Source organism: Anomalospiza imberbis, chromosome 27 (assembly GCF_031753505.1).
Source record: "Anomalospiza imberbis isolate Cuckoo-Finch-1a 21T00152 chromosome 27, ASM3175350v1, whole genome shotgun sequence".
In the NCBI taxonomy this organism is placed as follows: domain Eukaryota; kingdom Metazoa; phylum Chordata; class Aves; order Passeriformes; family Viduidae; genus Anomalospiza; species Anomalospiza imberbis.
Window position 1 is genome coordinate 254,392 of NC_089707.1, and position 141,464 is coordinate 395,855.

General features: G+C 43.8%; 5 protein-coding genes across 12 annotated transcripts; 3 read left to right on the top strand and 2 right to left on the bottom strand.

Moving 5' to 3' along the window:
• The first annotated feature begins 16,247 nt into the window (after positions 1-16,247).
• LMNB2 (lamin B2) lies at positions 16,248-53,458 on the top strand. Its single transcript, XM_068173815.1, has 12 exons — positions 16,248-16,522; positions 25,772-25,908; positions 36,150-36,306; positions 36,990-37,115; positions 39,483-39,653; positions 42,727-42,852; positions 43,051-43,271; positions 43,770-44,061; positions 44,556-44,663; positions 45,548-45,667; positions 47,088-47,189; positions 48,294-53,458. Exons 1-12 carry the CDS (start codon positions 16,286-16,288, stop codon positions 48,333-48,335), a joined length of 1,839 nt encoding a protein of 612 aa, XP_068029916.1. The 5' UTR covers positions 16,248-16,285; the 3' UTR covers positions 48,336-53,458.
• A 1,360-nt stretch (positions 53,459-54,818) lies between these two features.
• Positions 54,819-55,552, top strand: TIMM13 (translocase of inner mitochondrial membrane 13). The gene is made up of 3 exons (XM_068173816.1): positions 54,819-55,022; positions 55,175-55,243; positions 55,319-55,552. Exons 1-3 carry the CDS (start codon positions 54,897-54,899, stop codon positions 55,415-55,417), a joined length of 294 nt encoding a protein of 97 aa, XP_068029917.1. The 5' UTR covers positions 54,819-54,896; the 3' UTR covers positions 55,418-55,552.
• Positions 55,553-55,609: 57 nt separating this feature from the next.
• On the bottom strand, positions 55,610-80,682 carry TMPRSS9 (transmembrane serine protease 9). Of its 4 annotated transcripts, XM_068173812.1 has the most exons (19): positions 80,500-80,679; positions 72,642-72,793; positions 70,741-70,868; positions 70,262-70,329; positions 69,655-69,830; positions 68,504-68,545; positions 67,348-67,519; positions 66,857-67,131; positions 66,543-66,679; positions 65,024-65,339; positions 64,036-64,207; positions 62,342-62,613; positions 61,499-61,635; positions 60,651-61,008; positions 60,446-60,562; positions 59,633-59,804; positions 59,056-59,321; positions 58,393-58,529; positions 55,610-57,913 (listed from the first exon to the last, which is right to left on the bottom strand). In XM_068173812.1, exons 2-19 carry the CDS (start codon positions 72,763-72,765, stop codon positions 57,752-57,754), a joined length of 3,231 nt encoding a protein of 1,076 aa, XP_068029913.1. In that variant the 5' UTR covers positions 72,766-72,793; positions 80,500-80,679; the 3' UTR covers positions 55,610-57,751. The 4 variants fall into 4 exon arrangements, with proteins under 4 accessions (XP_068029913.1, XP_068029915.1, XP_068029912.1 ...); XM_068173814.1 differs by lacking the exon at positions 59,056-59,321 and having other exon boundaries at positions 80,500-80,681; XM_068173811.1 differs by lacking the exon at positions 55,610-57,913 and having other exon boundaries at positions 57,956-58,529; positions 80,500-80,681.
• A 6,739-nt stretch (positions 80,683-87,421) lies between these two features.
• Positions 87,422-118,131, bottom strand: SPPL2B (signal peptide peptidase like 2B). 2 transcript variants are annotated; one of them, XM_068174229.1, is made up of 15 exons: positions 117,974-118,131; positions 109,375-109,494; positions 107,170-107,352; positions 106,374-106,463; positions 105,901-106,040; positions 104,953-105,095; positions 104,037-104,133; positions 103,751-103,867; positions 102,189-102,270; positions 101,290-101,364; positions 101,093-101,155; positions 99,628-99,727; positions 98,588-98,665; positions 96,190-96,350; positions 87,422-95,205 (listed from the first exon to the last, which is right to left on the bottom strand). In XM_068174229.1, exons 1-15 carry the CDS (start codon positions 118,028-118,030, stop codon positions 94,927-94,929), a joined length of 1,785 nt encoding a protein of 594 aa, XP_068030330.1. In that variant the 5' UTR covers positions 118,031-118,131; the 3' UTR covers positions 87,422-94,926. The 2 variants fall into 2 exon arrangements, with proteins under 2 accessions (XP_068030330.1, XP_068030331.1); XM_068174230.1 differs by having other exon boundaries at positions 94,916-95,205; positions 96,122-96,350.
• LSM7 (LSM7 homolog, U6 small nuclear RNA and mRNA degradation associated) lies at positions 118,087-128,482 on the top strand. Of its 4 annotated transcripts, XM_068174233.1 has the most exons (5): positions 118,087-118,239; positions 118,390-118,480; positions 119,706-119,777; positions 127,362-127,773; positions 127,996-128,482. In XM_068174233.1, exons 1-5 carry the CDS (start codon positions 118,192-118,194, stop codon positions 128,306-128,308), a joined length of 936 nt encoding a protein of 311 aa, XP_068030334.1. In that variant the 5' UTR covers positions 118,087-118,191; the 3' UTR covers positions 128,309-128,482. The 4 variants fall into 4 exon arrangements, with proteins under 4 accessions (XP_068030334.1, XP_068030336.1, XP_068030335.1 ...); XM_068174235.1 differs by lacking the exons at positions 127,362-127,773; positions 127,996-128,482 and adding an exon at positions 122,795-123,831 and having other exon boundaries at positions 118,100-118,239; XM_068174234.1 differs by lacking the exons at positions 118,087-118,239; positions 118,390-118,480 and adding an exon at positions 118,826-118,903.
• Positions 128,483-141,464: the final 12,982 nt, after the last annotated feature.

The window sequence follows — 141,464 nt, forward strand, 5'->3', positions numbered from 1 at the left end:
ATTAAACATGGAACCAATCCACATCAAAATTGAGAGACCAGAAGATCCCATAAGGATCAAACAATATCCCATCCCTTTAGAGGGAAGAAAGGGATTGAAACCAATAATTGAGGATTTAATAAAGAGAGGCACATTAGAACCTTGCATGTCAAGACATAATACACCTATCCTGGCAGTTCAGAAACCGGATGGTAGTTACCGATTGGTGCAAGATTTAAGAGCAGTAAATCTAAGAACAAAAACCCTATTTCCCACGGTCTCTAATCTGTATACTTTATTGAATAATATCTCCCCGGAAGATATATGGTATAGTGTGATTGACTTGAAAGACGCCTTCTGGACTTGCCCCCTAGCCAAGGGGAGCCGGGATTTCTTTGCCTTCCAATGGGAGGACCCGGACACACAAAGAAAACAGCAATTGAGATGGACTTCCCTCCCTCAAGGGTTTGTGGATTCACCTAATCTTTTTGGTCAAGCCCTTGAAAGACTGCTTAGTGAATTTGTGCCAATTCCTGGGACCAAACTGTTACAATATGTAGATGATTTATTGGTAGCTGGTTCTAATGAAGAGGAGGTATGAATGGGAACTATAGCTTTATTGAATTTCCTGGGAAAACGGGGGTTGAAAGTATCAAAGTCCAAATTACAATTCACGGAGCCCGAAGTTAAATACTTAGGGCACTGGTTAACAAAAGGGAAAAAGAAATTAGATCCAGACCGGGTGGCCGGAATAATTGCACTGCCTCCCCCAAAAACAAAAAGGGAGGTTAGGCAGTTGCTGGGACTTTTGGGTTACTGTAGGCAATGGATTGAAGGATACAGTGAAAAGGTAAGGTTTCTCTATGACAAACAACCAGTTAGGCTCAAATGGACCGAACAAGATGAAGAAGGCTTCAGGGAATTAAAGGAGACCCTTATGGCAGCCCCTGTATTGAGTCTCCCTGATATAAAAAGGCCCTTTTAGATTTTTGTAGATGTTAGCAATCATACTGCCCACGGAGTTCTAACTCAGGACTGGTCAGGGGCCAAGAAACTGGTCGGATACCTATCCAAGCTCCTCGATCCTGTCAGCAGGGGGTGGCCCACTTGCTTACAAGCAATTGTGGCTGTGGCAATATTGGTAGAAGAAGCCAAAAAGGTAACGTTCGGGGCTTCATTGACCATCTACTCCCCCCACAATGTAAGAAGCATTTTACAGCAAAAAGCTGACAAGTGGCTGACAGACGCTAGGCTTCTGAAATACGAAGCCATTTTAATTCATTCCCACGACTTGGAGATAAAAACCACCCCGGCACAAAACCTGGCCCAATTCCTATTTGGGGACACTCCAGGAGACCTGTCTCATGATTGTGTTGAAATGGTGGAGCTACAAACCAAAATAAGACCAGATTTAGAAGAAGAAGAGCTCGAGGAAGGGGAAAAATGGTTTGTGGATGGTTCTGCAAGGGTAATAGAAGGAAAAAGAAAGTCGGGATATGCGGTCATTGATGGGCAAACGGGAAAAGTGATAGAGTCCGGACCCCTAAATGCAGGATGGTCGGCTCAAGCCTGTGAGCTATATGCCGTATACAGGGCATTGCTGGGACTTGAAAGGAAAAAGGGGACGATTTTCACTGATTCCAAATACGCGTTTGGGGTAGTACATACCTTTGGGAAAATTTGGGAAGAAAAGGGACTGCTAAATACCCAGGGAAAGGGGCTAATTCATGAAGAAATAATTAAACAAATATTAAAAGCTATCAGAGGGCCAAAGGCAGTTGCTGTAGTCCATGTAAAAGGACACCAAGCCGGGATGCACTTCCGAACTCGGGGGAACAACTTAGCCGACAAAGAGGCAAAAAGTGCAGCTTTGTTAAAGGTAAGTATCCCGGAAGTTGAAAGGGAGGAAACCCAGGAACCGCCCCCCCAACCCTCCAAAAAGGAGATAGAAGATTATCAGAAGATTGGGGGGCGTCTGGAAGGAGGTAAGTGGAAGTTGCCAGACGGGAGGGATTTATTATCGAAAGAATACACTAGGAAGATTCTAAGGAGATTGCACCAACAAACACATAGGGGGGCCCAAGCACTAGCCGAGCAATTCCTGAGATTCTTTGGCTGTAAAGGGATATATGAACTGGCTAACGAGGTACAGGGGTGCATAATCTGCAAAAAAATAAATAGGGCAAACTCCCGGAAACTAACACTGGGGAGTTGCCCAGCAGCTTACTGACATTTTAAAAGAATCCAGGTAGATTTCACTGATCTACCTAAGGTCGGGAGATACAAATTTTTACTAGTCATAGTAGACAAACTAACCCACTGGGTGGAGGCTTTTCCAAGCTCCAGGGCTACAGCCCAGACAGTATCAAGGTTCTTATTGGAGGAAATTATACCTTGATACGGGTTACCAAGCTACATTGATTCGGACCAAGGAACAAATTTTACTTCAAGAATTATTAAACAATTGGCAGATACCTTAGGTATCAGATGGGATTATCACACCCTGTGGCACCCTCAGAGCTCTGGGCAAGTGGAAAGGATGAATCAAACATTAAAGGCCCACTTAGCCAAACTAATGTTAGAAACAAAAATGTCATGGATAAAATGTCTCCCATTGGCCTTATTAAACATAAGAACTATGCCTCATTCTGAAACAGGGCTTTCACCTTTTGAAATGTTATATGGGATGCCTTATACTCACGGTATGCCTGTAGGGCATCCGAAATTAGAGGATGGGCAAATACAACCATACCTGATAACATTAAATAAGAATCTCGAGGAATTGCGAAAGCAAGGTGTAATCATGCAGCACAGCCCCCTTGGCTTCTCAATACATAAGATACAGCCTGGGGACAGGGTTCTCATAAAAACATGGAAAGAAGTTCCACTGTCCTCTCATTGGGAGGGACCCTATATCGTTCTTCTAACTACAGACACTGCTATACGCACTGCAGAGAAGGGGTGGACACACGTGTCAAGGGTGAAGAAAATTGACCTTCAGGACCAAGCCCCGGAGTAGAAAGTCACCTCCTCCCCTGGAGATTTGAAGATAACTTTGCGCAGGCCTAGTAAATGACCGAGAGTAACTTGGTCAGATGTTCTGTACCAGATTGTAACTGTTACCCCTTTGCATATTTCATTCGCAAACACTGTTATAAGAAGTGGGTTGTTCACTGTCGGAGAGGAATAAGACCTAGTGGGCTGTGTGCAAAGTGCTTTAAACAAGAACAAAACCTGACTAGCCATTTTCTGGTATTGGCCACCAGGCTGAGACTGACTCAATTAGATTCAATAATTTAGTTTCATCTATATCAGAACGGATTGAGGGGGAAATTACAAACAAAAGCTAAAATCATTACTGTTGAGTGCCATAGGTTGAACAATGTACCCTGCAGTGCAGATCCTGTTGAATTATGCTGGTGAGACACCTTTAAGCGAAAGTATGCAGCTCGGTCTTGGTACGAAACCACTGACGAAGATTCCTGCTGCCAAGAAGATGGTCTACCCCCCTGCTGGAGGCACCCCAGTGGGCGCAGGGAACGGCAGAGGAATCCTAGAAGTGGGAGTAATCCTGATGAACCTGAGTCTAGCCACATGCTTCAGTAACCTTCCTAACCCTGAAACAGGGGAATCCGGTGGCAGGTACCCAGGAGGCCCAGTGCCCCTGACCCCATGGAACTGCAGTAAGGGTAAGCCTAATAAACCTTGTTCTAAAATTAACACTCAACAGGGGGCATATAAATTCAAGGAAAAATTAAAATACCTCGAAAATGGACAGTCAGCACATAAATTGCACCGAAGGAGCCCAGGGGAAATTTCCATCTCAGCCTGTAGCAAATGTAATCGTACTGTATGGATTGGTCGGAAGCAAGAGTCAGTTTTTGTTGCTTACTTTCAAGGTAATTCACTGTGAACTAGGTATGTGTGTGATGGGGGGAAAAACCTACTGAGTGGGAAATAACCTGAAGTAAGAAAATAGGATACCTCTAAAAACTGAGCCAATTATCCTGGACCTTTTAGAGGACCAGGACAACAGGGTTTGTTTACAGTATGACAAGATATTCTGCTTCACAAAGGACAAAGAGGGAATGGACCCAGAAAACAGGGTGAAACAGGTAATGCAAGAGGTAAAAAAACAGGAGGCTGAAATGAGAAAAAAGAGGGTGGAACAGGAAAGATTGAAAACTCTAAGTGAGCAATATGACCAATTGGAAAAACAATACACAAAATGGGGATTACCTGCTTCAGATCACAATCTATTTGTGGATCTGATGCAGGAAATTGCCACAGAACTAGGGTTGTCGAATTGCTGGATCTGTGGGGGGCTAAAATCTGCTGAGAAATGGCCTTGGAAGGGGGAGGGTTTGACTCCTGAACAACTACTGAAGTGGAAGGCTGACTGGACCCCCAAAATAATTCAAAGACCAGAAGGGTGGGTGTTGGATAAACGGGTAATTGGAACTTTCTGTCTTAGCAGAGAAGGCAGAAAATACTCAGAAGTTGTAGGCTACACTCCGTGCATATCCACTTTAACCATTAACTCTACCAGCAAAATTAAGACCTGGCAGCCTGAAAACCCTACTGGGTATTGGAGCCAGGAGAAAAAGGATAAGTGAGAATGGAGTGATAAAATCGGGCTTTGCTGGAACAAAGGCCCCAGAGCCAACCCATACCGGTCAATCAATTAGTTAAGTAAGTACTGGGATGAACCAGAGAACATACAGAATAGATGGAAAGCACCAAATGGGTTGTACTGGATCTGTGGGAAAAAGGCCTACAGCGAGTTACCTCAACGCTGGAAGGGATCCTGCATGGTAGGACTAATCAGACCTGTTTTCTTCACTTTACTCAGGTCAGAAAGCAACTCACTGGGGGCCCCCTTGTATGAATCTCTAAATTGGGAGAGGAGAAGCTTAAAGGAAAAATTCCCTCTCATTGGTGGGGGACAAACCTGGGGGGAAGATGAATGGCCCACTGAAAGAATTATTGAATACTATGGTCCAGCAACGTGGGCACAGGATGGGTCATGGGGATATAGGACCCCCATCTATTTGCTGAACCGCTTAATAAGACTGCAGGCTGTGGTAGAGATTGTATCCAATCACACCTCAGATGCCCTCGAATTATTATCCAAACAACACTCTCAGATGAGGGCCTTTGTATATCAAAACAGGATAGCCCTCGATTACTTACTAGCCGAGGCAGGGGGTGTCTGTGGGAAATTTAACGAATCTCAGTGTTGTGTGGAGATAGACGATTACGGGGAGACTATTAGAGACCTGACCACAGAGATTAAATGAGTGGCCCACGTCCCAGTACAAAAGTGGAACTCCCTGCTCCAGTCATCGTGGTGGGACCATTTGTTCGACGGGGCCTGGTGGAAAAAGGTAATGTTCTTCGTTTCATGCTCGGTGGCAGGGGTCATATTCCTACCCTGTCTCATCCCCTGTTTCATAAGGCTCATACACCCAGTAGTACAGGGGATGCAGATGGCAGCATTACCCACAGATCCAGAATCCGCTCTAGGAAAAACGAACCAGGTATCAAAACTGATGACACTAGAAGAGGAGACACCACATAGCAGGGCAGCTGAAGCCCAAGCCAGATTCGAAAAACAAATAAAGGGAAGAGAACAGATACACAAATACTACCACGAAATTCCGGGAGAGTTGAACATGGGGAAGTAAGGCAAGAATATATATATATCAAATTCGTTGTAGGCTCTGTAACCATAAGATAAAATAAAAACTATAGAAACTAGAAGAAATAATAAGTAGGGCGCGAATTAATGGGTTAATATAAAAGGTGGGGGATTGTTATATGTAACAGGTATAATTCGCTCCATTTTTTTTTGCATGATATATATATAATATTAAATAGTTGTTAGAATATACCCCTTGGCATTAAAAGCCCCCCTTCTCAGGCAAAACCAGGTGTGTGTTGAAACCTGATTTACAAGCAAGGGGATGTGGCTCGCCTGGAGATGGGCCTTATCTGAGGTGATATGGAGACACCCAGGCCCTGATCATCGCGTGAACGACCCGAGATGGACATCAGGAACATCCCCCCGGGCCAATACATGTGAATACTCTGTTCCCGTAAATTTCATCAAGAGTTTCAACGACACCGGACTTCGAATTGTTCTGCCTTGTCACCAAGAAGGAAATCTCATCAACTTATGGGACTTTGAATGAAACAAAGGACTAAATGCTGAAATCCTGGCTTCAGGCAAAACTTTCCCTATAAAAATTGCTTGTACTAGGATGGTGGTGTGGGAGCATAGAGTGAAACCTCTGCTGAGGCTGATCTCTGTGTCTTGCACCCAGCGCCGATCCCAGGCTCGGCACTGTCCTTTCCCTTGTGGCTGGCTAAGTTAGATCTCTATTGCTAAAATAAATTCTTTTTATTTTTTTTTAATTTGGCAGGATCATTTTTCATTTTTAACACCCCTAAATGCAGTCTCTTTGTTGGGGAGAATTGGTTCAGTCTATGGCTATACAAGAAAAGTCCAGCCAAAGGCCACACCATCATCCTCCCACCTAGGATTTCTTTTCCATCTTCTTCTAACATCTCAGCTCCCAGACTGTCTCTCTTCTCTTTCAAATCGAGGAGGAGTAGTCTTGGAGTAGTGTTTCGTAAAGCTTTCTTTGCCTAAGAAAGGGTTAAAAGTCTCGGGCTCCCAGGACCACTGAAATCTCGGCTGCCCAGAACTCCCATGACTGGGCACCTTCCCCTGCTTCTCCTTCTCTGCTGGCACATGATATCAAAATTCCAGGTGGCACAGGCTCTCTGTCTCACTCTCGCCCTCTGCCGGGGTGGGGGGGGCAGGGGGGGGCGGGGGGAGCAAAGACATCTCAGTTTTCTCCACCCTTCTGTTCTGCAGGGACCGACCCGGTTCCAATCCCTTCACCCCCTGGCCTACCTCTCCTAGGCCACATGGCTTCCCCTCCCCCACCCAGCCCGTGGCTGGGCGGGGGAGGTCTGAACTCTTCACTGACTGGAACAAAAGAGAACGTTCCCCTGTGCGTTCTCTGCTTTTAACATCCTGTGTTCTCAGAGGCGTGTCCAGTGTCTTCAGTGGTCACAACAAGTGTCAATATTCAAACCTCACCACTGATTGGTTTTACCACAACTTCCCGAGAAAACTCACCTCCTTATCAACCTACAACACTGTACCAAACTCAAGACAGCAAATGGCTTACTGCTGTAGGTTCATGGTTAGCTGGGGCTGTTCTTTAGGGACATGCGGCTCCAACACAAGTGTTAACTGAGGTGGTGCTCCAGGACTTTGCTGTTTTCCCCAGCTGTGGATTGGAAAAACATTTTCCAATGCCACATGTATTGACAGCCCCTAAAAGGGCTCCAAGAGAGATGCAGAGGGACTTTGAACAAGGGCATGGACAAGGGGGAATGGCTTCCAACTGCCAGAGGGCTGGGTTAGATGGGATATTGAGAAGAAATTCTTCTCAGTGTGCAGGTGGTGAGGCCCTGGCACAGGTTGCCCAGAGCAGCTGTGGCTGCCCCATACCTGAAAGTGTCCCAGGCCAGGCTAGATGGGGCTTGGAGCAACCGGTGGAAGATAGAAGATGTCCCTGCCCATGACAAGGGGTTGGAACAAGATGAACTTTAAGGTCCCTTCCAATCCAAACCCAAATCAATCTGTGATTCTATTATTCTGTGACGTGAAAGCCAGGTTTAAAGAGCTACTCCATGAAACTCTAAACATACAGACATTAACTGAAAAACCTTCATAGTCATCTTAGTTTTGTTGCAAGAGCATTAAAAAGCTTGATGAATTATCCTTTGTAAAATACTTTGAGATCTTGAGTGGAGCACACTTTGGAGTTGCAGAAAGCATTCCTTTCATCTCCTTGATTAATCATGTAATATATCCAAGAGAGACTGATCCCATGCACATGCCTCATTATCTCCCTAGGCCGGTCTTCTTCCTTCTCACATGTTTTACTCTGCAAACTTTATCTTTGACAGAACCTCTGGGTTAAGTAATCAGCACTCCCAAACACTTGTAACATGTTACAGTGCATGATGGGATAAGTAGATAATTCTCTTTCAAAGTGGAACCAAAGGCTTCTGCTTCGACCTTTCTACACTAAAAACTGAACTCCAGTGGGAGCTAGTTTGTTTGTTTAATAGCATAAGTGTAGGAATGTGTCCCCTGTTGATGGAGTGACCAAATTATCCTGTCTCCTTAAAAAGGAAAAAAGCCCAGAAGTTTTTCTCCTCAATTTGGTTAAAAGACACCTCATAGGACCTTGGGGACTTCACCTCAAACTTAAGGATAGCCAATTGGGCAGAAGCCAAAAAAGTCCAGCCTAAGCAATTCACTAGAAAAAGAAGAGAACAAAAGATGTAATCACTTTTGTGAAGTGTTTTACCAGGAGCAAGAACCTCTTGCCCTGGCTCGGGTTTTCTCTGCAAAGAGCTTTGTTATTTTGCCTTTTATTAAAACTTTTCTGTTTCCAACACTGTCTCAGAAGCCATCCTGCTACTTTTATGCCATCTGAGGTAGCTGAGCTATCTCGGGTGTGATACTTTTCTCTGACAGCTTATGAAGAGATAAGTATCACATAAGACTGAAATATTTCTCTCCAGTGAGACCATGACAAAGGCTGAGCCAGCCTGGCTAGACATGAAGAACAGAACAGGTTACTGCAGCTGCTGGAGGAAAATATGTAACTAACTCTTATAGTGGTGGGCACCTAGCCAGCTGCAGTTGGGCTGTGGATTTGAAAAGTAAGTGCCAAATTGTTTTTTAAAAAATCCTGTGTTTGTTTTCTTTAGCAGATGATTGCCAGGTTTTATATAATAACAATGTAGGGGTGTGAGCATTGCATGCTCCCCTCCCACAGCTCTACTGGCATAGCAATGATTTACATGATTCTTGGAGCAGAGCTGGGATTGCTCTGGTTGATAATGTGAGCTTTTTGAACTCAGAGGAACTGCATTCAGAGCCAGCCCCACCCTCCTTCACTGTCCTCTCCAAACTGCCAAATGGCTAAATTATGAGGGGCTTGCACGTGAAATGAGGGAACCTGAACTCCACAGGTTGCTGAGAATTGGGGCTACCCTGACAGTTGGATCCCTGGAAGTCTAATGAGAATAAAATCCAGCTCTGTATGTGAAAGACAAAACTCACAGTATTAGAGATTACTGGCGCAGCATTTCATTAAAAGTTATGTAAATAATTCCTTCCTTGATTTTAGAATAATGTTACTATTTATCTCTTTAAACAGCAGCTGGTCTGCACAGGCATGCCCATGGTCTGGCTCCAAAGGCTGCCAGAGTCTGACTGGAAGGAAGCAGTAGCATTTTTCTACCTAGCCAGCTCATCTGTTTTCAGTGGTGCTTTCATGGTATTCAGCTGCCAAGAAATCTGATTTCCTTTTAGTTTGGAAGAAATCCTGAATCATGGGGAGCCAGTAGGGGTGAGACACAGTAGGAGATGCTACCCTGGAGGCTGGTATATCCCACCATACACCTCCTCCTGGACCTGGGGAAGACTGTGAATGAGCTGTACTGCAGGAAGCCTCTCTGTCGCTCCTGTGTTATAGATGGGGCCCCTTTTAACATGTGCCAGCCCGAAGCACAGACCCAGTCGCAGCCCGAAGCACAGACCCAGTCGCAGCCTGAAGCACAGACCCAGTCGCAGCCTGAAGCACAGACCCAGTCCCAGCCCGAAGCACAGTCCCAGTGCCAGCCCGAAGCACAGACCCAGTCGCAGCCCGAAGCACAGACCCAGTCGCAGCCTGAAGCACAGACCCAGTGCCAGCCCGAAGCACAGTCCCAGTCGCAGCCCGAAGCACAGACCCAGTCGCAGCCCGAAGCACAGACCCAGTCGCAGCCTGAAGCACAGACCCAGTCCCAGCCCGAAGCACAGACCCAGTGCCAGCCCGAAGCACGGACCCAGTGCCAGCCCGAAGCACAGACCCAGTCGCAGCCCAAAGCACAGACCCAGTCGCAGCCCAAAGCACGGACCCAGTCGCAGCCCAAAGCACAGACCCAGTGCAAGCCCGAAGCACAGTCCCAGTGCCAGCCTGAAGCACAGACCCAGTGCCAGCCCGAAGCAGAGACCCAGTCCCAGCCCGAAGCACAGACCCAGTGCCAGCCCGAAGCACAGTCCCAGTCCCAGCCTGAAGCACAGTCCCAGTCCCAGCCCGAAGCACAGACCCAGTGCCAGCCCGAAGCACAGACCCAGTCCCAGCCCGAAGCACAGACCCAGTCCCAGCCTGAAGCACAGACCCAGTCGCAGCCCGAAGCACAGACCCAGTCGCAGCCCGAAGCACGGACCCAGTGCCAGCCGGAAGCACAGTCCCAGTCCCAGCCCGAAGCACAGACCCAGTCCCAGCCCGAAGCACAGTCCCAGTGCCAGCCCGAAGCACAGTCCCAGTGCCAGCCCGAAGCACAGTGCCAGTGCCAGCCCGAAGCACAGACCCAGTCCCAGCCCGAAGCACAGACCCAGTCCCAGCCCGAAGCACAGACCCAGTCCCAGCCTGAAGCACAGACCCAGTCGCAGCCTGAAGCACAGACCCAGTGCCAGCCCGAAGCACAGACCCAGTCCCAGCCCGAAGCACAGACCCAGTCCCAGCCCGAAGCACAGTGCCAGTCCCAGCCCGAAGCACAGACCCAGTGCCAGCCCGAAGCACAGTCCCAGTCCCAGCCCGAAGCACAGTCCCAGTCCCAGCCCGAAGCACAGTGCCAGTGCCAGCCCGAAGCACAGACCCAGTGCCAGCCCGAAGCACAGTCCCAGTCCCAGCCCGAAGCACAGTGCCAGTGCCAGCCCGAAGCACAGACCCAGTGCCAGCCTGAAGCACAGTCCCAGTGCCAGCCCAAAGCACAGTCCCAGTCCCAGCCCGAAGCACAGACCCAGTCCCAGCCCGAAGCACAGACCCAGTGCCAGCCCGAAGCACAGTCCCAGTGCCAGCCCGAAGCACGGACCCAGTGCCAGCCTCTCCCGGCCGCAGGCACTTTCTCCTTTGGTGCAGTTCCGGGCACAGCCAGCAGGGGCGCCGGTGGCTCCCGGCCGGGCGGGGCAGGTGCGATGATTCCCCCGCGGCTGCAGGGGGCGCTGTGGCGCGGGCTCAGCCACTCTCCACACGGCAATGGCGGGCGGGCTGGATGGCGAAAATGGGCTGCAGCAGGAACCTCGGGGCGGTGGCTGGAACCGCAGGGACGAGCAGACTCCGGAGCAGCAAACAAAATGTAACAGAAACTCCGCAGCTGTAGCGGGAGCCGAGGGGTGTCCCGGCAGGCAGGGGTGCTGAGTTACAGGGCAGTGAAAAACCCAGAGCAGTGGCAGAGAAGCGGCGGGGTCTGGGCATTGGCCGCTCGGCTCCCGAACGCTCCTGGGAGAGGCTCCCTGGGAGCGGGAGGGGGCTTGGGCATCCCGGGGTTTCCCCTGAGGCACCCGAGTAGATGGTGAGGGTCCTTTCTGGTGAGGGAGGGTGTTAATGAGGTCCCAGTTCAGTGCTTTCACAAGCAAAAGCCTCAGCCCACGGCAGAAGAAGCAGGACCGAGCTGGGCTCCTGCAGTGGCAGCGAATTCCCTCTCCCAAGCAGCAGTTCCAGCCCTCTTCTTCCAAAGCCAAGAGAGTAAGCGAGCTTGCAGCTGCCCCAGCCCTTTCTTTTACCAACCCAATTCCCACAGTATCTGCCTCTCTGAGAGAAACCCCCAGATTTCAGAAACCCTCAGAGAAGTGCAGCCAAATTCCCTCTCTCTCCACTGAGCTTGGCAATTTATTTTGCCCCTCTTAAGTACCCAATCGTTACTGTTTTTTACCAACAAAAAGGGGGTGGGAGGAAATTCCGTAAGAGAAATGGAAAACGAAAGGAAAAACCCTAACCTCCAACATGCTATTATAAACAAATCACTCTGTAGAAAAATGACAAAGTGGAATTGTGGAAAGTCGGGAGGCCTTGAGCACTGACCTGTCAGCATCTTCTTTTAGCCCTTTTCTGTTGAAATGTTGGGAAATATGTAGTGGTTTTTTAATTAAATTATAATTTCTTTCTGATCACATGAGACCAGGGTATGGTTCCTGTATATGAGTCTAAAGGTCCATGCTTAGAAGTTACTCGCCTTCCTGCCACAAAAGAGGGAACAATTCCAAGCACAGACCAGAATTCTCTCTGTCCAGACTTTGCTGACACTTCCTCCAGTGTGATACGGCTTGAATTTTGCCTCAGTAAGGAGGTAAAGGCTGTAGCAAAAGAATATTATTTTTCAAAACTCCTGTCAAACAGTAGATGCTGGATTCAGAAAAAAACACACCCTTTACACATTACAGCATGACGTCTCGTCTTGAAAAAACCCCTGTCCTACAGGCAGTCTGCTATTGGCTTTAAGCCCACAGTTGTGTGCCATATTCCTCTTTGCTCTTTTTTACATTTCAGCAAACTTTCTCATAGTGCACGATGAAGGTTTCATCCATGACTCATGGTATACCATTCATTTTCTCTACTTGCTTTAGTGCTTTCTGACCTGACACTGCTGGAAACAATTTTATTCAATGAAAGATGAAATTCAGGAGCAGAACTCTGTGGTGAGGTATGAGTACTTCTTCCAGACTTGGACTCATTGCTAGCAATTTTTTGAGCACTAATGCTGAGGCCAGATTGAATTTGGACTGATAGGAAAATGTTATGTGATATATGTTCAATCCTTTCTCCTTCCTGAAATTAATGGCAATATCTGAGACAGTCAATTAAACATTGTCTGGCTGTTTGAGCAAGGTGAAGAACATGAGGCAGAGACGGAGTTAGGTGACTACAGGAAAGCTAGAAATAATCCTATTCAAGACATACAAATACAAGAGTGTAAAATGAGAAACAGGAGACCATGGCAGCAACTGCTGAGAAACCAAAGTATTTAAGAAATAGCATTGGAAATCCTGTATCTCCAGATTTATGATAATGTCAGTCATTATGAATTCCCAGATAGCATCAGAAAATTTGTTACACCCAAATGTACAGGAAACTGGTCAACGAATGAGAAGGTGCTCTGCATCAAAGGGTACACAAGGTTTTCCTTTATCTTTATTACCTACTGGAAACAATTCCATTATTTATCTGGTGGAAGAAACAATCCAGACCTAAACAGATCCAATCTTTACTGTGTCTGACATCCCAAAAATTTATTCTTATGCGCACAGTCAGATATGTTGCAAGTGTCTTTGAGCTAGAGCTTCAATACTGAGCCCAGGGCACTTCCGAGTCCCTGACTTTATATCAGGGGGGACCTGAACCTGCAGCAGCTGCCTCCTCTGCTCCACTTTTCACAAAGGGAGAGCCTGGGAGAGTGGGCAAGGCAGGAGCTGCACTGTACTCTGAACAGGTTTCCAATCTGAATGCCCAAGAATGCAGCCCTGGGGATTGCCATGATCTTCTGTTTTCCCAGCCAGGTGAGGCTGACACATCCCTATACCATCCCTTGGTCAAACACTAAATTATTTTGTCTTGGGGTAACAAATCCATTCTACCTGCTCAAACCAGAAGGAGTTTATTGTAAAATTGTTTTGGGTAGCAAAGACCTGTCAAGGTTTCTAATGAAAAACTAATTGCTAAATATTAAGAGATGAGTCACCATACTGGCCATGGTTCAATACTAAATCCCTATCATAGGAGGGATCCAAAAGGACCAAAAATTAAACAGATGCCAAAACCACAACATAAACATGTGTTGCACTGAAACACAGCTGGTGAGTGGCCACTCAGCTTTTCCACTTCCCTTTCTTCCTTGATGTTTCCTCTCCCCATCTCACCCCCAAACCATTCTCTTCATTTTAGAAGATATAGGAAAAGTGAACATACATATTCTGTTAACAAGTGGAGATTGGTGCCAAGGATGAAATTGTGCAAGTGTCCAGGTTACTGCTAAAGAAAGGGACTTTCTAAAAAATGTAGAAAATATCAGGTGTAATTATCAATGCATATTTCAGGAAGTATATTTTGAAAAAAATCTTCATTGCAATACAGTTGATAGCAACACTATGAAAATACCCAGTAACACTAGAAGGAAAAAAACCCCAAAACAAACAAACAGAAAAAAAAAGAACAAAACAAACAAACAAAAAACCACACACAAAAACCCCCAACACAAAACCAAACAAACTACAAAAAAAAAACTGAACCAACCAACCAACCAAAAAAAAAAAAAAAAAACCACCAAAAAACAAACCCAAACCAAACCAAAAAAACCGCAAAACGAAATAAAAAACCCCAACAAATTCCAAAGCGCACAAACTCTACTAACAAAGTTTCTAAGCCCTTTTCTCAACTTCATGAACAAAGGGGATTTACATCCGGTTTACATTATCAATTAAAATTAGGCAAAAAGCTTAAAATAATTTCAAAAATATGAAAGATGCACAGATGATCACGTCAAATAACAAGAGAAGTAAGCTAACCCAAAAATGCTTATACAGAGGTTTTCAGCATTCTTAAAATATTTTTTCCTGTCTTAACACAAACAGAGTTCATAGCTGGTCTTCCACAAATTTGGTAGCGTTGGAAACTGAATGTTAAAGAGAGAAAAAGGTCACTCTTAAGTGCACGGCTTGATGCTCAGCGGTCTTTTTTTGGTTTGCTCGGGGGAAGACAGTGGTGTTAGAGATGACACGGACTGCGTGGGGCAGGAGGAGGGGCCGGGACTGGGGCTGGAGCCGGTCCAGCAGCAGTTCGGTTACAGTTTGCAGACAGGCGCCAAAATTCAAAACACGCACTGTACCGTACTGCAACTCCCAAGTGCGGTCGGAACAAAGCGCAGGGGGGGATGGGGCAGGATCCGACCTCCCTGCGAGCAGCGACCACAGCACTCTGGGATTTGTAGTCTCTGCTCTCTGCTTCCTTTCCCGATTCAGGCAGAAAGCTGAATTTCACGCTAACTCGCTCATCAGATCTCACTGGCAGCGCCCTGCCGGCAGTGACCCTCAAGTAGAGAGGTTGTGCCTTTCAGAAAGTACATGGGGAGTGATCTTGCTTCCATTTTAGCTGTCACTCATAAACACCCTCTGGGGAACCCACTGACACCCACAACTCCACAGACTGGTGTGGAAATTCGCACTCTTGGCTCTCCGTAGGAGACAGAGGTGAAGGGACACTCAGCGCTGTCCCAGGAGAGGTGATGCTTGAGCAGGTGGGACAGGCACTCTGCTGTCTCACACAGCCAGGACAGCCAGTTTTGTATGAGGCACATTCTGAGGCAAATGCATTCAGGTGAAAAACTGTGATTTATGCAGTGATTGCTAGAGAGACTTACAGCTATTTGCCCACATGGATATTGAGCATCCAGATTTCCTGGTTTTATTCCAAGGTTTTCCAGTTTGAGATGAACTTGATACCAGGATTTCACAGGAAGATCATTTTAGTTCTATTTTGAGACCAAATAACTAGTACCTAGTTTTTCACCCTGGGTCCCTAAGTTTTCACATTGTATGTTGTATTTTCTTGCTGTCTTTCCTGTTTCTCTATCCAGACCTATACTTCCATCTTTGCATAATGCTCTTGCTACTTTTTCTCTTTGCTCTTCATACAGATGACAGTCTTTTCAATCTGTTTTTTCAATTTCTTTTTCTCAGCCCTCCCTTTTAGCTGAAAGACACAAGACCAGGAACAGCTTCTGGGAATGGCAGTCCAGTTTACACTAGTTAATGTGCAAGAACTGACAGAATTTAGGGTTTGGGGGAAAAATACAACTCCAAATATTCAAGAACAGAAAACTTCTCAGTGAATTTTAGTTTGTACAAAGTTTGACTACGTAACCAAAAACGATTACTCTTTAGGTACTCCTAAAAACATCAACCTTGGGGATGTCCACTCCATGTTTTCTCCATTTCAGCACAGAGCTGGACCCTATCCTGTGCAGAGCCGACAGCAAAGAAGGGCAAAATCGCACAGCGCACAGGCGGCTGTGGACAATAGTTTAGGGAACTACAGTGAAAACACACAAATACACCGTTTCAGGGAACCCGTCAGCCCACGGGCCTGAGCCCCGTGACGGATCTGGGCTGCTGCTCCGCCAGGAGCGGGTGACGGTCAGTCCTGTTGGTCACTCCGGCCCCTTCCGCAGTTGCCACCAAAACCTCTTCGCTTCAGAACCGGCCCCACGCTCGGCTGTCCTTGACGCGCAGTCCGAACGGCAACCGCGAGCCTTGATCGGACGCAAAATGGTGGGCAGTGCTGAACCCCGCGGCCATCTTGGCGCCGGGACTGCATGTCCCAGGCGGCGCCGCGGCGCGAGGGGCCGCCCGCCCGCCATCTTAGCGCTCCCTCCCCCGGTGCGGCGGGATTGAATGAGTCGCTGCCCGCCCGCCTGCCAGCCCAGCGCCATGTCAGGCACTCCGAGCCGCGGCACCCCCGGTGGGACCCCGCTGTCGCCGACCCGCATCTCCCGGCTGCAGGAGAAGGAGGAACTGCGGCAGCTCAATGACCGCCTGGCCGTTTACATTGACCGTGTGCGCGCGCTGGAGCTGGAGAACGACCGTTTGCTCCTGAAGATATCGGAGAAAGAGGAGGTCACCACCCGGGAGGTACGGCCGGAGTTGGGGTCCAGCAGCGACTGCTCGTGGGGCGCCCCCCGCCTCCGTCCCGGGGCAGGTCCGCGGCCCAGGGCTCGCCTGGCCAGTTCCCGCCCGTTCCCTGCGCGGCGCGGGGTGCGCTGTGGCGGCTCCGTGTGACCGCCGCGCCATGCCCGTGCGCCGCGCGGGGAGCGGGGGCTATGTTCACCCAGCACCTACCCGTGCGGCCCCTCGGGGCGGCCGGGGGCTCTCTGGCCGCGGTGTCGCGCTGAGGGGCTACTGGCGACATATTCAAGGCAGCTCAGGCCGGGATTCGGCACGGGGAGGAGCCCGTGGCGGTGGAGGGAGTGGAGCGGGGCGGACGCGGCGCTGCGGGCGGTATTGGCGGCTCCCGCGCCGGCCGGGCTGCAGCGCGGAGCCGCTGCGGTTCCCTTGGCCACGGGCGGGGCTCGGCCGGGGCCGCAGGCGGTCCGAGCCCTCCAATGCCCCGCGCCCACAGCACACGCGTACTCTGGTACTGGGGTGTTGGGTGTCCCTTACGGCCTCTGTCTTGATGGCTGATGCAATGGGATGGGAGATTTGAAAGAGTTTAAACTTGCTTTGCCTCTGACAGTAGGAAATCTTTTACGGCCTCCGTAAATACTCGGAATCAGATCCGTGTAAGCGACTCTGATTTGTTTCCTCGAATTTTGGAAGCAAAACTGCGTGATTTTTTTTTTTGTTCTAAACCTTGCTTTTCCCTATTCTGTGGTGTCTGCTTTCCGCGGTACTCTCGTTCCCTTATGGCGGAAGGATGTAGTTGGTGACACACTGGGGACATTCCTGTCCTGTGCAAGCCCAAACCCTCTCAGCAAGATGCGGCGTTCCACCACTGAGATGATGTTAAGGTGCTGTGGAAAGCCTATCAATAAACAGTCTGCTCTGTAACTTCTGGGATGTGATGGATCGTTGTGCCACTGTGTAGCTTTTAATTTTTTTGTTTTTCTTTTTTTCACCCCTTGAGAAGCTGATTTAATGGTACTCGGGGTGTTGGGAGGAGGGTTTGATTTAATTTAGTTTAAGCAGAGCAGATACTATAGTGTCTTATTCGGAGATGGTTTGGAGTACCTGCAATCAGGATATGTATGCCCAAAACCGAAGTACCTTTAAAGTCCCTTTGTATCACTTAATGATATATTGTAACTTCCATGCTTTCAAAATCGCTAGCTGTTTCTAAGCATGAAACATCACTTGCCGTGTGAAATCATGCTATAAACAAAATAAACATATCTAATTTGGGGAACTTCTAAGCTGTAGATCGCTGGAGGCTAGAAGGTGTATCCCTTTGAAATGCGAGAGGCAGAATGTAATTCTACTGACAGCACACGTAGCAAGAGTAAGAGGACAAGCAGACAATGTAGATATAATTTCATTCGACTTTTAACACGAGCGTAAACCAGCTTGTAACAGTGTTCTGTGTGAGCAATTCTGAAAAGTATTTTGATGCGGTAATCAGAAAGTAAACTGGAGAATATGTGGTTACTTTTTAACCTTTTGGTTACTTTGAGCTTTCTGTCTCCGGTTTTTTCAACCAGATTTCAAAAAGGTCTTAATCTTTAGACATAATAAACTTCTTCAGGATTCATCAAGCTTTTCTTTTGCAGTGATGCTTTGTTTTGTCTCTGGACCGCCTTTGTTAAATACTTTCCTCATCCCTTTAGGAAAGTCTATTTATTCTTTGTATATGTGCACAAAAGGAAACTTTATAGTTTTATTGTTTTAGTACTGGGTAGTGGACATTGGTTCAGGACTGTGGAAGCAGTAAGCTTTTACATAGTTGTCAGATTTTCAATTTATTGGATTGGAAGAATCCCGTCCTTTCACTTTTGGGACCAACCTAGTAAATTGGATTTTCTGCTGACAATTCAGCAAATTCTAACAATTATTAACTGCATTCATAAAATGATTAGGCTTAGTGTGAAATAAGATATTAATAAAAAATAAACCCTCCAAATCCCACAACCCCCCCCAAAACAAACCCCAAAGCAGCTCTTAACTTCTGTGTAGAAGTACAGTTAAATGTAGTCCAGTGAAATTTGCATACTGTTCTTTCTGGATTATTAAATCTTTATATATGTAAGCATCTAAGCTCTGCATGCTTATAGGAGACTATTTTCTTTTTCCACGGTGTTCAAAATGAAAGTTTGTGTTTGTTGTCCTCAACTGTGTGTAAATTTGAGTCTGATCTTATTTATTATTTATAAAAGCTAATTGAATATTATATTTGGTTTTTCTTTTGTAATGGCAGAAATCACCTGCCACTGTGGTAGGTGGTATCCTGCACATTGTGAGAAGCAGACAGGCAGAACTGGTCACCAGTGGGCTATTGGTTACTACCTGAGACTTATGTCTAGAGAGCAGATGATGGGGTCCATGATCAAAGGTGGATTTATCAAGGTTAAGGATAGCTATGGCAAGCAGTATACAGAACCATGGTTGTCATGAGAGAGATGTTCTTTGCTTGTCACTCCAGTTTCCCACAGGGACCATACCTGAGCTGGGTGAGACTGTTATTTACTGACATGACATGTCCTTGGTAATGGGTGACCATTCCTGACACCCCCTGCCCCCACCCTGCATGTGTGGGAACAGTTTTGATCTGTGCTCATAGTTCTGGTTTAGGGTAGTATCTTCTGGATGAGAGAAGTTCTACTGATGCTGATCAGGCAAGGACTGTAGTCATTCTTCTGCCAGAGATTCTTTAATCATCAGCTGATCAGGATGTTCTTTTTCCTCATTGTTTCAATCACCAATTTGAACAAGATTGCAGAAAGCAGCTGTTTGCTGTTTGTGTGGCAGTCTCAGCATGGTCGTAGAACAATATCATTCCTGTTCTTTTTGATGAACACAGGGCTGCCATCTCTTAACAGCAGAGAAAAGAAGCTTTGCAGTTGATTCATCTTTAGTTCTTTAATAATTATAGCCTTTTTCCTAACCTTGTCCAATGCTGCTTTACTTGTATGCAGTAGGCATCTAGGCAGATAAAAAGTATATACTGTAAGCCCTCAGACAAATACAAAAAAAAAGTTTGCAGATGTGGCTGAGGGAACCTCTAACTGTTCTTGTTCCTTCTCTGCTTTCCTCCATCACTGCCCTGGTATAAGTTAGCCTGTGACAGAAGAGAAATTGAGCTTATCCCCTTGTTTTTCTACATCCTTAGTACATGACTGATGCTGTTCTCACTGTGTTGGGGTCACTGTTGCAATAACATAATTGGTGAGGCTGGGAGGGGACATAATGGAAGAGGTAAGAGAACAGTCCTACAGCTCTCCTCAATTCCCTTTTACTAACTCCCTGCCCTCTCCTGCAGTGCTTATGGTTGTAGCCTTCTTGAACAGATGTTTTGATGGGGACAGGAGGGATTACTGCACTGTTATGAGGACACCCCACTGTGCTCACCCCCTCAAAGGAGAATTAGAAAAATAAGATCCTTGGAAACCTCAGCTGCTGACGGCAATTGCCCTTTTAACAAAAGCAGGATCTATGGGGTTCCCTCTTCATCCATGTCTTTCCATCTCTGTGGGTGTGAGTGCAGGTGGCTGCAGTTTCACGTGGTTTCCTCTTACCTGCCCGTGTTGGAGCTACCATGCCCTTTGTGTACATCATGTGTGGTGACCAGAGCTACTGTCATGACCATGATATGAGGGTCTGGTGTTGCCTAGTTGTCACCTGCAAAATACATGCTTAGATGCCGCTGTGGACATTGGGTCACTCAAGTTGCATCCTCTGAAATATTGAGTTAAATGGTTTTCTGGCACTGTAGATGTCATCTGGGAGGTGATGTAACACATATCTTCATTGTTCTTGAGAACTTGACTGATATTCTTGGTGGGCCTGAGCCGTAGCTGACTGGCAGTCCTTTGTCAATCTATAACTGGCTAAATAAGAACATACTAAGCCACACCTGGTGGCAATACACTTGTGTTTTGCACATTAATGTATTCTTACGAGATTAATGTTTCATCACCAAATTTGTCTGGAGTCACTTGTGGTTGGCTGGAACATGTTTCTTGCCTAGCATGTTGGTTCAGTGCCTTCTTGACGTGTTTCAAGTCTTCACTAAGTGACATCTTGCAGCTTTTCTCAAGTGGGGTTGCTTTGAGAGGGTCTGTGTTGGTGTGTGTGCCCTTGACCTGCTGAGCTTTGAATGCTCCCAGCAGAGGTAGGTGAGAGCATCCAGCAGTTGTATCTTCCAGAGATTGCTATGTAAGCATCTCTGTTTTCTCTTTCTATTTCCTTGTTCATGTGTTGCCCAATTACAAACTCACAGGCTCTTTTGCCAGCAAAAGAAGGGGTAAAAAAGTGAAAGCACATTTGTAGTGCAATAAGGGTGTCTAGGTTGGCCTCTGTGCAGGAAGATTTACGCTTGGGCACACATGGACATGAAGTGGATTGGGCTGCAGCATGTCCTTTTGCTTTCTGCTGAACATTTTGGGTTTTTTTCCATTGCCTTCAGATGGGGTTTCCATTTTCACAGTTGAGGGACCCATTTGCTGGCCTAACCTGTCATCTGGGAATGTTCGTTGCTGCTTCCCAGGGTTTGTATTCTGGGCATTGTAGAGAGTCTGCTGAAGCTCACATGGCCATATGAGTTTATCCCTTCTGCTCTTCAACAAAGGGACCGGTGCTAGTGGCGAGAGGGACCTGAAGAGTATCAGACATAACCACCTGGCTCCGAGTGATTGTTGGAAGTTAGGGGTAGGTTTTGTTTGGTTTTTTTTTTTTTTTTGGTTTGGTGCTTTTTTTGTTTGTTTGTTTATTTTTGGGAGGTTTTTTTTTTTTTTGGGTTCTTTCCCTTTTCTTTCTCTTATGGAATTTTTCTCCCATTTGTTGCCTAAGAGACTGGAACTGTAGATACTTGAGAAAGACAAAGGCCAAGATGTGCAGAAGGGGTGCAGCTGGCTACAGTACCTAAGGTGGAGGGCTTTCTCTTGAGAAGTGCACAGACACTATGAGATTTTGGCTGGAGGTTCAGGGGCTGGACTTAGCTCCTCACTCGCTCTCAGGGTCAGAAGGCAGGCAGTTGGGCTGCTGCTACTGCAGGGAGAATTTGCTGCCCCCACAGAGTTCTGTGCTGTACTGCTTCTACTGCCATGTATGAGCCTTTGCTTATGAGAGCGGCCATTGAACTGTGACCTTTTCAACACCAACCTCACTGGGAAGGACCCTCATCTACTCAGGTGCCCCAGCGGAACACCCGGAACGCTGAGCTCCTGTGAAGGAGTGTCTCCTAGCTGCCACTGCCCAGCTTCACTGTTTTCTGCGTCTGCATCCTGCTTTTTGCTACACTCCCTGGGTCTCCCTGACCCCGGCCTCTCCTGGCACACTTTCTGAGTTTTTCCTCCAATGTGTTTGCCACTCTGGGTGTGCCTGCTGCTGCTGCTGTTCCAGCTTGCTGCTCTGAGGTTCCTGCTGCAGGCCATTCAGCTTCCCAAGTGGCGCTGAGACCGGCTGCCCACTGAGGGCTTGCAAAGGAAGCCCCTTCTCCCTCTCTCACTGGCCATTGCCGTGTGGAGAGCGGCTGAGCCCGCGCCACAGCGCCCCCTGCAGCCGCGGGGGAATCATCGCACCTGCCCCGCCCGGCCGGGAGCCACCGGCGCCCCTGCTGGCTGTGCCCGGAACTGCACCAAAGGAGAAAGTGCCTGCGGCCGGGAGAGGCTGGCACTGGGTCTGTGCTTCGGGCTGGGACTGGGTGCGTGCTTCGGGCTGGCACTGGGTCCGTGCTTCGGGCTGGCACTGGGTGCGTGCTTCGGGCTGGCACTGGGTGCGTGCTTCGGGCTGGGACTGGGTGCGTGCTTCGGGCTGGGACTGGGTGCGTGCTTCGGGCTGGGACTGGGTGCGTGCTTCGGGCTGGGACTGGGTGCGTGCTTCGGGCTGGGACTGGGTCCGTGCTTCGGGCTGGGACTGGGTCCGTGCTTCGGGCTGGGACTGGGTCCGTGCTTCGGGCTGGCACTGGGACCGTGCTTCGGGCTGGCACTGGGTCCGTGCTTCGGGCTGGGACTGGGACCGTGCTTCGGGCTGGCACTGGGTCTGTTTGTTGTTGCTGCTGCTGCTGTTGTTTGTTTGCCTTGTTATACATGCACATACTACTAAAGAACTTCTATTGATTTTCCCATATCTTTGCCTGAAAGTCCCATAATTTCCAAGTTATAATAATTTGGGGAGAGTGGGGTCACATTTTCCATTCCTATGGAGGTTTCTGCCTTCCTTGGCAGACACCTGTCTTTCAAATCAAGACAGTGATTGTCAGTGGCATCGGAGCCCAGGTGGTGTGGGGAGCGTGAAGGGCTTGAGGATAGCCAAACAGATCCTGTAGAGCAACTCTGGATTACACAACTACTGTTGGCAGCAGTGTTTTGGATTCTACAGCAAACCCCAAGCACAAGTTTAGGCTGGGTGGAGAATGGATTGAGAGTCACTCTGGGAAGGAATTGGGGGTGTTAGTGGCTCAGCCTGCCCTGATCATGGGCACTAGCCCCCACAAACCCCCTCTGTGACGGGCTAAGCCCCAGTGTGGGCAGCAGGGGAGCGGGGATTCTGCACCTCCGCTCTGTTCAGAGAATCTGTGCCTGCCCCATCCCTGGAAGAGTGCAGGCCAGATTGAGGCTTGGAACAACCGGGGATAGGGGAAGGTGACCCTGCACATGGCAGGGGGTGGAATGAGATGGGTTTTAAGGTCTTTTCCAACTCAACTCATTCTTTGATTCTTTTACCATGGAACTGTCTTTCAGCATTCACAACTGCTTCAGAGAGACAGGATCCACAAGACTAAATGTTCAGTGTACAGCTGGATAACCCTGTCACGTGCTGGGTGAGGAACTGGCTCACGAGTTGGACACAATGGGTTATAGTGATGGAGGGACATCAGGGTGACATTGATCACAAGTGGAGTTTCATGGGTCTCCAACCTTAGCCCATCAACATCTTCATCAGTGATCCTTGGATGCAGGACTCAGAGGGATTCTATGAAAGTTTGCCAGTGACACTAAATTGGGAGGAGCTGTCAACACCTGCAAGCGTAGGGAGGCCCTCCAGAGAAATGCTGGCCAATCAGAGAGATGGGAAATCACCAACCATGTGAAGTTTAACGAGGGCAAGTGCTAGATGCTGCCCCTAGGATGGGGCAGCCATGGTTGTGTGGATGGACGGGGGAACAAGAAGCTGAAGAGGAGCTACAGAAGGGGCCTCGGGGTTCTGGTTGATGGCAAGTTGGATTTGAGTCAGCAGTGCCCTGGAGCCAGGAGGGCCAACCATGTCCTTAGGGGCATCAGGCCAACTGGGTGAGGGAGGGGATTTGTCTCTCTGCTCTGCACTGGAGCAGCTTCACCTTGAGTTCTGGGGGCAGTTTTGGGTACCACAGTATAAAAAAGACATTAAGCTAATAGAGAAATGTCCAAAGAATGGCCACAAAGATGGGGAAGGGTCTAGAGGGGAAGTTGTATGAGGAGCTGCTGAGGGCACTTGGTTTGTTCAGCCTGGAGGAGACTGAGGGGAGACCTCAATGCAGTCTTCAACCTCTCATGAGGAGAGTCTTCAGCCTCCTCGTGAGAGGCAGGTACCAGTCTATACACTTTCATGACCAATGTGAGAGCTTGAGGAAACAGCATGGAGCTGAGTCAGGGGAGGTTTAGCTTGGACATCAGAAGGTTTTTTCCCAGGAGGTGGTTGGGCACTGGACAGGCTCCCTGGGGAAGTGCTCAGAGCACCAAGGCTGCCAAAGCTCAAGGAGCATTTGGGCAACACTCTCAGGCACAGTGTAGGATTGTTGGGGTGCCCTGTGCAGTACCAGGAGTAGGACTCGATGCTCCTGACAGGTCTAACAGCATATTTTATGATTCTATTAAGTTGTTCTGGTATCCTTTCACAGAAGCAAAAGTAGCAATCTTACATGGTCTATACATTTTAGCTGTCTGATATAACTTTGAAATAATCATGCCTTATAAAAAACATAAAGGTATAGTGAAATAAACTTTAAGGGATTAAGAGATTTTAGAGGAGCTAAGATTTTAGTTAGAGAAAAGCCTTAGTAGAGTTAATTAAAATAAATGAGTAGGCCTCGATGAAGTTAAGAGTTAGTAGTTAACTAACTAGTAATTGATTGCTTATCAACACAATGTTTAGTTAGCTGGCTTTATAATGAAGAATATAGAAACTGACAAATAGCTTTTAGGAACATAAGACAGTTGTGGGCCTTCTCTGTTCTGAAACCAATTGAAAACAGGGAATGGGAGTTCTACCAAGAGTTCATTTGCCATATTTGCATTGAAAAGGTAGAAAGGTCAGAATGAGGAAGACCTCATTTACTTCCTCATTTTGGGACCCCTCCTCATGAAAGGGACCACCGACCCATTTCAAGGAACAAACTATGCATGCTTAATAGCTTTTGAAATGATTAGCATATGAAGCGAGGAATGGGATGTACCAAAATTATTAATATGTATTTGTATTTTGGGTATTCAATACTTGTATGGATAAAAGGACTCTGTAATCATTTGAAAGGGGCAGTGTGTATTTGGGAGCTATCCCGCACGCTGCCCGGCATCGTAATAAACATACACTTTCTAACTTTAAACTATTAGAGAGTTTTTGTCTGTCACAGTTGGATATCGGTACTAGATCAATATCCATATTTCTTTAATAAATCAATACAATTACTTCATAGTGCCTCATGCAGTCTGTATTTCTGATTATATGATAGGTTACTTTGGGACAGGAAGAAGTCTGTAGTTCTTTATCCTCTGACATAGAGAACAAGAGTGGAAGCTCATTTCTGAACAGTTCATATTTCTGTAGTTCATCTGTTTTCAGACCTTTTGTAGCTTTGTAATGGAAGAACAGCAGAGTCAAAATGGGACCTTGGGCTTTTATTCCACAAAATGTCTTCACGTGTTAAAAAAAAAAAAAAATCTCCCAAAGCAGCAGTATTGGGAATAAGAGCAAGTAATTGAAGTTAAGATTGTAAGGTGCACTGATCTAGTTCAGTTTATCTCTTGGGAAGGTTTGCACAGTTCAACATAGTATGTTTTGTCACAGTGGTAATGAAAACTAAATCTTTGGGCTGCTCATTAATGGAAAATGTTCAATAGAGAATGTTCTTAAATGGCAGAAATCATATCATACACCCTTTTTCAAAGAGACTTGTGTGTAACCTGGTCCTATGTTTCAGTTCTTTGATAGTTGTTGTGATGTTCTCATACCCAAATTTTTTTTTTTTCACCTTAGGTGAGTGGAATCAAGAGTCTCTATGAGTCTGAACTGGCTGATGCTCGAAGAGTTCTGGATGAAACTGCCAAAGAGAGGGCTAGATTACAAATTGAAATAGGAAAACTGACAGCAGAACTTGAGGAGTTTAATAAAAGGTGAGGAGAGTATTCAATTTCTTTTCTTTCAATTAGAATGGGCAATATTTGCTGTGGAAATTATACTAATGATGCTTCTTAAAACGCCTTTTGGAAGCAGATCCATGAGAAGATACAGGTTTGTCAGAGGGAAAATCCTTCAACTTGTTGGTACAACTGGTCAGAACACATAATTCCAGCAGTATATACACAAGTGTATTTGTAAATGTAAGATGAATGTCGCGTCATGTGAGACTCAAGCAAATGGCTGTGCCTGCTTTGTCCTGTCATACCTCCCCTTACGTGAACGTGTGTATGTGCAGCTACTTGGTAAACTGGATTGAGAAAGAGGTCTAGATTAAAATTTATCCATTCAAGGAGGGTTAATTAATGATATTTATTGTCTGATTCACTGTATGACTGATGGGAGAAATGGAGGAAAAGGGAAAGGGTTGGCCCTAAGCAGTTTGGGAATATAGAAGCAGTGTTGCCTTGAAAAGACATGAAGCTACAATGTCAATGTGCTGGGAGAAGACCTTGTACTGACTTAATTTTTTTAAACTGCTGTTCAGCTTGCATCACAGAGAATTGGCATAATAAACTAGTTCCTGAAGCCAAGTAGAATCCATTATTTCAATTCTTATGGGAATTATTTGTAATCAAATACTGTTTAGCAGTAGAAACTTAATTTAAAAGTTAATATATGTAGTAGAAAAATCAATTTTTGCTTCAAATTGAATTTTGCTACCCATTTTAATATATAAGATTTGTGAATTACAGATTTTTCCTGAGCAGGTCATTATGTACATCACCTGCTTATCAATGTTGTCAGCCATAAAATAGGTTTTAATCTGGCAGTGCCACTAAGGCCTACTTTAAGTTTCTCATCTCTCTTCATTTGCAGCTAAGTGGTTATAAAAGGACTTAAGTGTTTCCCTCTCCTGTCTTTTATTTTTTTTTTCTGACTAGCTAGTTGATTTGTGATAAAGTATTTCATGTTTTCTCTGTAAATTTTGCTATATCACTGGATACTCATTTTTTCTGCTGGGCCTTCTTTTTAAAGTCAGCCATTGGAGATATTTTTGGAATTTGTCCTAAAACAACTGTCCAAACATGAAATAGCGATAGTGTAAGCATCTGCAGTTGAGTGAGTCGGTATAAAGTCTGCTGAAGCATGGCTAATACCATAGGTCTGCATGTGGTCAAGCAAGCTGTGTTCTGGTATTTGTGGACTTGGTTAGCTCAGTTTTTGTTAACCATGAAAAACCCCTATGGTAAGTAGGTCAGCTGTAAAACCCCTGAAGTGCAGTAAGGTGAATCCCATCTGGCCCTACTGGGATGTTCTTGTTGGGACTGTTTTTCCTCTTCAAAGCCTCAGGCCAGCAGTCTTGGCATTTATTTTGGCTAGTATATTTTGCATGGCAGTTGGCATCACGTGGACTTTAAGGTTGTCTCTCTCGTCTTGTGATAGCAGGTACTCTTCTTGCTTGGCTTTTAAAGCAAACTCTATGAGACAGCAACAGTAGTAACTGGGAATTTGGTTCACCTCTCATGTTCTGCAAGATGGTATTTCTCTGTTTTGATTAAGGTATCCTTAGAAGTATCTTCATTTGGCAGGTAGTGAGAATCCAGTTGATTCCTGTTCTTTAGACTTTTGACAGCCCTAAGAGATTTTACAAATACCTTGTTGTGGAAAATTGTGCATGTAAAGTGATGGAGATGGTGTTTTCCCTTGGATCACCCCCTCATCTGTTGTCTGGACAACTGAGTTGCCCCTTACCAGTCACTTCAATGACCAATTCTACCAAACTAATTTCATCTTTTTGTTTGCTTGTCTTCTGCAATAGATGATGAAAAAATACCTGGTTTTCTGGGTTTCTCTCTGTGTTTACAATTCATAGCAGTAGAGTTGAATTCCTCAGCTTCAGAGTTTCTTCTACTTAATTCCTTCTAGTCCATTGAGATGCTTGTAATGTTCTTGGAGTGTTCGTGAAGTGTCTAGCTTGTGATGTGGCCAGATTTTAAATATGATTCTTGTAAGTGCAGCTTTCAATTTTTTGTCTGATTTGCAGTGTTCACTTGACATGTAGCTCATTACTGAAGCTTCCCTGTCTATGCTGACAGTCAGATGGTGCTTCTCTCAGACCAGACTTACTTTGAGAACTGTGTAACGGAAGAGTAGGTTATTGCATAAGTTTATATTCACTACTATTGCCTCTATCTTTCACGCTCATAACAGAGGAGAGATTTAAGGATGCCAGCACAGTCTGGCCAGGAGTGATCCCAAACACTACCATTCTGTTGTTTGCTTGGAATAGGCTGGGTTGCTGGGACAGGAGATAATAGACTTCTCTCTCAACACAGGATCACAGTCAACCTCCTGGTTTATTAGCAGATTCCCCATTTCCTTTTTTCTCCCAAAGCCTGGGTTTGTGAGCATGGAAAGCCCTGAAGGCACTGAAGATACTCCAGGGAAGTCACAGGGTATGATTTGAAGTGGTAACATCAAGCCTAGTTTGTGCCCAAAGGAGCCTGAGGCTTACCCTGCTTTTAGTTCTTTCCTGGGGCTGTCTACTTGCACAATTTCAACTTTTGAAGCAGCTGACCAACCTGCATCAAGAGCCTTGGATGGGACACAAGGATTTGGGACAGGGCCTGTGGTCTAGGAAAGAACAAAGTTTTTCTGTTGATGTAATGGACTTCAGAGTCCACTTCTGGTTGTCTTTCTGTATCTTGTTCAGATACTGACAGATAACACTACCCCAGGGTTCCGCGTGAGTGTAAATTCAACTCCTAGGGTTTGGATTCTGGGGGACATATTTGTTTAGTTTAGATTTTTTTCTCTTACTGTGTTACCAATGTTGTAACATTTTCTGGGGGATTTTTAGTGTTTGAGATAATTGGATATAATTTTCCCTACTAAGTCAACAAGAAGCATCCCAAGGCTTTTTCTGGAGTAGTTTGAATTGAATTGACCAAAGGTCTACTTAGCCCGTTAATTGATTTCTGTTAAAAGCCATTTGTCTAGGGAAGAGAGGAATGTGGCATGCAAAGCAGCAGTTCTCTGGAATACTCTTCCAGTCTTCAACAATTCCCTTCAGCTAAGGGACTTCTGATGTCCAGCTGGCTTCTGTATAATAGTCATCATGGGTTTGCATTTCACAGTGCAACCAGTATTCTGAGAGCAGCTGTTTGTGGAGTTGTTAGACATAGCAAGGGGATTCTGAGTTTACCTACGTATTGTATAAACATGTTGTTCAATCTGCCTGCCCAGTTTCATTTGTTCATTTATCCCTTTATTTTTGTATTCTCCTTCATGTCTCCTAAGATTTTCTCTTTAATGATCTCTTTTTTTCAAGTGGAAACATCTTACTGCTTAGTTGCTTGCTACTCCTGAAGCTGCTTTGTGCTTTCAATCAACATTTTATCCTCTCTGTCATTTTTACTGTTTTAGTGTATCCTCTTGGGAAGGAAAGCTGCAGATTTGGAACTTCAGCCAGTATTCAAGATGCTGTTGTACTATAACACTGTTCTATGTCTTGTACTGTATTTTATTTATGAGTAATTTCTCAAACAAAGTTGCATTTTGAGTGCTTCTGAGCTGCTGATGTGTGAAGAAGGGTAAGCTCCAGGTAGTATTTTACATCAGACTCAGAGATGTTTCCTAAGACCCCAGTGAGTGGCAGGAATGCTACAGAACTCGGAAGTGTTTTGGGGTAACCAGATTTACTGTGGCCTCTTTAGGCAGAGGTGAAGTAAGGCCCTCTCAGAGATCTTCTGTGCAGGGCTTATGCTTATGCTCCTTGCCTTCCTTTACAAAAGCCAAATTAGCTCTGAATTTTCAAATTCTTTTATGTTTATGCATGTGCACACTACTTTTCTTCATTGATGCCTTTTTCTAATTTTACCTGTGCAATTATCAGAGGATTTTGTGGGGGGACTTTATCAAAGGCCTTACAGAAGTTCAGACAGACAATATTCATAGCCCTTCCATGATGAAGTGACTCCATCAGTGGCAAGGGAAGGCCACTAGGTTGGTCAGCCAGAACTTGGAGAAGCTGTACTGCATGTCTTGAATTACTTCCCTGTGCCCTGTATGCCTTTGCAGAGCTTCTGGGAGGAGCTGTTCCATGATGTTCCCAGGTATGGAGGTGTGGCTGGCAGGTCAGTAACTCCTGAAGTCCTCCTTCCCATCCTTTTGAAAAATGGGTGCAATGTTTCCCTTTTACCTTGGCCTTCATCTGACTGCTGTGACTTTTCAAATGTCATGGAGAGTGGCTTGGCAGCTACATAAGCCAATTCCTCAGGACTCTGGGGTGCATCTTGTCAGGTCCCATAGACTGGGACTCAGGTTTCTCAGGTGGTCACAGACCTAACCTTCTCTTACAGTGTGAGCTATTTTGTCTTCCCAGTTTCTGTTTTGTGGTCCATCTACTGGAGAGGTTGCCATTGAAGGCTGAGGCAAAATAGTTTTTGAATACATCAGCCTTCTTCTCTTCTGTTGTTACCACTTTGCCAGTCTTGTTCATCGAAGAAGTAACTTGCTTTGACCTTCCTTTTCTGACTGACATACCTGTAGAAGATCTTGTTATTTTTGGCGTCCCTTGCCAAGTTCAGCTGCATCTCGGCCTTACTGACCCTATCCCTACGCAACCAGGCAATGTCTCCATACTCTTGCCAGGATACCAGCCCGTACTAATACTGCCTCTTCATTATCTTCTTGCCTTTTAATTTCACCTCCTGGTCTCAACTCATCCATGCTGGTCTCTTGCCTTCCAGTCCTGAGGATAAAGAGCTCTTGTGATCTAGAAAACTTCCTAAAAGATCTTCTCCCTTGTCCCTGAGGGCAGTTTCCCAGGGTGTGTAATTGACCAACTCCTTGAACAGTAGACAGTTTGTTTTCCTGAAATTCATTCTTCATTACTTTTTACTTGACCCATGTCTCTCAGGACTGCAGACTGCTGGACTGCATGATCACTGCAACCCAGGCTGCCTCCTGTCTTGACATCACTGATTGGCTCATTTGTGTTGGTGACCATCAGGTCCAGTATCTCATCCCATCTGGTAGAGCCGTTTATTACCTGCCTTGACAAGCTATCCTCAGTGCTCTCCAACAGCCTCCTAGATTGCCTACAGCTTGCCTTGCTACTTTTCCAGCAGATGCTGGGATGATTGAGGTCCCACAGCAGGATGAGCCTGAGTGCAATGCCTCCTGTAGCTGGAGCAAAAAGGCTCCAGTTGATCAGTCAGCCAGGAGTAGATGCCAACCACAGGGGTTCCCGTTGTTGCCTCGGTCTCTGATTCTTACCCATAGGCTTTCGAATGCTTATGGCTGTTCTTTAGAGACAGCCCTTCACATTCAGTCCACTTCCTGGGGAGGGTAACCCCTCTACCCCTCCTTCCTCGCCTGTCCCTTCTTGATAGCCTGTAGCTGTTGATAGTTGAAGTCCAGTCATGAGAATCATCCCATCAAGTTTCACCAGCAACTAGTTAGCAGCTTTCCAGCAGCACAGTGGCTTCCAGCTCCTCTTATTTATTGTCCACCCTGCATGTTTTGGTATAGAGAAACAGCTGGACTGTTGGCTGTATCGTCTTCTTAGATGAATACCCCTTAATTTGTTGGCGGTATTTCACATGTTTCCCTGTTGGCTCCTATTATCTCAGGAGCCACCAGCTCATCATCTCTAAGACTTCCAGAGTACCCTGAAACTGAATGTGAAACTAGGGCATGAGGGGGGCAAGAGGCAGGAAGCATTTCCTTCTAACAAGAAAGAGCAGCCAACCAAAACATGTGTAGTGCAGTTGATGCACTAAAGGGAAGGGATGCATCTAAAGAGATGAGAACAGGCTGGAGAAGTAGGCCTGTGTGAACCTTATGAAGTTCACCAAGGCCAAGTGTAATGTTCTGCATATGTGTTTGGTCATTCCCATCACAGACACAGACTGAGTGGAGAATGGGTCAAGAGCAGCCCGGAGGAGATACAAGTATCAATGGATGAAAGACTGAATTTGAGCTAACAATGTGCACTTGCAGCCCTGAAAGCTGATCAAACCGTGTACTGCATCAAAAGAAGTGTGGTCAGCAGGTCAAGGGAGGTGATTTGCCCCCTCAAGCCCACCTGGAGTACTGCATTCTGTTCTGGGGACCCAACATCAGAATAATGTGAAGCTACTGGAGTAAGTCCAGAGGAGGCCACATGTTCTGGTGTTTTGAGGGCTGAAGCCCCTCTGCACTGGAGCAGTGGGTGTTCACCTGGAGAAGAGAAGGCTCCAGGGAAACCTCAGAGTCCCTTCCAATGCCTAAAGGGGCTCCAAGAGAGGGAGAGGGACCTGGGACAAGGCAGTAGTGGTAGGACAAGGGTGAATGGCTTCATACTGACATAGGGCAGCATTAGAGGGGATGTTGGAAAGAAATTCTTCCATGTGGGAGTGGTAAGGCACTCAGTCATAGAATCATGGAATATCCTGAGCTGGAATAGACCCACAAAAACCATCAAATCAACTCCTGGCTGTGCACAGACCCCCAAAAATCCCACCCTGTGCCTGAGAGTCTTGCCCAAACTCTCCTTGAGCTCCGGAAGCCTTGGGGTGTGATAATTCTTTGGGGAGCCTGTTCAATGCCCCAGCACCCTCTGGGGGAAGAACATAATATCCAGCCAGCTATAGCTGCCCCATCTGTGTGGAAGTTTTCAAGGCCAGGCTGCATGGGGCTGTGAGCCAGCCCAGTCAATGGAAGGTGTCCCTGTCCATGGGAGGGGTGAAACAAGATGAGATTTATGGTCCCTTCCATCCATTCTGTGATTCTGTGTATTTTACAACATCAACCATACATATATGTATGTACTATTTGTACTTTAATGCAACTCATGAATGTAAATTTTTTTCTTTTGAACCAAGTTCATAACTAGGTTCATAAAGTGGTTGGCTAGTTTCACTTTATAAAAAGTTAAATATCTTTAGGATGTTCGAAAACTGTTTATATGATGTAAGGAACAGCTTAACTTTTAGTTTAAAGATGTTTGTATCAGGAGTAGGGACATATTTTTAAATCTAGAATTAAAATATTGTTGTAAAAATAGCCAGTCTCATATCATTCTGTAGTGTGTATGGTTCTATCCTATATGCTGTGTAATGGCTTCCAGTGTTTTTGTTTTCATCTTCAGCTGTTTGACAAAACTTTTGACTACTGGAGGGAGGGGATAAGTGGTGGAGGTATGGATGGTAATAATTAATTTACTGGTGAGATGCACAAGACTTCTGCTTGGGTAGAACACCAGCCTCCCACAAGACTGTTGAACCAGACCTGGTGAAGTGAAAAAAGGTCCATTCATTGATAGCAGAGGTAACTCTGATGGCGTGGTTAAGGAAATTTTCCTGTCCTGTTGTTCATGAAGTGTCGGTTCATATCTTTACCAGGGTCACTTTTTCCCAGGTCAAGCCAGGTCTGAAGATCAGTATCTGTCAGGTGCCATTAATCTGCTTGTTTTAGCAGTCTTGCTGGAGCTGCATGCTCCTGGCTTTGAGAAGGGTGAATGTCATGCTATGGCTTCCTCTGCCTGCTACCTACCCCACCAGTAGGGACAGAACAACTGGGTGTGGCTTCAGACAAAAGACACTAGCTTTAGATTTGATATTAGGAACAAATTCTTCCCTGTGAGGGAGATGAAGGCCTGGAATGGGTTGCCCAGAGCAGTTGTGGCTGCCCCATCCTGGAAGTGTTCAAGGCCAAGTTGGACAGGGCTTGGAGCATGACAGGATTGGAATGAGATGGGCTTTAAGGTACCTTCCAACCCAAACAATGCTGTGATTCTGTGGTCACTGAAAAATTTCCCTGGAGCAAACTTGGCTCTTTCTGGGAAAAAAGAGCTCTCAAGAGTTACCCTAACTGACACATCTCACCAAGTGCATTGACTGCTTGTGGGAACTTTTTAAAATATCAGAGACCCCCAAAAGCAGTTGTACCTTTGTAAAACCTCTGTCGTGTTTTTGCATGAAGGCAATAAACCAGGCTGAAATTATAAGTGAAAATAAAAGTTAAAATGGCTTGCTGTGTTGTCAGTGTCCTTGAGGGGGCCAAAGTTACTTACCACTGTCAAGAATTCTCTGTGGTTCAAGCTGTACATCAAACACTTCTATTCATTCCCATCCCTGGAAGCACTCGCTTGCTGCCTGGCTTCTGCAGGTGGGAGGAAGCAGGAGGCCATGTGAGCATGTACTGCTGTTCATGATCAGAGTGAAGTGACATTTGCCCTTTGAGTCCTGCACAGGCAGAAGGCTCCCAGGTCTAATTGGTTGTGACACAGGCACAGCGCCATGTTTTACAACACATGTGTAACATAGTGCTTGTAACCTTTTGACTACTGCTAAATAACTGTCTTTTAAATAGAAGCCATGTTTTGTCTGTGCCTCCAGCAAGCTGCTGAGTGTGAAGACACTGCACATATGTTGCAGAACAGAATTCACAGTAACAGATTGGACTGATGATAAGAAAAATTGGTTACAGTTAAATAAAAACAAATTCCAAGATCTACACCATGAAATGCAGAGAGAAAACACAAGCTGAATGCATCACAAAATAAAGATGTCAGCTTAGAGAAAGATGCACATCATGCTGAACCATGTAAACCATTGGTAAACCACTGTATGAGCCAAAGGTAAAGCACTGTGTGTAGTGCACACCAATACCCAATAATGGAGGATTTTTGCAAAGTAATTCTGGCCAGTTCAGGCAAATCAGAAATTCAAGAAGACAGTACAAGTGATGAGGATTTTGGGAACCAAGCTTCAGGATCTGGGCTGGGCCGCAAGGTTTGTATTAATCTAGAAAAGTGGTTTTCAGCTTTTTTTTTTCTCTTTGCAAACATAATAGTTTTTTTTCTATGTTTGGAGTTGCAGATTGAATACAGGTATTTTAAAAGCCTGTATGTAGTAGGAATTCTCTTCAAAGTTATTTCTGTGGGCCTTTAAAGCAGCTTCTGGACCACAGGTGCAAACTACAGATCTATAGATTAGATTAGAAGTGTGAAGAAAGGAAAGGAGAAAAAGTGTCTGCGATGACTTAAGAGAAAAAAATAAAAAAAACTGTTCCCTCAATCCCATGTGGTGTGAGACTAGAACAGTTAGCTTAAGCAGCAGCAAGGAAGGATTATAGCACATAACAGATCTATTTTTTAATAACATAATGATACATGCTGAGAAAAGCTGCAGAAAGTCACTATGTTAGATGAAAAGAGTGAAAATTACTTGGTGGGCAGAAGGAAGATTATCTTGGGCATATCTGCAAGTTGGATATAACAGCTCAAATAATGATATTTAAAGCACTTGGACATGCTTTGCCCATAATGAATGCTGCTGAAGAAATACTAGTTTGTTCCTGAAAGGTGACCACATTTCCATAGTGGATTATTGTATTTTACTACTTTTTGTGGGAATACATCATAAGGAATACGCTTGACCACATGAGGTGTAAACCCTTGGGGATGTTCAGGCCTCTTTGGCCGTTGCATGTTGTGGTGCGTTTGTGGTCCCCAGGGGCCCCCCAAGCTGTGAGTTTGCTGGTAGCAGCAGGCAGCAAGGAGACTCCACACGGCTTCTGAGGGTGCTCATTAGATGAGAGTTTACTGGGGGTCCTACCCCCGGGAAGCAGCATGGTTTCTGAGGGAGAGGGGAGGGAGGGGGAGAGAGGGAGAAAAGGGCCAAAGAGAGAGCCTGGTCTCCCCGGCACACTTAACAGGGAGATTCAAAGTGGGCACGGAATAAGACTTGGGCCAATGAGAATACAGATACATGATGCTTTAGGGGAGGATTACAGGCTTGGAATAAACTGTACATTTTCAAAGGGTGAGACAGAGCATACCATTTAACTAAAATGTAACACCACAATTGCATGCTCTTTGCTTTGTGGGCTGTACTCCAAAGTAAAAGATACCAGCTGTGTAGCTGCCAGATGAAAAAGTACTGTTTACACTTTGTGTGTGTTGCCATCTCTTAGTTGCCAGAGTTGCCTTCTCGTTTTTCCCTTGTCTGTCCATGACATTTTTTCTACTGTGCCATGCATTTACAGAACATGGTACCAGCTCCACATTTTGGGGGTGTTTCAGGTCAATTACCAGCAGCATTTGTATGTTACTGCAGGAGCCGTGTAGTGGTGAGCTGGGCTTGATAAAAGGTGTCTGATAACAAGATACCTGTGGCTGTAACCAGGACATGCTCAGGGTGGGTGTGCACCCATCTATAAGTATAACGTACTTTTGTTTTTCCAGCTACAAGAAGAAAGATGCAGATTTGTCTGTGGCTCAGGGTCGTATCAAGGATCTGGAAGTTCTCTTCCATAGAAGTGAAGCAGAACTCAATACTGTCCTGAATGAGAAACGCAGTCTGGAAGCAGAGGTGGCTGATCTGCGTGCCCAGCTTGCTAAGGTATGGTAGGGAATGCTCTCTTGCTTCAGCACAGGACAGGCTGGGTAGCATAAATTCCCTTTTTAATTTGCAGTTAGTTTATGGTCTGAACATCAGTGATGCACCTTGCTTACTGCTGAATCTTTGGCTGCCCCTCTTGGCTACAAAACTAAATTGTAAAAAATCTATGTAAAACAACCAAAGCAAGACAGTGTTTTAGACATTTTGGTTTTCAGAAGCTTTTGTTTTAAAATTCCTGATGTTTCTTTATCTTGAGTAATTAAATGTTGTCCTTTGTAAGGTCCTGCATAATTTTACACTTGTGCTGGAGTACCCAGTGGGACCATGCTAGCAAGAAAAAGAAAGCGCAGCATATTGTGCTTAAGGAATTAATAATCCTCGGCCTCTGTATCACAATGTATTGAATTAATCCTACATTTTAAATAGCTGGTATGCAAACATAAAAGCTTGGTTTAAATACCAATTAACACCCACACACTTGTTCTTTTATTTTTTCTGGGGCTTTTTTTATTTATTGTGTTTCTTTCTGGTGGTGGTGTGGATTGGTTTTCTTTAAATCAGTTGCTTGACGTTAGTTTTGTTGTTGTGAGTAACTCCTCCAAAGACATCAGATGAAGACCATAAAAGGTTTATGGATGGAAGATAGGAATCCAGACAAAATTATCTTTAAAATTCTTTACTAGGCTGAAGATGGTCATGCTGTGGCAAAGAAGCAGTTGGAGAAGGAGACACTCATGCGTGTAGACCTGGAAAATCGGTGCCAGAGTTTGCAAGAGGATCTGGATTTCAGGAAGAATGTATTTGAGGAGGTATTAACAATCTAGTAATCTTGCCACTGTCCAAAGTTAATGTAGCTTTTAATCAAATTGACTATGAGCAACTACTGACTAGTCCAGGTAGAGAAAATCAGTATTATCCTTCCTATAAATGGGTTGAGTAATAAAATAGGTGAAGGTTTTATACCTTTTTACATGCTAAATCAGTGGTGGAGTCAGTATGAGAACCAGGTGACAAGAGCATGGGCAGGTGAACTGGAGCCAGCTAACTGCTGTGGGAAAGGGAAAATCTTTTTCCCTCTCTCTGGACCTGGTTGCATGACCCTCCTCTTTACTTACACCACCTTTGGTTGCTGGACCTGATAATAACCTGTTTTTATTGACTAGAATAGTATGCAACTGCCTTGCTTATTGCAGAGGTAGTTTTCTGCCTGTTAAGTGAATGGTTCTAGTAAAGACCAAAATTTTTGTAATAGTGGGAATTGGGAGAGTAAAGCATGACTTTCTCTCTGTACCCGATGCAAACCCTTATGTCTGTTTATTCCATCTCTTGTGGTTCTGCTAGCTCATTCAATGAGTGGCTGCTGAGCAGTCGCCACCTGCTTCCACCGTTCATCTCACCTGCTCTAGGTGTGATGCTTGGCTCACTGCCTAACCATTTCAACCAGAAACATATGTTTCAACTAGAAACATACTAAAGTTTTCTTGGTTGAGTTTAATTTTTGACTGCTTAGTGGCTAAGTGGATTTACCACAGAATCCAAATGAGTGCTCAGACTGGTTTAAGGGATGGGACAGGGCTACGTGGCTAAGGATAGGAGACAGGGGCTGGAGCAGGGTAAAGAAACCAACCAGGGAGATCTGCCTGAGATGTACTGACCATTGTCCATGCCCTGGAGTGGTTGGATTGGTACACTGACTGCAGTGACAGATCTTTATTTGGTTGTAGGATAACTTAAAATAACTTTTTGTCTTGGGAAGAATGTGTTGCTATTGACTGAAGGTGAAACTAAATGAGACAGCAGAAGCTAATCCTAAAGCTTGCTGTGCTCAAGGGTATGTTCTTTAGCCATCCCTGAAGCTCTTTGATTCTTGTATGCACCAGTTCAACACATGAAGCAATAAATTGATTTCCTTTACGTTACTGAATTTATTTGGTTTATTGAAGGGTCCAGATTTCCATTAGAATTGAGTCCTCATGACTGGGAGTGTGGCAAGTGAGGCCTGCTTATTCTAGTGGTGTTGAACTGCTGGATCAGCTCAGCCCTTCACCTGATCCTTTGTAGTCCCCCACGACATTCCTTTAGCTTCTGAGCTGTCATTGCCTACAAGTTACTGAGAGACTGCTGCTTGCTAGTTTTCTTGGTGTAAAAATTAACCACAGAAAGGAAAGCTTATTCCATATCACCTCAGAGCACATTGCTGGTAGTAAAAGGACATGTTTCTGGGGATCTATTTTAGATGTAGAGCATTTCTGCAAAACAGCTAGTAAAGTTGTTTTGACTGCTATACCTGCTATGACTCCAGTCTAGCAAAATTGAGCCTTGCTTCACTTGCTATTGTTCCTCATGGCCCTGCTGCTAAGTTCAGGCCTCCTCCCAGTACTCAGAACCACTCCTTGGTTGTTTGTCCTGCCCTGAAGGAAGAAATTATTTTTCTCATACCACACATTCAGACCTGGCCAGGTCTCTGCATGAATAAGTGCATGAGTAAGCCTTACCTTACTAGTTTGCAGCCAGTGTTCTTAAGCATAGAAAACTCATACAATTCTAAAAATGAGAATTTCTTAGTGCAAACTCTGATCATAAAAAATTATGTCTTTAGGATTGCTGCTTTATTAACGCTGTAATCAAAATCTAATAAGAAAGGGTCATCAAGTATATAGAACATGGATGAGACCCACATATGCTTAAGAGTGAAATTTGAAGATGCAGTTTTTCCTCTATAATTTTTTTAATATATATGTTCACAAATGGTGTTCATTTTCATTTGATTCCTTGTAGACTGCTATTGTAATGTCAGGATGCATATTGAGAAGGACAGAGTTTGTAGTGAAGCATATGGAATCTCTTTGCTGTGTAAAAATTGATAGTTTTTTCACCTCCCTTCCCCCCATGTTAACTTTTGCAGCATAAACCAGTCCCTTACTTAGACAGTATATGGCTATTTTTGAAGCTGGTGTTCAGTTGGCTCACTTTTAAGAATTACAGACTGACAAATGAGAACAGTAACTTGAATCTGTTAGTGCACACAGCAATTCCCAGGTTTAAATGCCTGTAATACTGTAGTTCCATTATGCTAAATAGTTAGTACTGCAGTAGTTAATTGTTTTCTGAATGTAACTGCTTGTACTGTTTACCTTAGTGTGGGAATTTGTCCCTCTTCTTTTGTGTGTATGTAGGAAATAAGGGAAACAAGAAAGCGACATGAACATCGTTTGATTGAGGTGGACACAAGCCGCCAACAGGAGTATGAATCCAAAATGACTCAGGCTCTGGAGGATCTGCGAAATCAACATGATGAACAAGTCAAACTGTATAAGATGGAGCTGGAGCAGACATATCAGGCTAAGGTAACAACTGCTGTCCACAGCACTGTCAGACTGGAAGCCCAGTTTTTGAGATAAAAACCACTTTTACCAGCTCTACTGGTCTTAAGGAGACAAGTAACTATAATTTGAGGAAGTTTTGTCTCAGTGTTCAAATGCTTTCCATGGGACTTGTGTGAAAGGTGCATTTCCAGGGAGGTTCTAGCCAGCAAGCAATAGCTTTAGCCAAGAGAGGTCAGTTAGTGAGAAAACGTGGAGCTGTTGTTGGTCTCTGCAGAAGACACAGTGGGAATAGTGGATGTCACACAGCAGCTGATTAGACAATGTCTTCTGCTATAAGGGTTCTTTTCTTACATCAGTAGATCCAGTTTTTCTTCACAAATGGAGGGGGTTGGGAAACCTTGCAATATGTGCAATAAGTTGTGCATAAGAAGCTGGAGGAGGGGATTGGAGAGCTTGGAAGTAGATGTGTCTCAGTATGGGCTTTTGCTTGGATGCAGTGAGCTTGCAAACTAATACAGACACACTGGAAGGGGCTTCTTATCTAAGGGTGCATTGTCGCTTTGCTCTTACTGTGGCTGTTGCAGTGTTCCTAATCACGCCAATACACTTTTAAATATGTCTAAGCCTTGCAACATTTCAATGGTCTAAGATAGTTCTGGACTGGAAAATTACTAGATGCAGCTGTGAATTCTTTGGTGACAGGGAAACTTCAGGCAAGATATCACATCTTTCTTGACCAGCTTTGATGATGAAAACCATGGTATGAAATTTGGAAATCATAGAATTGTAGAGTGGTTTGAGCTGGAAGGGACCTTTAAAAGCCATCTAGTCCAGCCCCTTGCCTTGAACAGGAATGTCTTTAAACTAGACCAGGTTGCTCAGAGCCCCATCCTGGCAATTCTCATTGTTGAAAGTACTTGTCAATAGTTACAGCCACTTCTTGTTCTCTTGTGCTGGAAGAATGAAGGCACTGCTTACATTGTTCTCTCCCAGCCTTCACTGAGACTCCCTTTTAATTCTTTGGGTTGATGATTTGGTTTGAGAAATACTGATCTACAAATATTTAACTATTACTTATGGCAGCAACCCTATAGATAATAGATACTAAAACCCCAAAATTAAAATTAAAACCCCCAACACAATTGACAGGGTTGGAATTATTCACAGAACTCTGGAACTTGTAATACTTAATACAAGGAGCTGTTTGGATTGACTTGTCACAGTCTGAAGGAGGTCCAGGATAGAAGATGCTTAGTAGAAAAAAAAATTAAAAGAATGCAATATAGAGACTTAGAGAATAAAAAAGTGACAAGCTTTGAACAGGGGAATGAGCTTATTAAGCTGCTTTTTCCCTGCATAAAGGTGGTTGTTATGGATGAAGTTGGAGTATGGAGGGAGAGGGGTTTAGCTGTGAACTTAATTCTGTGATTTCTGAACAAAGACGTGTCCCTGTTAGAGAGCCAAAGCTGGGGAAGAATATGATGTCAAAGCAAATCACTAGGTTTAGCTACTGAGCAGCTAGAGGATGAGATGGTCTTGGGTAAAAGCTCACTTCTTGCACAGGGCAGTTTTGGAGTGGCTGGAGAAAGTCCAAAGGAGGCCACGAAAGTCATCCTGAGTACTGGAGCACCTCTTATGGAGAGAGCTGGGGTGTTTAGCTGGGGTGTTCAGCTTGGACAAGAGAATTCTCCAGGGAGACCTTATTGTGACTTTTGAATACTTAAAAACGGCTTCTAAGATCATTATGGTCTGCGATAATAAGCAACAGAAATCCTAAGTATGAGTACTTGGCACTATTGCCAGCATGACTGTAAGGTAGTGAATGGTTGTCAGACTTCAAATATTTTTTAGTTTTAAACTTTACAAGAAGTAATGAAATGTATAGTTGAATTTCCTTCAAAATCTGTAGCCTAAAGAAGGCTCTGTGTGTGCTGCTTAGAACCTAGTGAACAGCAGAGCTAGTGAAGATTGATTTTGTAAACCTTTGTGCTGTGTGGCTAAAGAACATCTTCTGCCTGTAACTGTTCTTAGATCAGTTTAGTTTTTGAATGGATTCCATGGTGTGGCAAAATTGTTGAAATCCAGCTCTAAGGCATGCAAAGGATGGTTTTTCTAGCTCTCTGCTTTCATGAAACTTACCATGTAAGAGTTCTGGGTTTGCTCTGTTTTGGTTAAAATTAACCACTAGAAATTAAGCTTGTTCACTAGGTGAATTTAACAAAAAATTAAAACCAAATCGTTTATTGGCAACTATTACGGAAAGAGAATAAAACCAAACCCATTGTTTTGGGATGTCATCTGGAGTGCCGTGAGTAGTTTTATTTGCAAAGGTACAGAGTTGACAGAGACAATTTAGAGTGGGAAACAAGCCACGCATGAGAAAATTTTAAGTAAAACTTCACCTGGAAAAGAGATACATTGAGAGAAGTGACAGATACAGTGGATGTCTGTAAAGGGATAAATGGGGGAAGGTGAATGAGGAGTGATTGCTTGTTACTTTTCCAGGAGGAGCAGGGGCAGTGAATGTCCAGTGAGAATGTCCAGATAGAGAAGAAACAGAAAGTTCTTTAATAAAGAGCAAAACTCATTGCCCCAAAAATTCAAAAAACAGAGACAAATTCCTGCCTGAGAAATCCACTGAGAGATAGTAAGCAGTAAAATACTGTCCCTGACTGAGGAAGTCCCTGAGTTGCATATAGCCAGCAGAGACATAATACCCATGAAATATTGAATTAGTCTCTGGGCATCCAGGAAACTGTTGGACCGGGACATGAATTAGGTAGGCATCCTTTGCTGTCACCCAGTGTGATTTGCCTTAGGACAAACAAGCAGAGCACATGGTCAGTTTTTTTGGTAACTAAGGTTGCTTGTGTAATGGAAGGGCTAATAGAGTATTTTTTAAATAGCATAAGCGAATCCTGAAATACATTTTCCTTCGGTCCTTCTGGCATTCCTTAATGTTATGCAGTTCTTATCCCAAACTTACCAGACCATTTAAAATTTTCTAAAATTAAATAGATGCTATTTTTTATCAAAAGGATATTTCAGGATTTCTAACTCAGTACAAGTGAGCTATATCAAACTTTCATTCCAGCTGGAGAATGCCAAATTGTCCTCTGACCAAAATGACAAAGCTGCTGGTGCAGCTCGAGAGGAGCTGAAGGAGGCTCGCATGAGGATAGAAGCTCTCAGCTACCAGCTTTCTGGTCTTCAGAAACAGGTAAAGGGACTAAATTTGCTTTCATCTCAAACACACAGCTGTTTTGTGTGAATATATTAACATTTCTGACCCTTCATATTTTCTGAATTTTGCACAGAGAAATCTTTGTTATGTTCATTTGGGAGGGAGAAGGGTTTTAACTTTTTGAGTGGACCTGTATGGATGCCAGCTGGGCTTTTTCTTGTGCTGTGTGCCCAGGCCAGTGCAGCAGAAGATCGCATTCGGGAACTGGAGGAAATGATGGCTGGCGAGCGGGAGAAGTTTAGGAAGATGCTGGATGCAAAGGAGAGGGAAATGACAGACATGAGGGACCAGATGCAGCTTCAGCTTACAGAGTACCAAGAGCTGCTTGATGTTAAATTAGCCCTGGACATGGAGATCAGTGCTTACCGAAAACTCCTGGAAGGAGAAGAGGAAAGGTGTGTAAAGATTCCACTTTCTTTTCTAAGGACTCTAAAGTGTTACTTTCCTTTCTGCCCTTAGCTTTTTACCACTTGAACAGGAATGCCCAGATTACCTTGCACTGAAATTATATTGGCTTCACACTACAATGTTGTTGCATGGAACACTTGTTCTCAACTGAACACTGTCCTTATTTTAGGGTTTTTGTAATGGTCTTGGAGTACAGTGAAATATATCATTCTGTGCTTGATCTTCATGTCATCTTTTTACTTAAATGCTTGTACAAGGGATGTGTCTTGCTCTCAATAGCACTGCTTTCCATGTCACATGGACATACTGCCAGAACATTCCTCAGGGATGGGTAGCCCCCTCCTCCTCATGTATGCAGTCCTCTTGACATACAGAGTGAGAATTCTGTCAGCCTTAGAGCGCATTACAGTCTGGTTACTTGAGGATATTGTAGCTTTTTAGTTCTCTGGGTGAGTTAATTCAAATGCTTTCTTGGTTGTGTTAAGGTTGAAACTCTCTCCAAGTCCCTCCTCCCGTGTCACAGTCTCTCGGGCTACCTCCAGCAGCAGCAGCAGCAGCACTTCACTTGTTCGCTCTTCCCGAGGCAAGAGAAAACGCATTGAAGCAGAGGAGCTTTCCGGCAGTGGAACTAGTGGGATCGGCACTGGAAGCATCAGTGGCAGCAGCAGTAGCAGTAGCTTTCAAATGTCCCAGCAAGCTTCAGCTACAGGAAGTATCAGCATAGAGGAGATAGACCTGGAGGGCAAGTATGTTCAGCTTAAGAACAACTCAGAGAAGGTGAGCATCAGCAGAACTCATAGAAAACAAGCAGGAACTAAACTGAGATGATACACGGCCCTTTGCAGCATGAGTAGGTTCGGCCACGTGGAGAGCAGGAGCAGCATCTCAGGGTGCAGCATCCTGCAGGAATTAATAGGGGCTTTGAAAAGTTGAACATAATGGTGGGCTAACATGCTGCAGGATGATAATACAATTGGTGTCCCAGATGTGTAAATGTGTGCTGGGACACTGCTCACAGAAACAGCCTGCTGTCTAGCAGAACTTTGTTGTGTGAAATGGTTGTCTTTTAAAATCTTGCTGAATGATCTTATGGGATTTACACTTTAGACTCTGACTGGATATAGGCAAATACTTTCAAGGTAGAGTGCAAATGTCTAACAACCATATAGATAAATTTATATTCACATTATTTTAATAACAAAGACCTAGATTCTGATGCCTGTTTGTTCTGTTTTCTTCACTCTGAATAACTTTCTGACTCTCTCCATTAGGATCAGTCTTTGGGTAACTGGAGACTGAAAAGACAAATTGGAGATGGAGATGAAATTGCTTACAAATTTACTCCTAAGTATGTCCTCAGAGCTGGGCAGACTGTTACAGTAAGTTGTATTTACAGTATGTCAACAACATATTCTTCTGTTGATGATGTGGCAGTTGGAAATCTTGAAGTCTGCTACAGCCTGATTTGATTTCATGGGTCTCACTCTAGAGGAGCAGGATTTCAGTTGTAAAAACACAAAACAAAAAAAGAATTTATATATATAAATTATATATATACTGATATAGTGAATACTGAAGTACTAATATAGTACTTCAGTATATATATATATTGAAGTACTATATTAGTACTTCAGTATTTAAGACCATTTTTGGGCACATAGAAAGTAGAAGAAAAAGGTATTTTGGGGGATTAGTCAAGAACTATTTGTTGCTAAACACCTTTGCCCAGGTTTAGAGCCCTAATCCTGCTCAACCTCTTAAAGAATTGAGAACAGTTCAGAGCATTCATCCAGACTGTAGTTAATACTGGACATTCTCAGCATTAACAGTAGTTAATGCTGTAGAACAGCTGCTTTTCAATAATTTTGCATTTTATTTTCAGTCTGCAACAGAAGTTCTTTAGGAAGAAACAAATGTATCTTATAATCACTTGCAGCTATTTCTACTTAAGTATCAATTGTTCAGATATAGATAAAATATTAAGTTGATGCACTAGATGCTGATTTTTGCCTTGCCTCCATACAGTATGGTTATTGAGACAGTGCTAGGAGAAATTTGTTCAGAAAAGAATATATGACTGCAATATTAGATTTTTTTAATACCTTACTACAAATAATAGTGTAGTTAAAATTAGGGTAAAACTGCCATTGGAATTCAGAAAAGAAATCTAGTATGTAGAGAGAAGTAGGAGAATTAGGGGGATATGTATATTTAAAAGAAAAAATTGGATAAACAGCTAATTGCAGATTGTCATTCTCTCTAGATCTGGGGTGCAGATGCGGGTGTATCTCATAGTCCCCCTTCTGTTCTCGTGTGGAAGAATCAAGGCAGCTGGGGCACTGGTGGAAATATCCGCACTTACCTCGTCAACTCTGAAGGAGAGGTAGGCTGTGTCCATGGGTTGGGTTATCTTCCAGACTCTTAATTTGAGGGTGGGGTGACATGACACAATGACAAAATCCCGATTGTAAGATCTCTGCTGTTGTCTTCTAATATGACAGTTTATAACACTGAAATAATTACATATTATTTATGTACATATCTCTGGCATTTTTGGGATATTTTTGAGAACTGTGATCATCATGATTATGCCCATAGACACTTACTTCCTATTTTAGAAGAATAACCTGCTAGTATAGAATTTGTTTGGAATTTGAGTAGAAGAATAATCTTTCAGAAGAATAAAAGAAAAGAAGCATTTCTGGCAGTTCACAGTTCCATTATATAGTCCCTATGATGTTCTGAGGTGCAATGTAAATATTAATGTAAGTAGATGATTGTCCTTTCCATGTTAGAAACATATCATAAGTTCTCATTTGGCAGAGGTTCCTGAGCATTCTACATTGTCCTATATCTGCCCACAGTTAATTTTTTTAAAACCATCTCTGCAGATGACTTTTGCAAGGGAGAATCGTGCCTTGGCTGTTACTCATTACCATACCATTAGCCCAGCAATCTGATAACAGCAGGAAAAGGAAACAGACCACAGTCATATCAGTTTTTGTGTTGCCTTTCTTGCAGTTTTCTGGAAGAACTTTGTGAGCAGGATGAGGTAGGAAGGGGTTAATTTGTACAAATAGAAAGCTAAGGCTCTCCATATTCAAACTGTGTGGTCAAACTAGTATCTGAAAAAGTTTCAAATCCATGTCTGTTTTCAGTATGGTTACCTTTGGTATCCCTGCTTAGAAGTGTATGTTAAGGGCAACTTTTTCCACAATTAGAGATTTTCACCTGTGATTTTCATGGTGCAAGTAGGCAGAAGAATTTCTTACTATTTAGAAGTGTTAAAAATAATTTAGTAATAAAGGAAGCTTCCTGGAGTTTTAGAATTTTCTTTAGTGCCTGGCTTGTAAAACCATGCTGATATCCAATGTTTGCAATTAACATTGGCTATTTCTGAGAAACTGGGAATATTCTTTATGTTATGTAATCATACTGGGAAAGTTTGGTTTCTCATACTACACTGTATCTCAGACAGCTCCTACCTGTGTCTGCTGTGACCTTGTGTAAAATTGACTACAATCACCTGAAACATGCCTGCTTTCTCTTAAATCCCAGGGTAATGAAAAAAAATCAAGTGACTGAATTACATTACCATGCCTTTTAGTGCACAGAAATAGGAATGATGTCGTTGTGGTTTGCAGGATATTGCTGGTATTTGCTTGCATAGCTAGTGGTTAAATCTAGGCCAAGTTGCTTTAAACTCTTGAAAATTTAATAAGGATATTATATTGATGATATAGCAAAAATTTAACAGATAGATAAAGGCTCCTGGCCATGTCCTTATCTGTCATTTTGCGTAGGAAGTTGCAGTGAGAAGTGTTACTAAATCAGTAGTTGTGCGAGAGAATGAAGAGGAAGAAGACGAAGCAGAATATGGAGAAGACGACCTTTTCAACCAACAGGTAATCAAATGCAAACCAGATGTTTAACTTGTGCCTCATTAGTTGGATCAATCAGGCATAAGATTTAGCGGGGGGATCCCCCTTCAACTTTTGTCAACTCTGAGCTTCCTAGTCCTTTCTTCCAATGGTTGCTTGCAACATTGCAGTGCACCAAGAGAGGACAATGTGAGCTGTGCTGCCAGGAATTACTGCTGGGATACATCCTGGTACAGCTCAGGCAGTGGCTGATGCCAGCTCAGGGTATCTGGGCTTCAGATCACACAGTTTCAGCATTAGCAGGCAGTGATCCTCCCAGTATCTGCTGCCTTGTGCAACAGAGCTGGGGCATTTTTACTGGAAGCAGGATATTACCAGATAACTACTGAAAACCAGGAATGGAGGTGCTTCTCTTGCTGCAAGCTTCAGCTTATTCGTTTATTTTCTGACGCTATATAGCTTCTACACCTGAAAAAAACTTGTTTTTTTCTTAATAATACCACATGTATGTTTTGATAACCTTCAGTTTAATAATGTGAAATAAGTGACCAGCAGTTGACAGAGCAAAAAAAGGAGAAAGATATATAGGTGATACCAGAAAATATTATAAATTTGAAACTTAAGGGATTTGTTCTTCTGATCAATGGTCATTAGTAGGTCTTTTCACAAATAACCCATTCTGTGCAGCTTTGCAGGTGAGTTCTCAAAGCTTTGTTGGGCCCGAAGATTAAGCAGTGTATTTGTAGTATAAAACAACTGATTTTTCTTACCCAAAAAAGCAGCTATACAGCAGAGATGGTTCTCAAACAAAGTCAGCATTTGAAATACAGAAACTTGCTGGTCTCTAGCTAATGACATCACAATATTCATTTGTCATCTGTATCACTGTTGGAAATATGGAGACTAACTAGTCAACCCGTTGCAGGAAACCACAACCAGATGAGCAGTGTGTCAGTCCTGGCAGCAGACTGGGGCATGTACTCTACTTCCTCTTATATAGTAATGTTCCCTTAATGTAGCTAAACTACTAAAAAAGGGCATTTGGCAACTGAGATGATAACCAGAGTTTAGGCTTGCAATCTGAATAGCTGGTAAGAACTGAATTCAACTCTGTCTACCTTATTTTAGGGTGATCCCAGAACAACCTCTAGAGGATGCTCAGTGATGTGAAGAAAGAAGAAAGAAACTATTATTTACGCTTTTCCCCCTTCATTTATTTCCTTTTATTTTTGCTATTTTTTCCTTCCAGAGCCACTGAAAACTATTTTTATATGCATCACCTGATTTCTTTGACGTTTACTCCTTGGTACATTTTTATAAAAAAAATCGAAAAAACTTTACTGAACAAAACTGCCAGGATTTTTAATAGATTTCTTTATTTTTCCCTCTTTGTTGAAACACTGTATTGGAATACAATATTTTTTCCCCATACAGAATTTAAAGTCTTACGTAGAAACCTAAAGCAGAAAAGAGATTTTTAGCTAAAATGAGATAAGACTCCTTGAGTGTATGGTAAATCTATAATTACATATATAACCAGTATAATACCCCCAGAGAAAAGGTTTAATGAATTGTGTTCATTTACAGGGCCCTGGGAAAGATTTGCAGAGTGTTTCCTCAGCAGTTGTAGAAAAGCTAGTATTTTGCCTGGTATTCTCAGCAATCCCCAGCTTAGGAAAAGTAGACCACAGATTCATTCAAAGTGCTGCTCCACAATTGCAATGACATGGGGAAGCTTCATTTTAGGCATTTTTGACTCAGGACCTTGCCATTGTGTCTTTCTCCAAGGTTTGACAGCCTGATGGTAGAACATCTGGGTCTGTCACACCTGAGCTCCATGTCATCATTTTAGAAGTTGAATGGTGGGTTCTGCTTCCTGAATATACACACCATCCTAAGTTGGAAGTGTCAAACCCAGAGGTTGAACTGTTTGATTTTTAGGGGATTTTGCCATTGTCACAAGTTAAATCATGGACACAAATTGTGATATTCAGTATTTATAATTTAATCCTCTTGACATATTCAACTTTCAAAATGTTTGATTAAGATTTTAGACGTAAAACATATTTATACTTTTGGCAGTGATAAAGGTTAACCCATGTAAATGTTGACCTTTTTAATCAGAGCTAGATATAGCTTGTTCATACTTCTCTTAGTTTCAAAGGGGCATTATCAGGTATCCCAAGAAGCAATACTTGCAAAATAGAGCAGAAATAGTTGAATGACTTTTAAACAGTTCAAAGGAACTGCCTCTGTTAAGGATGTAAGCAACGCAATGTTCAAGTGCTCAAAGCAAAGTCTAACAAGGAGTGAAGGGAGAATAATATTTTTTATTAAAAAATGCGTTGTATGGGTAGCAGGTGATTTTTATTTTAATAGGATGCATTTTTTATTTGATAGTGTCCATTTATCTTAAGGTTTCTGCTGCTGCATTTCTCTGGAGATAACTCTGAGTCCCATAAGGGTTAGTGTTCATCTTTAAGCACGACGAAAAATACTTGACTGTTCCAAAGAATGCAAATGTTTTTTCGACTACTAGCTGAAAAATAAACTTAGTAGTTTGGATACAAAATTTGGACACCATTTGATTCCAGCATAGAATCCTGTTTTTACCTGCACTCTTGAACTCTGATCTTGTAATTCAAAATGTTAAAACTCATCAGACAAGTGACAAGGTGTGGATGTTTTCGGTGGCTTTTGGACATTATGTTCTCTGAACAGTATCATGACTGACAGATATAACCTAGAAAGTTGGTTTAGTGGCTTGGATTGATGGCTTTGTTATGCAAACAGAGTGGGAACAAAAGGGGCTTTAAGCTTCAGGATTTATTTTGTCATTTAAAAATAAAGATGCTACTTTTCTCTCCTTGAGTGGGATAACTGAGTTGCTGAAGTTAAGCTAATAGACATTTAGAATTATGTTTTAATCCATTATCAGAAGACCCATTACAAAAAAATGGGACAAAGATTCGGCTGTTTGGGCTGATGGGATAACTGAATTAATGTACTTGGCCATCTTTCTAATGTAATTTTCCCACTCTGCTTGTGTAGAAGGTTAAATATGTAGTAAATCATGTCTCTCTCTCTCTCTGTAAGATGTATCTAGTGAAATTATGTTTCTCAGACATACTGTTACAATTACCTTTTCTAAATTTATTGTTATGCAAATGAATGCAATCAATGTGAAGTTATTTTTGCAACACACCTTCCAACCACTGGACACCATTTCCCTTTTCTGACCCACAGCTTCTATAAGATACTGACATAGTGTTTGAGGGTTTTTTTGCTTTTTCCCTAAAGATCTATATATTTTTTTTTACATGGGCCAGTTTTCAGACTGCTTATTCCTTTAAGATTGTCCTGTAAATTTAAGATTATTTTGCGATCTTAAATACTAAAGTAATGAATATGTAGTTAATTTACTTTTTTTTCTGTGGTTTTTGGTTTGTTTGTTTCCTGTAAAGGATGGCCTCAGAAAGGCAGCTCAAGTGAAGAAAAACCTCTTGCTACCTGAGCCATAGTTTTCCTAACAGCTACTGTATGAGGAATGTGTCTTCTTGTAGCCTTAAGAACTGGTGCTTGCAGATCTCTTGTAATGAGCACTGTGCCCTTGAGTAACAGTCTGCAGAATTTATCCTTAGAATCGGAACTGTGTCTTTTAACTTTGGAAACAGTTTATTTGACTCTTTGGGACCATGCTTAGGTGTATACAAGTCAAATAATCCTGTGATTGATGCGGTGGGAAAAACCAAGTCTGAATGTGGATGATTCTGTTACCACAGTGCTTTTTAATAGGCTACTACAAATATGATAAATAACTCCTGGCTGTAAATTACAAGACACAGAAGAACTACTGTATTCCATGTACTTTGTTTTTTGTGTTGCCTTCTCTAGACACCATCCCAGCCTCTTGCTTTTGATGATGAGCTTCAGTCTAACAGCGCTGTTCCAGCCAGACTGGGAGGCAGTTTTGTGGCTTTACCAACCCAAAAAGCCTTTTTTTTCTGTCTTTCCAAGATTTCTTTCCATTTTCAGGATATTTAAAGGTTGTTTTTTTTTTTGTTCAAATAAAATCCAGTGTCTCCTTGCCCCCTTTTTCTCTTTGAGCCTGTATATGAACCAGTCTTGATGAAATTAGAGCGTGGACAGCAGTTCTACTTCAGTGTTGGTACCTGGCATAAAGCTTGAAGGAGAAATATATTTGACTTGTCTGGAGAAAGAAAAATTATTTTAAGGTGTTTCTGATGAGGGAAATGAAGCTTTTATCAGAATAGTTACTTGAGCATAACTATCCATATGGATGTTCTTATTCCAGAAATATAACCTTACTCTGAATGAAATAGTAAATAGTTTTACCTCTGTGTAGCTCATAACAGAATATCATATAAAATGCAATAAGCACATCCTTCCTCCTCCTAAGCTCATGCCACGTGAAAATGCTTATCTCAGAACATGTCCATCCATCTGCAGTCCTGTCAGGAATGTGGTGCCTTCTGGAATGAGGTGTGGCCTCAGAGTCCCTGGCATTTCATGCCATTTTCTTTCCCTTGCTTCTGCATTTGTTCCTTTAGCTGTTACATTGCAGTGACGTACTCCGAGGAGTGGAGTGGCTGGGATTCCCTTGTTCCTGCACATCGGTATTTCCTCTGATTCCTTTGCTGCCACAGGTGTATTTCCTGGTCCCTTTGTTGCTTCACAGCGCTGTTTCCAAGCAGGTCTCTTTATGCCTACACAGGGCTCCAGCTTGGCTCTGACAGAACCCATCATTTGCACTGACATGTTGCTCACTTCAGCGCTGTGTTACCATTAGATGGGCAGTTGGCTGCATAGTCTGTGTTTGTAGCAGGAATCAAAAGTCTCAGGAAGAACATAAATATCTGCTTCCTGTGATGTAAAAGCCAGCTGAGTATGTGTGCAAGCTGGCAGCAGTGTGGGAATTGTACTGCAGTGTGAAAGGAGATCACTGTGTGGTGTCTGTCCTCGAGCAATGGGACACTTCATGTTTAGTTCAGGGATCTTACTGGGTTTTATACATCTTTCTTTATGCTCATTCTGTATAAAGGCTCTTTAACTACAACCTTAACATAGGTTGCAGGTTAGAAGAGACCTGTAAAAATCCTCTCTACACCCCAGGACCTTGGAGAATCTGTTACCTTTATGCACATCAGAAGGGTTTTGATGCTGCAGGAAAATATGCATGCTGTATGTTCTAGATCTCTTGTAGCCACTTCTCTCATGTCTTCACTGTTAAACCATTCTATCTCTTCTTTCTGTATCTTCTTTTGAAAGTCTTATCTCTAAACAAAGGCATATCCATATTTGATCCTGCGTTTTATTGACACTGTTGGGTCCAAACTCTGTGTGAGCAAAGCCTTGTGAACCAGTGAGCGGAAGGTGAGATAGTGATTGCATTTTTCAAAGCACTGTTTTAGCTGAATGTCAGGACAAATTATATTGGAGAGATTGTTTTCTCATTATATTGGCCTGGGAAACAGAATTTTTATTTGCCCTTCAATATGCTTAGCTTTAAACCAGTTTAAAATTATTTAAAGGTGTTTGTTGTTTTTTTTTATACAAGCCCATATTTACATGCAATTATTATTTGTAAACATAATGCTTTTCTTGAAATGCTAAGGTCTAGAGTGAAAAAGATGCAAAAGCCTCCATTCAGAATAGCACAAGTAGTGAATTGACTTGGATTTCCAGAAAAGATGTTGTTTATTGAACTTCCAGATTTTCTAGTTAGCTATTACTGAAGTGACAAGTCCATCTTGGTAAGGCAGATGTTACTATATATTCAGCTACCCAGATCATTACAATAAAATTATAAGCAATAATCTATTTTGAGCAAGTTTAAGCCAAAGTGCTTTCCATTTGGGCACAAAATACAGTTGATCTCTTATTTTCATAGAGTGATGCCTTGTGACTTGAATTGTGATTTTTATTTTTAAATTTTTTTATCAGAATTTTGATTTAGACAGGTCTGGCTTGAGGGCACTGCAGTAACCACCAGTCAGCTGCTGCAGATGGGTTTTTGGAAGGTTCAAATTTTTTAAATAGGGAATTATGAAAAAGGCTGTTAACAGAAACACAAAGACAAAACAATGAAAGTGTTCACTTGAAACTTAGAAAAACTACATCATGACCTAGACTTTATCATTTCAAAGTGGTTTGTTTTTTTCTTTTTAGAATATGCATGCCAAATGTCTTGTCTTTTTTCAATGATTTGTAATATACATTTTATGACTGGAAACTTTTTGTACAACACACTCAAATAAATGTTTTGCATTTTATTGGTTTCCTTCTCTCTATTACCCAACACACAGGTAGCATGGGCTATTTGAGATGATTCATCCAAGGAGGCCTTTAAGTGTGGAGAGAGGACACAAAGAGCTGCTGTCTGTGCTCCTAACAGTGATCAGCTGAATTGTGTCCCAGCAGGGATCGCGGGGTGTGTTTCAGCAGGGATCTCAGGATACGCTCCAGAAGCAAAAGAATGTTTTCCTTAAATGTGACGGAGTGCTGGTGGAACCTGCTGTCCTCTCTGATCAGTACCAACAAAAGCAGGGGGAAGAATATCTGGGGCTGGAGCAGATAAACCTTCCCTTGCTTTCTCATCACCACTATACTGAAGGGGTTTTTTGATTTAACCTACTTGACGCTAAAAAAGAATGAGAGTAGAAACCGATCCCTGGCAGGGATGGATTCTTAGGGATGGACAGAAGCATTGCCACAAGCTGATGCATTTGTCAGCCTGGCTCAGCTTCCAGCCCACTTTCGAGTACAGACTCAAAGGTTGGCTGGAAGCTGAGCCAGGCTGGCAAATGCATTTTAAAATTGTGTTTTAGATTCATTTTAAACTCGTACCTTAAACTAATTTCATTTTAAACTTGTACCTTAGGTGGCTGCCCCATTGTTACTGCTAGCTGATGATGCTTCTTGCGGAATGGTAGGAATGCCTTCTGTTCGAAGTGGGCAGATCCAAAACCAGGATGATATGATTTGCAATACTCTGAGCGTGGACTCGGGCTACTGACTATGAGCACAGTTTTGGCTTCAGCTTTGCTGTGGTACTCAGTGCCCTCCTCTCATGCCATCTCCTACCTGGACATCACATCTCACCCATGAAAAAGAGCTCCGTAGCGTGGTGCTCTCCCATTCGCTTCTGCTTCGACCCACAGCATTCTTACTTAATGGAAGGAAGTGTAATGAAGCTGACTTTAAGGGCATGGGCCTCTCACCCGAGTCACATAAGGCAGAGGAAAGCCTCGAAGAACAGAAGGATGAATTCCAGAGAGAACCCATAGGGGAGTTTCTCTCTGCGGGGATCTCAGCAGAGCCGGTGTTTCACCACGGGGTGCAGTTGGGCAGCGTTTGTGTCTCTGGTGATGCCGCTTTAAAGCCCCTTCCTGTTGTCCTCAGTTCGTGGGGCTGCGCTGAACCCTGGTACTCGAACCCTGCTGTCTGACCCGGGTCCAGCTCGGTCCCGGGGAGTCCCCTGGGAGCTCGCTCGGGGCCGCCTCCTCCGCGGCCGGCGGTGACAGCAGCGCGCGGGGACACGGGCCACGAGCGGCGGCGGGACGGGCGTTCCCGGGCCGCTGAGGCGGGCGGAGCGCTCAGTCCCGCCCGGCGGGAGGCGGAGGAGGCGCGGGGCCCGCCGGGAACCGCAGTCCGGGCGCCGCCATTTCTCCCTCCGGCAGCGCAGGGGCCTCGGCCGCGGTGATTCTGGGCATGGAGAGCGGCTTCGGCTCCGACTTCGGCTCCGGAGGAGGCGGCGGGGGCAAGCTAGACCCCGGACTCATCATGGAGCAGGTGAAGGTGCAGATCGCCGTGGCCAACGCACAGGAGCTCTTGCAGGTCAGAAGGGGCGGCGGGGCCGGGCGGGGGCTGGCTCGGTCCCGGTGCAGGTCGCGGGGCCCGGCCAGGCCGCCCCGCTCCCCTCGCGGCAGGGGCGGCGGCTGCAGCCGGAGCCCCCGGACCGCGCTGCCACTCACGGGCTCTCTCCGCAGCGGATGACGGACAAGTGCTTTCGGAAGTGCATCGGGAAGCCCGGTGGCGCCCTGGACAACTCCGAGCAGGTGAGGACGGGCGGGAGAACTGGGCCCCCTCGTCCCCTTCGGTCGGGGCTACCGCTGAGGCTCTGTGTCCCGCAGAAGTGCATCGCCATGTGCATGGACCGGTACATGGACTCCTGGAACACAGTTTCGCGAGCCTACAATTCTCGGCTGCAGCGGGAGAGAGCCAACATGTGACGCCTGCCGGCCTGCGGGCCGAGAGGGACCATGTGGGGAAGGGACAGCGGCCAGTCCAGGTGGTTAGGGGTGAATCCTGCTGCCTTCCCAGCCCTTGCCATGGCAGAGCAATAAAACCTCGCTGAACCTTTTGCATCCATTGGCTTTTATTAGCACCAGCTTCAGGAGAGAGCGATTTTCTTTTTTATTCCCTGAGCTGCTTGGTTTACTTCTTGTCCTTCCTAAGTGTCCAGACTAGCCCAAGGCATTATATCAATTGATAAATCCCTGCTGAAAGACCTGTGACAGGCTAGGAGCCTTCTGTGGAAAACAGGGGCCAAGCCAAGCCAGCAACACAGTACCCTTGCTTGGGATTCCATAAGGTTGTTACTCTGTCCCTTTTCATTAGTGGAAAAACTGCCAGAAGACTGTCCACATGCCACCTTGGCTGTTTCATCGCTTAGATCTGTATAGCACTTTGTGGGGCTGTCCTTGGGCTCATAGGCTTTGACTCAGCTCAAGCACAGTGTTGGGGAGCAGGACAGCCTTACAAATAGTTGTATGAGCACAGCTAGGGATGCAGGGTTGGGAAGTACTAAGGTTCTTTTCTTTATAGAATAAAGTGTATTGTGTGGCTGTGATACTCTGTCGTTTCTGGTTTGGCTCTGGCACAGATATTCCATCTTGGAGCCTATATCCTAAGCATAATTTTTTTGATGGAGGAGCATGTCTGCAACAGAGAATGTCGGTCTGCTTTGGAGCACAAATCTATTTGTGTGCTTCCACACTGCTCCTGAAAAAGTGGGTTCATGCTGTGTGGTCAGCAGTGCTTACAACAGCTGGAAGAGGAGAGTGTTAGAGATCAACAGTGCCCTTGTAGTGAGGTTTTTTTTTTTTTTTTTTAATCCTTTCTTTTGAAGCTCTTCTGTATTTTATAAAAGATTTCATGGTTTGCTGGACACAGAGACAGACTGGAAGAATTACATCTCTGTACCTGCTAGGACATTCACTGGGATGTGGTAGAACCTAAAGTGTTCTCACACCAGGTATACTATGAGGATGTATTTGGGTATTTGGACTTACTGAAACTGGAGTTTCCTTTCTAGACTGTAAGAATGACTACTTGAAAATAAAGTGCTTTCAGACATGTTTGCTTAGGGAGCTTTTTACTTTTCTTTAAGGCTGTATGAATTCTGTGGTACTGGCTGTGCAGCAGTCCCGTTTCATTCATGGGAGCATCCCACAGGTGTTCTCACCATGAATCTGAACCCATCTGGAGCTGAGCCATGCCTGGAAGCCAGGTCTCCCACCTAGCTGGTGCTCTGTCTCAGAAAGTTGCAGATCTTGCTGCCAGCTGGGTTGGGATGGAGGAAATCTCTTGTTAGGCCCAGATACAGAACTTGAAGCACCAAAAATGAGGAAGGGGTTTGGGGTACAAGCAGCTGTTCAGTTTTGGTGGCTGAGTCGATGAGGATATGTCTAAGTCTGCTTTGCCCAAGACTCGGCACATGAGCTCTGCTGCGCTTCTTTGCTTGTGAACAAATTTGTCTATGTGTCTTATCCTGGATGGTAGGACCTGACAAGTGTACTTTGCACTGCTATCTCATCACTTTAAATTTTTCCCACCTTGCTTAGCCAGACAGTGGTCTGTGTGGCCATTCCTTAATCTTTGCCAGTTTAATCACCTGTTACCTAATGCAGAAGGAGGTGTGGGGGGGTGTGTGAAAAGCCCCTCCTTATACTCTAGTACAGATCAGGGTTTGTGCAGTCTGAACTCCCAAGTATTTTAGTCCTGCATTCTCTTAGGATCAAATGGTTAGCCAGGAGGTCATCACCGAGCTCTCCAGTACCACACACTAATTGGAAACAGCATCACACCCTTCGCAAAAGCCACTGCACAGCACAACAGCTCCATCAAGTCAGTGAGGTCTGAAGCTTCTGCAAGGGCATAACTTTGGGCTGGGCAAAGGTCACAAGTCTGTTGGCTTGGTCATGGGATGACAGCTCATAGGCAGAGGTCAGCCAAACTCCATGAATCTTTGGCAGATGTTTCCAGCACCCATCCAACTAGGAAGGTAATGTTTTAATGCACAGTGTGTTTGGCCAGGTCTTAAGATGGGACAGGCTTTATTTATAGAAAAGGTTTAGGATTTGTACCCTTCTATGCAAAGCAGTTATCAAATGCCTTGGTGTAACAACCAGCAGGTCACACAACACTGGCATTTGCTCAATACCTGCAAGGCTGTCTTCACCCCTTTGCAACATCAGAAAAATGTACAGTAGCTGAGGGGTTAGTGCATCCTCTGGCAGTTATTCCTCTCCTTCGTTGCCTTCCCTGAGTGGTGAAATGCAGTTTCAGAGCTTGAGGTTCTGCACAATCCAGCCTTGGACAGCTGTGACTTTGGTGTAGACACCAGGGAAGTATGGCCTGGCACAGCCGTAGCCCCAGCTTGTGATTCCTGCTAGAAACCACTTCCCTGAAGGTTCTTTACATGCCAGGGGCCCACCTGCATCGCCCTGCAGAGAGAGGAAAAGGATCCAGTATCAAGCCACAAGCAGTGCAGCTCCCCCAGCTGTGAAATGTTCTTTCTCTCTGGGGTATGGGCATTTGCTGTCCTGTTCCCCACTTCCCCAGGAGCTCCATTCCAAGCTGGAGGACTGCTCAGTGATGTACCTGCATGAACAATCTGAACCTGGTGTTCTGGAACATAGAAGAGTGTGTTTAGAGGTACAGTAGGGTCATGGAAGAGGCTCTATGTGGTCTCTTGCTTAGCATTACTTCTGTGTATTTCCCTGACCTGTCACAGGATGGTGGGGCATACACAGCATGAGGTGTATGCAAGGATGGACGTGGATAAAAGCAGCAGCCAGTTGATGGATGGACAGACATCTGAGCTACGGGAGGCAGGGCAGGGCCCTCCTGAGAGAATATAGTCTACAGATTTGGCATGAATTTGCTCTGTCCCAGCCACAGCATTTGCTGCTCTTGCACTCACTGAGCAGCTGTCGACGGTGCCCTGTGGGAAACCAGCACACAGCATCCTGCTGCTGATCTGGACAGGGTAGAACTTTTTGCAGGCCTGGTCTCCGATCATGTTCACTGCTGCTTTTTGCAGGTGCTTTGACATGAGACCTGAGGAGACAAGTATTGCTGTTAGCTGGGTAAAGAGCACATGAGAAACAGGAGCATGTGAAGTGGGGTCTCTGCAGCCTTACTTGCTTGCCAGAGGGAGAGACCTGCTGTGGGAAAGTGAGTCACCTGGTTCAGCAGAGCAAACTCTGGAAGGTCCCTTGGGTGTATAGTTTGTCAGGCAGCTTGGCTGACCAGACACAAATGATATCGGGTTGGTCCTTGTACTGGAGGAGCACAGCTGGAGCAGCTGCTGTGGGGGTGGAGAGCATGTAGAAAGCTTGGGAAAGCTTCAGGAGGGAAGAGGTGTGATAAAATGGAGGAGTAGTGCGCATGGTAGCTGGGGAGGAAATTATGGTGACACCAGGCCTTGCCCAGCTTGGTATCCTCTGCAGCATATGGCCTAGGATGGGAGTGCTTGGGATAATGGTGTGGGAACTTAGATGTTTGGGCTTGCAGTGTTGCAGTGTAGGTGGCCAACCATTGAGCTTGGCCATCATGGTTGTGGGAGGGCCCTCTTAGGCAGTACCTCCTTCCTTTGTGGAGCCCCAGCCTGTGATGAAGCATCTGGCCCCTTCATGGAAGATGTGAGAATTGTCTGGGAGACATATAGGTCTGATGGTGCTGCTGAACGTGACAGGTGTGCTCAGTTCCAGTAGTGCCACATCATAGTCTAGGCTGTAGACGTTGTAAAAAGGGTGTTTGTAGATACGAAATATTTTCTCCATTTTGCCATCGATGCCACTCAGGAAGGGTGTTCCTAGAAAGGCCACCCACATTTTGGGGTCACTGTAACTGCAGAAAGACAGCAAACCTGGCTGTTAGGAGCATAGCCTCAAAAGGAGGGCCATTCCTCCACTTGCAGGGCTGGCCACACCTTGGGAGGTCAGGACCCCTGTCTCCAGAACAGTGGGTGTACTCAGGCTTTGTTCCACCCATTCCTTTCCACACTTACCTGTAGGGGCATTTCTCTGATGGGGGGTGTGTGCTTCCTGTGGGGTATAGCATGCCAGCCAGGTGCTGGACCACGAGGGAGAGGAAGGGCAGGTTGGCTGATGGGACTGAGGCAAGAACCAGCTGACTTAACTAGCTTATCTCAGACTTACATGTCAAAGCAGTGAGCTGCAGAAAGCAGCCACCGATCAGCAATGAGGACAGCCCCACACTTGTGCTCCTTCCGCCGAAGCCAGAGACTGACTTGCCAGGGCCATTCTCCTCGAGCTGCACTGCTGCCACCCACGATCTTGCTAAAGACCAGAGCAGTTGTTGAGCCACAGTCTGGAACACAGGAAGAAGCACAATGGTTTAAAGTAACCATGAATGAAATTAATGACTTCCTGCCTTCCCTAACCTGTGCTGTGGGACAGCCTTCTGGGGGAGCATGTACAGGACAGTAGGATGTGATGAATTCAGTTCACTCAGCTGAGGCAAGGCTTAATGGACAAGGTATATTTTGCAGACTTGTTATCACAGATCACACCTTCCAGGGATGTGGTATACAAGGAGCGGGTATTTGGATGGACTGGCTCAGCTATCAAATGGCAAAAAATGTGCAGCCCGAAGTGCAGTTCCAGGGATGCCAAGACGCTTTCTGGGCTGCCATGTTGTGCAGAGCTGTCTTGCCACCTTGTGCTACCAGACTGACTGGCCAGAAGGCCTGTGTGCTGGGAAATGGGTTCTAATGTCTGTAGCAGAGTAGAAGAGGCCGCACTTTCTGGCAGTAAATTTGGATCCAGCTCATCCAGCTTTATCTTGTTTTAGGGTCTGGCAGAGCAAGTACGATCTGGACCTCAGTGGGCTGGCCTAGGCCTCCGTGTCTGGGACGAGGAGAGCCAGTGTGAATATGGTGGGTACCACTGTGGAGTTGGGAGTGGTAGAGCATAGCTGGCAGCAGCCATGGGCTACAGAGGAGAACTCACCACAGTTGTGCTCATCGAAGCCGTTGCTGCAGTCCATAACACCATCACATTCAGGATTTTCTTTTCCAATACACACCTTGCTGGAACACTTGAAAGTGAGGCTGGTACAAGGCACCACTGGAAGGCAATAACCCATGACCTGCTCAGTACCCTCTATGCTGGAGGCCTCCTGCTAACATGTCAGTGCATCAGTTATCAGTTTTACCTGGGGTTTGGGTAGGCTTGGCAGTCTCGGTCGTTCTCAGAGCTGTGGAGGTTTCACTCATGTTTGTACTCATCTTTGTCCCCAGGGTGGTTCTGCTGGCTGGACCTGCAGCCACTGTGCTGGGCTGGATAAAAATGGCTGTGGTGGAAGTTCTAGGGATGGCTGAATTGGGAGGGATGCTTGTGCCACCACTGGGCAACTGGGAGATGGTGTCCAGGATCCAGTCTGTGAGTTTGGTAATTCTGGAATACACACCAGGTCTCATAGCCTGGGCACAACCAAATCCCCAGCTCACGATGCCAGCAAGGTAAAACACTCCCGGGGTCATCTCACAGGCCAAGGGCCCACCTGAATCTCCCTGCAGAAGAAGCAATGGCTGCTCAGTCCAATCAGGTCTGCCCCTCAGACACACCAGAAGGACTTAACTACCCCCAACTCTTCTTTCTCCAGCCTTGTGGGCCTGTCTGCTGTCATGCAGTGTGTATGCAGGGCATGAGTGTGGAGAAGTTGAAGTTAGGGTCAGTGGCTCAACCTGGCTCCTGTCAGCACCTTTTCACAGCTGCCACCAACTGCCACTGACTCACTGCCAGAGGAGGAGACCTGCTTCATCCAGGATTTGTCAGACAGAGTGGTGAGATGTTGGTTTAAGTAATTCTCAACTTGGTGGAGCTTTATTTACTTCTCTAAATCTCTAAAGTAGTGGGCTGGGGTTTTTTGTCCTCAAGTACATGTGAATTACACAGCTGTATTACAGCAGCTGAGTAAATATTTCACAAGGATCTGCTGAAGGCAGAGTTAGCCCAGCTTTCTAGAACAATCTACAGAGTAGAGAAATCCCACACTTTTACCTGGCATGAGTCTACCATCCCCTCTATGAAGCCAGCACAGATCATTCGGTCAGTGAGGGAGAAGTTGTAGAGAAAGTTGCAGGTGTTCTGTTCTATGATGCCCACAGATGCCTTCTGCAGGATCTCGGGCTTGGTGTCTGCATGAAAACCACAGAATTAGTGACTGCAGCAGAGAGAAGGAGCTAGCTAATGGCTTTTAGACTGACTCAACACATATTTTGGAAAAACAGGCTGTAATCTCACATGGGAATTAAGTCCTGTATAACCTGTTTTCTCTGCAGCCCTGAAGCTTGTGGCTCCCCTCAGGGTGCAGTTTCGTGTCTGTGCTAAGGATTCTGCACACAGTTTGTGTCCCATGCTTGTGAGAGTTTGTGGGCTTCTTGTCAGCTGGACTTTGGTATCACATGTGCCACTCTCAGGCCTTCTCCCTGTAGTGGGATCTTTGCTTATGCTCATTGCTTGGAACATCTCTGTGACTGAGAGTAGCTGCTGTGGCTGACATACCATCCTGCCAGAGCTGCAGCAGGCTCTGAGGCAAGCGCCTGCCACTTGCTTAGCACGGTAGAGCTACTGAGGACAGTCCAGCAGGTTTCTCCTGGTTCCCACCAAGCTGCTCTCTCCATTTTCTTCTTTGCTGGTGACTCCTATGTAACTGTGGCTTAAGGTAGTGCTCTGTGTGCCTTTATTCTTGCTTATTCTTGTGTTTCTGTCAGTTCCTGACTGTCCCTGTTACTGACCCCTGTTCTATACATTCCCAGGACTGTGGGTCACAGTGGCACGGGCTGTGCTGCTCAGGGTATCACTGCTCCAAGGCAAATCAGCAGCTAATGCATTACTGCTTACCGTTCCCTTCCTGGAGGTCACCCCATCCAGAAATGAGGCATTTCTTGCCAACAGGAAACTTCTGCATGGCAAGTGGGAGGCACACGGGCTGTATGTATTTGTTGAAGACAAGAGGTCTTGCTAGTTCAAGTACAGCAATATCAAAGTCCAGAATCATGGGGTTGAAGAGGGGATGTGGGATCACTCTTGTTACATTGACTTTCACTGCATTCTCGTCTGTTCCATTTATTGATGTTGTTCCCACATAGGCTTCAATCTCTTCTGGCATTGTCCTGCAAATACATAAACCTAAATGTGCATACTCACACACTTATCCCTGGCATGAATTCTGACATTGAAATTACAGACAGCTTTACATGATCAGCATGCAGCAGAGCAACCCTGCTAAGTCAGGCCCAAAGAACTGTTTCCAGCAGTGGCACCTGTTGGATATTACCTGAAGATCAAATAAACATATAATAATAATCCTCTCTTCACCTCCGGAAATTTGTGATTTCAGGAGTGTTCTAGCACACAGGTGGTGTCTCTGTATTCAGTAGGTCTTGCTGGATTTTTTTGTTTTATTTGGATTTTCCTAAAGTTGTGTTTTATTTTTTTTTTTTTAACCCCAGGTGAATTTTTAATATTCAGCTTAATGACATTTGTTTTAAAAACTGCTTCCTTTTGTTTTCTTCCTACTTTTGGTGATTATTTGGTATCTTAAAAAGACAGTCAAAAGACATTCCCTAAACACTTTGTACCCTTCATTATTGTACAGTCCCATCAAACACTGCCTTCCCATTAGTTGTTTTTTTTTTTCCTAGGTCTAGTTTGTTCTATTTTGTTGTGCTTGTTATGATGCTGCTCCACACCCTGCTCACCCCTGAGCCTTGTGTACACATTCACACAGTGTTACTCTTGCCCTCCCTGTGATGTTGGAACAGTTGGTGTGCTGTGCATTACAGGCAACATCCTGCTCATCTCCCTTGTTTTTTACTGCATTCCTGTGCTCATTCACTGCCCATGCCACAGGACCACTGCTGTCAGGGCAATATCCACATGTTTCTGACCTCTTGTTTTTAATTGCAACAGCTGATGGAGACTCATCCTCATTCACAGACAGACAGCACTGCTGGTTTTGCTGTGTACCTCATTTCACACTTGCCTACCTTGCATTTCACTTGCTCCTTTATTGCTCAGCTGTTTAATGCATGAGGTTGTCTTAAAATCCTTCAGAGTTAGTAACCCACCTTTTCTGCTTTCAGGAATTTATTCTTGACAAGCATTATCTTCTTGCTACTCACTTCTTTAAGCTACTTATAAACCTAGGCTTGGGTTATTGCTGTTTAACAGAACTATGCAGGATTGAACTGAGCATTTTCCTTTTACCAGCTGACCATGTGTCTCTATTTCACATATTACAGACAATTTTTTAAGGTTAAGTTTATTAAAGAAACTCTCTTGTGGCACTTTCTTTCGCTCCTCTTAAATATGTTGTACTTTCTCCCTGATCAGGCTGCTTTAACCTTTCTCTGCCTCATTCCAACCTCCCCACAAACCTATTTTTGCTATGAATGTCTAGTTATAGCAAAAATTAATGTCCAACATGCATTCTTGATTTCCATTTCTTGACTCCAGTGCCACACTGGATTTGGTTGCACAGCTCTGTGCCAGTGGGCAGGTAAGCTGGAGCAGGGACAGGGATGGGCTCTTACTCATTGAAGCAGTGAGCTGCTGACAGCAGCCAGCGGTCCCCAATGATGGTGGCTCCACAGAAATGTCTGGAGTCTTCTTTCAGGCTGACTTGCCAAGGGATCTCTCCTCTGGAAGCATCTGTTCCTCCCACAATCTTGCTGGGTTTAGAGAACCCGGGTCGTCCTCCACACTCTGAACAAAAGTCAAAGCATGACTTGTGAGTATTCCTAGCAGAAGACAAGCAAGGAAAGACTTTGCTCTCTCTAACCAGTAAGTCTTAGCAGGGACAGGTTAGGCCTGAGGTGTAAGGTATCTACCCAAGCCCTGCTGGCTGATAGTGGCAGTGCCTGATGGTGGCCATGTTCAGCTGGACTTTCACATAAACTGCTGTTCTGCATCTTGCTCTTGACAAGTTGTGAATCCTGGGCCTTTCTTGAAGGCAGAGTAATCAATAGCTCCATGCCTCTTAGCCTTGCCATTCCAGATAAAAAGTTTATTCTAGATTTAGAAAAATACCCTTCATTTGCATCTCCTTGCAAAGCTGCTGGGAGCGCTCCTTGGAGTGGAAAGGTCATCCTGCAGACACTTGCCCTCCTTCCCTTCAGGGAGCATGGCTGCTGTGAAGGGGCAGCCATCAGTTCTGAACTGCTGGGAGCTCCTTAGATGGCCAGCAAAAGTAAGTGATCAACAGGTTAAATACTGTCAGATGCTGCTATGCTTTAGTGACCTGTTCTGGGCCCGCCAGAGCAGACCAGTTACACAGCAAGATTACACAGTCACAAAAGCAAAGGAGCGCATGGAACTGCAGAGGTACTGAGTGACTTTGCCAGATTGTTCTGGACTGAGCCAAGGCAGCCATATAGTGTCATTTGTGCCTTAGCACTTCAGCAAAGTTGTGTGGCTCACCCTACAAAAGGCCAGCTTAGGTCAGCAGAGGGATGAACCTGATGTTAGGACCTGTACCTGCCAGTCTGCCTGCCAAGGTGCGCCAGCTGTGGGTGCTCATACCTTGTGGTCCTACTGCAGTCACTGGCCTGCTGCCAGCTGGGGCTGGTAAGGTGGTCGGGGTTGCTCCGGTGGTGGTGTTGACCTCTTCAGCACTGACCATGTTACTGCTAGTCCTGAAGTGCACTGGAGGAACAGTACGGGCTGTGGAGGTAGGGAAGGCTGAAATAGCATCCAAGATCCAGTCTCTGAGTTTGGTAACACGTGTGTAAACCCCAGGCCGCCTGGCTTCAGCACATCCAATACCCCAACTCACAATTCCCGCCAGAAAAAACCTGCCAGATGGTTCTTGGCAAACTAGAGGCCCACCAGAGTCACCCTGCAAGAGAAAACAGATGATGAGCTCTCCCTGGGGATTCACTGAGCTTGCCCTGGCCACCCTCAGCCTCCCTCTACCAGCTGGGGTATCTCTGTCCCTGTGTATCCTAACTCACTTCATATTTGCTCCAGCCTAGTGATGAGTGGAGCATCTCTGTGCTGGCCTTTGGGTGTTTCTCCATGTGGGCACACTGTCCTGCTATTACACAGAAGCCTTGTGCCCTTTATATGCCAGAAGAACAAAGGACACAATCTGTAAAATCTAGGATTAAACATTTCTACTGCTTTAATAATTTGTTAAACCTCATAAAGGTTAATCCTAGCAGCCTGTACACAGCCAGATGATGAGTGTTCATTACCTGATACACAAACCAGGGAGACCACATTAATATTTGCATCAGGTTTTCTTGATTTGGCCTGTGGTTCCCTGGTCAGTTCTTGGTTCTTGTGGGGCCCTGTGACTATTATGATGGACATGTGTTGTCTGTGAAGCTGGTAAAGCCTTCTGGGGATGAGATTGCTCTAGATCAGTAATCAATAACCAGATGAGTCACGTTCATCACCCAATCTTGAATCTTCAATTCTTGGCCTCTTCTCTGGTGTTTGTGCTGTATTTGGTGCAGAAATATGAAGCACTACCACCAGAAAAGCGCAGATTTGTTTAGCTGGTTTCTGTTGGTTTGAATGTTCCTGCTAAACCACAGAGACAGACCTGGAAATCACAGTCCTCCTCCAGCATCACAGTTCTCCTCTCTCCATACTATCAAAGGCAGGCCTGTTTCCAGCTGACCACTTGCAGTTCCAGGATGGATAAAGGCTAACTAAAAAACCACTCTGTTGTTCACCAAAACCTGTTGTGTATGTTTTAGTTTCCACTGCTGCCCTTTGCCCATCTGGATTTTTATCTGAAGACCTGTGTGGAATATTGGTAGGGCCAGATCTGATGACAGCTCAGGAAGATGAGAAAAGTAGTTAGCTGAAAGAGCCCCTTAAACAGTGCCCTGCTTTAAGCAGTAGAGAACATATCCTCATTTGTGTCTTCTGCAGCCACTGATCTGTGCTTGGGTCCAAGGCAGGGCCTCAAACCTCAATGGAAAACAGTGACCATAGTGTCAGTTCTGCTTCTTGAAGTGTCACTTGGTGCATACTGGGAGGGAAAAGCCTTATGTGGGCAGGTGTGCTATCTTCTCTGGGCAAAGCTTACCTGGCAGGAGTCAACTTTCCCCTCCAGGTAGCCAGCACACATCATCCTGTCTGTGAGGACATGGCTGTAGAGACTGGAACATAGGTTCTGGTCTAAGAGCTCCACTGTTGCTTTCTGCAGGAACTCAGGCTTCACCACTGAATGAGAAAGACACGATTGTGAGCTCAGTGCAGGAAGCCCTGCACAGGATCAGCAGCTCAGGGTACAGCCCACCTCAGCTGGCCAGAGCAAGGTCCGAGTTCCCTTCCCTGATGCCTTCTGCCCCCACTCACACCCCACCATGTCTCCTCTGCTGCCTGCCATGCTTTGCTTACAGAAATCCTCCTTGAGGTAGCCCCAGCCAGAGATAAGGCACTTCTTGCTGGTGGGGAAGTGATGGCCAGCATCTGGCAGGCACACAGGCTGGATGTACTTAGTGAAGGTCACAGGTTTCTTCAGCTCCAGCACAGCCACATCATAGTCAGCTGTGTCAGCATTGTAAGAGGGGTGTGGGATGATCTGTGAAATGTCCATTTTCACTGCACTGCCGTCAGAGCCTCTGAGGGAGGTGGTCCCTGTATAAGCTGCCCACATGGCCGGGTCCTGAAACCTAGGGGGGAGACAGTGGGGTCCATGTGAGCCTGCAGCCACAACATTGTCCTGCAAACCCAAGCTGCCTACTGCCCATCCTGCCATCCACTCCAGGAGTAATGGAAACTCCTCATTCTCCCCGTGGTGGGGCAGAGAGGTGCAATGGGAGCTTGAGCAGATACAGCAGCTTTTGGAACAGGGATGGAGGGTGGAAAGTGATGTGACTGAAACTTACTCAGTAAAGCAGTGAGCGGCAGACACCAGCCACTTCTCTGCGAGGATTGCAGCACCACAAAAGTGCTCATTGTTCTCTCGAAGGCTGACTTGCCATGGGAACTCCCCTCTGGATGCCTCTGAGCCTCCGACTATCCTGCTGGCAGTCTGCATGGCAGGGCGACTCCCACAGTCTGAAAGGGAGGAGAAAGTCAGTGCATCAGGATCCTGCTACTGCACTCCAGCAACATGCTCTTGGGGCAAGTGGGAAAAGCTGCTTCAGCTTTGTGTGTGCTGTTGGCATATGCTCAAGCAGAAGGGTGGTACTTGGGATGTCACAGAACAGCCTTTAACCTTCAGGCTTGGGAAGAGCACTGCAAAGCACTGGGCCATCACAGCATCCTCCTTGAAACTCTTCTAGAGCAAGAAACTGCAGAGCAGCATCCTGACTAGTTTGATGACCTTAGCTACTGCCTTGTGATAAGCTTCCAGCAGCTCATGGACATGTGGCTCTTGTCCATTGTGCCAGCCCACCAGGAAGGTAGACCTTGTCACAACCCATCACAGTTGATGGGACCAAGGTGTTTCCAGGGCACAGTGTCCCTCATCCCAATGCAGCCATTTACTATTGGCTTGAAAACTCATGTCATATCCTTGGCTATCTTCAGTGCCTGAGAGCCACTGGTGTCCCCACCTTGTCAAGGTCTCCAACAGTGGGTTGTGTCTGGCCTCTATGTCCAGGAGACCTGGTGTGGGAGATTCAGCACAGCCCCTTCCATCAGAGGCATCAGCACAGCCTGTTTGGCTCTCACATTCAGGGCTTTCTTTTCACATACTGGATGTTGGAGCAAGTGACTGCCTGTGTCCCAAGGGCAGCTCCCTGGGGACAGTGAGGCTTGAGTCACTCATGTCTTCTGCAGTCCACACAGCAACCCTCCCCTGGCTTCCCCAGGGGGCAACCACTGTATCCTTGTCCTTCTGCTCCCTGGCTGCCCCAGAGTCCCTGCAGGATGGTGCTGGGAGCAGACCTGCAGCTTGTTTTGAGCTTGCAGGCCCCTGGGCCACCAGGCTATGAACAAGATGGGGCCCAAGCCTGTATCTGTATCTAGGCTGCTGGTGAGGAAGAGGAGAAGGAGGCTGCAGAGTGCAGGTGATTCTTCCTGCTGTCTGGCTCTTACCTGATTTCAGTCCAGGTCTGTGGGAAGAAACTTTGTTGGGACCTGGGACAAAGAGGAAGGAATCAGGATCAGCAAGGGCAGGGCAGCCCAGCCTCAGGTCCTGGAGCTGTGTTCCTGGACTGGGGCTGCCACAGGCTTTGCTGCATCTTCCTTTCCTGCCTGGTGATCTCTTTGCCCACCCATGGCCAGTGTGAGTCAGGGTCCAGGTCCCTGCTGGGGACCCCTGCTCTGCCACGAGGCAGGGGAGAAGCAGCACCCTACTGCCCTGGAGGCTTTGGGGTGACTCCACGTGCAGAGAGAAATTCCCAAAAGCTGTGGCAGAGAGCTGCCTCTCAGGAGTAGACTGGGGCTGAACCTATGCAAGGCTGTTTGCCTAAAGCCAAGGGGACTCTCAGCACCTTCCATTCGGGCAGCACAAGGCTCCCAAAGATCCAGGGATCCTGCCCAATCTGGCAGAGGGTGCAGAGGTAGCTGCAGAGGAGCCCACACCTTCTTGTTTCCCAGACTTATGGGTTTTTTTTAATTGCCTGGACCCGGAGTCCTATGGTCACATGCAACTCCACAGTGACAGAAGGAAAGGAGAATTTCTTGTCAGGTGGTTTCAGAGAGTAATTCAACTATGAGAAATAGCAACCTGAGCTGTAGTTATTGCTACAGCTTGGAGGTCTGCCTAAAGCTAACCCAGCCATTAACCTCCTGGAGCTTCATTCCCTGTCCCTCAGACTGTTTCCAGGTGCTGCAAGAAAAGCCAAAGCAGTTGCAATTTATGTTTTAGGTTCTGTCATTGCTGTGGGCCCCTCAACCTGCTCTTGCAGTGCAGAGCAGTTGGACAGCATTAATGTTGGAGGGGTATCTGGGGACCCCACAAATGTCTCTTAAGCTGACAAGATCTAGGCTGGTTTCTGCTGCTGTCTGGTGAAGCTGGAGCAGCTGGGAGCCAGGCAGATCATTTTATCAATTTGCTGTGTGCCTGCCAGCACTCCAATTTCTAACACTGCTGCTGGGCACGAAGCCTTGACTGGATATCCAGCGCTAAAACCCCTCAGCAGTGTGGCTGAAACTAATGGTGGCTTAGCTGTGGCAGCAGGGTGGCAGAAGCCCCAGTACAGGGCACCTTGCCCTGCCTGGCCGCAGTGGCAGGAGGGCCATACCTGCGAGAGAAGCTGAGGAGATGGTCCCGTAGGCAGCCAAGGAGAAACCCTGCTTGTGCAGGGCAGCCGCCAGCCCATGTCTGAAAGCTTCCTCCTCCAAGGTAGAGCTCAGGGGTTGGGAATCTTGGGGGGTGAAGAGGAGGCGCAAATGGACGATCACACTGGAGTTTCCATTCCTTCTACAAGACAGAGAATTAAGGGAGACCTTGGCTTCATGATCAGTACAAGGGTCAGGTTCCTGTGCTAGCTGTCTACAGGGAACTCAAAGGAAACAAATCTTATTCTTAATATTTTGATTCTTAATAATTTAAGGTTTCTCTGGAGATGGGCTCTGGGTTGAAGTGGTCATTTGATTTTTTTTTCCTTTGGCCCAAAGCTGTGGTTGAACAAAATTGTTTTCCTCTGCCTTTCTGACTGCATTTTGAAATTAAAAAATCCAGAACATTGTTGCAATCCCAGATGAAAATCCAGCCTTGACCAAAAACCAGTTTCTCTTTGTATTAGCTTTGAACAAGAGCACAGGTGTGAATTCACCTTCATGGTGAGGCTTGTCAGAATGCTCTGAAACATGAGCTGCAGGGTCTGCAGAGGGTCTGCCTACACTCACCTGTAGCCCAGGATGGTGCAACCAGTGCAACTCCAGTTTAGCTGGGAGTCTTGGAGACTGGACAGAAACTGCAAAGCAAAGAGTGATGGTCACACACTTACTGGACCCCAAGGAGGTGGGAATAGATAATGCCTGGGATTTTGCTGGAATGTGGAGCTGTTGATGTATGGTCTCTTGTCTCTGTAAGCCGAAGCACCCATGTCCAGCTCATATGTAAACTTTCTCCCACCCTGGCTTTTAGGGCATGAGGTAATACATCTTTTTTTATGCAAGGAATAGGCCTGAACACAGATTTCCCACTCCATGAATGTCTCTCAGGGCCCTGACAGGGCCTCTCAAAGTGCAGTTCAGCCCCACAGTGCAACCTGCTGATGTTTAAGAATTCCTAGTTTTTCTCCTGCCCTTGGCATAGAGATTCTGCTGGTGCCACCACTGGAGTATTTCACAAGCGTTTTTCCAGAAGGCCCAGATCAACTCACCAGCCTCTCAAGAGCAGGTGTCAGCACCCTGTAGTAGTCCGAGTTCTCCATCTGTAAGCTGCTATTGAATGTGATTCCTTGCAGCTCCACTGTGTGCTCAAAGCTGGCCTCTTCTGTGGAACGGCAGGCTGCCAGAAAGGGAAGGTGTCTGTCAGAGGCAGCTTTCCTCACAGCTTTGCAACATGAATATCATCATGTCCTTCAAACCCCCTGATTTTAGCAGCTTGACTGTCCCTGAGCATCCCAGCTGCCTAGGGGGTGCCCCATAACGGGATGGGGGTACCCTGTGGATGTGCAGTAACAGCATTTTGTACTGAACTTGTTTGAACTCGAAAACAGTGGACTTTTATCAAGCCTGAGACAGAAATTCATGAACAGATGGGTATAGCCTGGCTACCTGAGACTGGCCCTATCCTTGCAGGAACAGCTTCGGGAAGGTTCTGCTGGGTACTGAAGCCACCTCAGAAACTGTAACTGTACAGGTGGCATGTGTCAGTCATGTCATGCTGGGGTCCTCACTGGGGTGCTGGCCTGAGGTGGCATCTGGCCATAGGGCAGCAGAAGCAGCAGGAGGGAGGTGGAAGAGGGAAGGAGATGGTGGCCATGCTCTGGAATGGGACAGTAAAACAGGCAGTGCTCAGTGGCTGCAAGTGGTCATGATAGGAAATTGCAGAAGCAGCAAGGTACAGTGCAAAATATTTCAAAGTCACTGAGAGAGACTACAGGACAGAATCATAGAATCATGGAATTGGTTAGGTTGGAAAAGACCTCTGAGATCATTGAGTCCAATCATTTCACCAGCACTGCCAAGGCCACCATTAACCCATGTCCCCTAATGCCACATCTACATGTTTCTTAAATTGCTTAATTTGCAGGGATGGGGATTCCACCACTGCTCTGGGCAACCTGTGCCAGGTCTGGAAAGCCCATTCAGTAAACAAATTTTCCCAATGTTCAATCTTAAACTCCCCTGGGCCACCTTGAAGCCTTTTCCTCTTTCCTATCCTTGTTCCCTGGGAGCACAGCCCGACTCCCACCTGGCTGCACCCTCCTGTCAGAGAGTTGTGCAGAGCCAGAAGGTTCCTCCTGAGCCTCCTCTTCTCCAGACTAAGCCCCCCAAGCTCCCTCAGTTGCTTCTGGTGCTTCAGCCCCTTGCCCAGCTCTGTTCCCTTCTATGGACATGTTCCAGCCCCTCGATGTCTTTCTTGTCATGAGATATTCTAAAACTGAACCCTGGATTTGAGGTGGGGCCTCACCAGCGCCCAGCACAGAGGGACAGTCACTGCCCTGATCCTGATGGCTACACTATTGCTTCAGCAGATCAACATATCACGCAGCCTGGGTTGTCTGTGAACTGACTGAGGGTGCCCTTGATCCCCACTGAAAGAGGTATTTAACAGAGCTGGCTTCAAAGTGGCCCTGAGGAACACCACTGGTCACCAGTCTCCAGCTGGATGTGACTCCACTCACTACAACTCTCTGGGCCTGGTCATCCTGCTAGTTTTTACCCATTAAAGAGCACACCCATCCAAGCCATAAGCAGCCAGTTTCTCCAAGAAAATGTTTATGGGAAATGGTGTCAAAGGCTTTACTGAAGTTGAGGTAGACCAGATTCGGACCCTTTCCCTCATCCACTAGGCAGGTCATCTTGTCATAGAAGGACATCAGATTGGTCAAGCAGGAAAGGAATAGAGCACATGTGTCATGAGACACTGAAGATAAAGTGCTCCAAAGTCACATATTGAGAACATGAGCTGACTACAGCCCTTGTAGTTTTTGTGCATTATGCAGAAAGGTGTCTGCATTTTGTCCTCAATAGGAGGATTTTTGCTATAAGCAGTGCAGACCACTTCTCTTTTGGAGCTGATAAACTGAAATAATGTACCTGGCTGCACACTCACCCAGCAGGATCCCCAGGCAGAGGGCTGTTATGCTGCCTGCCACAGCAGCAGCAGCGGTTACCTTCCAGCAGCAGGCCCCCAGTCTCCTCCTCTGGGTGCCTTGCCCTGGCTTTATCTGGTCCATGCTTTCTGAGCAGCTCTACAGATGGGCTCTGTGATTAAAAAGAAGAGGAGGAAAATGACAAGACTGGGATGAAATCTGTCATGCCAGCTAAGGTTACCCCAGGAGCATCATTGTCTGCTCCTGCTGGGCCATTCCGACCTGGCTGTGGAAGTCTTGGCATTAGACTACTTATATCCCCAAGGTGTATGCTATATGGATTAAAACTCTTTAAGTAATAAACCTCATCCTGCAGTTGTTCATGAGGCAGATTCCAGGGTGAGGTTTCACATAGCCCAATGCTATTCCACAATTTTTGCAGGAATTCTGGAGGAATTATAAAAATCACAGTGGGTGATTTTTTTCCCCCACTTTACAACATTTAGCTGAGAGCTCCCAATGCCTAGTAATGACGTGTAATTAATATGTCCTTTGCTTACAGCTTTGCTGCTACCCTGATGAGCAGATTCTCCTTCCCTGTGGCCAGCATTAGCACTGGTGCTTCCAGTATTTTGTCCCAAGTGGTCCTGCACCAGAAGCAAAGCCCCTTCATGTCACCTTTTCTACCTCCCCATTTTCCTTTGCTTGACTGGTTTCAGTATGTCAATGTTTTTAATGCACTGAAGATGCTCCGATGGGATATTGTGTTCCAAGTGTGAATTCAAAAATGCCAAAAATTGAAATAATATCTATTTTGGTTTTTTTTTTCCCTCTGCAGTCTTGCTAGTGCAAGCCAGACTATATTTGGCCTTTATTTGCACATCATCAACAATTGGGAATTACTAGGAATGAAACCAGCCTGTAATATACATAGTTATACCATCATTCAGACAGGTTAGTATCTGCAACAAGCCTGATGAGACAAGGAGGGACATTGATTTCCTGTGGTCTTAAAATATATTAAATTACTGTATTAATATTTCTCCCTCATAGGCATGAAGAAGACGCATAATGCTGCTGTTCAAACTGGCAGGTTGAAGTAGTCTCAGACAATTTGTGTGGTCAGAGTGGAAATCCACAGAAGTCCAGCCCTCTTGGTCAAGGGTCCAGAGCTCCTCAGCTGCAGAGTGAGTTTTTTGAGGACTTAGCCTCTAACTGCTGGGAAACTCAGATTTACAGGAGACACCTGAAAAGCCTCGGCAAGGCACAATCACCTCTCAAACTTACTCTGTCTTGGTATCGACAGTGTCAAGAGTACAAAACCCACACAGCTCTTCCCTCTTCAGTTCCAAAGTCTGTCCTGCTGAGGGACACCTCACGTGGTCACTTCCTATCCTCTCTGTGCTGTGAGAGGTTGGGCAGCCACAGCAGCAATTCCCTACCACTGTAAATCAGACTGTGACTTCCGAGAAGCTGCAGAGGAACAGCCTTTTCTAATGTAAATGCATCCAGCAATGAAATGAAGAGGGGAGGAATGGGACACAGGGAGAAGCAGCTCCCTGTTTCAGAGGAGCTTTTCAGTGTTTTCCAAGAGGCGTCAGCAGCTCTTTAAACGGAATCTTCTAGATAAGAGATTTTAGAAGGTCACTTCTTTGTGAGGCAGCAGACAGAGAGAAAGGGAGAGTCTGTCCAAGATGCCTCTTTTTTTCTAGCAGATATCCAAATATTCTTTTTCAGCTGTACCTGAGCCTGACACAGATCAGCACTGTGGCCCCCAGGTTCTGCTAACAGTATCTCTGTTTGACAATTCAGCCCTGGCTAAGGGGAGACAAGAGGGAACCTTTTTTTCCAGTGGTCCTTGTGGCCTGAATACACTGAATACATACAGATGAGGAATCTCTCCTTCCCTCTCTCGGTAGGTTTTGGAGTCACTGTCCCTCTTGCAGTGTGCTGAATATGGGCACTCAGAAATCTAGTTCAGGTGTGCTGACCAGTGCAACAGTGGACTTCAGTGGACCTCAAAGGTAGGACAGATGCATCTGAGGAAAAAAAAAATAAAGATTTCAGTCAAAACTGGCTCTGGCTTATTGGGTTTTTCTTGACAATACAATCTTAGTTGCATGTAAAAGTCATACTACAATAAAAGGTACTTGGAACCCTAGGAAAAAAGTTTTTATTAGTGATTGCAGAGGCATTTTAACTGGAAATTAGACTATTTAGAGAAACTTTCTACTTCTCAAAACAATCAAAACTTGTCTTTGCTCTCCCTTTTAGCGTAAGGAAAGTTTATTTTCTTTTGGTGTCAGTGGTGTGAGTTAAAAAAGAAGTAGAAGGACGTGTAAATGGAAAGCCCATTTTGCAATAGCAAAACAGAGATTGCAATTTTTTTTTTCTGAAAGATAAAAAGGATCATCAATAAATGCATAGTGGAGATCTGTGGCAAGAAGCTATATACATTGAAAAATATTGTGACATAAAATCAGATGAGTGAAAAGTAGATTTTGTTTTAGTGGGGCAGAAATTGGGAGAGTATTAACAGTCATGAGTTTACAATAGGAATACTGAGAAGTAAAAGGACATTTATGGTTTTTTAGTCAGCTTGTAAATTCTGGGTGGTTATAAAATATGATGCTCTTGTCAGCAGGACTAAGAGAGTCCCCACACCAGTGGGGTGTCTCTTCACTGTTACATTTTAGCAGAGAAGGCATGTCTGATGTGCAGCAGAGTCAGCAAGAGCTGTCCTGCAGACTGTCACCATCTCTGGTTGTCCCTGAGGATCTGCCACGGTGCAGGGAGTTGGCTACCACCCCTGCTCTGCTGCTGTTCGGCAGCCCAGGGTTTGTTTTCTCCACAGAAGTCTGAATTTTTCTCTAGGGCAGCCTTGAGTCATTCCATAGGATTTCCTTGGAAGATGGCTTTTATTTCTCAGCTAGTTCAAGTAGGGAAATTGTAAAATATAAAGCGATATTGTAAAAATATTCCTTTACCCAATTAGCTGAACTGTCACTAACACCCACTCTTCTCATCAAAGAGGACAAGTAGCACATGTGTGTGAGTGTGAACATGTGTGTGTGTGTGTGTGTGAGTGTGTGTGCAAGAGTGTGAACGTGTGTGTGTGTGAACATGTGTGTGCAAGTGTGTGTGAGTGTGTGTGTGTGTGTGTTGTGTGAGTGAGTGAACATGTGTGTGTGTGTGTGAGTGTGAACATGTGAGTGTGTGAGTGTATGAACATGTGAGCGTGTGTGTGAACATATATGTGTGAGTGCGTGTGTGAGTGAGTGTGTGTGTGTGTGTGTGTGAGAGTGTGTGTGAGATTTCGTGTGTCTCTGTGCATGCACAGTGTGTGTAAGAACACTCATGGTCATGTTGGGGGAATATCACCTGCAGGAGCAGCAGAGGGACAAGGCAGGGCCCCAGGAGAGGCACCCCTGGTTGTTTGCCCGTGCGCTGGCCACAGCCCCAGCCTCCCTGTGCCAGGCGTCCCTCCAGCTCAGGTGATCCCACACACACCTGCAGGACTGGCCCAGTCTCCAGCACAAATTATGCTGGTTCCTGTTTTCAGATAGAAACTGTCTTTCTACAAAATGCCACAGCTCCTGAGACTAAAGCACAGTGGTGACCTCCCAGTACTGTGCTGGTGGCTGGTTTTCTTCATTCACCTCCACACACCCTGGCCTTCTTTCTTCCACTGCTTGGTACATCTCTTCCTTCACCTCACTGTGTCTTCGCCTTCATGTTTTCACTTCCTGAGACCTTTTCTTCTGCCTTCCTAGCCTTCTCCAGTCTCTCTCCCATCAGAACAGGAGTGTGTACACTCCTGTCTTGCACTGCACTGCCCCAGGCTTCCTCCTGCTCATCTCCAGCTTCTCTCATTCCCAATCTGCCATCCCCTACCAGCAGCCCTCGACCATGGGGACACAAGCTGAGGTGCCCTGCTCTGAACTGTTGGCCAGAGGAAAGAAAGACAGGAAAGAAATAGTGGTACTGGTGTGTTCAAAAATCAACTTCACTTAGACATAACAAATGCAAGGAAACCCTGATGTCCCTCAAGGGACAATGCAAGAAAACCACTCCCCCATCCCCACACAACCCCCCTGATGGCATGGGCTGCTCTGGGGTCTTTGTGCTGCATTTCTGTATTCTAGCATGGTTGGTTTCTCCCACACTGTGTTGATAAAGGGCAGCCAATATACTGCAACCATTTGAATAACCAAGTGTTAATGGAATATTTGCTTCATCCCATAACGGGGTAGTGTGGCTTCTAGCACAGCAATATGGTGTCTACTGAGCCTTCAGACACAGGGGTTGTAAAACTGTCCCATTGTGACCTGTAAATCTTCACCCAGACAGAGCCTTTGCAAAATGATGGCACAGGTATGAAAAACAAGCCACTTGCTCAAGGCAGACCTCAAGCTCAGCAGCAGATCTGCCTGCAGCCTCAGCAAGTAATGAGTCTGTGGCCAAAGGCAAGTAAAGGACTATTGATTTTATCACCAAGATAAGACTAGTGGCACTTCAGAGGGGGAATACAGCAGAAGCAGGATATTTCTCCAGGAGGTACCCCAAAATCACAAAGCAGACTCCAACATGCCTCACTTGGTAGGTTCACCATCCAAAATCACAGCTGCCAAAACAATAAACCTTTGGTGACATATATATGACACCAAACCATGAACCTGAGCAAGAGAGAAGACACTCATTTGCTGTAAGTGAAATGAGAAGCATGACCACAGGAGATAAGAGATGTGGGTGTGCAAACAGGTCTGCTGGCAGAGCAAGGTGGTGGGAACAGCCAACCTCAAATATCTCTGTTAAAATGGGTCAAGCCCAGTGATTTTATCCTTACAGCTGGGAATGTAGTTGTATTGAAATGAAGCTCAGAACTTGTGTCAGCAGGTACTGAGAACGGTAGAATACTTTTGTAGGGGAGTGGATTTATAACCAGTGGTATCTAGTGGGTGGTGGTGCAGTGCGAGGTCATGTTGGTCTGGAAAAGCCAAAAACTGTGTGCCAGTTCCTCCTTATGGCTCACTCTCTGAGCGGGGCTCCAGAGAAGGGAGTGTTGGAATTTATCCCAACACTGTTGCTTCCTGGTGAGCCCATATATTTCCCCTTAAACCTTCTGATGAGATGATCTTATGCCATGAAAAAAAAGCCTATGCAGAGACAGCAGCAGCTGGTCAAACAGATAAGAGGACAGAGCTCTCAGCATCAAAGGCAAACCTTCCCATGACCAGCAGACACAGGCTTGGCTACGTGGTCTTTTGTTTTGTGTGACATGAGCTTCACCTACCACAGCACCGGTTCCCTGGACCAGCCAACACGGCATTTCTCTAATCCTTTTACTTTAACCCATCTCCAGTTTCTGTAATGGATGTATTGAGCATATCCATGTTCCCATCTCTCTGCAGGTTAACATTTAGAAGTGGTTGTGCTGCATTTAAAAGGCTAAACCCTACTTTCAAGCAGAAAGAAACTCTTGTCACTTAAGAGAGTACAGATTGAGCTGAGGACACCTCTTATTATTAAGGTGAATGAAAAGCCCTGACCCTGCAAGCTCCCAGATCATGCAAGTAAGCAAATCTGAAAGCCCCTGCTACTCAGAGCAGTGAGGATCCTGAGTCCCTGTTCACCTGCAGCACTCATGGAGATGCATCTGGTTCAGCTGTATTCCTGCTCCCAGCAAGCCAAATGACACTGTGCTGGCCTTGTTTATTGTCCCTCTTGGTCTACAAATGTCTCTCAATTTACAAGTAAGAAGATCCTCTCCCTGCCTGCCAGCTCAGCAGTCTCAGCTGGGGCATGACAGACAAGCTGAGCTCCCCAGTGCTTGTATTATCACAGGTAACAAAGGCTCTAACATCACTTCCACCTTGGAGACACTCAGTCCTGAGCTCTTTCTCTGGTAACAAAGTACTGGGCAGATTTGTACCTGCAATTACTTCTTAAACTTGTAGCCATGGATTACACAATAAAATAAAGGCAGCCTTGCACCCTTACCCCCCCACAACTGTGCTGGCTTGAAAACTCAGTACAGATAGTAAATACTGAATACACATAGGGAGTATCCAGTAAGCCAGGAAGTCCATGTTTGTCTGTTACTTTCCACAATAGGAGCACTATATAATTTGATACTTTTCAGCTCATGAATGGCCAAGAAAAACTCACATGCTTAACTTATGGCATTTCCTTCACTGACATTCACTCACCTTCCATGAACACTGCCTGGCCCAGTGCAGAGGGTGTGGGAGAAATCTTGGTGCCAATGAAGCTGATGGACATACTGGGACAAGAGGCTCTTGGAGGAACAGGGGCTAAAGCAGAGGTCTTCATTTTGCAAATAATCACATTTTATTCTTTCTTACCAGCTTACATACATTAGAAGAAATGTGTAAAATACATTTTTACCTAGCTTCAGCTGTTATTACTGATTGTCAGGTAGGCATTAGTGTTCATAGATATGAAACCCCCAAGCTACCCTGAAATCAGTTACCTGCAATGCATGCTCCCTCAAAGGAAGAATTCACACAGAGAAACCAGCAAGTGATGAACGCTATCAGTCAAGCAGTGCACTCACAGCACCTGAGTCAATTAGAGGCCGCAGAGTGAAACTCCCCGTGTATCGATACGGGACAGTGCCACATGCTGACCTCCAGCGCCGAAGCTGTGTGCCCATGCACAGCTTTGGCCAGACCTCCTGCCTGGGGAGGCCATCCCCGAGCAGAGGCCGCAGGACGCTGGCACACAGCGGCTGCTCCACTCCCGCACCGGGCGGTGTCGCCTGGCTGGACACCGCGCTTACAGGGACCTCCCTCAAGCAGGTTCAGGCAGGATCAGGGGCTGTGCTGGAGCTCTTTGCAGGGCAGCCTCAGGGCTGGAAGACAAGTGGGTGTGAAGCAGCGTGACTCTCAAGGCCTTCCCTTCAACCGTGGGAACAAAGAACCATCCAGCTACAGAAACATTTATTTAAGCTCAAGTGATGGTGCTATTATAAGCCCATAGGAGTTGTTTATAAGAGTTTGTCCCATGCCTAGGTCGAAGCTGCTCGCTGCCACGGCTGTTTCACTCTTGTATTTCCTACACTGATAATATTGATTGTTTTAGCATTTAGGTCAAAGTTGCACTTTTTGTTTCCCATGAAGTACCCTGAGTTTTCTTTCTAGGATATTTCCTAATTTGCTACAGCTTTCAAATAATATAGACCATTCTCTGCATTTGTTTTCCAAAGTGTTTAAGTAACTAAGATATTTCTCTTAACCAGTACTTTCAGAGAAGAGGGTCTAGAGGTCACTGAATCATGTTAGAGTTACATGGAATCGAAAAGCACTAAAAAGCAATCCAGCATTACATAAGGAAAACTACTTAGCCATAAGCGACTAAAAGGAAGAAGTTTTTTTTCCACCTTTCAATCTTTTTTTTTTCCACTTTCAATAAAAGGTGAGTTGAGCTGTTTTCCCCACAGGCATTAAATTCAGAAACAGGCTGTTTCCTCAGAGCCAGCAGAGCACGAGGGGTTTCCCCAAGCATGGGGGAAGATCCAGCGTGGAGAAGCAAACTCCAGCTTCACTGAAAATCTGCGGGTGCAGGCAGCAAACCTGTCTGACCCTGATGGAGAAGCAATGAGGAAGAACAGAAGGAGGTGGTGAAGAAGGAGGAGGAGGTGAAAAAAAGAGCAGGAGGAGGAAGAGGGCTGCCCGAGCCCCAGCCACGCAGGAGGGATCGCGCGGGGCGGTGGGACCGCGGGGCGAGGAGCATCCAGGGGTGGGTGCAGCTGTCGGAAAAGGTGCAGGTGCAGGTTTTTGTCTTCCCATCCGAGCCAAGAAAGCCCGGCACCTTGAAGGAAGTAAAAAGGGCTCCTAAGAAGGAGCAGGGACTCACCTGCTTTGCTTTTCCCGTTGCCGCCAGGTGCCTTCCCCGGCAGCTCACCCGCCCCGGCCTGAGGGGCGCCGGCGGGGGCGGTGGGAGGCACTGGGGGAATTCGCGGCGGAGCTTAAAGGCGCAGGCTGAGAGACAGGAACGGTTCAGCCTGAAGAGCTGGTTTGTTGCTTTCACTGAACTTTGGAATTAAGCAATTTCCACCCCCAGCCCCCAGCTCCCCCCCACCCCCCGCTCGCTCTCCAGCTGCCTGCGTTGGGAACGGGACCAGTGATGCCTCAGCTCCTGCCTCTCCCCAGCCACGAGACATTCCTGCAGTTCGCTGTACAACTCCCACCCTCTCCAACAGCAGGACCTAAAGGAAAAGAGCTGCCTGAAGTGGGGTGGTTCATACCTGCTGCACTGAATTTCCCCCCATCACCAGAACCCGGCAGCCTCCACAATGGGGATGATCTCTTAACCAGCACTGGTCCACACACACAGTAACCATAAAGGGAGCTGTATTCCCAAAAGAAAACCCTACTAATTTCCTCAGTCAGACATCCATAGCCCTTCCAGTTCATACTGCATTTACCATCCTTATCATCCTATTTATCATCATTTGTGTGTTAGAACAGCCTAACTGCTGCACAGGAGCGGGCAGAGATTATCCAACATCACACACATACACAGCAGAGGCCAAAACAGAGTTCCTTGTGCTGAAGTTTATTTAAGCCCACAAGTGACCCTTCTGCCATCTTGAAAAGACAAAAAATAGATTAAAAACTGAGATCTGGTTTTGCTTTAGTCTGAGTTTTGGCCTGCTGCTTGACACAGTCATCTCTTATCCAATTGCCACTTCTGTCCCTAGCTATCTTCAACATTAACAGCAGACTTGAGCAGTTCATGTGTTTGATGGCAAAGCAATGAAAGAACATAAGATCCTAAAATAATACAATTATCATAGAGATTTCTCTGAAGTTGATTTTGGTTAGAGTGTATCCTTTCATTCCTAACATCTGCTGTCCCATGGATCTCTCCAGACTGAGCAACAATGATTGAAATCTGTTTTAGTTTTCCTGCTAGGCATCAATAATGAAGACTTGGCTGGTTACAGAATTACAGACTGGTCTGTGCTGAAAGGGACCCAGAAGAATCCTTGAGTCCAGCTCTTAAGTGAATGGCCCATATGAGGATCAAACGCAGAACCTTGGTCTTATTAGCACCAAGCCAATAACCAGAAAAATGCTGCAATCTCTGAATATGAACGTGTTTGGCTATGAGCCCATGAACACCACAAGCAGTTCTTGTCCTCTCAGACAGACTGTACATCCCTGTGAAAGAGCTGAGTGAGGGATTGGCATCCTTCTAATAGTTCATCAGATAAAGAGGATTTGCATGTATCTTTGTGTGAATGGAGACAAAAAAACTGCACAATTGAAGCCCAAAAGTAGTAAGGGGAGGAGGACTGCAGTAGGACTGCAATAAAACGAGAAACCAACAAAATCTATCAGTGGTTAAATAAGTAAGAAATTAGGAGCAGCAGTTTCTGCACTCCTGCTGAAGGAGCTGGGAGCAAACACATCAAAGTTAAGTGCAAAGACAAGTCACTATGGGTGTGATCTCTAGCAACCAAACTCCACAGGGGCAGTTGGGACCACCCTTGTCTCTTATGTTTGTTGCACACATGGTCACAGTGTGCAGATAAAATGAACACTGCACTAAAGCAATATAATACTCAAAATTTAATAGAACAATCAGGAAAACATTGTGGTGCACTAGAAGGATTTAAATGTCTTTAATAGTATATAGCTGTTTTGCTACATTTCATGTTGGAATGCTGGAAAATGCTGTGCATAGGATATGGAATTATTTCCATGGTCAAGAAAATTTCTAGATGCAAAAAACACACTAAGGAGAACTTTACATGAAAGGATTTCAAAGACCATTCACTTCATTCTGCTTCCCAGGAAGACCCTTTTACTGAGGGCATGGAAAAAATGAACTTGAGGTTAAATGGCTGTGTCTCCTGGTTCTTTCCCTGTGGTACAACAACTAAGAAATAGAATGGGGACAGAAAACAGCTTATGAAAACAGTTTAGAAATGAAGAGCTTTTCATCATGAGAACCCCCTCCTGACACATCAAGACATATATCGCACAGCACCACCCCCAAAAGACATTTTAAGTGCAGATTTCCTTGTTTCATTTTCTTTTTCTGCACTGGGCAGAGACATTTCTCATTCTTGGAGGAGAATAAGTATTGGTTGATTTAATTCAATTTAAAATCTTGATTTCAGAGTGATAAACCAATCAAGATACAAGAGAACATATGAATAGAAAAAACTGATACTCATATATAACTTTATGACAGATATTCGAGAAAAAAATTTAAATAAAATTAAATTCTGCACTTTTCATTTTAATAAATAGACAAAACTGATGGTAATGTGGCTTTCTTCTGCTAGAGTTTCCGTCTCTATTTTTTCCCCTACGGAAATATCACAGAAATGTGAGTGACTCACTAACTTCTTATTAATGAAAGTTGTTTGAATTTTGATGGAATTGTTTGGAGACCATTGAGCAGCTCTGTGATGGCCGCAGAATTGTGCCCTTTCTCTGTCCCCATCCAGGGGGTACAAAAACACCAAATAAATACACTATTCATTTGGACTTCTGCAGGTCATTTGGAATTAATTTCTCACTTGAAATACCTCAACTAGAGCACTACACCTACCTGTGGAGTCCTCAGCATTAGGAAGGACATAGGTCTGTTGGATCAGGTCCAGAGGAGATGCCCCAAGGGCTGGAGCCCCTCTGCTCTCGAGCCAGGCTGGGAGAGCTGGGGGTGCTCCCCTGGAGAGGAGAAGGCTCCAGGGAGAGCTCAGAGCCCCTTGCAGGGCCTGAAGGGGCTCCAGGAGAGCTGGAGAGGGACTGGGGACAAGGCCTGGAGGGACAGGACACAGGGAATGGCTCCCACTGCCAGAGGGCAGGCATGGATGGGATATTGGGAATTAGGAATTGTTCCCTGGGAGGGTGGGCAGGCCCTGGCCCAGGGTGCCCAGAGCAGCTGGGGCTGCCCCTGGATCCCTGGCAGTGCCCAAGGCCAGGTTGGATGGGGATTGGAGCAGCCTGGGATAGTGAAATGTGTCCCCTCTCTGGCAGGGGCTGGCTTTAAGGTCCCTCCCAACCCAAACAATTATGGGATTCTGTGAATAGGACTATTGCCCTCATCACTGTATAGTAGGTGTTGTGGATATTTTTGCCAGCTTTAAACAGCTCCTGACTGTGGCTGGCAAGACTGTAGTAATGTAACAGGGTACAGCAGAAAGGGCAAAAGAAACCTCCTCAAGTTCAACAAGATTGAAAGATTCTTCCCCTGGAATCCCCATGCCACAGAGTCCATGAAGCCCTTAATGTTCTCTGTCTATTTTAGTGCAACCCCTTGCTGCAAAGCAAACTGATCTAGGAAGGGGCAGCAGGCCAACTCTTGCTGCTCAGGTAGTGTTTCCTTGTAGTCCTCCACATAAAAGAGAACTTTCCCTGCTCCACACAGAGAAAAACATGAAACATTTGAATGGCTGGGCTAGATGGCCGTGCATTGCAGAGGATGCAGACATACCTGACTATAACATAACCTGCTCAGGAGCATCTGTTGGGAACAGGGTGACTCCTAGGAGCCACTGGAGACATATAGCACACTCTTCTGAAAGCTGCATCTCTATCCTAGGAACTCTTCTAACAGAAAGCAGTATGCAGAGCTGATCTAGAGAGTCAAATCTATCTTGGAGGTGAGACTGAGAAACTGTGAACATGGGAATTGTACTCAAACAGAAAAACCAGCCATCACAATACTGTATATGCCTCGTTAAAGCTCCCACAAGAAGAAAATTGGGATAGATTTAGCCACGTCCTAGGGTCCCCAGGTGGTCCAAGAACTCCCCAGTTAATAATTGCCTGCAGAAGTGAGGCAATGAACTGATTTGAAATTTGGTAATTGACTGAATACATTCGCAAAAATGTATTTCAGCAGTTGGCACAGGAGCTCTCCAGGTGGGAATTTCAGTGTGCCCTGAAACCGACCTTCAGGCAGCCCCTGTGCATAGAGCAATCCCTGTGCTTAACTGAGCCATCATCCTGGGTGGAGAATGTGGAGAATTCAGCCTCTCCTTCCAGAGATGCCTGAGGGGGTTTTGCTGCAAAATTGAGCGAGGTGTACAGAGATAAGATGCCTATGAATAGCCCACACAAACTGTCGCTGCAGACACAGAAATGGTCACGTAGGACAGAGCTTTAGCAAATGCACAGTCAGGAGGGGCTCAGAATGTCAAGATCTTCACTGGTGATGGATCTGCACTTGTGGCACTGTGGGAAGAACTGTGGGCTCCACCACAAGTGTTCAGCAGACCAACAGTTAACAGCTCCTGTTGGAATGGTGCCATTCCCCATTACTGTGTATCAAGACCTATAATATGGGTCAAAAAAAAAATCCCCATGGGGGGAAAAAAAAAAAAAAAGCAATAACCTGCTCCTCAAACCAACCCAAACCCACAAATCCCCAAACAACAAATGCTCTGTCCTTGTCCTTGTCTATTCAACAGATACAGGAATAACCAAGTACAAGAATATAAGGGTCACACAATTTCACAGATGTACATCTCAATCTAAAACACCAGGCACTGTTTCAGATAATATCGCCTGAGGTTGACAGTACTTTAGGATGAGCTTTGTGGCCAGATTGTATCTTAATATTTACTACCCTCTATTTAAAATGAACCCAGTTTTTCTGGTTTTAAACTGGCCTTTTCTGAATGGAAGCAGCCCTCTTTTGGGTCTCAGTGACAGTCCAGATAAAAAGGCTGTCTTGCTGCAGCTGTTTTTTTTTAGTGGATTGGATTTTTTTTTTGGTGTGTGGTTTTCTTTTTTTTTTTTAATTTGATTTTTGTTGTTTTTTAGAGTCAGATATCACAAGAAATTTCTCAATTTCCCTCTTCTCAGCTGTATTGTTTATTTAAAAGTGAAATGCAGGACATACTAAGCAGAAACACAGGGTGGAATTGTACCAGTAGTCAGTTTGTACCACTCCCAGATACACCCGCGACTTGCCTTGTAATTCAGTAGATATTCAGCATTTTTTTAGAAAAAGGGACTGTTAGTAAACACCTCCCTTCCCAAGCAATAGCACTTCAACACGCAACAGAGTAGTCAAAACAAACCGAATTTATCGGTACAAGTGATCACACAACTTTAAATGGCTGGAGAGGCCCTGGCACAGGGTGCCCAGAGCAGCTGGGGCTGCCCCTGGATCCCTGGCAGTGTCCCAGGCCAGGCTGGACGGGGCTTGGAGGAGCCTGGGACAGTGGGAGGTGTCCCTGCCAGGGCAGGGGGGGGATGGGATGGGATGGGATGGGATGGGATGGGATGGGATGGGATGGGGTGGGATGGGATGGGATGGGATGGGATAGGCTTTAAGGACCTTCCAACCCAAACTGTTCTGGAATTCTGTCAGGGTTTCAAAAGCCAGGGAAAGAGATTACTTGTGTGGACTCTGTGGGGATGTCAAACACTGTTTCTGGTATTAAGCAAGTTTTAAGAATTTTGCATGGAATCCAGCTCATGGCGGGAGCTGTACACAGTGAACTTTAAATTCCAAACCACATTTTATCACATCCCAGAACGAACAAACAAACAAACAAAGCTGTTTCAAACTTAAGGATGATATAAAATAGCAAAACTCAGTTCAAAAATTAGGTAACTTTATTTGACACTTTTAGAAAGTTTTTACAGTTTTAAACTAAAACAGGCTAAAGGAAATTCCAGTGTTTTTTTAAAAGCAAAACAGAAGGAAAAAACTAAATGCCTGCACTTTGACTAGCTGACCAGTCAATTTCAAGTTTGCTTTATTTCATTGTATCTATATATGCCTGAAACAGCCTTCTTTATTCCATAGAAAATTCATTCTGCAGAAACCCTTGGGATATTTCTCACCTCTCTGTCTTAAGATTCTGCCATCCCCGTTAATTTTGAAATAGGTTTTTTCCCCATCTGTGTTACATCACAGAAGGACAGCTAATCTACATCTAGTCACTGGAAATCCTATGTATTACAATGTATTTACATATTAAAAAAATATATATATAATGATGTGCTCTGCAATTAGATAGAAGGCTGTAATTCAGCCAGAGGGAGGACTGGTATCAAAACCATAAAGATCCATACAGACACAGGGTGGGAAAAGGCCACCCAGACTGAACTGAAAATCTGAAGCATGTACTATGGTAAGACATACAGTTTTGGAAAACCAGAAATGTATGCTAAAAATATTTTTTACTACTTAGGAACAAACTTGCTTTCTCCCTTGGTTTTTGCAATGGCTCTCTCCTACTGTCAGCACAGGAAGGGATCCGTAAGGTGACAGTCAGTACTTCATACTACTTGCAAACAATAACACCAGAAAAAAGTATTTTGTACCACAGATAGAAGATACTTGTATCATAGACAAAAGACACAGAATTACTGCTTTATCTATCCTTGCAGATATCATGCAATATGCACAATTTTGCAAGTCATCAAGCAGTAGCCTGAGTGAGGGGAGAGGGACCCTCTTCCCATGGGGAATCAACAACCCCACAATCAGCTACAACTGTGGGACTGATCCACGTGGTGTATGCCATTGACAGACTGACTGATGAGGTAAAGGAAATACAAGATAGGAACCAGGGACTTGGCGAAGGACATTCATTGTACCAGCATCACTGACTACATCCTTACAGAGAACTAAATTCCTCATTCTTTATGTCCCATCTGCACTTCATTTCCATAGCTTGTTTGTTTGAAATCTTTTTTGCAGGAAAAATACTCCAAGTAAGTTTTCATACCAGTCTCCTATACTGGCCAACTTCCTTAGCCTTTGTTTTTATGGGGGGAGGGGGTGTTTTTTAGTGTGGGTTTTTTTCTAATTTTACACAAAATTTTATTAAGGGGGCAAGCTGCATAGAAGATCTTACAACAGCAAAAACATGTAACACATTGGATCAAGAGAAAATCTTTCCTTCAGTACCTGAAATGAGCTTAAAGTTTATTCTTCATGCGTACATATATAGAGGTAAACAGATGCATTTGCAAGTTTTTGCAAAACTGCTAAAATTAACAATCTTTTAGGTTGCACTCTTCGTATACTAACCTACATACTACTATTTGAACACCATTACAAAGTCCTTCCACAAAGACACCAGACATTTAAGACTGATAATGTTATCTCCAAGAATCATCTTCCTCTCTAAAAGCAGCTACTGTCAAGCATCCAAATGGGTCTTAGCTTGTAAATCATCTTTATACTGCTTGAAATTTTTGCTTCCAGCCTCCCAACAATCCACACCCAAAGCATTTCTGATTCAGTTTTAGTAAAGTAACACTAGCAGGGGTCACAGGGGGCTCGTGGCTTGCTGGCAGGCTATTAGACTTCAGTTCCTCCAGCCTTGAAGGAATATGGTCAGCAGTGAACAGAGCATCCATGGGCAGGGCTGTAAATTCAGATTTATTTTAGGTTTTGCTTTCCTGTGTTGCTAGGCTGAAAGTACCAGAGTTCATAGCTCCTGTCAGTGGCTTTAGGATCGAGATTTCATGTGTTCAGCCCCGTGAGGAACGCAGATGTGGCCCGGGCCCCAGGCTAAGAACAGTGGTAAATTCCCTTTCATGCCTTTCATACAGCACCAGGAGTGCTCTGTGACACGGAGACTCCTTCTTGCTCTCCCACAACCAGTGCTGGTTGTGGGACTCTCTATGAGAGTTTGACAGCCAAAAGGTCGCTGGAGGAGACAAGTGGCAAAGTATTAGCTGAAGACAAACTGGTGACATGCTCACCCCAGTACAGGCAGAGCATGGCACTAACTGGCCATCAGAGCAGTCAGCCTGTTTCCTACACAGGCTTGCTGCCAACTTAGGGTCTGCTGTAACATCTCTGATAAACATTTTTGCAGTCTCCACTACTGATTATGAAAAAAGTAGATTATGACCCAAACCAAATTAAACTATGCCAGTGTGGGTTGTTTTTTACTTTGTCAAACTAAACCTGAACCACTATTTTGAAGTTTTTGTTCAACATCAATCAGAATAACTTCAGTCTGAGCAGAACAATAAAATTCTCTTCTGGTTCCTTGCTGAGGAATGCATGTGAAGGACTATGCTCCTCCTCAAACAGCACCAGCTTCCCACCATCCCAATGTTCAAGGCTTGGATCCACAGTGGAAAAGTGGCAGGTTTGTGGCTATTTCCTGACTATAGACATATGTTTCAGAAGAAAAGAGCTATTTCTATCCATGCCAAACCTCTGGCTCAAGGAAGAAGTTAGTGTATTGGAAACATCAGATAGGACTCGTGTGCCACCCTACCCCAGGGTCGGGCTCTGGGAAACCTCGCTGCACCGACTGAAAGGGTGTTGCTGCTCATGCCAAGTGCCACATTCTCAGGGCTGGAGATCTTTCAGCAGCACTTGCTATGAGGCATTGGCTGTCTGCTACTGCAGGGCTCCTACCAGCCCAAGCCACTGATTCTTTTAGGAGTGATGACAGAATCTTAGAATCACAAAATGGTTTGGGTTGGAAGGAACCTTTAATATCATCTCATTCCAGCCCCTGCCATGGGCAGGGATGCCATCCACTAGATTCAGGTTGCTCAGGGCTACATCCAGCTTAGCCTTGAACTTCCAGGGATGGGGCATGAGCTGGTGATGAGCTGGTTTAGTTGAAACCATGTCTCTGCATATTTTCAGCTGACCAATATTTACATGAAACACTCAAAGTCAGTTCACAACATACAGTGCATGTCTGTCAGCAGGAAGCAGTTCTCAAGCAAAAATAATCCAGCTAGCATATCATCTCAGAATTTCTCAGAGACAAACACCTGGATGAAGTTTGCCATCTGGAGCTAAACTTGCATGCTGACATGCAGAAAAATATTATGAGAAAACTGTAATGCAACCTTCACCTAAGGAAGGTAGCTCCAAATAATCATAGCAGCATGTGCACCTGTAACCCCTGGCTGCTGGATTCACCAACAGCTTCTGGGAAACAGAACCAAGCCTGAGCCCCTGCATCACATGAAGTTAAGTCCTCTGCTAGTTCCTGAAATTATAGATTACTGTGTACAGTACACTAGTTCCCAATTCAAGAAAATCCAATTTAAATACATTATTCATCACCTCTCACTAATCTACAGGTGGCAAAATGCCATCTTTACTCTACATAATCTGAATATTTAACTGCAAAACTGGAAAAGGTGGAACCCTCACAGAAGAACACATAATTGAAAAATAGAGATGATGGAGAGGATCAATGAAAAGAAAGTTCTTTTATGCCACTGGCCAAAGGAAGCAAAAGTAGAACACAAAGCTGTCTTGTTCTGAAAATGTTCCAGGCTGCCAGAAGCAATTCAACAAATTAAACATAGACAAAAAAGACTAAAATTGATGTGGTTTCTTTCCAGAAGATTTATCACTTTTAAGTAGCAGAAAACACAGTCTTTGTCTCACAAGAGCTGAACGGTCCATCACAGTGGTTACAGAACACCCTGACAGCATTCATGATATGGAAACTGAGTACTCTGGGATGAAGTTCATGCTATAACATCATTAAACCCAGGAATTCTGACCCTCAGACTGTATCTGGACAGGCAGACCAGGGCTAGTTGGCTGGCCCCAACTGCCAGTGGCATGAAATGACTCTGGCTGGTGTGGTTCAATTCTCTCCTTGCAGAACCAAAGGAGATCATGCACTGGGCACTGCCCTGTCCCACTGAGCCCTTCACCTGTCAGCCACTCCTAGATTTTTCCTACCACCAGCGCCAAATTTCCTTATTAAGTCTATTAATTCTAATGTCATCCCTAGTTGAAAATGACAAATTTTTTCCCAATTTGCAGCAGCATTTCAGATTTTTGGATATTTATCATGCCCTTCGATCTTCTCTCCAGAGTAAACTCTTCCACTGCCTTTCTACTTTAGTGTCTCCTCATGCTTTCTGAGTCATCTTCAGGTTTTTTTTAATCTTCCCTCTCTCCACCCTACCCAGCACCTCTGGCAAAAACCTAAACTGAAAAGCTGTTAGTGCAGCTCTGTTCTTCATGTCCTACCCCAGCTGGGAAACCACATGCAAGATTAAAATACCTAAAGATTAATTGTTCCTTGTTGATGATGTTTTCTGCACCTCTGAAAATAGTTCCTGTCCTCATTCACCTGAAGACACAGCCCTACATTCTTCTTAAAATATCAGAGATCATACTTGTCATGGAAAAAAGCATCATCTCTGCAGGCTTTGGATGAGTACTTCGATCTACTGGTATGTCTGTATTTCACATTTGTGTCAATGTGCTATGTGCCAATTGTTGATAATCATTAGTTGTATACACTGCTGCTTGGCCAGCATATTCAGCCTTCAGTGCACTACAAATAACACACCAAATAAAAAAAGCATGTACAAAATACTCTGGTTTGTTCACGGACAGTCAATGAAGCTGCTGTTAAAAAGGAGTGTCATGGGCTTTACATCCTATACAGCCAGTATAGTGCAACAAACCAGAAACACATACGCAGCCATGGGGCCAAAGACCAGAACAAATCCACTGGATCTTGCACTAAAACAGTGCACGTGAGCTTTAACTCCAAGGCAACACTGTTCTCAAACATCCAATACTGGCTTTTTTAAAGAGCTGCAGGTAAATTCACAGCATCTCCCCGAGGCAGATTAATTCATTAATGACTGCAGCCACAGTCAGCACCAGTTTCCAGCATACGCAGAAGTCAACAGGCACTACCATGGTAGTCATGATCTGTTCCCAGTTCGAACAATGCAGCAGGAATGCAAAAACCAAAGCTGAAACACAGAAATGTGCATGGCTGAAAAATACTGTCAAGACATTCTTAACAACATCCATACTGAGGGGTACTGTAAGGAAAGAGCATCATACTCTGAAGGAAAACCTTGACCAATTATCCAAGACCATGGAAAATGTTCAAGAAATATGGAAACAAACAGTTTTCTAAATGAAGTTTTCTATGAAACATGTTAATAAACCTTTTGGAAAATAGGCTATGCTGCGGATTTTCTGTTGTCTGGTATCTGTCTAAGTTTAGAGAAAACATTTAATATTTTTGCAAGTGTAATTCTTACACATGTGGATGCACTTTTATTAGTGCCATTGGTAAACACAGAATATATTTTCAAATCTATTATTTTGTGTTTCTTTTTTATATATTTCATTTAAAATGCTCTTCATTTCTGACAAGAAAAATAAAATCCGCAAAATTTAAAGAGGGTTTGAGATACTTTTCTCTTGTCACCCTCAGTAAAGTCCTTCATATTCCATTCTACCTTCAGCTGCATTTGGGCAATCCTTCAGTAGGGAACAGACAAACGAACACTTGAGGAAGGAATCTGACCCTCATTATTGTGATGCAAAGAGTCAGATTTTCTCAAATGGATTTTTGTTTTAGTGGTGTTGGTTGTTGTTGCGGTTTTTGAGTTTTTTTTGACTAAAAGAAATGCTTCCCCTGAACACATACAAGTTCTCAGGAACAGAACCCTTACTGAATTTCTAGACAGATAAGGCTTAGTATGTGAAAGACATAAACAAGAAGCCTATCAACATTATTTTTAACATTAATGTTACTTTCATTACTTTAAATATTAAAACTCAAGTTTTAATATTTAAAGTAATGGTGTGGAATGTGTATCTGAAATCATCAAATAAAATCAGAGTCAGTCACATTGAACTGATAGGCATATTTTCCTATACAACATTAAGTTTTAAATTAAGCTGATCAGGGAGGTTTTTTAAAGATAAAAAACTACAGCCTTGGTGTTTGATGGAAGGGATTGATCTGCCCAGGATCAGGGTCCGAACAGTCACAGCCAAACTGGAGCACCATAGTCACCTGATTTGTAAAGTACTGAGATAGTCAAAGTTTGTAAATTGTTGCCACTTCACATGCTTTAACTGGAGGTACTGCACTGAGAAGCAATCAGCATTTTTTCCCCTGCATTCTTTGTTGTTCAGGGGAGAAAAAAATTACACTTAAAATAGATGGAAATTCCCCAAAACCTGAAGCAGAATGACCAGAATGCAACTGTGAAATGCCTAATTCAGTGTGACCAATTCTTCTGTTTTAACTGAGCTATGAACAATCTGAAATAAACTGTTTCCTAACCACACAGGAGAACAAATGCAAAAGTACACTTTCAAGCAGACGATAATACCTAATACTTCATCATCAGAAAGCTACTGGCTTTTAAATATGTAGAAAGCTACTCCAAACAACATTCTGACTAAGAGATGATCAAGGCAAAAACCAATAGAACTTTTGAGTCAGTCTCCAACTTACCTTGCTATTTGTCAAGTTCATTATTTTAACACAAGATTGCTTTTTTAATTTAATAACCATACTTACACAATGACTTAAATTAAGGCATAATCCAGCTAATTGAAGTTTTCAGTAAAATGTTTCTGTTGCTTTTTATTAGTAATAACAGGTTCAGGTTACTGCTGGCCAAAGTAACGGTCCATTAAAGAGAAGACTGAACACCAGATTGCTTTAGTACTATCTTCCATTAGGGCAATTTGTAAATTAAATGTAGTGTTGGCCATTGGACCCAGGAAGCCTTCCAAAAAACTTCATAAATCACCCTATCAGACAAGGTTCAAGGCTTTAAGCAGGAGCTGGTAAAACTCTGAAGCCAGAGTGTGGTTTTAGAGAAAGCAGTTCACATTCTAGAGAAAGAATGCTACCATTGCCCACAAAAGCTTTCGTCCAAAAAGCACAGGGCAAAATTTTGGAAGATCTAGCCAAAAAGACAATGGCTGATATTTAACTGACATTCTTGAAAACAGAGCCCTTCAACTCCAATTCAACATACCAACTAGAGACTCTCAATTTAACAGCAGTGCCTCTGACTGCATCACTGTGACAATACTTTTGTAAATGACATTTTGGGCTCCCAAATACTCAAAAGTATTTCTTCCGTGCAATCTGGAATCATATCCAAGGATCCTATAATACTTCCATTTTCTATTTCAGTTTTTGTGTAAAGTGTTTGAGGCTTTCTGGAATTGCAACGTAAGTGCAGAACAGACTTCTCTGATAGAGATAAATGTACTTAGATGGAACAAGTAATACCCAAATCCCATCGTTTTTCTACATACAAAAGCTGATGCATAAAAGAGTCAATCATGTTATACAGGAAAACAATTTCAGGAATATGAAGTAAGACCAGCTGCACCCCAAAATTTTTAAATTCACAAATTCCTTCAAAATGTAGCAAGAGACACAAAATAATAAGTGAGCTCCAGGTTCATTCCAGAACCTAACAGACTATGCTTTGGCTACTCTTGGGACAAAGACAAAGCATAACCTAGGCAGTTGGTAAGTTACTGAGCAGCAAGTAGCTTTTAAATCACAACTGTCTCTAGCACCATACGTGCTCTTTTGGGAATGAAAAATCAGACTATTTTCTTCAGAATTAGAAATCACAATTATATTCCTTGAATGAAGAACAAATAGAAGCTCAAAGCCCCAAACATAAGAACATTTGCGCTTTAATATTTTTCCAATGAAAATACTGCCTATTAAGCTTAGTATAGTGCTACTACCTAATTTTTTTCACCTATTTGGCTTATATTTTATTTTTAAACATTCCTAATGTGCATTTGCTTCCAGGCATTATTCTGTGACCAACCCTGTTTATTATCAGAGCACTTAAGAGTTCACATGAATGCCTAGAAAGCTTCCCAGAGCTCTACTCACCCTGCCTTTTAAACTAGACTAGTAGCTCAGGTACCTAGAAGTAAAAACAAAGACAAAAAAGTTAGGAGATGCATGTAATGCACCATGGTAGCATAAAGCCTTTTGGAGTAATGGTAATTTAACCATTCTCTGCAATTCCTGAATGTCAGTTTATAATAATGCATTCCCTTATATCATTGGGTTTGACAAGTCAAGAGAAGTAAAGTAAATGGTGACAACAGGGAAAGTGCCAAAAAAAAAAAAAAAGACCATGTTTCTCTCAAGTAAGCTTTGTAGCAGACTTGTTCAATGCTTTTCCTCCATGTTAACCTACAACATGGTAAAGCAGTGAAACAGCCACACAAGCAGAGAGTACAGAGTAAATAAAGACTCTTGATGCTACCCTGCTATAATGCAAATGGAACAAATGGTCAAAGGCATTCACTAACAGGGACCATTGAAACCCACGCATCAGAACTCCTGGAGAGCACCATATTTCAGAAAGATGTTTTAAGTATATAGCTGTACCGAAGCTGGAGACAGAACATTCTTTGTTGGATTTGATGATCAGACTCCTAGTGAGGTTCCTCAATGAATGCAAACCCTACTAAACCAGTCCTACACACATACTGGTTTTATGTATGTTTGTGAGGAAAAGGAAGGAGTTCTTATCACATCACTTATTCCAACTGGTTTTGTTCTGCATTTAGGCATTTGCTTTCAAGGTCATCCTTATTCTGAGCAGTTGGTTCCTCACTGTGGGCCATAGAGATTTCTGTCTTTGTGCTGGTATCAGCAAACTCCTCTTCAGCTGAGGTGGAGCCGTGCAGCTCCTTCACATGGAGGGTGGGGTTGGTCATTTGCTCTGCATCTTCTTGAGAGGCTGGCACACTGCTATCTTTGGGAAGCTGAGGGCAGTTGACAGGAGCTATCACCACAGGAGGCTGAGGTAGGTCTTTCTGTAAATGGAAGATCACAGTCAAAATTATGGAAAACAAGAACTATTGTGCCCAGTTATCCAAGGTAATGGTCATACAAGATTAAGACTAAAGGTCCATCAACTCTGTTATCATTCTCCAGCAGTGGACAGATGCATACAGTTATCCTTTCTTTGTGTTTTATAGGACACCAGGGGAATTTTTCCTTCCAGAAAAGTGTTTGCTTTCTGAGTGATTGTTCCTCACCAGTTTCAGAAGTGCTCTGCTGACAAGGCAGCAACAGGCACTTGGTCCTTGGCCACTGTCCAGTTCTGCCCACCTTTACTATCACTGTGCAAGAACTGGTAACTTTTACATAACATTTCAGATGACCTCAAATATTTCTCTAACAATTAAAATAATTTCTCTAGTGGAAGCTTGTGAAAGTTATCACAAATAGTTGAATAATAAAATAAACCTCACTGGTGGAACCTCCAGCTTGATAGATGTGGCCTTCTAGTAAGTACTAAAAAACTAAAATCATACATGATAGAAATTATTACTTTTTGAATCAAGTTAATTTCACTTGCAGCACAGTGAAACAAAGTGATAATTTATAATACTGAACTACATTTCCACTTTCATAAACAATATGCTATGAAAAAATATGAAGAAAGTATTTTAAGGGTATATTTTACATAGTATTAAACCCCACATTTTATATAATATTGTTACCTTTTACTACTACTGATACTTTCAAGAGAGATCAAACAAGTAACATTTTGGCAGAATCAAGGATAGACAAGGTCAATTTTACTTTCCACTACTCTGATTAAGTGGCCATAATCATTGCAAAACCCAGAAAACCTGAGGCAATAAAAGTACGTAAAAAAGCAAACAATCAAACAAAACCAAAATCTTTGTGTTTGTGTGATAATACTGCAATACTTTACTCAACTTTAATTCTAGTTAGGTTTTTATAATATTAGTACTTCCTGAAGACACTCATATCAAACTGGTATTCACCGCAAAGCCGCTGCCCGTCCAGAACATGGCAAGCTCCCTTCTCCAAAGAGCCACCACGAAGCTGGTGAGGAGAGTACAGGGCACCAGGTAGAGGAGAGCAGGCTGGCCCATCTGCATCAGTGCCAAGGCAACAAAGGTCACAAGAAGGCCTATGCCATATGCTGGAAGAAAATAAACCCAGCAAAACACAGTTATTCAGATAAAGCTTTGCTCAAGCACAATTAAATACCTGGCTAAAAGAGCATTCTCAGTGGAACTTTTTTCAAGCAATATGTAAAACATCTCCAGAAGTTTTTCTAGCATTATTTACACCATGTAAACATGGAATACTACAGTTTTGCTATTGATAACATGTGGAAGTAGTGTGATTGGTCTAGTCCATACTGTGCAATTCAATAATTACCTTAAGCAAAATAAATATATGAAATATTGATGAAATATGATGAAATATGATGAAATATTGTTCATCATATTATATTTATGAGCTCAGCAGATACAGACAAATATTTTGACCATTATAATGTGCTTCTTGTTTGGGTTGGCTTTAACTGTTTCTTTCTACCCTGCCAACACAGCTAAAAAATAAGCCAGCCTGCTCTAGGCTATATGTTTTTATTACTTTCTATTTAATTTCTGCATAAATGTGGCAAAATTTATTTAGTAGAAAACAAGTAGCTTGGATCTCATAATGTAAGTATTTTCAATTACATTTTCAAGACAATGAAGTTAATCCAACCTTTTCTTCTGATCCAGATTCCATATTTTCCTTCAGAAGGTCAAGAAAGACATTGAGGGCGTCTGGAGAAGGGAACGGAGCTGGGAAAGGAGCTCAGCCTGGAGAAAAGGAGGCTCAGGGGGGACCTCCCCACTGTCCACAACTCCCTGACAGGAGGGTACAGCTAGGTGGACTCCCAGGGAACAAGGGACAGGATGAGAGGAAATGGCTTCAAGTTCTGCCAGGGCACGTTTAGATTGATATTAGGCAGAGCTTCCTCCCCAGAAAGGTTTTCCAGTCCTGGCACAGCTGCCCAGAGTAGAGATGGAGTACCTATCTCTGCAGGGATTTAAAAGATGCATGGATTTGGCATCTGGGGATATGGTTAGAGGTGGGCTTGGCAGTGCTGGGGACTGGCTGGACTTGATGATCTCAGATGGCTGTGATCAGAATAATCAAGAACTCCTTACAGCTCTTGAAAATGCTTTTTGGGCAGGGGCATATTCTGTTATTATTGAGAGATCTTTGTATCTAGCTGACATGTTCCTTATTACAATTTAAGTCCATTGCCTCACATCTTATGTGCACACCTGTAAGAAAAGTCTCTCTGCAGTCTCCCATTAGGTAGCTGTGGGCAGCAACAGAATTTCCTCTTTGCCTTCTCTTCTTTTTACAACCCTGTGCTCCAGTCTTTGTCCATCCTGACGGTCTCCACTGGATTTACTCCAGTATGTCTATGTCTGTCTGGCACCAGGGATCCTGGTTAACTCAGTCTTAAGTGACAAATTGAGAGGAATAATCACTCCTCTTATAACTGCTGACTCCATCTTGCTAACTCAGCCCTATATGTGGCTTATTCTCAGTGCTGCAATAGCACACTGCTGCTGCTTTATCAATGCAACGTTTTCCTATTTCTGCAAACACATTTTTAAAGTACCAGATAAGACAACAATTTTGTTTTACTATATGTGAAAGACAATTATTTGGAACATCAATAAAAGCATCTCTCTACCCCTGCTAGAAGTGTCCATGAACCTAGGTATTTTTCAAAATAAGTTGTTAATGACAATTTCTCATGAAATTCACTGCAAGCATTAGAAGTCTTTACTAGAAGATGTACATTGAAAGAAAAAGACAACAGGAATCTGTCAGATCCTATTCATCAGTAGTATTTAAGTTCATGGCACATAACTCCTTAGATTTTACAAACTAAAGAAAAAAACTTACCTAGAGGTGTTATAGTCATTATAATAAAATTCCCTGCATCATAGGTTATGGATTTTTAGAATACACAAGAAATTAAGAACAAAGTCAAAGGATGATATCCCTGAACCTGAATTCTCATGCACAATCAACTCAAAGATTCATGAATCAAGAAACTACAATGAGTAGCTAAGCATATGTAAAGATAGTGTAATTACAAGGGGTTGACTGAGACCCTTGGCAGCCATGGTAACAAGAGCTCCCCTTACGTAAAGCGGGCAAAACAGTTCAGAAAAGCAACATCAGCTAGTTTGATGATGGAACATCTAGCCTTGAAAGCACTTTGCTGAATATTTCTGTTTAATAATAAAAGGAAGAAGAGGATAAAACCCCCAAACTGTGCCATGCAAGACTGACGACATGCTTTTAGAGGGAGGCACTCCTGTAGGTCTGGTGTTCAGGTGACACTGTGGTACATACCTATTGTGCAGGCTACAAAATAGACTCTGGATGACTGCACCTGAATATCAAATCTATGGCAATAGGCTACCAGTAAGCCTAGGAAAAGAAAGAACAGTTGTAATATGCTTTCAACCTAGTCACGCACTTCACGATAAAAACAAAACCATCAAACCAGCTACAAACTTGCAAGAATTTTTTTTTCCCAAAAAATTTCCTTAGCACCCTGTGTTTAAGCACCATGACAACATATTCAGGAGGCTGCACAATTTACAAACCAGTTATCTGATGGTACAAGCCCTATGTATTGGAAGCACTCCAAAAGTAAAATACACAGCTACAAACATGCAGATCATAGATAAAAATGTCATCCCATCCCTACTAACTAAACATTTGTAAAAATACAAATGCTCTTGTTCACAACAAGAACAAGAGTAAATTCAGCCCTTTGAGATGGTACTGAAGACAGCAGAATTTTATGGTTAATGACTATGCCTGTTTCAGGCTGAAGGGAGGAGGGGAAACTAATGGGGATGACAGAGTTCATATTTCCCAAAATACAAGAAATTAAACAAATGATTTTGCAGAAGAAATCTGAATGCCAGAAGGTGCGTAATTTTTTCACCTGCAGCGATGCCAGGGATCTACACACTATCTAAAATCATATTTGAGAGAAGGTGTGGCAGAAATACTGGATGTAGTGTGACTAACAGGAAGTTTTGAGTGGTCAGGCATCTGTACTTAAAACGTGTGCAAACAGACAAATAATTTCCTCTATCACCACACTACCAAAGATGCTTTATTAGTATAGAATCAGTTGCTAAATCTACTCCTGCAATTTCTCCACATTTCTTGACATCACTGCATGTGAAACTGAACCATAAGATTAATGTGCATTCTTCTTGTTGAAAAGGTGAATAGTGCACAAAAAAAACCCCATACTTGAAAATTTATGAGGTTTATAGTAGTGAAATCAAATCTATCACTTGAAGCAGGAGTACAAGAGGAGTAAACTAATACGACAATGCAACATGTAAAATTCTTAACATGCTAAACAATACCTGGAACTAAAATGTCTCCAAATCCTAGAAGAGAAAAAGGCCTGTCACACAGAGCCAATGGTGAGGAATTCAGTCGTGGAACCTTCAGGACCATTGGGAGCTTGGAATGAGAGACACATGTCTGATGAAAAGCATTGGGACACTACCTACCAGAACTTGTTCCTGTTGTACTCAAAGTGCAAGTTTCAAATACATCAAATGTATCTTTTTATACATTCATTACATACAATATTACTGACAACTCAACTAACAAAATGCATTTAAGATGGGAGTGATACAATACTTTCTAAATACTATGTTAACTTCAAAGTCTTCACATACAATTGGGGTATCAATTCTGCTTTAGCTGCAGGTATGTAGAAAATTTAGGTAAGCTGCTACATGCATAAGAAATAATAATTTATACAATGCATTCACCTACAAAAATCTCAAAAGACCAAGACATGAATAATTTTAAAAAGTCATTTTTCAAAACACTTTAAAGACTCTTCCATTCCCCCTGCGTTCCTATTTATTACATAAATTGCAATGTGAGGCACAGTATGCCACAGTCCATTGCAAACCTGTATTTTCTTTATTATAGTACATTAAAGAAACTTTATTTTCTTTTTTCTTTTCTTATATTAGTGCCAAAATAATTTTATATACTTATACTTTCATTACTGTTTTATACAATTAATTCTGTGCATGAAGTTGAATTCAAAGGGGTACTAAAGGGCTACGGGAGAGAAGAACAAAAGAAGTCAAAGAAATTAGTATTGACTGTATGGATTAATCCACATCCTGCAAACAACTACTTTCTTTGCTATTTTCCCACATGACACTATTACATTCACTGCTGATATAGATCAAATTAATCCTTAAATCAACACAACCAGGTTTTCCTACAGATTAGTTTTTTTGTTTTGTTCACTGTATCTCCCTCTCCTACATCTCACATACTTTCCTCCCTGAGTCAGCCACATCTTGTAAGGTGTTCATGCAATTGGCTGCTGTCCAACGGTGAAAACCTACTGAACACTGACTTCTGTTTTCTTCTGTCTCCAATTTGTGATTCTCTCCTTTCCCTATAGCCTCAGCTTTTCATAAAGCAAATGTCAAAAAAGTGAAGGAGGGGGAAGAGACAGACTGATTATATGTTTTACCTCTTTAGGAAAAGATGCTCATGCTTAATTAGCAGCAAGTTAATATTTACAGATGTGGTCATGTTTTTGTGAAGCTGAGCTAACCAGCTTTCTTATATTGAAACCCTGTCAAAAAAAGATAAAAGAAAAGCAAAGCTGGTGTGATGAACCACTACAAGTCTGCTTTGCCCCTCCAGAATAAACATTCAGGAGCATTTATTCCCACATTAAGTTCTTTTCAGACTGGCATCTTCATTTCAGCTTTGTGGTCTTGAATTTTAGAGAAGTTAAAAGTTTAACAGTTGAAAGCTAGTGCTGGATTTTCAGACAACATGCAGTACCTTTTCATGAGTGGCAGAATCAGATGGGCCTGCAGCCACCTCCACCATTATACTCTCCCCAGTCTAAAGAAAAAAATGGGAAAATTGTAAATCAGCACCTCCTTCAGCAGCTCTGGGATGATTTAGGAACACACAGAGAAACAAGTCATTACACTTTGCTCTGTGGGCAGCAGGGAATAGAGAAGCACCTTACTTACCTTTGTTAGAAAAGGTGTGATAAATACAAAGAATACATCATACACAAAAAGAACCAGGAGGAGTAAGGTACAACCCTGAAGGAAGAGACAAGATATTTGGTATTTACACACAATGCATTAGCAAACAGCAAAGAATTAATAATTAGAAGGCTATTCAAAGAAAAAGTTTGCAAAGACTTAAGTCATTCATGTATTTTTCTTAATTCCTAAATGTTTCAGGTAGAGGAATGGGGTCTTGCATGCATCATATAAAATAAAGTAATTCTTAAACACAAAATTACATGTTATTGCCCAAAATTCTTTATCATGTAAAATCTGGAAATGGTGCCACTTCAGTTTGCTGGGAAATATGAAGAAGCTCTGCACTGGAAGATGCCAGGCACAGCTTGAAACACTGTACACCCATTTACTGTCAGTCTATACAAACTTATAGGTGGAGGTAATTTGAAACAAGAGTTTGAAGAGCTGCTTAAGGGGAAACTAAATAACTAATAATGATTTTTGTCTTAGGATACTGACTAAGATCAGAAAGATTTGAAGAAAACACTAGACTGATGCATTAGTTGTATGTCAATTTGAAAAACAAAATCAAAACAATCAAAGCAAAGCAAATAAAACTCCTCCAACAACAAAATACTCAAATACCAAATACATAAATAAAGGGGTGGTGTGTGATTTACTAGTCAACACACTACAGAATCTACAGAACAATCACATGCCACTTCTGGGTCTTCATTATACTTATTGCAGCCCTTTTTTCCACGCTACCTATGAATGGAAGTGCATTTCCAAGACAATATACTGCATTATAAGTGACTCCTCTGTTCAAACACATACATGCAAACTTCTTCTCTTTAACCTTCTTCTGAAAGTCTATAACTTCTGTTTAACTTTCATACCTTAAATGTAGGCAGGCGAATTGTTTTCAACATGTAAAGACAGAAAGCAATTCCTAAAGCATCTTGCAGAACCCAGGCCCACCTTAAAAACAGGAAAGTAACATTTTTACAGGAAACAGCAGGAAAAGCAGACCAAGCCTTGTCCTCACTAAGGACTTGCTTGGGACAAATAAAAAACCCCTTTTATTCAAAGTATTTGCTTGAAATTGACATTGCTGTCAGCATGAGTTTGCAAATGGGAAGCTGTTTTTCATCAACCTGATAACCTTCCACAAAGAAGTGCCTGGGAGATGAGGGAAGACCTGGTGATAGTGTCTATCTAGACTTCAGTAATGCTTTCCACTGACAACTTTCCATAAAATCCTCACAGAGAAACTGATGAAGTACAAGCTGAATGAGCAGTGAGGTAGACTGACAACTGGCTGAATGAGGTCAGTGGATACCAAAATGGGAAGTCCTGGGGTCCTTTGTCCTGTGTATAGGGGTGAATCCTTGTGTGCTGAGGCAAATTTACAGCTGGGCCTGTTTTTCAATTGTGTTTTGCAAGTTGAGTATAGAAGTGCTCTTTGCTTTACTCTCAGCTGCTAGGGTCAAAGAGAAGTAGGATCTGAGATAAACAACACTAAGGTTTCCCAAAAATTGCTATGGTCACGGTACAATGAGAGACAGCGCTGTTGGATCAATACACGTGTACTTGCTGATGGAGCTCCGTGCAGGAGACACTCAGGCTCACTTCAGCTCTGAGGCAGAAAATGGATTTTCTAGTCCTAACTATTTTGGAACATCTCTATAGCACTGCTGCACTCCTCAGTCTGACACTTATCTCTCTAAAGGGTCTTTCAGAGTTGAAGATTCCTGGATTTGAGTTGTCACTGAATGATCCACACAGATCAGAGATCCCCCAAAAGCACTGACATGCATTCAAAGAACAAGTCAGACATCTTTGATATCATCATCAGAAACACAAGCCAGCATTTCAGTTCCAATACTGAACCCTCAATAGAGGAATCAAGAAGATGAACACAACCTGTACACACGGGAAAGCTGGAATATCTGAGAGTGAGGTAAGAGGTAAAAAATCCCAAAGAAAAACAAAAACACAACACTGTAAAGATCCACCTCTAACAAAAGTGGTAAGAACCTGCTACAGTTAGGTACTACAGCAACACTGGATGTAGAGAATTACAGACTTGTACAAGAAAGCTGAGAGAAACTAAAGATCTGACAATCTTACCAGTTCTTATTCTCATGAAGAAATGAGTTAGACAACTTGCATCCAACTTTCCACATAATTTCTGAAAAGCTGTCTTAAAGAGATCAGAATACTGACCGGGACTCAGAGAAATTCAAGCTTAACAAGAGACAATTTTCTGTAATTTAAATGAACTGAAAAAGACGAAGTACATAAGGAACAACTAAGAATTTCTGCACGTCTCTATTTTTTTTTTTCCTGTCATTCCTAATTTCTGGATACATGTAGACTTCTGTGGATGTCAGTTACTTATATGATAAAGCGTATTACAATTTTTAGCACAGAAAAATTTTGAGCACAGATTACTTACTGATCTTCATTTCTGAAGATTCCCCAGACTATGCTGACAGAGATACAAAATATTGCCAAGAGCAACATCCGGACCTGGGGACGCTTGTGAAAATATGGCAAGTTGTTGTCTGGGATTCTGAAAAAGAATCACAACAAAGCTACATGTATACAACAAAGCTGTCTATGTATATAGCCTCTTCCTTTATCAACATTTTGAAGCATGAAACCCCCTTTTAAACCCCACACCTACCCAACAGTATAAAAAACTAAGTTTCCCTATTAAAATTTTGAAAGTTGCCACATACCTACACTTTCCCAAGGGGAATCTTCTTACAAAGGGAGACAGACAGCTGTAAAGGCCAATGGAGGCAGCCAGGCAGAATATTCCTATTATAACATAGACTGAGGGGAAAAAAGTGTTAAGTCCAAGTAGGATAAGGCAAAAAATGTTTTTTTCATATCCTGGCTGAATAAAGAACAGACAGTCAATAAGACTAAATGAGAAATAAGGTTTGCATTTCAACAGTGAAAGGTAAATTCAGAGACTTCAAATGATTGATTAGACTTGTGCTCTTTAAATATCTAATTCTTTTCCTCAAGGGTACTTTATGCAATACCTACTTAAACAAATCAAAACCTCTATCCTAATCTACTTAAAGTAAGTCATAAGCCTCAAAGGCAACCTATGGTGAAGCATTTATCTTCTCTTTATGAGTATACAGGAGCATTATAAGGGACTATTAAAGTCACTAAGTAGCAAAATAAATCAATAGAGATGCGAAGCATGTTTCAATACTTCCTCAAAAATACAAAGAAGCATTAGGCTCTCATGTTTTGTCAATCTGAGGAGTAATCAGTACAAAATTATAATCTTTATAAAGATAAAAAAATTACCGTTGATCTTGACTTCAAATTGAACAATAATAGAGAGAAAGAATAGGTCTGAGAACACCTTTAACAAAAACAAACGGTGGAAAATACTAAGTCTGTATCTATTAATAGGCTTTAATGTTTGAAAGAAACTTTATGATCAACCTCACAAAAAGAAGGATTAGAAATCTACTCAGTGAGTTTTCTTACAGTATTTAAAAAAATATTGGGATGAAGACACATGACAGAAGAGAGATGTTTCATTATTATTTTCACAATTAAGTGTTCTTTGAACAATGTCAGCCTTGTGATATTAAAGATGTATCAATACAAATACAACCTTAAGAGTACCTAAGTGGTCATAGAAGAAATAAAGGAGGATGAGCATTGAGCAGCACATCACTACAAACACACAGATCATTATGGGAGTCACATCCACTGTTTCATCATCATGTTTCTCCGCCCCATCATCACGCTTGTGCTTCATGTACCTCCTGAAAGAGTAACATAGTAACATCAGTTCATTCCTTCTGCAACAAAATACACAAGGATGTTGAATTTTCAATAAAAAAACACAAGGGCTTGAAACAACTCCAATGCCTGCTCTGATTCCCACTCAAGTCAGTGGGACACCATTTTTCCATGGAGGTATGAACATCAGTTGTAATGCAATGCATAAACCAGTAACTGCTGTGTTAACTTATCTAGAGGATTATTTCATTTGGTAAAAACTCGAATTAATCCTGAAAACTAACACAGAATAATTTGTTAACTTCAGAAGAAATCCTTGGATCAGGCTGTGTATACAAAAAAAATGTTAGAAATTAGTGTGGCACAATGACCTCCTTCTCCCAATCCCTCTTGCTGGCAAAAAGTAACCATAAAATTTCATTTAAAAATTGGTAACAAACATAGCATATGTTAACCATCCAATCAATTTGGTTTGCCCTATACCAGTAAAAGCAAATTTTATTATTTTTTTTACGAAGTATTTATGTGGTGAATTTTTGCAAAAGGGAAGTCTATTACTTAATAATTTTCTATCTCAGCTTTTCAAATGTTTGGTCTTTTAACATGGCAAAATCCTAAAAAAATCTACATGCAATTTATACTCTAATGATTTCCTACAGTGACCAAACCAATGCAAGGCTCAGGGCCTTTCAAACATCACATCGGCATTTTCCCTAGAGTCTCCTAAGATCATTAGCAGAGCTGCCAGGTGATGCTTACATAAACACCATCTATTTTTTGTTCTGTGAAAAATACAGGACAACTGGTATACTGCATTTAGTGACTCACTTTTTCACATCTCTGCTTCCTGCCCAGTAGCCTCCAATTGCAACAGTCCCCACAGCCATGACAAAGATAATCACCATGTTGTAATCCAGCACAGGTTCATTTGGTGCATACATTGCTCCTTTCACCGAGCTGCCAAAACTCTGTGGAGGTAAATACAAGTTAGGAAAGACATCCAAAAAGCCACCTTAGCAAAGATTCACTTACTTAATTTTCACTAAGTAACCTCAGAATCAGGCTTTATTATAAACACATAAGAGCCACCTATTGGCTCTTCAAATAGTGATATTTATTTCCAGCACCAGGCTGTATTTTGATTTTATTCCAAAGATGAGAAATAACCTCCCAAGAGACTTTTTTTCCTTCGTGAATACACTCTCTACATATTCAAAGCTCTTAAGGTAGACTTAACACTGTTGAGCAGTGACTCATTTACATGAGATAATATAAATGAGAGCTTTTAGTATAGAGTTTACCTTGCCAATATCTAACATATCAGTATAGCTAAGCAGGGCCACAGGAATATCAATCTCTTCATACTGACTCCTATTACCTCCAGGAGGAACCTGAAAGACATTTCAGACCAGGTAAGAATATGTTTATTTCTGCAAATACTTATACTCCTTCAAAAGGGTTAAAAGTGCAAATTCTGTTCCGGCTAATTTGAAAAATATTCTAGAAGGGAACTTAATGACAGCAAACACTCAAAAGTAAAAGTATATGCCTGTTCCCAGTAAAACAGAAGTAATGTAAGACTGTAACAGCAAAATGAAGCAACCAAATTTCAAGCAATATCTTTTGCATGTCAGGGTCATGGGTTTATGACTGATGTGTGCCTCTAGTATTGACCAGGACTCAAACATACTAATTTTATTTTTAAAACTACTAATTTTACAAAATACATGCTGTTGCTGCTCCAGCTGTACCTAAAGCACTAGATTCAGTGTGGTAGCATGATGGAGTCACAAACCAACCACATCCTTTGACTCCACTATTTCATTTGGAACAAGGGTAATCCTGAGCCCTTGACCTGAATTTCACATGAGCTCTGTGCCGACCCTTCCTACTGAAATGAGGGCCTCTTGTTTCATTCATTCTTCTGTCACATGTATGGTTTCCACACATAACTATGCAATGTATGTACATGCAGGAACACACATGCATTATTTACTTTAAAGAGGAACATCAAATACCAGCAATGTGCACCAAAGACAAGACAATATCTAGAACCAGAGGAGTATCAGCAGCATAGGAAGATAAAAAGCAACTTACCAGTCTCTCTCTACTAACAATCAGCAGCCCACGGGCCCCATTGATCTGAGCAAGCCTCACTTTCTCATAGAAGGTGCAATTTCCTCGCATCACCATGGGGATTTGATTATTAAATCCCCCATGAGGTACATCAGAAGGAGAGCACAAAACAGATGCTGTCTGATCCTGCAGTTGCAGGAGTGACTGAAAAAAAGAAATTAGTTAAATATATATATAATATAAAATAATAAAAGAAGTCAAGAGCAGAAGCCGAGCTTCTAAAGAGTAGTTTAAAACCTTCCAGTAATGGTGTGGTAGACTATTCTCAGAGTAAAATGAAAGCTGAAACAGTGTTGCCTTCTCTATTATGTAGGGACCTGCCTTGTTTCACCTTATTGTACAGAATTCAGCTGGTAATATAATTTGGGATACATGTATATATATACCTTCACTTGCATTTATTTTCTTCAGCATTGTTGCTGCTCTGATGCACACAGCCAGGATGTGGGAGGAGACAACAAGGTTTTATCTTTGCTGGGGTAGCAGAGTGGCAGGCTGGGATGATGGAGGGTATGAACAGCTAGAAACCAAAACACAGGCTGGGGAAAAGTACAGAAGCATAGGCAATAAACTTCCATCTTGAAACCTACTGTATCCAGTGACCTGAGATTTTTGCATCCCAAGTACTTGAATAATGGATTCTAAGCTACTTCTCTAACCACTTGTGATCCAGAGACATTACAAGTCTGTCCCAATTCCTTAGTTTTGGCCCTCTTCAGACCCAAAGGCATCTAATCTGGTGTGTTTCAACAAGACCATCCCAAAGACACTTCAAGGCTTTAGAAATAACACTGGCATGAATCGTTCCTTGCAAAATCTAAACAACCACCAGCACCTTTGCCCAATTATATTTGTAGGTTACCTGAAAACTGCAATTATCTACCAAATAACCAAGCTGTGCTAAGAGAAGCGGGTCTCAGCCCTTGCTGAAGTGAGCTGTCAGATTTGAGAAGAGTCAAGGTAAAGTTTTAACCTGAAAAAATGGAAGTTTGTATTAGAAATCCATAGGTAGACAACATACAATACCTGTGTAATGGACTCTACGGTTTTAGGAGGGAAAGGGAAGTGTCAGGTTGTCAGTAGCTTCCACCTTATTCAGAAAACTGCTGTCTCCAGCCTGACCTCTAGCGACAGTGAAATGCTCCAACCCACACTTCTTGGTTGTCCAAGTTTCAGAGCACAACACAAATGCAGAGTGAGCTCAGGGTGGTGCACTGCATCATCTCAGTTAATGAACTGTACTGCTGGAGTACTGAAGGAGGAGGAGCAAGAATGTGAAAGAAGGGAAAAGCAGGAAAGAACCAAGGGAAGAGACAGGGACCGGCAAGGGATATAGCATACACTACCCAAGTGCCCGTGCAAGCTATTCTGGACTGTATTGGCTCCTGCAGAGCTACTGAGCTATTACTCTAGTGAATTTTTATGAGACTGATTTAAACAAGGTGTCTACAGTACAGTCCCCAACTCTCACAAGTACCAGAGTCAGTCACGCATGTGCTGATTCACAGTCAGGGCAAGTGCAAGAGTTTATCAGCTGAGTCTATACAAGGCAAAGACAACTGTTGATGTATCTAGGGACTAATCTACAGGTGCAATAAACCCATCAGAAGTAACTGCGATTTGCCTATACATTGGTAAGGAACTCTAATAATTCTGCGGGGCTCATTCAAAATGCATTTGCTGATTTCATCATTAAGTACCAGTAACTTTGTCTCAAAGAAAAGACTGAAGAATTTACTCCATTTTCAGCTCATACAGCTTTGGATAATGGAGCAAAAGCTTGACACAGTTTTTGACTACCTAATCTTACACTTGACACTGAGAAAGCAATAAAGGCCACAGTTCACTATATAAGAAAAGCCACGTGTACCATGCTGATGGACAAAAACTCCTTTGCAAGCCCCGGTATGTGCCATTTTAATTTCATTGATCACACCATTGAAAAGGAGTATTTTTGTTTTGAACAGCAATAGTCATTATATCTGCACAATTCCTGGAAATTAACATTGCCATCCTAGCACTGCCTAGTGATCATAAGAGTTAAAATATTTTCTAAGCAAACCAAAGCAGTTGCTTCAAGTTCTACTAATCTAACTAAGAAAGCAGAATTTCCTTGTAACAAAGGCATTTTTATACATTTTTGTTACTAGTTAGCAAAGTACTTACAGCTTTACCCAGATCATGTGGCAAATGGGCCCACTGAGAGTTGAAGAGAATACAGTAGTCTTTTCCTTTGCTGCTCCCCTTCTCTGAAAGGACATGTACCATCCCATACTCACAGTACACCTGAAAATGTAACAAAAATTTCACAAGAATTTTAGGTTACACAAAATATCAGAAGTGAAGGGATTAACTTGCTGTTGACTGGCCTGATTTGTATTTTTAAAGAAAACCAAAAGAGTTTACAAAATTTCCATATCTGTGCTGGGAGTACAGTGGAATTTGTTATTATTTCCATCAGGCTTCAAAGAAAGACTTCAGATACATCAGGCAGATTCTCTCCTACACAGCAATTTGCCAGAGAATCAAATGAAACATTATTGGTGTGTTTAAAGAAAAAAGACCAAACCCAACAAACCAAAAGACCAACCTCAAACAACACTGGTGCACATATGTCTATAACCACAGCAAGGGAAAGAAGCTGCACGAATGCAGAACACCTATGAGACTTGGAGCACTCTGTTCAGCTCTGGGGTTCCCAACTGCAGGAGGACATGGAGCTGCTGGAGCCAGGCCAGAGGAGCCACGGAGATGCTGCAAGGGCTGGAGCCTCTCTGCTCTCGAGCCAGGCTGGGAGAGCTGGGGGTGCTCCCCTGGAGAGGAGAAGGCTCCAGGGAGAGCTCAGAGCCCCTTGCAGAGCCTGAAGGGGCTCCAGGAGAGCTGGAGAGGGACTGGGGACAAGGCCTGGAGGGACAGGACACAGGGAATGGCTCCCACTGCCAGAGGGCAGGGCTGGATGGGATATTGGGAATTAGGAATTGCTCCCTGGGAGGGTGGGCAGGCCCTGGCACAGGGTGCCCAGAGCAGCTGGGGCTGCCCCTGGATCCCTGGGAGTGTTCAAGGCCAGGTTGGATGTGGCTTTGAACAGCCTGGCCTAGCCCACCTTGTGTCAGGGGCCTGGAACGAGATGATCTCTAAGGTCCCTTCCCAGTCAAACCATTTCATGATTTTATGAATTCTAGATTTGCATTCACTCCAAAACTTGGACACTTTGGCTGAAGATGTGGCAAGACCCCACAACAGCAGCAGCTCTTTTTCTGTCCTAGGTAGAACATGTAGAGTCTCAAGTGTACCTACTGCATTTATTATCACTGCTTAAATGACCGGTTGTCACTGTTGTCAAACTGCAACAACATCTGCAACAATGTAAGTAGTGAAGATTACATATCTAGTATTTATAATTAAAGGCCTGTCCTGGGTCTGGCTGGGATGGAGTTAGTTTTCTTTATAGCAGCTGATGGTGCAGTGTTTTAGTTTTGTGCCCAAAACAATGCTGATAACAAACTAATGTTTTAGCTATTTCTGAACAGTGTGCAGAGTGTCAAGGCATTCTCTATTTCTCACCCTGTTCACCCCATGAATACATACCCAAGAGGTTTGGAAGGGGTCACAACCAGGCAGATGATTCAACAAAGAGATATTCCATACCTGTAGTATATCATGTTCATTTTTATAAGGTCAGCTATCTTTTGCATCATGCACATGTTAGAATTCTCCTGAAGAACTCATGGAAACTGAGATAACAGAACCCAGATCCCTTAGTAACACAGAGAAAGAGAACAAGAACTACAGCAAAAAATAAAAATAGTAACATGCAGCAAATCTACCAGTTTTAGATGTCTCAGTTGTGATACACAGTATATAACTTGCTTATTCAGAGAACTACTCACACTACATCTAACTGCAAGATGTGCTGATTTTAGCACAAATATTTTCAGCTTCCCATCCCTGCAAAAAAAAAAAAAAAAACAACAAAAAAAAAAAAAAAAAAAAACAAAACAAAAAAAAAAAAAAAAAAACCAGCAAACACAGTAATTTCCTCATTATTTTGGTTAGGTCAGATTGTACCAGGCCATTTCTCAGCAAAACTGGAAGATGACAAGTAGGCACTAGTAAACACTTCCTTAACACGGACATTTTCACAAATCTTATTCTTCATTATGAGGTCTGCTCTTTTAAACATCTACTCCTATCCTTCCCTTCCCTGTGTATAGTGACACAATTTTGTGACTACTAGGTATATTCCTCATCTTCCACCCAAAAAGCTGAACCAAAATCATCTACAAGAGTATATATATATACACATATATATGTATGTATATACATAACCTGAAAAATAAAGTACTTCTGTGGAATTGATGCAGTTGTCTGTTTGTACCCCAAGTCCTAGTAGGTATTTACCCAGGGAATCAGAAAGTAGGAAGACAAACAAAATAACAGTGGAAGTACATACAACTCCCCTATCACTAGTGGTGGTTACCTTTAATTAGTGGTGACTTCATTCTCATATTAACTGAGTCAAAATAATTGTAAATCCTCCCTGATCTTGGAAATGGTTAAAGAAACACAAAGTATATAATGAGGTCTGTTTGTACTTTTCTAAGGATGCTGAAATAATCCTCCTGGCCATTTCTAAGTGGCAAACAGGTCCCTTGCAATGCTTCCCTCTCTGAGAAGAGGCTCTTGTCCTTGCTTGAACAAGAAGGCATCAGAGCATCATCACTTTAACAATCAGCCATCAAATTCTACAGGACACTTGCTCCTCAGGGCAGCAACCCAGGGACTGCAGGCTCTGTCTTGGGAGGACTGTCAGGCACCATCTCCACTTATTGAAAAAGTGTAAGTTAAGAAGTCTTTCCTTTATACAAAATATTGAACATCAGCTCCTCAGTGTGAAGTTTGCTCATATACATTCTGTGAGCATCTGGTCAGGTTTGAACATCAACACATTAATAATTCAATTCCAGATTAAGATCTGACCAGCTGCTGCAAAAAGATTTTAATGTGTCACATAAAAATACATTAAGATACAAATGTAGTGTTCAGAAAGCAGGACAAAATCTAACTTTTAAAATGTAATTCAATTATACAAATCCTGATCAATGCTTCTTTTTGAAGGAGAGTCTTGCTGATCTTCAGTTGCTGCTTTAGAGCCTCACAGTGCTCTTACAGAGCAATTTCAATGTTCAAGTAGTGCTGTCTGGTAATAGATTATAAAAGGATGATGCTGAGATCAAATGCAAATCATATCTGTATTTTAGCTTCATACAAGCTATTAGATAGTCAGGAAAAAGTTGACCACATATTAAATGCAGCAGTCTCAAAATACTATTTCACCCCACTGATTTGGAAATCCAGTCCTTGGGAATACCAAACACTGGTAATGTGACTGGATTCTTCCTATTATCATTTGTTCCCAGAGCATTTGTTTCCTATTGTAATGGGAAGTTTCTCCATTTTATTGAGGACAGTCGCTAATCCTTACTAGCACTAAGCACTTGGAAGTTGCAAAAAAAACCAAAACCCACCAACCAGCCAACCAAAATCCCCTCACACCAAACAAACAAGCCCCCTCCCCTTGCAACCATCTTGTCTTTCTACCATGCCCCTTTGTGTTATACTCCTCTCTACCCACACAACCAACTCCTTCCTTTCCATTCTTCCTTCTCTTTCTCTTGTCCAGCACTCAAGCAAAACTGAAGTCATTGACTGAAGATATATTTAACTGGTCTATTGCTCTGCTTTAGCTTTCCCCAAGGAAATCACTTTGTGCCTACCAGAACTGATTAAACTCTGTTCTGGAGAGAAATGTAACATCATATCCCTAATCATCGCTGCTATTAATTAGAACGTTGTGACAGACTAATTTGTCAATATCTAATTTAATATTCATAACCTGAACACACCAATGATTTGATAATTATGCAGCTACACTCTCACAAATACACCTTATACATCTGTTTCTTCATGTAGCAGGTGAGGAACAAGATGCTAAAGATGACTGGAGTCAGTAACAATGTCATATCTTATGCTTGTTCAAAAAATCCATTAAAAGTATTCATCACACTTATTTCTCCCTCTTTATTTCAAACCCTACTACACAGAAGTTACCATGCACCCCTAGGAGACACTCAGGGTAAAAGACGTTTTTAGAAAAACTTTTGAGAATCACAGACTGGATTAGGTCGGAAGGGACCTTTAAAGGTATCTTGTCCAAACCCCTGGCAATGGGCTGGGAAATCTTCAAGTATACCAAACCCTTTTCAACCTGGCCTTGAACATTTTCAGGGATGGGGCACCCACCTCCTCTCTGGACACAGCGAGTTGTGTTTTACCAGTGTTTTACCCTGTGCCAGTGTTTTACCACCTGCATTGTAAAATCACTCTTTAACACACACAGTGTGCCCAGAGGCAATGATGGCATTCTGCTTCAAGATACCAGCAAAGTAGTAAAGAAATGTAATTGTAAAAATATACAGGAGGTAGAGATTTCTATATTTAGCTCTTCTGCATATAAATGGTCTTTGTTAACACATGCAGCAACTTCTTCCCTCTTTTATAATATTAATGTTAACTAAGTCCTTTAGAACCAATGACATTTGTCCTGAAGCATGCTGATATGGGAGGTCACACTGATTAGTTCAGTGCAGATTAAAGTCACTTGAGCACAGTGCAAGTTTCCAAGATATCTCTTTTCTCCAAGTGGAGAAAGAGAGACACTACTGTGCATATGCTGTGAGGAAACAAGAACTCCAACTCTCTGCTATAGCAGACTTGTTAAGTCATGTCTCAGGTATCCAACCATAGCACCTAAACTACTTTCAACAGAAACAAGTAATTTAGAAAAGTAACCTGTACTTACTATCTTGAATTTGATTTTGAAGAGTAACAAGCAACAGAGGTGCAAATACAGTCACACTCAAAAGACAAGGACAAAAGAATGTTCCCTGCTTATTCTACAAGGTCTATCTGGGCTTAGATAAACAAACAAAACATGGAGTATCTTAGTTTTGAATAGTACATGTATAACTATCTCCAAAATCTTCAGGCAGTTTTGCAGGAGCTAACACCTGTAATTGAACAGCTTTATCCATATGGAAACAATCAAGCTGTACAGTTAAAAGTTTTACATCTATGAGATAATGGCACACATCTTTAAAATGAGAGGAAGTATAGGGTGTGTTGCTACATTTATGTGGAGATAACCATTACTGGAACTCAGGAATAATTCCTAAAAGACACCCAGGCGTGTCTTTTTAAAAGCAATACACAGTTTTGCTTTCTGAGCTATTTAATGGACGTTCTTCAAAGAAATATTAAGGGAGTAAAAGGTTCCTAATGTGAAGTGCTCAAAACATTTTAGAAGCTATTTGGATTTGTGTGCCAAAAGTTAAATGAAAGTCAAGCATTAGAGGAATTAAAGGCAATATGAGCAGGGCTAAAAGCAGATGAGGGAACACAGAGTTTTAGAACTCTGTGAAGAACACAATCTGTGGATAATGTGGATTAACAGACATTTTTACAAAGCTATTATTATTAATAATTTACAAATTATTAATTTTAGTATTTCAGAACCAAAGCATGGTTCTGAAGTTTGTTCTCATCCACTTTGATGCATCCAGTTTTGTTTTTTTTCATGTCAGTAGGTATGAGACAACAAAAGTTCAAGCAGCGCTGCTGTTGCACTGGCATAGTGGTGACATTTATGATTCCTTATTCCTAGAGACCACTTCGTATCCTAGATTAACCCAGGAGAAAATGTCATCTCCTGTGCAGATCCTATACTATGCGCCTACAACCTCAAAGGCTCTTTTCCAAGTGCTTGGATAGCAAGTCCAGCCTTTGTTAAACACAGGAAAACAACAGCTGCTGTGACAATCAGGTATATTATAATACTTGCATCTTATTGATCCTGTGGCTTAAAAACCACACAATAGTGTATAATTAACACCAAAGGAAGCGTTTTCTATAAAGCTGCAAAACTGGAAAAGGTTTTCACACAACAGAAGTGTAAAATCTGAGGGCGGAATTTAACAGACAAACGAGCTAATCTAATGTTTGTGGTAACAGAAGGGCACACTTGTTAGCTCTAAATCTCATCAGGGCCTTCCACAGATCAATGCATAAAAGAGAAGAATGCTCCCCAGTTTTTTTGCTGTGCAAGTTTTTTTAGGTGAATTAATGCAGTTCAGAGGCAAGCACTGGACTTGCAAGCTAAATGATAGAGGAAGGTGGAGAGGAAGAATTCAGCTCATCAGTATTTCAAGAAACTTCAGTGTGAGTGACTGAGCCAACCCAGTATCTGTCTTGTTTGTTCCTCCCTGCCTCTGGGTGTCCTATACACCTTTTCTGCTTTCAGCAGCTCTATTAACTGACCTGGTCACTCACATCTCAGACACTGGGAGCTGTGTTCCTTGAAGAAGGAATGAATGAGCTATCCTACTCTTACAGTAGGTACCATGTCAGAGTTCCCAGGAGCTGGAGTCATTCTGTTCCATTAACTGCACTGATCCATCTGGAGACCAGCAACAGCAGGCAGCAAAGCTGCACACAAATAAAACGCTCCTTCAACAAACACTGTACAGTGCAGAGATCTACATATTCATAATGAACTAATACCAGGAGACTAAATTATCAGCTACCACCTTAATGCAGAATTTCAGACAGACCTTCAAATTCTCTGGACCAATATCAGAGTTCCCTAACTTAAAATACAAACCCATCACCTCAATTCAACATATTCTGCTGAAAGGTGCTACAGTGAAGGCCAGCTAGATCCAACACACTTGCTGCAGATCATGTTACTATGTTCATCACTAGCCAAAGGCTCACGTATCTGCTGTTGTTACAGGAAACTGAGGGGTAACAATGCCTGGAAAGAATGGGAACTTAAATGAAATGTGAGAACTCAAATACCAAAGCAAGATCTAAGTGCAGACTGTACTTGGATCTATAAGATCACACCACTCTTAAAGTGTTCCCAGATGAGGACCCAGATTTGGAAGAGCCATGCTTCAGTAGCCAAGCTGATCCTTCTCCCAAAATAAGAAGATAGAAGCAAATGTGGACACTACCTCCTCTTGCCCCAGGGAAAACAAATAAACAAATCATTTCTATTATACTGTTTCAAGGAGGGAGACAAAGGTATATGCTCACTAAGGCATGAGTAAGGCACTGAGAATGAGTACAGCTGGCACACAGCAAATGCACACAGTAGCTCCTGACAAGAGCTGTCAGCTCTGTCCCCCAGAATAACTCCAGCCATCAGTGACAGGGGCAACAAACCAGGACTAGTGCAGCAGAGCACTCTTCTCTGCCTCACACTAAGGAGGATGTACCACTCAAACCATCCCAACAAGTGCAAGCACAAGAGATGCAGAAATTATGCACAATACGAGGTATTCAAGCAAATTTTTAAAACACTAGCTTGGCTAACAGAAACATATTGGCAACACACAGTACATCACATACACTTTTCACTGCAGCAGCAGGAATGTTTCAGCACCCTGGCCAGTCTGCCCAAGCTTATTCAAGTACATTAACACTTCCACTGCACAAATATACCAAATGTCTACAGACAGGAATGTGCTGCAATGCATGGAGCTGAATGCAAGACCTCCAAGTACCCACTGGTGGACTATCTTACCGCTGTCCTTCTGCGCTGCCATATGCTCACCTTCCCCAAACTGATGGATCAAACTGACTCCATGCCAGTCTTTGACTTGTTCTTGTTAATTCATTAATTAAATTAATCTTGTTAATTAAATCTTATTAATTTTTTGGGCCTACACTGCCACTACTAATCCCTGCGAAGCATCAGTGACAAAAAGCATGGGGCATGCAAGAGCATAATGAACACATAATGAAGATAATGGATGAAAAAAGGGGATGATACAGAAATAAAGAAGTTAGCAGACAACCAGAACACTCTGCAACTAAAGACTACTGGCAAGGAAACGGTAAGGAGACAGAGAGAGAAGGAGGAAAAATTAGAGTTCCATGTTACGATGTTACACCAATAATATTCAAGAAGCCATAGTATGCTCCAAATTACCTAATAAACAGTCAAGAAGTTTAAATTACATTTCAAAATTTTCAGAACACAAACCACCGAACTTAAAAGGCAAAAGCTATGTACCATGCAATGCAATTGCTAGAAATCCACTCTCTCCTGTATCAGGATTACATGCCTAGTTCTCACACCCTTAGAAATGTACCCACAAAACTAATTAATATTTTAGTAATGACAATACAACACTCAAGAGACTACAGAGTCAAGGTCAGCAGAAATCCCTTCTTTTCTGCTGAAAGCTTCCTCACAGGGAATCTGTCAGCCAGGATAAACCCAGAGTCGTCCGGCGAGCATCGGCCCGGGGGCTCGGCTGCGCTCCCCTCCCTGGGGCTGCCTGGCGAGGATGCTGGGCTTTGCCCACGGGATCCCCGAAATTTTGGGAACTACGAGGAAAACGCTAGTTAATACGGAAAGAATAAAAAAGTCTCAGAGAAGCCCAGGCCCACAGATATATCAAATCGCGGAGGGCAGGGCCGGCAGCCCCACGCGCTCCGCTGCCTTCCTGCGGCCACGGCTCGGCTCCGGCCCGCTGCCGGGCGGCTGCAGCACCTCTGAGCGCCCACGGCAGGCGGCTCCGGGCGCGGACACGCCGCACAGCCCGCCCGGGCCCGGCTGCACCCGGGGCCGCTCCCCGCCCTCAGCCGGCTGCCCGCGCGTGGCTCGGGGAGCGCACAGCCCGGCACAGCCACTGACCTGAGGCAGCAGATGCAGGAGCAGCCAGAGGCGGAGCCGGGCCGGCTGCGCCGCCATACCGGGCCTGCCGCGCCGCCGCCGCTTTGTTCCGACCTGGGCCGGGCCGGACCCTTCCGCACCGGGCACCCAGAGCCCGCCCCGGACGTCCCGCCCCAGCGCCCCGAGCCGCCAACGGGCTCCGGCGGGGTGCGACGTCACTTCTGGCGGTGCCGAATGAAATGGCGAGTGGCGGCGGCGGCGGCGGCGGCGGCGCGGGGAAGATGGCGGTGAGGAGCGGGCTGGCGCGGCGCGGGCTTGGTGGTGTCGGTGGTTTACCCGCGCCCCCGTCCTGGCGCCGCGGGATCCCGCGGCAGCGTTCCGGGTCTGCGTCTCCGCGGATGGCGCGTTTTAACTGGGCTGCCTGTGCTCTGCCGTAGGATAAGGAGAAGAAGAAGAAGGAGAGCATCTTGGACCTCTCCAAATACATCGACAAGACCATCCGGGTGAAGTTCCAAGGAGGGCGGGAAGGTGAGCCCGGCGCGTGGCTGCAGCACGAAGCTCTTTCGCCTTTCGGCGTTTTCCCTCAGCCGATGCCTGTCGGCTCTGCCCTCCTGCTCACGCTGCTTTCCCAGCAAGGGAAGCGGGGGCGTAGCGGGTGCTTTTACTTAATAGTATTTGCAATTACTGGTGTGAAGCTTCTCTCGTTTAACTATTCCACTCATCTCCTGGGTGCACTTTTATCCTTATGGCTCATCTGTGCATCTCCTCTTTTAGTGGTTGTCTTGAACAGCCTTATTTTGGCTGGGCTTTTTGGGCTTTTTTTTGTTTTGGTTTTTGGTTTTTTTTTTTTTTTTTTTTTTTTTGCATTGCAAGGATGCACTTAAAGAAACAAAGAAACATTTATGGATGTAACAATTAATACAAGTGTCGCGCCTTTCATCTCTTGACATGGTAAGCATGCCCGGAGTTCGTGGTTCAATAAATGCCACCGTGCCTTTGCGTTCCCGTCCCCTCCCAGCTGGGCAGGTACATCCCAATGCAGTTGGTGCCACCCGCAGGCACTTGTTCGTCTGAGTTTACCATGTGCTGCATTCTAAAACTCCACTGGGACCTTATGCTTATGAGGGTTTGAAAGTTACTTGAACTCCTTACTGAGAAGTGTATTTGTCAAACTGGGAAGTTGCTCTGTGTAATTTTGTGGTATATTTAGTGACTAGTCTTGTTGAATCATGTTCTCCATTAGGACAAAGTGTGGTCTATCTGCAGTGCCTTCCTGTGAGGCAGTGCTTATGCTAAAGACATGATGTGCCAGGAGAGCACCTGGAAGATGGGGTTTCTGAGGAAAGAACTTAAAATATAGCCTTGTTTAACTTTTAACCATAACCTTTCATTAAGGATATTTATTTTGTTTTGGAGTTGTCTTTTTTTACTTTGTGTTACTTCTACTGATTTGTTATACAGTATTCTTAAAATGCCCTTGAAATTGGCTGAAAGCAAAAATGTTAGCATCTTGAAGTACATTTGGAAGAATGGATTGAAAAGTCTGTAAGTTTTAATTGGTGCAATGCAGAGCAGCTTTTGTGTACTTGCCCTTGATAAAGAGGACACTGTTTAATACCTCTGGTCTCATTTGTTTGGTCTTGCCTGAAAGAGAGAACAGGGCTGGAGAACTCAATGTACCTTTCATTAAGTCTTGTGTTGCTGTATACCTTGTTTTGGTCCTAATGATTGTTTTCTGTGTGGTCTTCAACAGCAAGTGGTGTCTTGAAAGGGTTTGACCCTCTTCTGAACCTTGTGCTGGATGGTACCATTGAGTACATGCGAGGTAAGTAATATGCAATCTTTGGAAAGCTTCCCCCTCCCTGAGTGGTTTTCTTGACAGAAATCTTACAGCTCCGTGAGTGAATAAGCAGAAACTGCAGATTAACATCACCCAAACTGCAGCATGCTTGGTATAACTGTCTTGTAAAGAAAGATGTAAGGTGATGGGTCTGTGGGACCTGACAACATGTTCCTGAGGGAATTGGCTCTTACAGTTCCCAAGCTAGTCTAAAACATTTAAAAAGTGATGGCAGTCAGATGATGGGAAAAAGGGAAACATTGAACCCATTTTTCAAAAGGGTAGAAAGGAACCTGGGAACTACTGTTCTGTCAAGCCTGACCTCTTGTGCCTGGGACGATCATAGAACAGATCCTCCTTGGCGCTCTGCTAAGTTATTTGGAGGACAGGGAGGTGATTTTAGGCATCCACTGTGGCTTTGCCAAGGGAAAATCCTATCTGAACAACCCAGAAACAATTCTGGCCTTCTGTGATGGAGTGACTCCATCAGTGGCCAAGGGAAGGGCTTACAGATGTCTTTTATCTGTACTTCTGTAAAGCCTTTAACACAGTCCCCCACTGTCCCAGCAGCGGGTCCCCAGCCAGGTAATAATTAGCATTGACTCCATGATTCACAGAAGGCTGATCAATCTCTTTATATATATCAATATTAGGAAACCCATTGCTTTTATAGACAGTTATGATACACCTAGACCTAATTGGTCCTCCAATCCAAACACTATCACCATTGGCTAATTAAGAAATCACTCTTTGGTAAACAAGTCTCCATAACACATTCCACATGTTCACAATACCAAGTGCAGCAGGCCAAGATAAGAATTGTTTCTCATTCTTTTCTCTGATCTTATCACAGCCTATTCCCAGAAAGGCCTGGGAAAGTTATCTGTTGCTCTCTGTGGCCAGAGAGCTGCTGCCACACCCCACAACATCCTTCTCCCTAAATTGAAGGAAATGGATTTGATGGGTGGACTGTTTGGTGAATGTGTAATCGGTTGGATGGTCATATCCAGAGCATAGTAGTCAATAGCTTAATGTCCTTGTGAACATCAGTGACCAGGGGTGTCCCTCAGGGGTCTCTGGAGACCAGGACTGTTTAGTGTCTATCAGTGACATAGGCAGTGGGATCAAGTTCACCCTCAGTCTGCAGGTGGCACACCTGAAGGATGAGGCCATGCAGGGGGACCTGGACAAGTTTTTGAAGAGGGCCCACAGGAACCTCATGAGGTTCAGCAAGACTCAGGCTGGGGTATGAATAGATGGAGAGCAGCCCTGCTGAGAGTGACTTGGACATGCTGGTGGATGAGAAGCTGGACAATATGTGCTTGCAGCTCACAAAGCCAGCTGTATCCTCAGCTGCATCCCTACCAGGGATGAGGGATTCTGCTCCTCTGCCCACTCAGGTGAGACCCCACCTGCAGAGCTGCCCCAGCCCTGGGGAACAACATCAGGAGTATGTGGAGCTGCTGGAGCCAGCCAGAGGAGGCCACAGAGATGCTCCAAGGGCTGGGGCCCCTCTGCTCTGGAGCCAGGCTGTCAGAGCTGGGGTGTTTACCTGAAGAAGAGAGGGAGATGGTATTGTGGCCTTTCAGTTTTAAAGGGACATAAAAGGAAATGCCAGGGGGGGAATTCTTCAGCAGGCCCTGTTTTGGCAGGGCAAGAGGTAATGGGTTTAAACTAAAGGAGGGTCAATGTAGATATAACAGAAGATACAAATGTAAGGAACATGTAGTGTCGCTCAGTTCTTTTGAGAGTTTTAAAGTTCTTCTAAAAGTTTCTTATGCTTTCTGATATTTACATATTTCTACTGAATTTTCTCACACTGTTCATATAAACAGTAGTTGTTTTGCTTTCTTCTTTGTGGGTGGAGAGACTTGATGGACTGTTAGTTTGACCAGTGTGGTTGGAGAGGTGGTAATTTCACCCTCCAATCCGCTGTCACTTTTACTATTCTGCATATAGTGGAGTCAGAAAATAAAGTTTGCTCTTTGGGTTCTTTTCTTTCCCCTTTTGCATCTAGCGTCCGTGTGTGAGTTATTTCATGCTGTAGTGTGACAATGTAGATAAAAGGAAGAGGGTTTTTTTTTTTATAATGAGCATGATAAAAACACTGGGGCAGGTTGCTTGGAGAGGTAGTAGGTGCCCCATCCTTGGGAGCATTCAAAGATGGGACTGAGCAACTGGGTCTAGTTAAAGATGTCCCTGCTTGTTACAGGGAGGCTCTACTAGATGACCTTTAAAGGTGATTCTGCATCAGAAGTTAGGTTAAGCACATTCTCTGTGATAGAACATCCCTGGTAGTCCTTGCTTGAGCTCCTCTATAGTTATCTCATTGGCTGTCCTTGTCCTCTAAAGAATAAAGCAGTGTCTCTTTCTCCTCTCTGATACAAAACCTATCATTTGATAAGACAGTGTTTTTGAAGACTATTCTCATACCTGTTCAAAATGGAACACCTGAAGCTTCGAATTTCATCTTTAAAACAGAGTTTTAAAATGTGTTGTTCATTTCTATAGAATATAAACATATCTCTATATGGAAGATAGAACTGTTTGGTTTGTAAGTGTTTGTCCCAATCCAACCCTGTTTGGCCTGGTCTGAGAATGGGCTGGTGCTCTCTTCCCTAGTGCATTGAGAAGTCAGTGTCTTTTTCTGATTTGCATTAATCACAAAGTGTTTGTCTATAATGGCATTTGAAATGGGAGCAAGAGCTTTTTTTAATCACTTGCCTGTATACTATTAGTTAGATGCATGAAAGGCCTTTGAATTCCTTAATAAATGTGTTCTGCTTTTTGTTGCATACAAAGCAGATTTCCTTATTGCTCACTGTAAGTAAGGTCTTGAAAACATCAGATGTCACTGCTGCATCACTTGTGTGGTCCATGTGTTCAATAAAACAAAGCAGTTATGCCAGGAAAAAACATGCATGTCTGTGCCTTTTGAAGTTTATGGAATTTGGTTTCTTTTTCTTATTTTCCTGTTCTAACCATGGATCTCTGCTTTTTAGATCCAGATGATCAATTTAAATTAACAGAAGACACACGTCAGCTGGGACTTGTTGTTTGCAGAGGGACTTCTGTGGTTCTGATTTGTCCACAGGATGGAATGGAAGCTATTCCAAACCCTTTCATTCAGCAGCAAGATGGCTAATGCTTTCTTTGGATTGTCTCTGAAAACTTCAGGGGTGCAAGTCATTGGAGAAAACTATCAGTGTGTGAGAAGCTTCCTGTTTTGGGGGGGGCGTTTGAATGTGTATTTGTTAGTGTGAAAAAAGTTTATTTTTGTGGTTTTCATAAATGATGAGAGGATATTGAATGTAAGAAGCATGTTCTTGTTTTCCTCCTAGCCCCAAATAAGTGTGTAACTATGTTGCTTAGAGTTGACAGAAGAGAACATATTGTTATGAATTGTCTGAGACCTTCTTGATCTTTTGTGTTTTGAAACAACACCATAAAATTAGTTATGAATGCCCTGAATATTGGTTATATTCTTTCCATTTTTAAATACATTAAAATGCCTTTAATCTAAATTAAAAGCCTAAATACAGTAGAACACGTTTTTCTTCCTCTTTGATATCAGTACTCAGCTGGGCAAGCATTTTGTTGTAGTCTTCTGCTGAATTCAGTCTCTTTTGTGCAGGAAAATTACTTCTTGTATAGTGTCATCACCTTTACAAGGGACGTAGCCAAGGAGGTCTTTTTCAGCACTTGTTCCAGAACTTGTGGGCTGTGATCTGTGTATCAGCAGGCTCACACATCTCTACAGAGGACTGATCTAACTTGTGGGATAATTCTTGGTTGAGTGACCTAAACCTTATGGTGGTAGCTATTTGTTACTTGGAATTTTAGGGGAAGAATATTTAATATCCTACCATTTGTTCAATTGTAGGCAGTGTCTGGAAGCACTGCATATTTTTATATTGTAGCTATCCACTTGTGGTTTTGCTTGTTATAACTTGATTTGTAAGTAAACATTTTTATTTCTTTTATACTGCAGAAAATGCAAGATTTGATGAGTTCTGAGTGAATAAAGACAAATTAATCTGTTTCTAAATGTCTGGTTTTTAGTCTGTAAAAGTGCACTACAGCTGACATTACAGTTCTCTAGCCATAGATCTAAATTAAATTAGTTCAGGAGGTGCATAAGCACTACAAGATCAGGAAGGACCAGAGCAAAAGCCGTACTTCAAACAGAATTGATGGGAAAGGCCTGAGAGCATCTCGTCCCCCTTCTGAGGCGTTTTAAAGACTGCCTGGTTGAAGTATGTGCCTGGAGCCTGTAACCTGCTTCTTCCACCTTCTCTTGCCTTTATAGAGGACCTTTTATGAGGAGATTGTGGCAGAGTGAATTGTTTTGCTAGCAGCAGCAGTTTTGTTCCTGAAGGTTGTCAAGAACCCATGGCAAGTACATGTATTGGTTATTTTGGCCACAGCATCGTTCTCCCACGCATAGCCTTTCCTGTGTCAGCTCCAGAATGGGTGGGAGCTTAGAGTAAATTTCATTTTAGTGAATCTGACTTCCAGGAGGCTCTGAAACTAGGGACCAGGTGTTGTGTGTAATGTATTGCCTGTGTGAACTTGGGTGTGTCTGGATTTAAAGTGGGGGCTCACAGAGCTGTCTATAAAGGTGTGCTCCTCACAACCTAGTTTCTTTCTAATGCTACAAAACTTGCTTGTGAAACTGCACAATTCAAAAGAGAATCCTTATTTAGAGTGTGAGGAGTAGAATTTGCTTGCCATCAGCCTGAGCATAGTCTTGAACTGTCCTTTAGATGGGAGATTGCTGTTGTTGATACCAGTAATGTGCTGCACTGTTTTTGCACTCTTTAAGCATAGCAAAAGAAACAGACCTGCTGGGGCTCTCTGGGGTGGATTCTGAGCTCTTAAGTGCTGGTAGATCTGCCTGAATTCATGGGTCAAGTGTGTAAACTCTGGGGAGGGGCATGTTCCCAACATTTCCTGCTCAGGGGGTTGGTTGGTTGCTCTTCAATGTGAGCTGCATGGCTCTGCTTTTCTGCAGCACAGACTTTGAGGTTATACTTGGGAGTCAAGTACCTGAAAAGAAGAATATGAAAATGATGGGGGACAGACATTTTAGCAGGGTCTGTTGTGACAGGACAAGGGGTAATGATTTAAACTAAAAGAAGGGCGATCCAGACTAGAAATATGGAAGAAAGTTTTAATGATGGCATGATGAGACACTGGCACAGCTTCTGTTTGCTGAGCTCTGCCATGAACTGGGAGTGAGTCTTGCTGGTATGGGCTCTTTGGGTAAGGGACTCTATTTCAAGGTCCCTATGCAAGTCTCTTCATGTAACAGCTCTGGAAAAATTCACTGTGGCATTAGCTGTTCTTTGTCCCACATCTGTGTTTATTTAGTGCTTTCAGATTGAGGATGACTGAACATGTGAAGCCATCTGGGTTTGAATGGGGGCTCACTCCTTCCTCTTCTCTCTTACTAAAGTATAAAGTTAGATATGTAATAAAAACTGTAATCACTTTGGTATTTAATTAAACTTGAACTAATGAAAGATGAGGTGATGGTTGTTTTTTTCCAAATGGGTTCAGTATTTTCTACAACTTCTTTGTATTTACTCAGTGCTTAGGAATCTTTTGGTTGTTTCTCCTGCTTTTTCTTTTTAGCCCAGGCTCTTTGCTTGGCTAATGGCTCCCCTTATTTGCTGAGGCCTTACCTGGTAAAAGTAGATGCCAGTCAAATCTGTATTTTTTAGGTTATACTGCTGTTCTGCTAATGCTGTTCAGAAAGCAGCAGAAAAGACAGAAAAGGAAAGCAGGAGAGTAGAAAACATTCTATTTTTAGGACAAGATTGGCTTATCTCATACTTATCCTAGCTAGGGGGATAGTGTTTCCAGAGATGGAAAGGGCTGCATAAGACTGAGTTAAAATTAACTGCCTGGCAGTCTACAAGCATGGAGCCTGCACAAGAGCCACAGGAGCTGGGACCTCAGACAGAAATGATTGCAGACACAATTCTTCAGGTTGGAGAGAGACTCTTCCAGGTCAGCCGTAGGGTGCTTTCAGTACACAGTCGATACTTTGAAGCCATGTTTTTTGGAGGAGCAAGAGAGAGCTCTGAACAGCACATAGTGATCAAAGGGGTCGATGCAGTGCCATTTCAGGCACTACTTGAGTTCACTCGCACAGCCCAAGTGCTTATAGGTCAAGAAAATGTGACCAGCTTACTGGAAACAGCTGATTTTTTTCAGTTTGACAGGGTGAAACTGTTGTGTGAGAAATTTCTGGAGAGAGAACTGCATGTTTCAAACTGCCTTGGCCTGATGACCTACTCGCAGCAATTTGCCTTTACAGAGTTGTATGTGTCTGCTATGAATGTGGCTCTCACTCACTGGGGGGATGTGATATGCCAGGAAGAATTTAAGGCATTGCCCAAGGAAATGCTGGTGCAGCTCCTGAAGAGTGATGACCTCTTCATTTCAAGAGAGGATGTGGTTTTTGACAGTATTATGATTTGGATAATGGAGGACCCAGCAACAAGAGAGGAAGAATTTCTGGATTTGGTGGGCGAAGTCAGGGTCACTTTTCTGAGTTTGTCCTTCCTTGATATCTTGGTGAAACGCAGCAAGCATGCTGGAGAGACAGATATCTTTTCCAGACTAATAAAGAAGTTAGACAGCTGTCCCCCACCCAGCTGGCAAAATCCGAAACTGTGTCCTTATGCTGGCCGGAGCTATGACACCTTATATGTCCTGGGAGGAAAGCATGACAAAGAACAGCAAGAATTATTTCTCTTTCAACCTAAAACAGGGACCTGGCAGGCTTGTTCTCCACTGCAGCGCAGGAATCTCACCCAGTATGCAGTGGCAGCAGTAGGTAACTTACAGAGAAGGGAGACTGAGCAGATGCAAACAAGTTGAGACTGAATGCCATATGCAGGGAGTCCAACTGTTGCTGTAAAACTGTTGTGCTCAGCACTGCTAAAACCTCGTTCATATTGGTGTTCATATTTGTTCAAAGAATGGTTTTGTCCTCCTTAGTCCTGGGAGAATGCTAGACAACGCTATTCTCATATAGCAGAAACTACTATGCAGTCTACCACGCTCCTTACCTTGGCTTTATCTGGAATTAATCTAAGGACTTGGCTTTAAGCAGTGTATTTTTTGGCCTTCTCTTTTGTAGTGATTTAGATCTATGACAGGCGACTTCTGATTTATAGTTGCCATTACATTAAACTAACCATAGATGTTGGGAAATCTTCATGCTTGGAGACTTTCAAGCCAGCTCAATACGATGGCTTCCTGTATTAGTGTTGGTAATAGTCCCATTTCTGGTAGGAGTTTGGAAGTGAGATCTCTGAGGTTCTTTCTAACCAGTGTTTCCATGATTCTATTAAAAAATTGGAGCAGTCTTGGAAAGACTGGCTGCATACTGTAGGCCCAATGTATCTGTGTGGATGAGGAATTAAATACTGCAAACTGATTTTCTCTCCTCATCTTGCACCTTATCAGTACAGCCCAGGGTGAAATGAGTACCCCAGGTATCAGGAGCAATTTTTAGCTTTCACGTGACTAGTATTTTCTTTGCTGTGTTTCCAGGGAGCTTCCTTTTTGTGACAGGAGGATATTTCCGGGATGAGTTTGTGTGGTACAGTGTGGATTGGGTGCTCATCTACAACTGCTTGGACAATTGCTGGCTGGAAGGGCCAGCCATGAAGAAGTCCCGCAATAGCCACTGTGCAGTAGGAGTAGGGCTCTACTTGTATGTTCTTGGAGGGAGCACAGATGAAGGGATAATCCCAGCAGTGGAGCGCATGGCTTTGATGGAGTCAGAGTGGGAAAGCATGAGTCCTATGTCTCAGCCTGTGGAGAGAGGTGACGCGGTCAGTGTGGGAACCAGGATCTATGTGGTCTGTGGCCTAGATGAGAATGGACACGTATATGATGGAGTGCAAAGGCTGAACACGGAGACAGACAGCTGGGATGTCATCTCGTTCTCCCCTCTTCCAAGGTAAGAAATAATATTCAGGGACCTGGCAGAAGACAAAGGATTCTAGTGTTGGTCCTGCTCCAAGAAGAGGTTATAGTGTAGAAATCCGTAAGTCCTGTCCCTGCAACACTTCTGTGATTCTCTGTTTAGACAGGACTTCTGATTTGAGGACCAAGGTCATCCTGAATATTTCAGGGGCCAAATCTTTCTGTTGATTCTGATCAAGGGTTTCTTCTCTCTAAGGTATGACCTCTGCATCACATCCCTGAATGGGGCTCTGTACACTGTAGGAGGGGAAGCTTTTCGATTTGATGTGGAGACAGATGAATGGACCCAGGTGAATGAAGAATGCTTGACCCAGAAGTTCTTCATGGGATGCAGCACTGTGAATGGACAAATTTATCTCCTTGGACAGAGGAAAGGAAACAGCACCCTCCCCATTGTAGTCCTCTTTGATCCCTACACTGATGTGTGCCAGGTCATAGATAACAAACTCCCTTGCCCCCTTCCTATTCATGGCTGTGTCTCTGTGCGAAGATTTGATACGTGGGCATAAGAGTGGAAGATCATGTGCTTTACAGCTGAAGGGAGTTAGATTGCATCAACTTCGGCCTGTGACATTTTTAAAATTTTGTTCTTTTGTAATTTTACCTTTTTTCCTACTTGACAAATGAACTTGAAGCAAAAGCCAGTGCAATCTTTGTCTACACAAAGGCTGCAGGTCATTATTGAAAATGACCTGATGATGGTATTGACCTGGTGATTGGTATTGTTATGGTATATAAACTCCTTAGGGTTGATGCTCAATAAAGGGCTGTTCTGACCTTTAACCTCTGTGTCTCTCTGTCCTTTGAACAACTGGAAAATCACTGCCTCATTGTTAGAAAATATCATAGGATTTAAATAATCAAATGGGTGTCAAGGGAATCTTCAGCAGGATTATAAGCCCATAGTGCTGTATGACAGAACAAAAAAAAAAAAAAACAAAAAAAAACAACAAAACAAACAACCCAAACAGCAATTGCTGTCAAGCCATACTTAATATCAGTACCATTTTAGCCTGAAATAAGCAAGTTTCACAGGTTAATTATGGCTAAAATTACCTTTATTCAAGGCTGAAGAGCACCACAGAAGGAGGGAGACTGTTCTGGATTTATGGATTCAGGTATGTGATGACAAACATTTGCACACTGAGTCTTAAGAATCTGGCTTCAGTTTCCTTAGTCTTCTTTGGGTTCACAGCTGCAGAGACTCAGAATAAAAATGCCCATCCCAAAGCACTAAAATGAGGGTGCAAGAAGCAGGGTCCTGCACATAGCTGTAATTAAAGACTGTGTATGAGAAAGAGCATTTCCTGGGCAGAACTATGGTCTTAGGGCAGTAGGGATTGATGTCCAAGGGCACTCGGGCCTCCCAAGTGTGGAGAGAGAGAGAGTGACTGCCCCACTGGTGCAACAGAAGTGAGCTGGGAGGCTGCACTGCAAGCACTGCTATCTCCTGTGCTGTCAGAGTCTGCTCTCTGATGTGACACAGCAAGAGAGCTCCTGAGCTGAATGATTAACATCTCCAGAGAAGGGGAGAGGCCTCAAAAACTGAGAGGTGTTGGTGAAAAGCAGCCCTGCCACTGTGACAGCTCTGTCAGGACAGCAGGCCTACAGACATGGAACCCTCTAGCTCTGGTTTGGCTTCCTCTCCTTGCCAGCTCCACCCCAGAGCTGGGGGTCCCATGATGGGGCTGCAGCAACCAAGGCTGGGCCTGTTCTCTGGGCCCAGAGGCCAGTTGTGCCCTGGAGACTGTATGGGTCTTTTGAATTATGACTGAAGCGATACGCGGAATAAATAAATAGACTCCACAACCTGGGGTAGTTATGAAGTGGGTATGTATGTCAGCGCCCGACACAAGTGAGATAGCTCTCTGAAAACCTGTGTCCCGAGCCTCAGTCTGACCCACACCTTTATTCCCAAAGGTGTTCCATATGGAATACATTACACAACTTTCCCATGCATATTCAACCCCTGGTCCCGCCTGTCCTCGCCTCTCATGCTAAATAGGTCCGTGCCCTTCTGGGCATGTGTGGTTTGCTGTGTTGGTCTCTTGGTTGTCTCTTGAGGCTGAAGATTTTAGTCTTCCTCATGACTGAACTTTTGAACTTTTCCTCTTTGCCCACGTGTGCTTTCGATCCTTTGGTGCTTATCTGAGTACATCTGTCAGTCTTGATAGGCTTGGAGACAGAGGAGCCTCTTTATCTGGGTTCTTAGCATCTTTTGGTATTGTTCTTTATGCAAGAAACTTCAGAAATTTGCATTTTCTTATGCCCTTTGTACCATGGCAGAGGTTTCTTAAGTAAAAGGTTAAAATTCAACACATAATTCTACAAGCTAAAATTTAAATGCTTAATTCATTTTGTTAACTTAAGTAAACTCCAAAAATCTCTATTTCATGACATTCTCATGTATCATTTGGGGCTTTAAAAGAAAGCATCATACTTGAAGGGACAAGGTACATTAATTCATGGGTGAACGCTTACACAGGGATCCCAATGAAGGGTCTTTCACCTCACCAAAGTACAGCTAGTGGGTGTAGGAATGTCCCCTTGTTGACAGAGTGACCAAATTATCCTCTGTCTCCTTAAAAAGGAAAAAAGCCCAAAAGTTTCTCTCCTCAATTTGGTTAAAAGACACCTCATAGGACCTTGGGGACTTCACCTCAAACTTAAGGATAGCCAATTGGGCAGAAGCCAAAAAGTGCCGCCTAAGCAATTCACTAGAAAAAGAAGAGAACAAAAGATGTAATCACTTTTGTGAAGTGTTTTACCAGGAGCAAGAACCTCTTGCCCGGGCTCGGGTTTTCTCTGCAAAGAGCTTTGTTATTTTGTCTTTTATTAAAACTTTTCTGTTTCCAACACTGTCTCAGAAACCATCCTGCTACTTTTATGCCATCTGAGGTAGCTGAGCTATCTCAGGTGTTGTGAAAAATGCCAATCACTTGTTTTTTAAAATTTTAAAAGTTTAATAATAATGAAATGGTTATAAAAATAGTAATACAATTGCAGTAATAAAAATTTAGAGTTAGGACAATTACAAGACAATACAAAGCAAAGACTTACGGACATACTGACATCCAGATGCTCTTGGGCACTTAAGCCACGACAAGTATGCCCTGTGAACAAAGGAATAACCTTTAAAACAATACACTGTTGCATATTCATCTATACTTCATGGTTATGCATACATTCTATTTAAAACAAGAAACTCTGTTGTATGTCAACTGTTTCCTTTGCGTCTTCTGTAATGAACAAAGTTTCCAGGTGTTCCCCAGAGAGGCGGGCAGGGCCTTCCTAGTTCCCATGGCAACACTGGAATGACTGCTGGCTACCGATATTGAAATGTTAATTAGCTAATTGCTCTGTTTGCTTTCTCTAAACTACCTAGAGATAACCTGCCTCCCCCCACCACACCGACATTCTGGGACTAAAATGGAAATAAAGAAAACCCCCTGGGATCATGGGAGTATTTTTGGGGGGATAAAGATACCCCTAAATAAAGAACTAAACACAGGAGAGGGGGATAGACAAATGCCCTAGCTGAGGAAGATGGGAAACACAATCCCTGATGGACTTTTGTCTGTCACCATCACCTGAAATTGTCTAGACCAGAGTGGGCTGGGGCAAGTGGAGACAGAAGGGATAGAGAGCCTGACTTGGGGCTGCCACCAGGGAAGGAGTGGGGACAGCTGTTGTTCTGGACTTCAGCAACAGACTCTGCACCCTTTGGCTACTGGTTGTGCCACAGGGAAGAAGAAAGTACAACTGCTGCTCTGGACTTCAGTGGCAGACCCTGCACGCCTCCTTCCTTTCGACCTGGGAAAGCTACAACAATGGGGCCGACCTGTTTGGGACCCCTGCCCAGATGATCTTTTTAATAAAAGAGCTGAACATTAATAAAGGCATTAGCCCTGTTCATTTCATCTTCCAGTCTGAGCAGGGCCTGAAGAAATTAGCTTCTTCTGATAAGAAAATCATATATTCCTCTTCTCTGGAAGATTTATATGTTCTGTGATGGCTACCTTGAAGGGAGTATCTCATTCCTTAAAAAAACCCCCACATACATAGTTTCTATTTTAACTACTAAAGCTTCATTTTAACTACAAAACTACATTTACCATACTATTAAAATGTTAATACAGTACAACTAATCAATATAACATAATACATATAGTAACTATCTGCGTAGAGCCAGATAATATGCATTTTTCACAGGTGTGATACTTTTCTCAGAGAGCTTATGAGACCTGGCTCGAAGAGATAAGGATCAAGTGGGGGTGGGGTGACATCCTGCTCAAGGCTGATGTTCCACAGAGGGAGAAGGTGTCTGCCTGCCTTCCAGCATTGCAGCCTGCAGACCCAAACTCCAGAGTCCTTCAAGGGAAAGCCGGTTCAATGTTTGAGTTACATGATGTCAGACTGCCAGCAAGGTTCAAAGATTTTCCTACTGACATATGACCTGATATTGTAAAAAGATTTCATGCAAAATGTACATAAAACAGATTTTGGGGTAATTAATTTTAACATTTACTTAAATTTTTTTGTTCTACTATAAATTCTGAAAATTAGAATTTATGCAAGAAATTACAAGGTGAAGCATCATCTAACTCCTAAACTATCCAGGTAAAATGATAGTGTTGTAATGTTCCTATTTTCCAATTTTAAAAATGAAATCTCAACAAAATTAATACATCTGTATAAAAAGCTTTCATTTATTACGTATAATTTCTGGTGGAAAAAAGTGCATTTGGAACAATTTAGTTCCTTTCAATTTTAGGAGACTTTTCCCTGAGTGGACATTCAGTAAGCACAATCTTTTAGACATTAGAGCTATTTTTAATAATTCATACAACAAATATAGCTTGTATCATTTGGCCAGGCCTTAGCTGCAGAAATGGTTTATCCCAGAGCCTGACCATTTTATACTTCCCAAGTGAAAACTTGTTTGCCATTTAAACCAATGCCTTTCACATGCAAGTCCTTTCATGGGGTGGCTGGCAATGAATGCCACTGTCTTTTGAAACTGCAAATTCATTAAATCTTCCCCAGTTTTAGTTTATTATCTCATGAACCTTTTGGGAAGGCTTTGAGATAATCACAGATAGGAGTCATAACTTCAGCATCTTGTTCAACCCCTCTTCTCTTTATACAGTGGGTCTTTGGCTGGTATGCCCTTTTCTTCCTGGATGAATGATTATAGAGTAGTAGTAAAAGAATAATCCTAACAGAATAATTGTAGGAAACAACTTTTGAAGTGACTAACTGCCTATAGATGTGATGAAATTCACCACCTAGGCCTCAGGCACACTGCAGTGAAGCCCTGTCTAGCCTCTCCCCCAACTCCTGTTCAGCCTTCCTGCATTCCAAAGACTGCCTGGATCCTGGTGTTTTGCAGCAAGCCCTGTGTTATTCTTTGTTCTTTGCCAGATCCTTTCCTTTGCTATTGTCACTCTCTTCGGTGTCACTTCTGGCATCTTATCTTTTCTGAAGGAAAGAACGTTTAAATTGTATTTGAGAATGGTATTCATTCATAGCCCTCAGGGCTTAACCTGGAATTTAAAATAAAAATAAGAGGTGTGACCATGTCGTTAAATCCAGTGCCTCAATTGTCCCTGCACTGGGAGACTGACTCAAGCTAACAGGTGGTAACATTATCATAGTTTCACCCAATATTTCTCACCCTGGTAATGTATCTTGTAATGTGATTTCCTGAAAATAAGTCAGTATTTGTTCTACATATAGTTGTTCAGCATATTTTTCTATGCAATTTATTACTGTTGAAGCTGTGAAAGCCAACACAGATGTGTCCAGCAAGCATATGCACTGGGCTCCTTATTTGCTATTGTCTACAATCTCGATGAGCGTATCTGTCTTAGGTTACGATGTAAGATGTAACCAAAAGAATGTGTTCTATCGCCATCTTCATAAACTGTTAAAAACAGGTGGGGCAGTGTTCTTTATGTCTTCCATGACTCAGCCCTGATAACACCCTCCTGGGGAGATCTTCTGCCAGTGGGCCATCAAGTCTCTCTGCAGGACTCATAAATTACATCATCTCACTGTGAAATGCTTCACCCATGGGGAGGAACCAAGCATTTCTACCCGGATATAATCTGAGTTTGGAACACCATGAGGAGCCTTACCTACTGGATTCCAAGAGGAGAAGAGCTACATAACCTCCCTGGACCTTCAGAGGAAGACCAGACCTTTCTATAGGATCAGCACTTCAACAGAACGACATCTATCACTAAATGATAAATGCAGCCACCGTTTAATTGGACTGCTACCACCACCCTGACCAACAGTGTGTCAGGTTGTATCCTGACTGTCAGTTTAAGCCAATGTTTTGTGCCTATATTTTAATTTTCCTATTAAATTGTGGTTCTGACTTGGAAGCTCCCACAGGTTTGTTTTCAAACTAGTAGAGTATCCTCCATAATTTCCTCAGAAAAACTGCTTTTTCTTGTAATTTATCTTTGATGAAGGGGTAACTCAAGAAACTTGAAGGCAAAGCACCAACATGGTGGAGAGGTTTTTTTTGACCACAGGTCTCAAAGCTTTCACAAATCTTCTCAGATGCTCCCACAATGTCATCTCCCTCTGCTAGCAAGGCAGGCTGGGGAGCTGCATCTCTGATTTTTTTGGGACATTTGTCCCAGTGATTGCTATAAAATCTCTGGCATGCACCAGGAGCCTGTGGAAGGCACCCAAAACTCAGAGATGCAAATACAGTGTGCTATGTACCAGGCTTACCTGGTTACTCCTTCCTTACTCCACTTTGGACATACCAACGGGTCCCAGTTCTTGGAAGCTACAAACTGGGAAGCCATTAGGCAGTGAGGAGAAAGGTCTGTGGATGGCTCCCATGTGACTAGAACATAGCTGCAAGCTAGAAGTGAGCTCCTGCTCTGATCTTTGTGAGATAAGGTATCCATACAACTCCCAACATATGCCTTAAGAAGCTGTTGGACTCTTTGTGGGGCAATCCCATTTCTCTCCTTCCTTCCTGCAGGCAGGGTCACCCTGAACCTCATGTTCTGTCATGAGCAGTGGTGGCACAAAGGAGACAAAGACTTTTCATACCTCACCACAGGGGATGACATTGAAGATCATCTGGATGATCACATAGGACCAGAAAATGTGTAACGACTGCAAGATCATCAGGAAAGCATTTATGAGACAGCTTATGGGGAACAACGAAACTTTTGTCACGAAGTAATATATACTGTGGAAAAGAGAGGGAGAGGCAAATCAGAAGACACAAGACTAAAGCAGGTTAAGTATCTTCAGACTTACAAGGATCAGGTGTCTTTCTGCAGAATGACTTGGCTGATGAGTTCCCAGGGCAGAGCTGAGCTGAGCTGAGCCAGGCCAGCACCACCAGGCTTCACACTGTTCCCAGCTCTCACAAAGCAAGTCCCAGAGGACCTGCAGAAGCTCTGTATTAAAATCACCAACAATGCTATAGGCATTGCAGACAGGTCAGTTATCAGAAACCTGCAAAGCTCCCTTAGAAGAGACAGGTACTGGCAACATTTCTCCTAAAATAAATCTTAAGAGGAACAATGGACAAAAGTGAAACCATAAGGGGACCTCACTTTAAAAAAAAAAAAAAAAAAAAAAAAAAGTCATTTTAAAATGAAGTTAGGGAAGCGTTAAGTGTGCAGATGACCAGCTGGGCATGGCATTATTTTTTGCAAAAGTCACAGAAAGTCTGTATCCTCAGTGATAAGAACAGAAAGGAGGACAGCACTGGTTTGGAAATGGAAAGCAGACAGGACAGAGAGCAGTTCAGCACAGGAGACAAATGATGAGTTGCTAGTATATGTCTTCCTCCACAAGTTACCTATGACATGAATATATTGTATGCTGGGAAACCTTGTTGGACAGAGCATGTATTTGCTCTGCATTTGTTTTCCTGGACCTCTGCTGCTTGCTGTTGGTGCTGAGATGTGCTGATCTCAGTGGACCCTTGGTCTGATCCAGGACACCTGTTACCTTCTTTGTCCTTACATTATGGTACAGCAGGTTGGGATTCTGGGACTTCACACTTAGTAGTGGAGACAACTGAAGTTGTGCTTGTTCTCAGGAAAGTTGCCTCAAGCTTTTACTGCTTTTCTCCCTAAGGCAGACATATGACTACCAGGATCTGGGACTTGTCATGCAAAGTCAGCCTTATAGGCATCCAGACTAAATGGCAACATGACCAAAGTTCAAAACTCAGCATCTTCAGTGGTGGTATGCAGCAAGGGCAGGGTCAAAGGACAGCAACAGAGACTTATCCCTTTGTGTGTATATAACATGTCCTGTTTTTAAAATTCTTCTTGGTGTAACAAATGAAATGTTTCGTTTGAAAGAAAACAGAAAGATTAGACTATAATGCTAGTGTTGTAGAATAAGTTTATGGGAAGTTAATCACTATCGGCTTTTCTAGGCAACTTGGCAATGGTAAAGAAAAAAGAACAGCTTCAACCAGTTAAAGGCTGGAAGAGTTGCCAGATGTGTGTATGCAAAAGCCATTCTCCAAGGCTGGTACCTGTGTGTGGCTTCTGGAGGAAACATTGCTAATGCCCTCCCAGCATGTCAAGTATCCTACCTCCTGAATCCCTCATGATTCTCTTGTTTTATTTCAGGTACACGGTGGGTAACTTTAAATTTACTGTGCTGTTTTTTCTATACTAATTGTATCTTAGTAGACCTTTGAGCTTTAAGGCTTTTTTAGTCTGCTAAGAATTGCTTGGGAAATTCTAAACAGTATGGTTTGCACCTTCTCTCTCTCATAAGAACCAGTGTTTATAACATTAGGAGTGGGAATAGAGGAGCAGTGGCTGTGGCTCTAGATTAATTAGTAGGATTAATTCATTAATATAGTTAAAACCCTAGTGGGCTTTTTTTTTTTTCCCCCTGTGGGTTCTTCTGTTCCAGTTGAATTAATTTTCGAACTTGTGGTGTTCTGTTCTCTGCCTTTCTTCCCTCAGCATGGAGGGTCACCTCTCCAGAAGCTCAAACGGTGCATAACACCCACATGCAGAGGACAGCAAAATGTTACTCACATTAATGGGAAAATGACAAGTCGGGAGATGATGAAAACCACAGCAAAAACATTGAATACTGCTTCACAGACCCACTTCCATTTCAGGTAATGGAGTATCTTGGCAAGCTGTAGAGAAACAAATTTCCATATGTCCCTTGTGCCTGTGTTCTCCATCTAGGGGCTGAGGGATTTCCCACATCCTGCAAGGATGACCAGGCTTGTAGGGATTTGTCCTAGTCTCTTTGCATCCAATAACCTTTCCCCAAGAGCAGTAGAACAAGTACTTCCTAAATGCTCTGTCACCAATTTACATGCGTCCCACTCATGGGCACTGCATTGACATGTGTCATGTGTAGCAACATGCACAGCTGCCAGTGCTGCCCACAGGCATGAATCTGCAACTGGGAGAGTGACTTTTCACACCGGCAACAGTTTTAAACTAGGAGATATTTCAGCACAGCCAAATTTTTTCTTATTTATAACATTCATTCTCTGACCTGCCGAGCTCTACCTAGCAAGGAGGCCATGCCATTCTGCCCTCGAGCTTCAGGCGGCTCCCACCTTATATACTCAAAACTACGTGTGTATGTTTACAATTTATTTCCAATTCCTATAATCTATGTTATACTGTGAATCTCTGCCTTAAACCAACAGAAAAGTGCCACCTTCACACCACAACATGGAGGACAAGACGAAAGAGAAGAAGACTAGGACATGCCCAAATTCCTCCATCTTGTACCCCCTTGAACCCCATTCTAAAAATTCCAAATTTCTACTTTTCCACCCTGTGTTAATTCAAATATCACACTACTCAAACCCTTGTGGCTTGTAATTCCTCATACAAAATTGGCAGCTTTTTCCACCGGCTAAAATCGAAGCCACAGGTGTTTTTGACTTCTTGCCAAGGTCCCCAAGCCCCCTGCCAGGGTCTTGAGACAGCCAGGGCAGCCAGAGGGATGTCCTGGACTCTGACACCGAGGATGCCACAAAACCAGTCTGCAAGTGTCTGAGTGTCCCATGGGCTCTCTGTCCAGGGTACCTGACCACTGTCTGCAGCAGGAGCCAAGGACAGAACACATGGGAATATGCTGTTTCCTGCAGGAAACCCCAGCAAAGCTGTAGTGGGAGGCATTGTGTCCTAAATAATGTTGTTTCCAGGAAGCCAGGCAGGTACAACTTGCCTTCCCTTCTTTGAGGGAAGACTTGATGACCCTGGAATTAACTCTGGCTCTTCCTACTGCCCTCATCTGCCACATCTTCTTACATGGCTGTGCACTGCAGGCAGGAGCCAGCACTCAGGGCAGATGGGCCAATGCTCCCCTGGCTCCTCCAGGAGAGACCCTCTGTCCCAGCTTAGGGCAGGTTTGCTGACCACAGTTTTGATACTTCATGTCCTCCCCTTTTCCCCTCTGGAGTCCGCTCTGCCTGGTGGAAAGCACGCTGGCAATTCTGCCCATGTGTGGGCACACAGCCCTACTTTAACTGACCGGTTTCCAATTTTCCAAGTGTGAGGGCTGATCTACACCTCCCCATGTGTGTAGAACAATTTCTGAGAGAAAGAGGTCACTATCTGGATGTTCATGATTTATATGTTTAGAGTGAAGGTCGAGCTACCCCAGCCTAGGCCTCAGATGTGGGCCTCAGTGAGGCCTTGGAGCCTGTGACGCAGTTAGGAATAAGTTTGTGGCACAGTCAGAAATTATGTTAAGGTATAACACAGTGTACTGAGCTATCTAGGTGTGAATTAGTATTGGTTTGCAGTGTGAAACTTTAGCCACCTTAAGACAGGAACAAACAATGTTTGCTTGCCAATGAGAGTGTGCTCACGATTGTAAACTATCTGGAAGTGTATAAAAACTACTGTCTGTAAACAATAAAGGGAGAACGTATGATTAGCCACATTGGTTAGGATCTGCATTTGTTCCTGTCCAGCTCACCTCTTTATTATTAGTCCCTGCTTTACATGTGTCAGTCCTTGTTCCTGGAAAAGAGGCTCAAAGCCCTGTCTGAATCCATCTCACAGGATGAGCAATGTGGATCTGCCTCATTCCCACACACAAGTTCTGGGGAGATACTAGCCAGTCTTCAGGCTCTCTGGGTGTGCCATGCCTGCAGCTGGGACATTGGAGCTGTCATCACCCCTGACAGAACTGGGGTCCTCTCGTGTCAGGAGGAGAAAGCGAGGCAGAGCTGGGCAAAGAGTGGTGTGAGCAAAGAGGTCCCGCAGCAGCCCTAGGAGCTCTGGCGTAGGGACCTCAGATAGCACCTTCAGGAGCATCCTCTATTATCAGGCTGAACCCTGGTTCTGCTAGGGGCTCCCAGCACTGACATACCTAGTAAATCCCTTATCTGTGCTGCAAGCTGCCTTGGACTGTCTCCAGAGGGACCCACCCACAGCTAAGGTATGACTGAGAGATAGACTTGTCTTTCTCTCAGGTACAGGAGAGAGGGAGGGCAGGGGAAAGAGCTGTCATACCATACAAATACCATATGGTATGAAAAGCAGAGAGATTCATTATTCTTGGGGACAACCCCATGTGCACTTTGTAGTGCTCAGGAGGCAGGTAAGGATTATTCTGGAGCAGCCCTACAAAACACTGGTGGCAACCAGCACAGGAGAAACCAGAGGTGCTATACACACCTTTCAAAGATGCATCGGACAAAGATCAATAACAGGGGCACCAGGGATGCAGAGCAGGAGGTGCTGAGGTTGTGGGTACTGTATGTCTGCAGACTCCTTCAAGTCTTCCCAAATAGCTCCAGGTGGCAGCCAGTATTCATTGTGCCAGAATCCCTCTGACAATCCCATTCTAGTCAAGACAGTGGGCAAAGAAACCAGAGGCTGCCTGCAGCAAGCAGGTATTAGTAAGGTATAAAGCTCAAAGCTAGATAATCAGGGTTCCCAACTCAACAGCTCATCACTCACTGTCCCCACCTCTTGCTCAATCCCATGAGTATGTCAGACTAGTTGAAATATCATCACTTGTTCTGACCTGCCTGTGAGCTTGGAGATGGGGTAAGATGTCCTATTACAAGAGAGTAATTTAGAGGGTGTCAAGGAGGTGGCTGATTTCAATTTCACCCTATTTCACAGATGACATGTACCTGGTGACAATATCAGCAGGGTCATCTCTCTTGCTCCCTCTTTCTATCAGGCTTTTCCTTCTCAGGCTGCACAGCCCTTATCTCTGAATCAGCTCTGACACCTGGCAGAGGGTGTGGATGGAGGTCCCAAGGGAGACTGTCTATATCCATTAAAATTTTCTGGCATCTTCAAGGCCCCAGCAGTCCTAGTTTTGGTTCCTTCATCTTGGCCAGCGACATCCCATATCCTGTTTGCATTTTGAATCATCACGTACTGAGCACAAAGCTGAGGCACTGCTCCCCAGAGCAGTTCTGGAGTGCTCACACACAGACCAGCACTTCAGGACACTCTCTTGCACCACCTTCCTCTGCTCCACTCAGTTTCACCCGTGTTCTGTCAGTCGCTCAGTGCTGTGAACTGCAGCAGACAACCTGCAATACCATCATAAAGAACCTTCATTATCAGATGATTTTGCTCTCTTCCTTTCCCTCCCCCTTTTTGGGGGCACCCGCAACAATACACAGCTGCAAACAATCAGTGTTGGGCTCTCACAGTCAGCTCAGGTGGGTTTCCTCAGGCTGCTGAGGGACCTTTCTGAATGCCTTTGCAAAGCTGAGCAGGGTGCAGGTTCTCTCCACTACACGTGCTCACCAATTCTTTGGAGTAACTCCAGCAGAGTGAGACAACTTCCCCACAGATGCCCCCCATGGTGACTCTTTCCTATTATGTTCGTATCTGTTTCCAAAATTTCTATCACATATAATACTTTCTACTGCTCTGACCAGTCTGCATGTCAGACTACAAAAGGCTGTAGTTTCTTACATTCCCACTTGAAACCTTCTTAAATTTTTCTGATAACAAGATGATTTGAAACAAAGAACAGCATTCCACAGTTGGTAGTTGAACCCCTCTAAGAACAAATTACCTGCTGCCAGTGGGTTTGAAGGTTTGCTGCTACTCAGTTAATCTGTATGCTAGGTAACATTTTCTCACATATTGGCTTGAAGTAGATTCTCTTGGAATATGCTCTCAGTGAGATGTCAGGTATTGGACCCTCTCTCCCTCAGCTGGGGAGCCACACAGGGCAGCTCACTGCATTTCTTGGCTCTAGCCTGACCTATCCCAGTGTTCCTGCTGTCTTCCACCATCGTTTCTGAATCCAGCCATTTTGCCAATGTTTCAGAGACTGGTATTGCCTTTCAAGTTGTTTCTCAGGATATTTCTTGGCCTGCTTTATCTCATGCTTACGTTCATCTGACAAAGTTATAGGTCCCTTCCCTTGTTTAGACATGACTTCATATTTTTGAACAAGGCCTTGCCTTTATTTGCAGGCACTGTGTCTGCTGTACCTGTGAGAATGAGAAAAGCAGTGTTGTTCCAAGTGCAGCCATCCAAGAAGAGGTTCCCTTGGGCATACATTTCAGAATGAAATAATGTTAAATAATGTGAAATAATGTGATAATGGAGATCTTTAAAATTTACTCTGTGCAGGAAGAAGGAAACAACAGTGCCAAATTATTCTTAAAACAAGATCCAAAACGGCACCAGA

Coding starts and splice junctions, on each gene's coding strand:
- SPPL2B (XM_068174229.1), bottom strand. CDS start 118,030: ATGGCGGCGCAGCCGGCCCGGCTCCGCCTCTGGCTGCTCCTGCATCTG. Junction 106,464..107,169: donor TTGTTAGTAGAGAGAGACTG/GTAAGTTGCTTT, acceptor AATGTCTTTCAG/GTTCCTCCTGGAGGTAATAG. Junction 95,206..96,189: donor GGACGGGCAGCGGCTTTGCG/GTGAATACCAGT, acceptor TTCCATTTACAG/AAAGACCTACCTCAGCCTCC.
- LSM7 (XM_068174231.1), top strand. CDS start 125,718: ATGGAGCCTGCACAAGAGCCACAGGAGCTGGGACCTCAGACAGAAATG. Junction 126,640..127,361: donor GTATGCAGTGGCAGCAGTAG/GTAACTTACAGA, acceptor CTGTGTTTCCAG/GGAGCTTCCTTTTTGTGACA. Junction 127,774..127,995: donor TCGTTCTCCCCTCTTCCAAG/GTAAGAAATAAT, acceptor CTTCTCTCTAAG/GTATGACCTCTGCATCACAT.
- TMPRSS9 (XM_068173811.1), bottom strand. CDS start 72,765: ATGGACCAGATAAAGCCAGGGCAAGGCACCCAGAGGAGGAGACTGGGG. Junction 66,680..66,856: donor CTACCTCAAGGAGGATTTCT/GTAAGCAAAGCA, acceptor TTTCTCATTCAG/TGGTGAAGCCTGAGTTCCTG. Junction 61,636..62,341: donor TGACCTCCAGGAAGGGAACG/GTAAGCAGTAAT, acceptor GTTTTCATGCAG/ACACCAAGCCCGAGATCCTG.
- LMNB2 (XM_068173815.1), top strand. CDS start 16,286: ATGAGTCGCTGCCCGCCCGCCTGCCAGCCCAGCGCCATGTCAGGCACT. Junction 44,062..44,555: donor TTAAGAACAACTCAGAGAAG/GTGAGCATCAGC, acceptor TCTCTCCATTAG/GATCAGTCTTTGGGTAACTG. Junction 44,664..45,547: donor GAGCTGGGCAGACTGTTACA/GTAAGTTGTATT, acceptor CATTCTCTCTAG/ATCTGGGGTGCAGATGCGGG.
- TIMM13 (XM_068173816.1), top strand. CDS start 54,897: ATGGAGAGCGGCTTCGGCTCCGACTTCGGCTCCGGAGGAGGCGGCGGG. Junction 55,023..55,174: donor ACGCACAGGAGCTCTTGCAG/GTCAGAAGGGGC, acceptor CTCTCTCCGCAG/CGGATGACGGACAAGTGCTT. Junction 55,244..55,318: donor CCCTGGACAACTCCGAGCAG/GTGAGGACGGGC, acceptor TGTGTCCCGCAG/AAGTGCATCGCCATGTGCAT.